This window comes from Anomaloglossus baeobatrachus, chromosome 5 (assembly GCF_048569485.1).
Source record: "Anomaloglossus baeobatrachus isolate aAnoBae1 chromosome 5, aAnoBae1.hap1, whole genome shotgun sequence".
Lineage (NCBI taxonomy): Eukaryota > Metazoa > Chordata > Amphibia > Anura > Aromobatidae > Anomaloglossus > Anomaloglossus baeobatrachus.
The window spans coordinates 323,166,912-323,292,800 of NC_134357.1; the positions used below are offsets into that span (position 1 = coordinate 323,166,912).

At 47.0% G+C, this 125,889-nt stretch overlaps 1 protein-coding gene across 1 annotated transcript; it reads right to left on the reverse strand.

The window, feature by feature from the left end:
- Positions 1-16,037: 16,037 nt before the first annotated feature.
- DNTTIP1 (deoxynucleotidyltransferase terminal interacting protein 1) lies at positions 16,038-78,711 on the reverse strand. Its single transcript, XM_075349771.1, has 13 exons — positions 78,385-78,711; positions 58,225-58,295; positions 58,051-58,147; positions 56,738-56,836; positions 56,590-56,658; positions 53,293-53,349; positions 53,157-53,218; positions 49,034-49,067; positions 46,591-46,649; positions 41,206-41,266; positions 16,530-16,601; positions 16,388-16,443; positions 16,038-16,250 (listed from the first exon to the last, which is right to left on the reverse strand). Exons 1-13 carry the CDS (start codon positions 78,466-78,468, stop codon positions 16,142-16,144), a joined length of 930 nt encoding a protein of 309 aa, XP_075205886.1. The 5' UTR covers positions 78,469-78,711; the 3' UTR covers positions 16,038-16,141.
- Positions 78,712-125,889: the final 47,178 nt, after the last annotated feature.

Consider the following 125,889-nt stretch of genomic DNA (forward strand, 5'->3'; position numbering starts at 1 on the left):
AAACGCTCTCCATCCAACCTCACTCAGCTCCAGCTGTTTACAAAGGAAGAATGGGCAAGAATTTCAGTCTCTCGATATGCAAAACTGATAGAGACATACCCCAAGAGACTTGCATCTGTAATCGCAGCAAAAGGTGGCACTACAAAGTATTAACTTAAAGGGGCCGAATAATATTGCATGCCCCAATTTTCAGTTATTTTTTAAAAAAAAGTTTTAAATAAGCAATAAATTTCGTTCAACTTCACAATTGTGTCCCACTTGTTGTTGATTCTTCACCATAAAGTTACAATTTTTATCTTTATGTTTGAAGCCTGAAATGTGGGAAAAGGTTGAAAAATTGAAGGGGGCCGAATACTTTCGCAAGGCACATGGCTCAGTCACTGTCTGCATGTTCCATGTGTAGCTCAGGTTCAGAGCCACTGTTTTAGGCCATGTCCATACCACGTTTTATGGCCCCAACCTACATGGTAAATAGAGGCTTGGTCGGGTGCCTGCCAGTGACATCCTTCACTAGTGATGAGCGAGTATGCTTGTTACTACTCGGTACTCGCACGAGTATCACTGTACTCGGGCTACTCAGCGGGGACCGAGTAATCTCGCGATACTCGTGCTGTACTCGTGGTCTTCATCCCTGCATGTTGGCGCTCTTTTGAGAGCCAGCCCTCATGCAGGGATTGGCTGGCAGACCACTGCAATGCCACAGCCCTGTTAGTTGTGGAATTGCAGTGATTGGCCGGCCTGCACAGCGTGACCGAGCCTTTATACCGGCGGGCGCGCTGTGCTCTGCACACAGCCATCCAGACAGTCAGTGCAGGGAGAGTGTTGCTGCTTCAGGGAAAGGTTTGCGGCCCTTTATAGTTAGTTCCGGAGCAGGGCTGCAAACAGTGTGACCAGAAGTCCTTCTCAGGACTATTCTAGTTGTATACAGGCAGGCAGGGTATAGCCAGGTCGGAGTACAGTATCAGAGTCCTTCTCAGGACTATTGTTGCTGTATACAGGCAGGGTATAGCCAGGTCGGAATACAGGCTAGTGACCAGAAGAGTCCTTGTCAGGACTATTGTAGCAGTATACAGGCAGGCAGGCAGGCAGGGTATATAGCCATTCCTAGTGGTGACCGTATACCAGCCTTCATCATATCTGGGGCTGGTGTACACAGTCTAAAACAGTCCTGATAGTGTCAGACTTCTCAGTAATTGTTGGTCCTAAAAAACCTGTTAGGTTCTTAGTGCGTCCGTGCTTGCATTTAAAAACCGCACGTGTGTGCCTGTCGGTGGCAGCGTACAGGTGCACGTTTTGCACAAACTATTACAGTTAGGTCCAGAAATATTTGGACAGTGACACAATTTTCGCGAGTTGGGCTCTGCATGCCACCACATTGGATTTGAAATGAAAGCTCTACAACAGAATTCAAATGCAGATTGTAACGTTTAATTTGAAGGTTCGAACAAAAATATCTGATAGAAATTGTAGGAATTGTACACATTTCTTTACAAACACTCCACAAACAAACAAACAAACAAAATATTTTTATTTTCAATATTTTGTTGTGAATCCTTTGGAGGCAATCACTACCTTAAGTCTGGAACCCATGGACATCAACAAACGCTGGGTTTCCTCCTTCTTAATGCTTTGCCAGGCCTTTACAGCCGCAGCCTTCAGGTCTTGCTTGTTTGTGGGTCTTTCCGTCTTAAGTCTGGATTTGAGCAAGTGAAATGCATGCTCAATTGGGTTAAGATCTGGTGATTGACTTGGCCATTGCAGAATGTTCCACTTTTTTGCACTCATGAACTCCTGGGTAGCTTTGGCTGTATGCTTGGGGTCATTGTCCATCTGTACTATGAAGCGCCGTCCGATCAACTTTGCGGCATTTGGCTGAATCTGGGCTGAAAGTATATCCCGGTACACTTCAGAATTCATCCGGCTACTCTTGTCTGCTGTTATGTCATCAATAAACACAAGTGACCCAGTGCCATTGAAAGCCATACATGCCCATGCCATCACGTTGCCTCCACCATGTTTTACAGAGGATGTGGTGTGCCTTGGATCATATGCCGTTCCCTTTCTTCTCCAAACTTTTTTCTTCCCATCATTCTGGTACAGGTTGATCTTTGTCTCATCTGTCCATAGAATACTTTTCCAGAACTGAGCTGGCTTCATGAGGTGTTTTTCAGCAAATTTAACTCTGGCCTGTCTATTTTTGGAATTGATGAATGGTTTGCATCTAGATGTGAACCCTTTGTATTTACTTTCATGGAGTCTTCTCTTTACTGTTGACTTAAAGACAGATACACCTACTTCACTGAGAGTTTTCTGGACTTCAGTTGATGTTGTGAACGGGTTCTTCTTCACCAAAGAAAGTATGCGGCGATCATCCACCACTGTTGTCATCCGTGGACGCCCAGGCCTTTTTGAGTTCCCAAGCTCACCAGTCAATTCCTTTTTTCTCAGAATGTACCCGACTGTTGATTTTGCTACTCCAAGCATGTCTGCTATCTCTCTGATGGATTTTTTTCTTTTTTTTCAGCCTGAGGATGTTCTGTTTCACCTCAATTGAGAGTTCCTTAGACCGCATGTTGTCTGGTCACAGCAACAGCTTCCAAATGCAAAACCACACACCCGTAAGCAACCCCAGACCTTTTAACTACATTGATTACAGGTTAACGAGGGAGACGCCTTCAGAGTTAATTGCAGCCCTTAGAGTCCCTTGTCCAATTACTTTTGGTCCCTTGAAAAAGAGGAGGCTATGCATTACAGAGCTATGATTACTAAACCCTTTCTCCGATTTGGATGTGAATACTCTCATATTGCAGCTGGGAGTGTGCACTTTCAGCCCATATTATATATATAATTGTATTTCTGAACATGTTTTTGTAAACAGCTAAAATAACAAAACTTGTGTCACTGTCCAAATATTTCTGGCCCTGACTGTATATAACGCACAAGTCTAGTGTATAATACACGTCAGTCAGCAGTGTCTGATAGTGTCAGACTTCTCAGTAATTGTCGCTCCTAAAAACCTGTTAGGTTCTTAGTGCGTCCGTGCTTGCATTTAAAAACCGCACGTGTGTGACTGTCGGTGGCAGCGTACAGGTGCACTTGTGTGCGTTTTGCACAAACTTGGATATAACGCACAAGTCTAGTGAATACACGTCAGCACAGCATTGCAAAATGCGCAAGGGCGTTGGCAACGAACAAGGAAGTGGACATGATGGTGGTGCAGGCAGAGGCCGAGGTCGTGGGCAAGCTCTAATTTTGCCACAACAAAGGGCCACATCTACTCGCTCGCACGTCCTGTCCCAAATTCTTGGGGACCGCAGCAGTACACCGCTCTTGAACTAAGACCAGTGTCAACAGGTTGTTAGTTGGATAGCGGATAATGCTTCCAGTCAGATTGGCACTACCACAAACACTCTGTCTTCCACACGGTCAAGTGTCAGTGGCCGTGATACTGCACCGCACATTTCAGAACCTGATCCTCCTTCCTACCACAAGGCTGAGTACACGTCCTCGGACATTACTGATCCCACACTTGGACACTCGGAAGAGCTGTTCACGTTTCCATTCGCACATTCTGGCCTCTCGCCAGCTCATGTTGAAGTGGGTCATGAGGAGATCGTATGTACAGATGCCCAAATATTTGAGCAGCCACGTTCTCACGAAGTTGGCAACGTGTCTCAACAAGGGGTGGACGATGATGAGACACAATTGTCAGGAAGTCAGGAGGAGGAGCAGGGTGCGGAAGAGGAAGACGACATGGTGGATGATCCAGTAACTGACCCAACCTGGCAGGAGGATATGCAGAGCGAGGACAGCAGTGCACAGGGGGAGGGAGGCGTAGCATCCCAACAGGCAGTAAGAAGCAGGGTGGTGGCTCCAGGCAGAAGTCAGGCAACCGTTCCCCGGAACAACAACACGACACAAGGTGCCTGTACAAATTATAGGTCTTCCCGAGTCTGGCAGTTTTTTAAGTTGGCTCCAGATGATTCTAAAAAGGCCATTTGCAACACCTGCCGTGCCATCATCAGCAGGGGTACCAAAACTAGCAGCCTGACCACCACCAGCATGATCAGGCACATGTCAGCCAAGCACCCGACTTTGTGGGAAGTACAACAGAGTCGAGGAGCAGTGCTTGCTGATGTCACTGCTACGTCTTCGCTTGTTGTGCATGCGAGCCAATCCCCTGTCCATGCTGCCTGCGAACAAGCCTCCTCCGGTCCTGCACCTGCAGTTGCCTACGCAGAAATAACACCATCATCAAGCACGTCCTTGTCCCAGCGCAGCGTTCAGTTATCCATTCAGCAAACCTTTGAACGCAGGCGCAAATACACTGCCAACGCCCCACATGCCACAGTTCTAAATGCTAACATTTCGTGACTGCTTGCGCTGGAAATGTTGCCTTTTAGGCTGGTGGAGACAGAAGCATTCCGCGACCTGATGGCGGCAGCTGTCCCACGTTACTCGGTCCCCAGCCGCCACTATTTCTCCCGGTGTGCCGTCCCCGCATTGCATAACCACGTGTCACAAAACATCACACGTGCCCTGAACAACGCTGTTTCACCCAAAGTCCACCTAACCACAGACACGTGGACAAGTGCTTGTGGGCAAGGCCGCTACATCTCGTTGACGGCACACTGGGTTAATATTGTGGAAGCTGGGACCCAGTCTGAGCGAGGGACGGAACACGTCCTTCCCACACCAAGGTTTGCAGGCCCTACCTCAGTCAGGGTTTCACCCACACTCTACAGCTCCGGAATGTCATGCTCTTCAGCCTCCTCCTCCTCCTACACATCCTCATCCACTTTACCCTCCACACCAGTCCCAAGCTGGAAGCACTGCAGCACTGCCTCGGCGAAGCAGCAACAGGCTGTGCTGAAGCTAATCTGCATAGGTGACAATCCCCACAATGCAGAAGAGGTGTGGACAGCTCTGAAACAGCAGGCAGATCACTGGCTCACACCTTTGAACCTAAAGCCAGGAAAGGTCGTGTGTGACAATGGCCGGAACCTGGTGGCGGCTTTGAGGCGAGGCCAGCTGACACATGTTCCATGCGTGGCCCATGTGCTCAACCTCGTGGTTCAGCGGTTTCTAAAGTCATACCCAGAGCTGTCTGATCTGCTGGTAAAAGTTCGCTGCCTGTCTGCACATTTTCGAAAGTCACCTACTGCTTCAGCCGGCCTTGCCGGCTTTCAGCGCCGTTTGCATCTTCCGGCTCACAGACTGGTGTGTGATGTCCCCACACGTTGGAATTCAACTCTGCACATGTTGGTCAGGATATGTGAGCAGAAGAGGGCAGTTGTTGAGTACCTGCATCACCTAAGCCGTCGGGAAATGGGTCAAACTCCACACATAACACCTGAGGAGTGGAGATGGATGTCCGACCTATGTACCATCCTCCAAAACTTTGAGGACTCCAAGATGGTGAGTGGTGATGACGCCATTATTAGCGTCACCATACCGCTTCTCTGCCTTCTAAAACGGTCTCTGCTCAAAAACAAACATGATGCATTGCAGGCGGAGCGCGATGAGTTGGAGCAAGAAACAGTAGTGGGTGTGGGAGACAACACACAGCCCAGCCTCGTCTCATCACAACGTGCAGTGGAGGACTATGACGAGGAGGAGGATGAAGACATGGAGCAACTCTCCGGCCAAATTGAGGATATGACATGCACACCAGTCATATCCTCGGTTCAGCGTGGCTGGCCAGAGGACAGGGTAGATGAGGAGGAGGAGGACAGCATGTTCAGTCATCGTGTTGGTCAGGATACTGAAGTACTGGCTGTTAAGAGTCTGTTGCACATGGCTGACTTTATGGTAAGCTGCCTGTCTCGTGACCCTCGCGTTAAGAACATCTTGGCCGACAATCATTACTGGTTGGTAACACTGTTAGACCCACGCTACAAGGAGAACTTTATGTCTCTTATTCCCGAAGCGGAGAGGTCAGCCAAAATGCAGCAGTTCCGGAAGGCCATAGTCACGGAAGTAGGCAAAGCATTCCCCTCACAAAACGCTAGCGGCATAGGTCAGGAATCAGTGGACAACCAATGCGTACAGCCGAGAGGGGCACAAGTCCAATCCGCCAGAGGTAGGGGAACAGTCTTTAAGATGTGGGACAGTTTTCTCAGCCCCTCACGTACCACAGCCCCTGAGGTGCGGGGTAGTGCCACAAGAAATCCTAAGTTTGCCCAGATGCTCAAGGAGTACCTTGCAGATCGAACAACTGTACTCCGACATTCCTCTGTGCCTTACAATTATTGGGTATCCAAGGTGGACACGTGGCATGAATTGGCTCTCTACGCCTTGGAAGTCCTGGCCTGCCCTGCCGCTAGCGTTTTGTCAGAGCGTGTTTTTAGTGCCGCAGGTGAAATCATTACAGATAAACGCACCTGCCTGTCAACTGAAAATGCTGACAGGCTGACTCTGATCAAGATGAACAAGGGTTGGATTGGGCCAGACTTCACCACACCACCAGCAAATGAGAGCGGAATTTAAAGTTTGTAACGGGAATTTGCCATGTACCTCCACTCACCCATGGGTACACACTTCTGGACTTTGGATAATCGCTGGACTGCTCCTCCTTCTCCTCATGCGCCACCATGATGACCGTTACAATAGTTAGGCCTTTGTTTCAGGTATACCCCCAGTGGTAAATTTTTTCGCCCATTCTTTCAGAATGGACATTACAACGACAGGAGACCCGCTCCTTTGCAATGGGAACAATGTTTTGAGGCCCTCATGCACGTCTCTATCCAGGGACAACGTGGAGCCTCCCAATTTTTGGCTGCCCTGCCAAAGGGCTATACTACAATAGACCCACTTCCTTACAATGGGCACTTCAGGTTTACAGGCCCTCATGCACGTCTCTACCCAGGGACGTGGAGCCTCCCAATTTTTGGCTGCCCTGCCAAAGGGCTATACTACAATAGACCCACTTCCTTACAATGGGCACTTCAGGTTTACAGGCCCTCATGCACGTCTCTATCCAGGGACAACGTGGAGCCTCCCAATTTTTGGCTGCCCTGCCTAAGGGCTATACTACAATAGACCCACTTCCTTACAATGGGCACTTCAGGTTTACAGGCCCTCATGCACGTCTCTATCCAGGGACAACGTGGAGCCTCCCAATTTTTGGCTGCCATGCCAAAAGGCTATACTACAATAGACCCACTTCCTTACAATGGGCACTTCAGGTTTACAGGCCCTCATGCACGTCTCTATCCAGGGACAACGTGGAGCCTCCCAATTTTTGGCTGCCCTGCCAAAGGGCTATACTACAATAGACCCACTTCCTTACAATGGGCACTTCAGGTTTACAGGCCCTCATGCACGTCTGTATGCAGGGCCATTGGTGAACCTCACAATTTTGGACTGCCCTGGCAAAGGAAAATACTACAAAGACTCACTTCCTCAAAATGGGCACATTAGACTCAAGAGGCCTTCATGTACGTCTCTTCTCAGGGACATCGGAGTGCCACACAATATTTTACGTAAAATCTTTCATGTATTAATCTCAAAAAGTAACATACACCAGCTCTATCTCACTATTGGGTATGTGCCCTTAAAATTTCCACCATGAAAAATCATTTTGGTGTCATTTTGGAAGGTTTTCTGGTGAGTCCGTAAAAATGGCGTAAAATGCGGCCAAAATTGTTCACAGCTGTGACTTTTGAGTGATAAATGCTTCAAGGGGTCTTCCCCATGCTGTTGCCATGTCATTTGAGCACTCTTCTGAGACTTTTGTGACATTTTCAGGGTTTCTACATGCTGCCGGGGGTCATTTAATAAAAATACTCGGGTCTCCCATAGGATAACATTGGGCTCGGTGCTCGGGCCGAGTACACGAGTATCTTGGGATGCTCGGCCCGAGCCTCGAGCACCCGAGCTTTTTAGTACTTGCTCATCACTATCCTTCACCCATAGACGATCTTGTTTCAACAAGAGAAAATATATATAACCATTTACTAAGTAACCTTTGTTTTCATTTTTAATTCATAACTCAATAGTACATATGAAAATAAGCAACGTTGTGATATATATTATAGAAATTTGCTTCTTTCTCAACATTCTCAGTTGTAAGGTAACATCTTCAGTGAATACACTTGCCCATTACTGAGACAGGAGATGGTTCTCAATTCTGAGGTATAATCTGTCTTCAGTGAATATACTTTCTCATTACTGACACAGGAGATGGCAGTTGGTTCTCATAAAAGTTGTATGGAAAACGTGCAGCAGAATGTTTGGATTTGGCTCTGGCTCCTCCGCTCTCCATAGAATTTAAAATCACCAACTGTCATCTCCTATCTCAGTAATGGGAAAATCTTTTCTCCCTGTATAGAGTTTATAGATATTATCCATAAATTGTGAGTGACAGATCAGTCCCGGAGAAGATTTATTATAAAGTTTCGTATTTTCATGAGTACTATTATTTTATTAAAAAAAATTAAAGAGAACCAGTCAGGGCGAATATGCACCCAGAACCACGAGCAGTTCTGGGTGCATATTGCTAATCCCTGCCTAACTGTCCCTGTATACACTAGCATAGATAAAAGAGAACTTTTACTAAAGTATTTTTAAAGATCCCCACTCTGTGGGTGTGCTAATGTGCTATGCAATGCTCAGCATCATCGGCGGTGACACATGTACCTGTGTCCATTGTCATCGCCTCAGATGCCGGGTTTAGGGTCAATGCACATGATCAGAACTCCCGCCACATGACTAATTTGCATGTGATGCTTTTGAAGCGCTTCACCTGCAACTTAGTGATGTGTTGTAGTGGCCGAAGTGACACTGCCGGGCCCCTCTGCTGCAGCTGTGACTGGGGCCCGGTGAAGAGGAGGGCCCGACCCAGGGCTTAATAAAGCTAAGTAATTACCCTGGACCCTGCCGGGCCCCCCTCTTCACTGGGCCCCTTACACCAGTCATGATTGTCATGCCCTAATGACAGCTCTGTGGATGTAGAGCTGGAGTCATAAAGTCAGCGTCCATTTTGGTGGAATCAGAGTCGGTATGAAATGGACCATCTACGAAGATATACAAATTGGGTGCAGTAGTTCAATGCAGTATTGTAACGCCTGCCTGGATCCACAGACTCAGACGGGCTGTAATGGACAGGCTAGAGGGAAGCCACTAGCCAAGCAGGACCCCCAGAACCCTGAGACCCTTTAACCCCTATACAGGGATTTGGAATTACACAGGGGCAGGGTCAAACCAGGAATAGCAGAACAGGGACAGAATCGGCAGGCAAGGACTTAATCAGAAACAAGCAGAGGTCAAATGCGGATCGGGCAAGGAGGTACATAAACAGCAGGCAGGAGGGTAGCCAGGAAACAAGCGGTAATCAGCACACAAAATCATAGAACAGGACGAAACAGGAGCCAGAATTTTCAGAACTATCTCTGGCAGAGGTCAGCAGGCCGGTGGGGGGGGAGGGGGGGGGGAATAATAAGGGTGTGGTGTCTTTCCATTGGTTGTAGCTGAATGATGGTACTTCAGCTGGGAGACACCAGCCACCTACAGTCAGCTAGTGGCACTGCAGATCCCCAGGAAGCCCAGACCAGTGGATGAGCGGAGCGTGCGCCCACCGGTGCCGCTGGCATCGACTCCTCTCCCATCACCAGCACTATCCACGGCAGGAACACGGCGTCGCCTGGTGATCGGAGCAGAAGTCGATGGAGCGGACTCCGGTGGTGATGTAATAAGTATGTGCTGAATATTTTTTTCATAAGAATTTGGGAAAGTTATGAAATATCCTATAAATGTCTGTTCTACTCCTGATCAAAGAATCTAGGCTTTTAGATGAGATGAATCTGTGCTGCACTTTATGTGCATAAGTAGTGAACTCATCTACAAATAAGGGTAAAAACACACTTGGAAGGAAGGTCTGCACTCATCTCAGAGCTGCTAGACCAGGTTCTTCCTATTGCAACTGACAATGCTTCAAAGGTGATGAGTACAATTAACCCTTTTACGACCTAGGACGTAATGGTATGTCCTAAATCATAAAGGGGTGATCACCACCGGCTGCTGTGGTGAGGCGGTGGTGATCCCCGCACGTCTGCTGATTTGAACAGCAGACATGTGTGCCTTGCAGGAGCAGGTGGATTCGCAATCCACCCATGCCTGTTAACTCCTTAAATCGTGCTATCAAAATATGACAGCGAGATTTAATGCGCCACAGCGGGAATGTGCTTTCCCTACTGCCATCGGAGGCCTTACGACACGATCACAGGGAGCCGATGGTTGCCTTGGTAGCACAGGGTCATGTAATGACTCCTAACGCTATCATGATGTAGTTCCTGTTACAGCCAACAAAGCGCTGGCTGTAACAAGAACGCAGCATTTTTCCTGATCAGAGCGATGCTTCTCTGATCAGGAGAAATTAATCAGCAATCAGACTGTTGATCTTTATAGCCCCATAGGGTGACTAGTAAAATAAAAAAGTAAATAAAAGTTTAAAAATACATTTTTTTAAAAAAAAAAAACAAACCTAAAAGTTCAAATCACTCCCCAATACGCCCCACTGAAAATTAAAGGATTTAAATTTTTTTTAAAAAAAATATACACATATTTAGTATCAGAGTTCAGAAATGCCCGATCTATGCAAATATAAAATTAATCTAATTGGTAAACGACGTAGTGGTAAAATATTTTCCAAAATATATTCCAAAATTACGTTTTTTGGTTGCAAATTTTGCGCAAAGAGCAATAACAGGCGATTAAAACATAGCATCTGCGCAATTAAATTACAATTAAAAAGGCCAGCTCGAGACGCAAAAAATAAGCTGTCACCGAGTCCCATATCCCGAAAAATGAGAACATTACGGGTTGCGGAAAATTGAGCAAAAAGTGCACCACTTTTTTTGGACAAACCTCTGAATTTTATTTAACCCCTTAGATAAAAGTAAACCTATACATGTTTGGTGTCTACGAATTTGTACCGACCTGAGACATCACACCAACACATCAGTTTTACTATATAGTGAACATGGTGAATTAAATATCCCAAAACTATCGCGCACTCACACTTTTTTTGCAATTTTTCCACACCCGGATCAAGTGTGCGCCTGCGCAGGACCTCAATGTCGGCTACTGTAGATTACATAGAACACATCATCCACACTAGCTTCAGAAGAAGGAGGACAAAAATGGCTGAAAGAAGAGGCGCGAACCCAGGGAACGGAGACGCCCATCCGACCAGTGTGCTCCGCACCAACCGTTAGGTGATTATTATAAACATACGGTGACAGGTTCCCTTTAATTCTAGATCCCGAAAAATCAAAACATTACAGGTCTTGGAAGATGGTGACAAGAGCAAAAACATGTTTTCTTATAACTTTCCCAAAAATTTTTCGCCACTTAAAAAAAAAAATAAAAAATATATATGTTTGGTATCTGCATACTCGTACTGATCTAAATTAAAAAAAAAAATATAAAATCAATTGTGGAATTGCACATTTTTGCTATCTCACAGCACTTCTCCCCCAATTTTCCAGTACACTATATGGTAAAATGATTAGTGTCATTCAAAAGTACAACTCGTGCCACAAAATAACAAGCCCTTACATGACTATATTGACAAAAAAAATTAAAAAAAAGTATAGCTCTTGGAAGAAAGGGGGGAAAATGAAAATGAAAAAACGCAAAACGGCCCTGGTGTGAAGAAGTGATACAATTTTAAAGACACCGACCCTCAGCACATTCAAAACTGTTGTCAGGTAGTTTATTAACCCTTCAGCTGCTTTTCAGGAATTAATGTACAATGACATGATAGGAAAAACAACCCTTATTTCCTATCTAAATGTTGTTAACTTCTGAACAGAACACTATAGCCAGCAGATTCTAAAGCCATGTTTTTGCCATGTAATCTGAGAGCACCATAATGTAAAAGCAAAAAGCCTGATGACAATGATGTGTCACTTAGTAGGCTGTATTTGGTTGTTTCAATACATCCAATGCTTTATGAGCAAAGGATTATCACTACAGGACAACTTGGCATGTGAAGTGTAGTCCAGCCATGTCCCCAGCAATGATTAGCAGCTCTCTGTCACTATACAATGTACACAGAAAGCGGTGGTGTTGGCAGGGTTATACACAGCTCAACAACTGAACTCTGCTAGATCGGCAGCAGAAAAAAAATGGTAACTATCATAACTTCTGCACCCAGTATACCAAGTTATACAATCGCCAGAATCGGGTCTCTGTCCCTATATCATGGGGTACGGTCAGATTACATAGCAAAAATCTGCGGACAGATTCCTTTTAAATGGAAAGTCATTAGATGACAATGAGGAGACAAAATGATCATACGCTGATGGCCCCAAACATCACAGACTACATCAGCCAATCTTGGATTTATTCTGCCAATGATATATTCATTGCTGATAATGGCCGTTTCACACAAGCAGCTTTTTGCGGGATCCAGCACACTCCAGTACAGTGTGAATACTGTACAATGGCATCGCGGCAACCTCCGGTCATATGCAGTCATGTGACCGGAGCTTGCCGCGATGCCATTGTACAGTATTCACACTGTACTGGAGTGTGGTGGATCCAGCAAAATGCCAGATGTGTGAAACGGCCCTAAGGCTATGTGCGCACGTTGCGTACAGTCACTGCAGAAATTTCTGCAGCGATCTGAAGAGCACATGTGCGCTTTAAATCGCTGCAGAAATGTCCGTAGTGAAAAAAAAAAAAAAGCCGATTCCATGCGCTCTGCCTGCAGCTCCTGCCATAGACAGAGTAGGGGCTGCCAGCAAAGCGCACGGAAGAAGTGACATGTCAGGCTATGTGCGCACGTTGCGTACAGTCACTGCAGAAATTTCTGCAGCGATCTGAAGAGCACACGTGCGCTTTAAATCGCTGCAGAAATGTCCGTAGTGAAAAAAAAAAAACCCCGATTCCATGCGCTCTGCCTGCAGCTCCTGCCGTAGACAGAGCAGGGGCTTCCGGCAAAGCGCACGGAAGAAGTGACATGTCACTTCTTAGAACGCAGCGCTTCGGCAGTAGCCGAAGCGCTGCGCTCTAAAACGCCACGTGCGCACGGCCCCTGCACAATCTCCATAGACTGTGCAGGGGACGCAGGACGCATGCAGTTACGCTGCGCTACAAAGCACAGCGTAACTGCATGAATTACGCAACGTGCGCACATAGTCTAAATCCAAACACCCTTGTGACCGCTGTCTTGAATGATTGCTTACAAACTTTTGTTGGTCGTAATGAATGATCATTTCACAGAACCAGCTGGGAATTGTTTATTACGGCTGAAGTTGGCCATTTTATCCCTGATGCATGAGCTCCATTTGGGTTTTTTGCTTTATAGCTGCTGATAGATCGGGTATATTGGTCCTTCATCATTCTAGAAAAGCATTCACGTATGTCAGAGCACAGTCCTAGAACATCAACACTTGTGTCCCATCAGACACAATTATGTGGGCTTCACACGATACGATCGTATCGTGCGATCGTACCCGCCCCCGTCGTTTGTGCGTCATGGGCAATTAGTTGCTCGTGGCGCACAAAGTCGTTAAACCCCCGTCACACGTACTTACCTGCTGAGCGACGTCGCTGTAGGCGGCGAACATCCACTTCCTGAAGGGGGAGGGACGTTCGGCGTCACAGCGACGTCACACAGCGGCCGGCCAATAGAAGCGGAGGCGTGGAGATGAGCGGGACGTAAACATCCCGCCCACCTCCTTCCTTCCGCATTGACGGTGGCCGCAGGTAAGCTGTGTTCATCATTCCCAGGGTGTCACACGAAGTGATGTGTGCTGCCCCGGGTACGATGAACAATAGGCGCAGAGAAGAAGAAACGACTTTTTGAAAATGAGCGACGTGTCAATGAGCAACGATAAGGTGAGGATTTTTGCTCGTTCACCGTCGCTCATAGCTGTCACATACTACGATATGTCTAACGATGCCGGATGTACGTCACTTACAACGTGACCCCGACGACATATCGCACGATGTATCGTCTCGTGTGACGCCCGCATTAGTTGTAGATTCCCTTTCAGGACTGGTGCTGTAGTGTAGATCCCGGCCGTCCATTCCCATGTCATCTCTGCTCTATTCAAGTAACATAAAGGAATATTTTTATTAGGGCTCATTCATGAGGTCCATTTTTTTCTCATAGGTTAAAAAATTCAATGTTTGGTCAATGTGTCAATTTATTACATCAGTATTTCAACAGTAATTTTCTCATATGCTCCAAAATTAAAAATAGCAACGCTTCGCCTACCCATTGTAATGGTAAAAATGGACAGCAGAGATGGAATCCGTTCACTGTCTTGAATGGGTCATTTTCATCTGTTACTCGGGGATAAAAATGGACATGTGTCGGGGATTTTTTGCAAACATATGGATTGGGGAATAAAGTACAGACATGTGAACAGCTCCATAGACTATGATGGGTGCGTGTTCTATCCATGAAATATATGAATATAATACAGTGCCTTGCGAAAGTATTCTTCCCCCTTGAATTTTTCAGCCTTTTCCCACATTTCAGGCTTCAAACATAAAAGATACAAATGTTAATATTATGGTGAAGAATCAACAACAAGTGGGACACAATTGTGAAGTTGAATGAAATTTATTGCTTATTTTAAACTTTTTAAAAAAATAAATAACTGAAAAGTGGGGCGTGCAATATTATTCATCCCCTTTACTTTTAGTGCAGCAAACTCACTCCAGAAGGTCATTGAGGATCTCTGATGGATCCAATGTTGTCCTAAATGACTGATGATGATAAATATAAGCCCCCTGTGTGTAATCAAGTCTCCGTATAAATACACCTGCTCTGTGATAGTCTCAGTGTTCTGTTTAAAGCACAGAGAGTATGATGAAGACCAAGGAACACAACAGGCAGGTCCATGATACTGTTGTGGAGAAGTTTAAAGCCGGATTTGGTTGCAAAAAGATTTCCAAAACTTTAAACATCCCAAGACGCACTGTGCATGTGATCATATTGAAATGGAAGGCGTATCATACCACTACAAATCTACCAAGACCCGGCCGTCCATCCAAACTTTTATCTCAAACAAGGAGAAGAGTGATCAGAGATACAGCCAAGAGGCCCATGATCACTGTGGATGAACTGCAGAGATCTACAGCTGAGGTGGGAGAGTCTATCCATAGGACAACAATCAGTCGTACACTGCACAAATCTGGCCTTTATGGAAGAGTGGCAAGAAGAAAGCCATTTCTCAAAAATATCCATAAAATGTGTTGTTTAAAGTTTGCCATAAGCCACCTGGGAGACACACCAAACATGTGGAAGAAGGTGCTCTGGTCAGATGAAACCTAAATCGAACTATTCGGGCACAATGCCAAACGAGCTATTTGCAAAGGAAGAATGTGCAAGATTTTCAGTCTCTCGATGTGCAAAACTGATAGAGACATACCCCAAGCGACTTGCAGCTGTAATCGCAGCAAAAGGTGGCGCTACAAAGTATTAACGTAAAGGGGATGAATAATATTGCATGCCCCAATTTTCAGTTTATTATTTTTTAAAAAAGTTTAAAATAAGGAATAAATTTCGTTCAACTTCACAATTGTGTCCCACTTGTTGTTGATTCTTCACCATAACATTAACATTTTTATCTTTATGTTTGAAGCCTGAAATGTGGGAAAAGGTTGAAAAGTTCAAGGGGGCCGAATACTTTCGAAAGGCACGGTATATAGAAAAACAGGTGAATCAGTTCTTAGGGTACGTACAGATAAATGTACTTTCAGTCCATGAGTAAAACAGACGGACACAATGTTAGCCTATGTGCTAGTTCACATACGTTATTTCTCACACAGACCTGAGGCCCGCAGAATCCTCTAGTTTGGCCCATTTTATAAACACGTCTATAGTGCTTATAAGTAGTAGGCACTTGCCTAATTTGCATAGGGGCCAGTTCCGTTCACAACTTCTGCACATGACTGGAGAAAGTTTAATGGTCATTCGAACATAGCCTTATACCATATGATCATTTACGGGGATAATTGCCATCTAAAACACTATAGAGTTAATCACATATACATTACCATACAGAAAGGCTAGGTTTGGTTTCTCAATGGTCAGCCTACGTTTATTATACAGTTCACATGTCATGTAAAAACACCTGACTAAGTCATAAGCACTGTGGCGAAACAGTTAACGGGACATCTAGTCATGCTCGGTTCTCATAAGCTCCATGTACTTTCTCATCTTCTGAATTATCGAAGGAGGAGCAGTAAATGGCTTCAGCTCATCCAACCGCATCTCTAGGGAGTCTCTGTAAGATATCGATAAGAATCGAGGAACAAGTCAATGAAGATATTAAAGAAAAAAGGACAACAAGCAATATAAAGTAAAAGGCCGACAATTTGATCTTATATATAGCCTTATACCACTTGTATTCATCTACAGTACCTGTATTCATCCGAAGCGGCCAATTCAAGGATATCTTCTTCCAAAAGGATATATACCTGCAACATAAAATTCAGATGTTATACTATTAAACTGCACGGCGGGTGTATGCAGTATGGTACATGCAGAGATCGCAGAAACGTACCATTTTACCGCCGGTAGCTCTCATGAACTCTTGTTCTGTCAACCACTGTTTGTCCTGAGGGTCAACTGCGTACTGCAAGTGAAACAAAATAAGTATCAGTTTGGTGGGGTCCTTCTATGTGGTTTACTTTTCAAAATGGTATATGTAAAATTAATGACATCGGAAATCTGTATTTTTATATAAATCCAGCCTAGGAGTCAGAATTACTGTTACACATAGGCACGCGCGGATTACTGAACATGAAGGCTTTCCCCAACACAGAGTCACCACTAATTCTGAGACTTTCTGCTCCTTAGAAAGCTGAGCTATATCTGATGGGGATACTAGTCTTTCCAAAAGTCGCCGTCATCCAGCATTCACAGTGTCGGAAATAAAAACCTGCCTAGTAACAAAGGAGGCAGGAGCATTTTGTTATTAAAGAGGTTGTTCCCTACTCTGTATCTTTTGTACATCAATAATGTGTCTTTTCCAATACTTTAGTTTTGCCACATAGCAGCGCTCTGCCCGCTCAGTGCCGATCATCTGACCCCTGGCTGTTGTGGCTGCTGCTTTCTGGTGATGTCACAACTTCCGGGCTCTGAAAGCTGACGTTACATCACTAGCTCGTGCAGCCACTCACCCTGATTGACTGGGCTGTAAACCCACAACACAGCACTGCCTAGTATTGAGCACACACTGAATAGACTTTTAAGCCCCCTTCACACGTCCGTGAAAATACACGCACGTGTGTTACGGGCCGTTTTTCGGGTCAGTGTCCCGTTTTTGTGTCCGTCTTTAAGGTCCGTGTGGCATCTGTGTGAACTGCGTATGCTAGCCGTGTGTGCGTGTGTAATGTCCGTGTGTGCATGTGAAACTTAACTGACGTGTGTGTGTTGTCCGTGTGTGATGTAACATGTCATTGATGCATACCCGCTGACAGCAGACAGAGTCGCGCGCTGAGAATGAACTCGGGTGAACTTCACCCGACTTCATTGTCATCCTGCGGCTCTGTCTGTGTCGCGTACTGATTAGCGGTCACCCGTGAAGGACTCACCGGTGACCGTTAATCCCCCGAGTGACTGTAGTGGGCAGCGAGATTAGCGCTGCCGTCACTCAGGCTACCCGTGGCTAGCTGGATCCTCCACGCGTGACCGCAACTCACCTGTGACTTCATCGCTGGCACTCGGGCGACTTCCTGTCACAGTTGGAGGATCCAGCGGTGGCGGCGAATAACCTCAGTGACAGCTCAGCTGATCGCGATACTCACCTCAGTTGCTGCGTGGAGGTGACAGGAGCGGCGGTGTCTTCTGCAGCTCCTGTCACCTTCATGTAGCAGACCTGGAAGCGACGAGGGATCTCCGTGGATTACGCCGGACCTGGAGGGGTTTTTGGGGCTTAATAAATTGGTGAACGCAGGTTTTTTGTAGTGTTTATTTTTTCAAATAAAGGATTTTTTCACTGTGTGTGTTTCTTTACTGTAACTTACAGATTTATCATTGGGGGTGTCTCATAAACTACTGCAATGATTAATCTAGGACTTATTGGCAGCTATGGGCTGCCAATAACTCCTTATTACCCCGATTGCCAACGCACCAGGGCAATTCGGGATGAGCCGGGTAGAGTCCCAGAACTATCACATCTAATGGGTGCGGCAATTCTGGGCGGCTGCTGGCTGATATTGTTAGGCTGGGGGGCTCCCCATAACGTGGAGCTCCCCATCCTGAGAATACCAGCCTTCAGCCGTGTGGCTTTACCTTGGTTGGTATCAAAATGGGGGGGAACACACGTCGTTTTTTTTTAATTATTTTTTTTTTTTAATGCACAGTATAGACCCGCCAACCGGCTGCTGTGATTGGTTGCAGTGAGACAGCGGTCACTCAGCGTGTGGGCGTGTCTAACTGCATCCAATCATAGACGCCGGTGGGCGGGGAAAGCAGGGAATACGAGATTGGTTAATGAGCGGCTGGCTTTTTCAAAATAGTAAAAGCCGCCGGTGTTTTTTTTACAGCTGTGCAGCGCCGTACCGGTGATCGGGGAACGGTAAGTATGAGAGAGGGGGGGGGGGGGACTGACCGACAGACTGTGAGAGAGGGACAGACAGAGAGAGAGACCGACTGACGGACTGAGGGAGATCGACCGACATACACAGAAATAGAAAGAATGACCGACATCGCTAGAAAAAAAAAACACCAAACGGACACGGACCATAGGGAGATGCATACGTGTTTACTAACGTGTGCGCACATACCCATAGACTTTCATTGGGTCCATGTGTGCGTGCTCCGTGCAGAAAACGGACATGCTTTCGTTCAACACGGAAACACATACAGATCACGGACACGCACACGGACATTATGAAATAACGCACGTGTGACCTCAAACATAGATTAACATTGGTGCATCATGTTTGTCCGTGTCTCCGGTATATACGGAAACGGAACAAACATGCACGTGTTTCACGGACGTGTGAAGGGGGCCTCAGACAGAGGAGTCCCTGCGCTCCCAGCAGGGGAACACCCGGCTTCAGTGCAGATAAGAAGATTCAAAAGGAGTTTATCTCGCTGTTACACCTGAGCGTCTCGTCTCTGCTACATTTGAGCGACTCAGCTCTGCTACATGAGTGTCTCAGTTCTGCTACATCTGAGCTTCTCTGCTACACCTAAGCCCCTCTCTGCTCCGCCACAGCTGAGCGCCTCTGCTCAGATACAGCTGAGAGTCTCTGCTCCGATACATTTAAGCATCTCAGCACTCAACAAACCCTGATCAGCTCTGCTATGGAGGCAGCAAGCTGAGTTTGCTCTGCAACTAATATACCAGCTACAATGTGTGAAATAAATAAAAATCAAGCAAAAAAAACAAAAAAAACCCCACAAAAAACATTGTTGCCAATTCAAATCAATGTTACTAGCCCAACACCCATCATAAAAAACACCATGTGTCCTATATATGAAAATAATTGTGATGGAGACAGGAACAAAATGTAAAATGCAATTTAGTAACTGGTAGACAGGCAATGGTTGAGTATTTTTAAGGCATTTTTCATCAGGCAGCAATATTATGATCAGTCACATCGAAGGGAGAAGGAGATAATGTGACTTCGATGTGACTGATGATACAGCTGTGGAAGCCATCCACTTGTTCCATGCACCGGACCAGAAGCTGGAGAGACTTGCTTTGGAGTGGTGAGCTGAACTATATCTTTTTTTTTTCTGTTTTTCAGAAATATTATGAACCTCCCAATGGAAAGCGTCCAGATTCTTCACATTTCTCTCTCTCACAAACGCAAAGGACCACCCAACTCCTACTACATTGAATTGTTATGGAAACCGTCATCGATTAGTCCAAGCCACTTCTCCAATATATATGCAACTATGTACCTGCGATGGGAGCGGGATTTGGGCCTCCGAATGTCAGTAGCGTTTGGCAGCAGTGCTGTACCACAGTTACCAAAGGAAGTCATGTCAGCTTGGGTGAATCTCCTGTCAAGATACTACATAGGACCTACATGGGTCCCACCAGAATCCAATTCTTTTCCTGAGAATCACTCCATCTTGGGAGCCCTGGTTCAATTTTATTGATATTTCTAGTCTCCCTGGCCTCTCTCCACCAAAAACTTCTGGAGTATATATATCTCTTGCCCTTACTTTACATAATCACTCTCATTCGGGCTATTCCTCCATTTTTTTTCTTTATTCTAAAGCCTGCTTTACACGTTTCAATCAATCGCGCGATCGCACCCGCCCCCATTGTTTGTGCGGCACGGGCAATTTCTTGCCCGTGTCGCACAATGCTGTAACCCCCCGTCACACGTACTTACCTTCCAAACGACCTCGCTGTGGGCGGCAACATCCACTTCCTGAAGGGGGAGGGACATTCGGCGTCACAGCGACGTCACACAGCGGGTGGCCAATAGAAGCAGAGGGGCGGAGATGAGCGGGACATAAACATCCCGCCCACCTCCTTCCTTCAGCATTCCCGGCGGGTGCCGTGGGACGCTGGTAAGCGGTGTTCATCGTTCCCGGGGTGTCACACGGAGCGATGTGTGCTGCCTCGGGAACATTGAACAACCGGACGTTCAATTTTTAGAAAAATGAGCGACGTGTCAACGATGAACGAGAAGGTGATTATTTCTGCTCGTTCAAAGCCGTCACATGCTACGATATCACGAACGATGCCGGATGTGCGTCACTTACGACGTGACCCCGCCGACATCTCGTTAGATATATCGTAGCGTGTAAAGCCCGCTTTAGTGGAAAGATTGTCCAATTTGTATTGTATATTTAATTAAATAAATAATTTAACCCCTTAGTGATGGAGCTAATTTTCACCTTAATGACCAGACCAAATTTTGCAATTCTGACCAGTGTCACTTCATGAGGTTATAGCTCTGGAACACTTCAACGGATACCGGTGATTCTGAGATTGTTTTTTCGCCACATATTAGACTTCATGTTCGTACCAAATTTAGGACAATATTTTTTGCGTTTATTTATGAAAAAAATTGAATTTTGGCAAAAATTTGGAAAATTTAGCAATTTTCAACTTTTGAATTGTTATACCATTAAACCAGAGATTTCTGTGACACAAAATAGTTAATAAATAACATTTCCCACATGTCTACTTTACATCAGCACAATTTTGGAAACAAAATTTTTTTTTGTTAGGAAGTTAGAAGAGTTCAAAGTTTATCAGCGATTTCTCATTTTTACATCAAAATTTACAAAACCATTTTTTTAGGGACCATTGAAGTTGAAGTGACTTCGATAGGCCTAGATGACAGAAAATACCCAAAAGTGACACCATTCTAAAAACTGCACCCCCCAAAGTACTCAAAACCACATTCAAGAAGTTTATTAAGCCTTCAGGTGCTTCACATGAACAAAAGCAATGTGGAATGAAAAAAAAGCAAAAATTAAATTTTACCTAAAAATGTTGCTCTAACCCAAATTTATTCACTTTTAGAAGAAATAACACAACAAAATGGACCCCAAAACTTGTTCCCCACTTTCTTATGAACGCACGGTTACCCCACATGTGGTCAGAAACCTCTGTTTGGACAAATGGGAGGGCTCGGAACAGAGGGAGCGATATTTGAACTTTGGAAAGCAAATTTGGCTGAAATAGATTGCAGGCACCATGTTGCATTTACAGGTCCGCTAAGGTACCAGAAGAAACCCCTCACAAGTGACGCCATTTTGGAAACTAGACCCCTCAAGGCTTCTATCTAGGGGTATAGTGAGCATTTTGGATCCACAGGTACTTCACAGATTTTGTTAACGTTACGTTGTCATATTGAAAATTTTTATACTTTTTTCAAAAATGTTGCTTAAGCATCAATTTTCTCACTTTTTCAAGAGGTAATTCCAAAAATTTGACCTCAAGGTTTGTTACCCACTTTTTTATGAGCACGGTGATACCTCACATGTGGTCTGAAACCTTTGTTTGGACAAATGGGAGGGCTTGGAACGGAAGGAACAATATTTGAATTTATCTAGATGTTTGGTGAGTACCCTGAACCCCTAGGTGCTTCACAGAATTTTATAACGTTGAGCCATGAAAATAAAAAAATAAAATTTTACCACAAAATTGTTATTTCAACCAAGTAGCTTTTTTTTCACAAGGGTAACAGGAAAAAAAATCACCATGAAATTTATTGTGCAATTTCTCCTGAGTTTGGCGATACCTTATATGTGGTGGAAATCAACTGTTTGGGTACACGGCGGGGCTCAGAAGGGAAGGCGTGCCATTTGACTGCAAAATTGTCTGGAATCAATAGCGGACGCTATGTTGCATTAGGAGAGACCCTGAGGTGTCTATACAGTGAAGCTCAACATGTGGCTACATTTTGGAATATAGACCCCTCAAGGAATTTATCTAGATGTTTGGTGAGTACCCTGAACCCCCAGGTGCTTCACAGAAGTTTATAATGTTGAGCTGTGAAAATAAAAAAATACATTTTTACCAAAAAATTGTTACTTCAACCAGGTAGCTTTTTGTTTTACAAGTGTAAAAGGAAAAAATTCAGCATAAGATTTATTGTGCAATTTCTCCTGAGTATGCAGATACCTTATGTGTGATGAAAATCAACTGTTTGGGTGCACAGCAGGGCTCGGAAGGGAAGGAGCGCCATTTGACTGCACAATTGGCTGGAATCATTAGCGGACGCTATGTTGCATTTGGAAAGCCCCTAAGGTGCCTAAACAGTGGAGGTCCCCCACAAGTGACCCCATTCGGGAAACAAGACACCTCAAGGCTTTTATCTAGGTGTATAGTGAGCAGTTTGAATCCAAGAGTACTTACAGAATTTGATAAGCTTAGGTTGCCATATTGAAAATTTTCATTTTTTTCACAAAAATGTTGCTTTAGCATCATATTTCTTACGTTTTCAAGAGGCAACAACAAACCGTGGACCCAACAGGTTGTTATCCAATGTCTTATGAGCACAGGGATACCCCACATGTGGCCAAAAACCTCTGTTTGGATAAATGAGAGGGCTTGGAATGGAAGGAGAACCATTTGAATTCTGGAAAAGTTGAAATAAATTGCGGGCACCATGTCACATTTGCAGGGCCCCTTGGGTACCTATACAGCAGAAACCCCCCACAAGTGACCCCATTTTGGAAACTGGATTTTATTCAGGAGTATAGTAAGCATTTTGAATCCACAGGTACTTCACAAAAATGTTGCTGTAGTAACAAATTTCTCACTTTTAGGCTATGTGGCCATGATCCAGCGACACGGCGTCTAGTACACAGTGTCAGCCTTCCTGCAGAGATGTGTGTGTTGTCCACGGGAGAACGCAGCTGCCCATGCCCACGATTTGGGTTCAGGCTGCTGTGGAGCTCTATGCTACCTGCAGAGAACACTCTTGTCTCCGCAGCATAAATTGACATGCTGAGGCTCGGGAAGCTGCGCCACAGGTCGGTTTATGCTGCGGAGAAGAGAAGCACAGTGGGCACGGGATTTCTAAAAATGCTTCCACTGTGCTTCTACTGCACAACGCAGCGTTATGGACGCAGGGAAAACACTGCGCCCAAAACGCTGCAAACCCTGATCGTGGGCGCACAGCCTAAAATGCTACAATGGATGAATGGATAGATGTCAAACAAATATAACGTCCCACCCCTGCATATTCTAAGCTGGCGCCCTTTAGTGCCTTTCATGTGGCACTAAAGTGTGCCTAGCCTTGTATTTAGCTCCCCAAAAAATTAATAATTAAAATAAACGACGTGGGGTCCCCCCTATTTTTGATAGCCAGCTAGGGTAAAGCAGACAGCTGTAGCCTGCAAACCACAGCTGACAGCTTCACCTTGGCTGGTGATCAATTTGGAGGGCTCCCCAGGTGTTTTTTTTTTTTTTTAAAAAAAAAAACCAAACAAACGTGGGGTCCCCCCATAATTAGATCACCAGCCAAGGTGAAGCGGACAGCTGGGGTCTGGTATTCTCAGGGTGGGAAGAGCCATGGTTATTGGACTCTTCCCAGCCTAAAAATAGCAGGCCGCAGCCGCCCCAGAAGTGGCGCATCCATTAGATGCGACAATCCTGGCGCTTCGCCCCAGCTCATCCGTGCCTGGTGCGGTGGCAAACGGGGTAATATACGGGGTTGATACCAGCTATAATGTCACCTGGCATCAAGCCCTGGGGTTAGTGATGTCACGGCATCTAAACAGATACCCGACATCACTAACCCAGTCAGTAATAGAAAAAAATAAAGACAAAAAAAAAAATTTGAAAAAAAACTTCCCGAAACATTCCCTCTTTCACCAATTTATTGAAAATAAACAAATTCCAGTCGCTGTAATCCATTTTGCAGGTCCCTCGACGACTCTGGACCTTCTAGAATATGGGGGGCACGTTCAGTGAACGTATCCCCCATTTTCTGGAAGAGCAAGCACTCCATGAGCAGTGTGGGTGCAGTAATCTGAGAATACTGCACTCACACTGCCCCGGTCCAACCTAGGGCAGAGTGACCTGCAGTAACCTCATTCCAGAATATGAGGGGCATGCTCACAGAACGTACCTCCCATTTTCTAGAACAGCAGGCTCTCCATGTGAGGAGTGTGGCTGCAGATTACTGCACTCACTCTCCCCCGGTCCACTGTGCAGCAGCGAGGTCAGCGTCCCTGCTTGCAAGGATCCAGCTGACAGCCGCTGTCTGCACATGCGCCGCCAGCTTTCCAGAAGGAGGCGGAGTGATTGCGGGGACGGAGCTGCAGCCAAGTAATGGGGAAGACCGGGGGCTGACGGCGGGAGACCTGGGGACAACTTTCTGTCGCATGTGACGTGTTACATGCGACAGAAAGAGCAGGATGAATGCGGCCGCGCGCTACTGTGCGCTGCGCGCCGCCATCTTGCATGCTCCGGAGGGGGGGAAGGGGGGCGGCTCTGGAGAACCGGACGGAGGGGGCTCCGGGGGACCAGAGGGCTCCGGTGTACCGGAGGAGGGCTCAGGGGGAGGACATTTCCCTGTGATCTGAAATGTTTGATCATTTCAGATCGGAGGGAAATGAATGCAGAGCCGGCGGCGGCGGCAGTTTTCGGTGCGCTTCGGCGCCATTTTGACTGTTCCGGAGGGGGGGGGTAGGGGTGGGGGGGGGGACTTTCCGGTACCGGGGGTTTTGGGGGCACTAGGGGTTTATATTTTTTTCTCATCTGACATGTTTGATCACGTCAGATCAAAAAGAAATCAGTTTTACCGGCCATTTTTTTTTTTTATGTGATCGTCATTATACGGTGTATACTGGCGATCACATTATCGGGGTCCAAAAAAAACCACCCTGATTCATAATCTGGGGGGGTCTCAGCTACCCCCGGTAGCTGAAACCCCCGAGTTTTTCGGTCCCTGGGGGGCGCTACAGGGTTTTTTCGGAGTGACGCTTTAAAGCGGCGGAACAGAATAAGTACCCTGTTTTGCCGCCGCTTTAAGTCGTACGGCCGTCGTTATGAGGTTAATAATCCACGGTGTTCTAATGACGCCCTGTGGGGAACTTGTTTGTGCTCTATATTTGTTATGGACCAATAAATGTGTTTCTAAATAAATCTTTTAGAAATAATAACATTGTACTTTAGTACTTTGTGGTCATTATTATTCCTCCTGATATTGGAAATATAAAAATGAAAATGATGAAAGTAACATAAAAGTTAAGGGCCCCACGAATCACGAAGAGAAGAGGCAAAGACTATTGAAAATGAGAAGATATATTTTACCGCTCTTTACACAGCAGTTACAAAAGATAAACTGCCTATTCAGGAACAAGGAAAATTGTATAGTCTCAAATAGGTTAAAAGAAATCATTTCTAGATCGTATACGTATGACTGTACTTGCAGAGATAAATGTTAATCACTAGTAGGACCGCCCACTGGACTCCTATATACAGACTCCAGGGATTTCAATGAAGAAAATACAAGTTACTGAATCTTTCCCAACAAACCTGCATATTATTCTGCTCAGCTTCTCCACACCATGCTGTTCACAGATCGGACTGCATGTATGTGACATATTTCCTTTAAGACACATTTTATGTAACTTTCTAGGATACGGTGCTGTGCAGAGATGGGCGAACCCACATATATTCGGGTTCGGCGGGTCCAACAGGATTTAAAAAAGAAAATCCGTTTCGGGACCGGACTTAAACCCGAACATCTGCCCAGATGTCAAGCCCCATATAAGTCAAGGGGACCAAAATATAGTGCTGTGGTAGAAAGGGCAAGGGGATAAGAGCAGGACCGTCATACTTACCGAGTCTCCCGCGTGGCTGTAACACTACTGGGTCCGCTCATTAACCCTCATACATATTCACTGTTTCCCCCGCCCACCGTCAGTCCCGGTGTCTGTGATTAATTGCAGTCAGAAGGCGCCCCCATCCTGTGTGACATTGTGCGGTACCCCCCCCCAACTATTGATACCCAGCCATGATAAAGATAACAGCTGGGGGCTGGTAATCTCAGGCTGGTGGTTATTGCACCCCCATTCTAAAAATAGCAGCCTGCAGCCAGCCAGAATTGTCACATCCATTAGATGCAACAACAAATTCAGGCACCAATACTGCATCTCCTGGCTAAAAAAGAAACGCATCAAAATGCGATGCACTTGGTGCTGGGGTTTTGTGTATAAACTTCGGCACCAAAACTGCATCTCCTGGCAAAAAAAAAAAAAGAAAATCACATCAAAACCTCATAGCGTTTTGATGCGTTTTTTTTGCAAGGAGATGCAGTATTGGTGCAGAATTTTGGTGTATAAATTTTAGCACCGTAACTTCATCTCTTGGCAACCCCCCCCGTGGTTTTCTGCAAAGAGATGCAGGTCTCATTGAACTGAATGAGTTCACCTGAGGTGATGAGTTGAATGAGATCACTTTATCTGCGGTCACAGGTGAGGTACCGTGGGAACCTCCAGCTGTGATAAAGATAAACTGAGTGACATCACTGCTCACAGCTGGGGCTCAGTCAGTCTCTGCCCGAAGCCACAATGTGTGGTCATGTTTTGTGCCTGTGTGCTGTGACTTCACTATGTAGCAGAGTCGGGATCATCGTCGGATCTCTTGTGGATTATGTCAGAACTGGGTGTTTGGGGTTAATAAATTGGAGAAACAGGGTGTTTTTTGTATTTTAGTACAAATAAAATATAGCCGAAAAAATCCTTTTAATTTCTTTTCACTTATAGTACTACTAAAGGGGGGGGGGTCTCATACACACCTCCCATTAATAACCTAAGGCTTAATGACAGCTGTGAGCTGTCATTAAAGCCTTATATTTCCCCGATTGCCACCGCACCAAGACAATCTGGATGAGCCAGGTAAAGTGCCAGGATTGTTGCATCTAATGGATGCGACAATTCTGGGAAGCTGTAGGCTGCCATTTTTAGGCTGGGGGGCCCCAATAACCATGGGTCTCTCCAGGCTGAGAATACCAGCCCCCAGCCGTCTGGTTTATCATGGCTGGGTATCAAAATTCAGAAGGTGGGGGGGACTGCACACCGGTTTTTAAAAATTAAATATTTTTTTTTTAAAAAGCCGCATAAGGTCCCTCTTATTTTCATACACAGCCAAAATAAGCAAACGGCTAGAGGCTGCAGCCTGTGGACGTATGCTTTATCTGCACTGGGTATGACAATATGGGGGGATCCTACGCCAATTTATTTATTTTTAAAACTATAGGTACACTGACAGCGTATTTGATTCCCACCAATCACAGATGCTGTCACACAGGGTAGGTGTCACGCTAGGTACGGGGCAGTAACAAGCAAAAGAAAAGGGAAACCCTGTGTCTAGGGAAGGTGGTGACCCCTAACTAAACCTACCACTGGTTTCTCACCACCTATGCGCTGAGCTGGATACCTGATCCTAGGAATCCCGCTAGCGCTGGGCCCTAAATAGGGAACGGATGGGATGAGCTCTTCATCAACCCCACTAAACAGTGAAGAAGATAACAAGGACAACACACAGAGGAAAATGCATGAACTACTTATCCACAGATGACAAAGGTAGAAGTTCAGCAAAGAACAGCAACCACACCACTGCTGAGTACAAGCAGTCCGCTTGCAACCAGAGCTTGAATTAACTGAATAATATAACCAGCACAAGTCTAGGGAAGATGGGAGTATTTAAGCACATGGAAGATACTGATAATCAGCAGCTGGATGAAGGAGGGCTCTGCTGGATCTTTAAGGGGAAGAGCTGAAAATCCAGCAGAAAAGCGAACTAATACAATGAATACTAACAGCAGGAACAATAGAAAATCAGGGAGCATTTTGCACAGCCAAATGCTCTGACGTGCTATTGCCAGAAACCATATGACTGTCTGTCATCTGTGATATACCCGTGGCAGTAGGGCACGCGGTGTGACTGCAACCAATCACAAACACCTGGACTGCCGATGGGCGGGGAAAGCAGTGAATATGTATTAGTGTTAATGATCGGACCCAGAAGTAGTGTTACAGCTACGTGGGAGACTTCCCTATTTTATTTCTTTTCCCTTTATTTATTTATTTTTTAATTATCCAGGTGGCCACTCTGACGATTCATGGAGTTCCCTCCTCACCATTGAAATTGCAGCACCAAAAAGGAAAAGTTGTGGAAATCACAGAATCGATAATCTTGTTAATGATATGTAAATGATGAAAACTGTAAACAAGTATTTCTTTGTCGCTCCTAATTGGGAGACCCAGACAATTGGGTGTATAGCTACTGCCTCCGGAGGCCACACAAAGTACTACACTAAAAAGTGTAAGGCCCCTCCCCTTCTGGCTATACACCCCCCGTGGGATCACGGGCTCCTCAGTTTTATGCTTTGTGCGAAGGAGGCCAGACATCCACGCATAGCTCCACTGTTTAGTCAGCAGCAGCTGCTGACTATGTCGGATGGAAGAAAAGAGGGCCCATACTAGGGCCCCCAGCATGCTCCCTTCTCACCCCACTTTCTGTCGGCGGTGTTTGTTAAGGTTGAGGTACCCATTGCGGGTACGGAGGCTGGAGCCCACATGCTGATTCCTTCCCCATCCCCATTAGGGCTCTGGGTGAAGTGGGACTTTACCGGTCTCCGGGCACTGAGGCCGTGCTCCATCCACAGCCCCTGGAGGATCTGCTGGATACGGAGCGGAGTTTTCTCAGGGACAGGACCCTGCTCCATCAAGGTACTCCGTGTCCCCGTGCTTGTCGCACGCACACTGCAGCATTGCTGGGTGTGTTAGTGCGCCGGGGTAAACAGCGCTGCTGCGCTGGTGCCGTTACTCACTACAGCTCTGCTGAGTGAGGTGACTTTGTACGATCGGCCGATCCGGCCGCTGGGGTCAGTGTTTACTGGTCGCGGCTGGGATTTGTGGTGCGCCGGGGACTTCCGCGCTGGCCGTGCATATATGACGGCCGCGCTAGATTACTACAGTCCCCGGCTTTTGCGGCCTAGTTCGTATCGTTCCCGCCCCCGGACCTGCCAGTCAGGAGGAGGGCGGGACGCTGTACAGTCCAGCAGCGTTAAGAGCTGGAGTCTGTTTTACATACTCCAGCCCTCACACTAGGCACAGGGGGACGCAGTTTCCCGCTCTTTTGTTTGGGACGCCCACGGTCCGCCCCTCTTCACAGGACGCCGGCAGCCATTCCTGCCTGCACGCTGAACTGCGGAGGGGAGGCTTGGAGACCCAGACAAGGGATTCTACGATCTCACACTCGCTTTTCAGCGGGCGGTAAGCAGCCCTCAAGGGCTCTCCCCCACTTGTGCCATAGTGTACTTTGTATTTTGTGCTGGCAATACTTTGCACTGTACAGTCGCTGGTGGTTTTCTGGTATATACCCTCCTTAGATTTCTCAAGGAGATAACAGCATGTCGTCCGCAAAAAGCAAAAGTGCCAAGGCACGGACTTTATATGCTGCTTGTACCGCATGTGGGGCTACTCTACCGGCAGGTTCCACTGACCCCCATTGTGTGCAGTGCTCGGCCCCTGTGGCAATTGCTCAGCCGGGGCCGCTTCTAGAGGTGACCCAGGGAGAACCACCTGTAAATGCTGTCCAGGTGACAGGGACGGAGTTTGCAGCTTTTGCTGACAGATTGTCTATGACTATGTCTGTCTAGACCAGTAACTCAGACCATGGGCACTGTTGATCCATTGCCCCCTGGTCCCCCTCAGCTGGACCACTTCCTAGCTCCGGGGGTGTCATATGCACCCCAGGGTGACGCTGACTCGGACGACAGTCCCAGACAACCTAAGCGGGCTCGCTATGAGCGACCCTCAACTTCATCACACTGGTCAGGGTCCCAGCGGGACGACTCTCTGTGTGATGAGGCGGATGTAACTGATCAGGAGTCTGAGGCTGGGGCCGCTCTCAATCTAGATACCCCGGATGGTGACGCCATAGTGAATGATCTTATAGCGTCCATCAATAGGATGTTAGACATTTCTCCACCAGCTCCTCTTGCGGAGGAGGCAGCTTCACAGCAGGAGAAATTCCATTTCAGGTATCCCAAGCGTAAATTAAGCACGTTTCTGGACCAATCTGACTTTAGAGACGCAATCCAGAAACACCACGCTTATCCAGATAAGCGTTTTTCCAAACGGCTTAAAGATACACGCTATCCTTTTCCCCCTGACGTGGTCAAGGGCTGGACACAGTGTCCCAAGGTGGACCCTCCAATCTCCAGGCTTGCAGCCAGATCTCTAGTTGCAGTGGAAGATGGGGCGGCACTTAAAGATGCCACTGACAGACAGATGGAGCTCTGGTTAAAATCCATCTATGAAGCTATTGGAGCGTCGTTGGCGCCAGCATTCGCAGCCGTATGGGCACTCCAAGCTATTTCAGCTGGGCTTACACAGGTCGACACGGTCACACGTACATCTGCTCCGCAGGTGGCACCCTTGACCTCTCAAATGTCTGCATTCGCGTCTTACGCGATTAATGCTGTCCTAGACTCTACGAGCCGTACGGCGGTGGCGTCAGCCAACTCTGTGGTTTTACGCAGAGCCCTGTGGTTGAGAGAATGGAAGGCAGATTCTTCTTCCAAGAAGTGCTTAACCAGTTTGCTTTTTTCTCGTGACCGATTGTTTGGTGAGCGTTTGGATGAAATCATTAAACACTCCAAGGGTAAGGATTCATCCTTACCTCAGCCCAGACAAAACAAACCTCAACAGAGGAGGGGACAGTCTGGTTTTCGGTCCTTTCGAGGCTCAGGCAGGTCCCAATTCTACTCATCCAAAAGGACTCAAAAGGATCAGAGGGGCTCAGATTCGTGGCGGACTCAATCACGCCCAAAAAAGCCAGCCGGAAGAACCGTTACCAAGACGGCTTCCTCATGACCCTCAGCCTCCTCTCTCCGCATCCTCGGTCGGTGGCAGGCTCTCCCGCTTTGGCGACATTTGGTTGTCACAGGTCAAAGACCGTTGGGTGAGAGACATTCTGTCTCACGGGTACAGGATAGAGTTCTGCTCTCGTCCTCCAACTCGCTTCTTCAGAACTTCCCCACCGCCCGACCGAGCCGATGCTCTGCTGCAAGCGGTGTCCGCTCTAAAGGCGGAAGGAGTGGTGACTTCTGTTCCTCTTCAGGAACAAGGTCACGGTTTTTACTCCAATTTGTTTGTGGTGCCAAAGAAACACGGGTCGTTCCGTCCCGTCCTGGATCTAAAGCTGCTCAACAAACACGTAAAAACCAGGAGGTTCAGGATGGAATCTCTCCGCTCCGTTATCGCCTCAATGTCTCAAGGAGATTTCCTAGCATCAATAGACATCAAGGATGCTTATCTCCACGTGCCAATTGCGCCAGAGCATCAGCGTTTTCTACGCTTCGTTATAGGAAGCGAACACCTGCAGTTCGTAGCTCTACCTTTCGGGCTGGCGACAGCCCCTCGGGTCTTCACCAAGGTCATGGCCGCAGTAGTAGCAGTCCGGCACTCGCAAGGTCACTCCGTGATCCCGTATTTGGACGATCTACTTATCAAGGCACCCTCTCAAGAGGCATGCCAACACAGCCTGAACGTGGCACTGAAGACTCTCCAGAGTTTCGGGTGGATTATCAACTTTTCAAAGTCAAATCTAACCCCGACCCAATCACTAACATATCTTGGCATGGAGTTTCATACTCTCTCAGCGATAGTGAAACTTCCACTGGACAAACAGTGCTCGCTACAGATATGGGTGCAATCTCTCCTTCAGGGCCAGTCGCACCCCTTGAGGCGCCTCATGCACTTCCTAGGGAAGATGGTAGCAGCAATGGAAGCAGTTCCTTTTGCGCAGTTTCATCTGCGTCCACTACAATGGGACATTCTCCGCCAATGGGACGGGAAGTCGACGTCCCTCGACAGGGAGGTCTCCCTCTCTCAGGCAGCCAAGGAATCTCTCCGGTGGTGGCTTCTTCCCACCTCATTGTCAAAAGGAAAGTCGTTCCTACCCCCATCCTGGGCGGTGGTCACGACAGATGCGAGTCTATCAGGGTGGGGAGCAGTGTTTCTCCACCACAGGGCTCAGGGTACGTGGACTCGGAAAGAGTCCACCCTTCAGATCAATGTTCTGGAGATCAGAGCAGTCTATCTTGCCCTACAAGCCTTCCAACAGTGGCTGGAAGGCAAGCAGATCCGAATTCAGTCGGACAACTCCACAGCGGTGGCATACATCAACCACCAAGGGGGAACACGCAGTCGGCAAGCCTTCCAGGAAGTCCGGCGGATTCTGACGTGGGTGGAAGACACGGCATCCACCATATCCGCCGTTCACATCCCAGGCGTAGAAAACTGGGAAGCAGACTTTCTCAGTCGCCAGGGCATGGACGCAGGGGAATGGTCCCTTCACCCGGACGTGTTTCAGGAGATCTGTCGCCGCTGGGGGATGCCGGACGTCGACCTGATGGCGTCACGGCACAACAACAAGGTCCCGGTTTTCATGGCACGGTCTCACGATCACCGAGCTCTGGCGGCAGACGCCTTAGTTCAAGATTGGTCGCAGTTCCGGCTACCGTATGTGTTCCCACCTCTGGCATTGTTGCCCAGAGTGCTCCGCAAAATCAGGTCCGACTGCCGCCGCGCCATTCTCGTCGCTCCAGACTGGCCAAGGAGGTCGTGGTACCCGGATCTGTGGCACCTCACGGTAGGCCATCCGTGGGCACTACCAGACCGTCCAGACTTGCTGTCTCAAGGGCCGTTTTTCCATCTGAATTCTGCGGCCCTGAACCTGACTGTGTGGCCATTGAGTCCTGGATCCTAGCGGCCTCAGGTTTATCTCATGAAGTGGTTGCCACCATGAGACAGGCTAGGAAACCATCCTCCGCCAAGATCTACCACAGGACGTGGAGGATATTCCTATCTTGGTGCTCGGCTCAGGGAGTTTCTCCCTGGCCTTTTGCATTGCCTACTTTTCTTTCCTTCCTGCAGGGAAAAAGGTTTGTCGCTTGGCTCCCTTAAGGGTCAAGTCTCCGCGCTATCCGTATTTTTTCAGAAACGCCTGGCGCGACTTCCTCAGGTACGCACGTTCCTGCAAGGGGTTTGTCATATCGTCCCCCCTTACAAGCGGCCATTGGAGCCCTGGGACCTGAACAAGGTTCTAATTGCTCTCCAAAAGCCGCCTTTCGAGCCTATGAAGGAGGTTTCCCTTTCTCGTCTTTCACAGAAAGTGGCCTTTCTAGTGGCGGTCACGTCTCTTCGGAGAGTGTCCGAGCTGGCGGCGTTATCATGCAGATCTCCATTCCTGGTGTTTCACCAGGACAAGGTAGTTCTGCGTCCAATTCCAGAATTTCTTCCCAAGGTGGTATCTTCCTTTCATCTCAATCAAGATATCACTTTACCGTCTTTGTGTCCGCATCCAGTTCACCAATTTGAAAAAGGTTTGCATTTATTGGATCTGGTGAGAGCACTCAGGATCTACATTTCCCGCACGGCGCCTCTGCGCCGCTCGGATGCACTCTTTGTCCTTGTCGCTGGTCAGCGTAAAGGGTCGCAAGCTTCCAAATCCACCCTTGCGCGTTGGATCAAGGAACCAATTCTTCACACCTACCGTTCTGCTGGGCTTCCGATTCCATCAGGACTGAAAGCCCATTCTACCAGAGCCGTGGGTGCGTCCTGGGCATTACGGCACCAGGCTACGGCTCAGCAGGTGTGCCAGGCGGCTACCTGGTCGAGTCTGCACACTTTTACCAAGCATTATCAGGTGCATACCTACGCTTCGGCGGATGCCGGCCTAGGTAGACAAGTCCTTCAGGCGGCGGTGGCTCACCTGTAGGAAAGGGCTGTTTGACGGCCCTATCACGAGGTATTCTTTTACCCACCCAGGGACTGCTTTTGGACGTCCCAATTGTCTGGGTCTCCCAATTAGGAGCGACAAAGAAGAAGGGAATTTTGTTTACTTACCGTAAATTCCTTTTCTTCTAGCTCCAATTGGGAGACCCAGCACCCGCCCTGTTTTTCTTAGGAAATTTGTTTTTTTTTCGGGTGCACATGTTGTTCATGTTGAACAGTTCAGTTCTCCGAGGTTGTTTCTCGGGTTGAATTTGTATTTAAAACAGTTATTGGCTTTCCTCCTTCTTGCTTTTGCACTAAAACTGAGGAGCCCGTGATCCCACGGGGGGGTGTATAGCCAGAAGGGGAGGGGCCTTACACTTTTAAGTGTAGTACTTTGTGTGGCCTCCGGAGGCAGTAGCTATACACCCAATTGTCTGGGTCTCCCAATTGGAGCTAGAAGAAAAGGAATTTACGGTAAGTAAACAAAATTCCCTTCTTAAAAACTCAATTTTTTTAGTATTGAGTTTGAGTGTTACGTGAAGAAACGAATGCACTAACATGCCTTGGCTGCTATCAATAAGGTTATTATAGGTTGCGTGAGGAATGTTCTACCATATGCTCAACACCATGTTGCACCAGTCCTACTATAGGAAACTTGGTGTGGGGTGCCGTAATATGTGGTAGTCAGACCCCTATAGTCTTTATTCTAAGTACATTTATAGCTCGACATTACACTACAGTAATTTGGTACCAGTGGTATGGACATTTTTTCAAAGTCTCCCAGGAGCCTTTTTCAAGCCCAAGTTGTGCCTGCTACTGTGAGCAGCCTGCGTGGCCTAAACGCGCTACTATGGCCTACAGAGTCTCCGGACTTGTCTCCCATCGAGCACATCTGGGACGTCAATCATCAGCAAGTGCAAAAGAAGCTGCCATTAGCAGATCTTGATGATTTACTGCCGAAGTGCATTGAGTGGGTCAGAATATTCCCCAGACAACCATTCATTTTTTTGATAGAAGCCAACGTGTGAAAGTGTGTGTATTTCTGTGGATAGCGCTCATTCTCCGTACTGAAGATGTTTTGGAATTATTGTTTCAATTTTTCAACATTTGCATGTCTATCTATTCTGTGAAGTGCATGACTTCAGCTTCTTGTGGCTATTTCAATGTTGAGTGGTGCATGTCTTCTAAACTGTATTCCTGCGCAGGTTCTATATATGATTTTTAGTCCTCTCTATGTTAGTGCTATTATACAGAGAACATATAAACATGAAAGAATCTTCCTCTCCTGTCTCTTTAGCATCTTCGATAACAGAAGAGAGGATATTACACAGCAGTAGTGAGCAGTGTAGCTGTGCATTCAGCACTGTGATGATGCAAACCACTTACTAGACAGCAACAGGTGTGTGTAGGGATCTCAGTCTGTGCGAAGGCTGAAGAGAGACTCCTGGAAATCAGTCCCGGTGATGACTGGGGGAAAATACTGCAGCCTGGCTGGAGAGGGCTGGAGGCTGCAGGAAGCAACCACAGTGACTTGTGTTCGCTGGCTGGAGCCAGAGTGTGGAGAATTCACTATGGACACTTAATTGGACTGGAATCCCACGGTATGTGGATGTTATATTTTCCTTTAAGCCAGGAGAGGCTTCATTGTGTTTTGGAAGGGCAGTTTATGTTGGTTACTAATAAACTGCTGCATTTTTGAGAGAGACTGTGTTGCCTGTGTATGCCTAAGCTACCCTGCACCGCTGCAAGCGAGTAAAACCCCCGGGTTGCGGTAAGCAACGTTCACATATGGTGCTAGATAGCGGGCAGCAATCCAGGCAGCACGTCTAGCAACTGCAGAGGTATTGTTCCTGTGGATCAGCCGGGTCCACGAAGGTTGGTTTTTTTTTTTTTTTTTCTGCTGTCTACACACTGCAAGGAAGTGTTGCCTGTGGATTGGCGGGTCCACGAAAACAATTTTCGAAGCTGTCTGCAGTGGATCGGCGGGTCCACGAAAATCGTGTTGGCGCACTCAAGCAGCTGGCGGTGGATCGGTGGGTCCACGAACAGGGACAGCGTACTCCAGCTGCTGGCGGTGAATCTGCGGGTCTGCGGGGTTCCGTGCTGCAGTGGCGAGAGACCAGTGACTGGAGGTTCCAGGCAAACCCAGAATTGCGGGGCCCTGTTTGGTGAGCAGTGATACACCACAGGCTGGAGATCCTGGTTGTACGGGCGGTACAACCTGGAAAGGTTAGTGGTTCTCTAACCACCCCCCCCCTCTTTAGACCACCGGGTATTACCATTGGAGCGCCCCTCCTGTTTGTTTTCTTGTTTCAGCATGGAGGGCGCACAAATGGATGCTATGGAGGAGCTGTACCAGTTCCTTGTGCGTGGACAGCAGGAACCGTCAGTGCGCACTGATGTGGCAGCAGTGGACCAGTTGATGAACTCCCTTCTGGGGCCAATACGAACACAGGGTGCCCAGCGAGATAAAGGGGAACTGTGTGAATTCGGGTCTAAAGACACTGCAAGGAAGCCACAGAAACCCCAAAAGGAGGCGGAGTCCCAGAAAGGGGTGGTTAGCCAAAAGGGGACAGAGGCCCGGCAAGGGGTAGTCGCTCAAAAGGGGGCGGAGTCCCGGAAAGGGGCGGTTACCCAAACGGGGACAGAGGCCCGGAAAGGGGTGGTTACCCAAAAGGGGGCGGGGTCCCAGAAAACGGTGGTGACACGAAAAGGGGCGGAGCATCCCAAATCCGAAGGTGTAGTGGCACCAATGGACAGTAGCCAAGGACAATGGTGTTCATGCTATTCGTGTCCGGTCTGCGGTACAGACTGCCCGGCTGACGAGAAGTCACGTCTGTGTTCTGTGGAAGTTGATGGCAAATGTGTTACTGGGCTGGTAGACTCGGTGAGCTTGGTGTCCCTGGTGAGGGCCACGCTCGATACCTACCCGATTCTTGGAAGGATGGAAGCCCGCTGCAGACATGGGAACATTGGAGAGTATCCACGGTCCCGAGTGGTTGTTGAGACGGATGGGGTGTTTGGATCCGTTAATGTTGGGGTAGTGCCTGACTTACCGCATCCCATTATAATAGGCCGGGACTTTAATTTTTTTGAGGACTTGTGGTCGATGGCAGAAATGGCCAGCTGCTTGTGTAAAAGCCGGAAAGGCTCAAAGGAAGCCCTATCACAGCGGGAGACTGAAAGTGTTCCTAGTAGTATGATATTGTGTAATAAGGGGAAGACCGTTAAAAATGGGAGAGCTCCAGACAGGGGGTTCAACACTTGGTTAAGTGGGGGCTTGTTAGTCCAGGACACCAGGGGGAGTGACACTGACTCTAGTAACCTGACGACTGAGTACAGTGAGGTACAGACAGTTGAGAAAGATAAAATCTCCTCTCGACGCCGAAGACGTAATAAGCGCCGAGGGGTAGTGCAATGTATATCGTCTGAGTGGGGAGAGAAGGTTGAGGAAGGCATGTTGACAGTAGCAACCGCTAATGTAGAGTCAGACAGTGAAATCCTGAAAAAGAAAGAGTCAGAAACTGAACAGACACACTGTAACGACAGAAATCAGCAGGGTGAAAGTGCAAAAAAGGAGCCGACCAAAACAGTATTGGTGATGTCCCCTATGATTTCCTGGTGTGAAGCTGATGGTCTGTTGAGTGAAAACACTATAGGAGAAGAAATCCTGGAGGCTGTTGGTGGAGGAAAAATCCACAAAGGTCATGGTGAGCAGACCAGTGATCCACCCAGTGCTGGGGTGAATAATAGTGCAAACGGCACAAAAGCTGTTGTAGACCCCAGAGAATCTGAGGTTGAAGGTATGGAGTGCAAGAAACCCTCTGAAGTTGCAGAGAATCAAGAGGAAATTGAGGGAGATGCTGCAGAGTCCCAAGAGATGGCTGAAGCTGCAGAAATTGAGAGAACCCTTAAAGTAGGGAAATCTAGCCCAGAAGTCCCATCAGCAGCTGAGAGCTTAACTGAACTTACTGGTAAGACCAAGATGGAGGCCATAAAGATGGACTTGGTACAGAAGATTGAGAATCTTGAGGCCAAAGATGAGGAAAAATTCAAAGGCTCTGCGGCTATGGAAAAACCTGAGGAGAATGCAACTCCAAAGGTGGAGCCTGTGATAAGAAAAGAGGATGGATATGGAAGACCCAAGGAACGGTCCGATGGCCTTACAGGTAAAGAAATTCGGCCAGACTTTACGTGCATGGTAGAAGTCCCTGCAGACTTGAGAAAAGCCTGTGCCAGTGAGGCGGAACATGAAAAATTCAAGACGGCCGTAGGAGCCTATAAAGTTTACTTTGCCCCAGAGTCTTGTCGGTTGGTGGTGTGCTCAGTAAGTGATGTCACAAAGAAGCGGGTGGCTATCCTGAGTGGCATGCACCTACAGTGTCTTCGCACGAAGTGGCTCATCTCTACAAAGATGGAAGAAGACACCAGACGATTGGAGCATATGAAGCGGCTCACCGCAGCGTTTCAGGAAGTGGTGGTTGTGAAGAAACCATTAATTGGGCTTGCAATAAGAGCGCTGAGAAGTAACATTCAGCAAGCCAGGAAGGTTCCAGGTATTACAGCTATTGAATTGGAAAAAACCAGTGGAACATTCCGAATCTATGGGAAAACTGCAGGAGCAGTCAAGACAGCTCGGAAGTTGTTGGAGTTTGTAGAGGAGGTCACACAAGTGCCCAGAGAACTGGTTAAGAAGCTGATTGGAAGAAATGGAAGAGTCATGCAGGAGATGGTTGACAAAGCCGGTGTGACGAGAGTAAGAATTAATATTCATAATGAAGCCAAGATACTCTGTGACGTCGGTATGGTTCCATGTGTCATTGTGGGAACAAAGGAGTGTGTTGAAAATGTACGAGTCCTCCTAGAGTACCGCCTGGGTTACCTGGAAGAACTAAGGCAGTTGAACCTAAAAAGGCAGAATATTGCAGAACAACTCCATCAAGTGGGTATGAGGTGGAGACCGCTTTCAGGCTGGGGCCAGGAGAAGGGTTGCCCACCTGATAAAGGTGTTGCTTCAGTTGGCACAGAAAGTAGGTCCTATAATGAAAGGAACCAAGGTCATGGAAGACCTAACTACACTTTGGGCTATAGCATAGACTCTGAATGGTCCAAGTCCTCTACTCTAAACTCCAAAGGAATGGATGAAGGGAGTGATGTATCTACAGTGAAGGATGGTCTTGAAAGAACACACCAACAGAGCGATGACAACCGAAGACGCCATGGCAGAACAAGCCATAGTATATCTGCAAAAAGAGAATGCAGACGGTCTAGATATAGCAGATAGTCTATCCGCTCAGTGCTGAGGTGCCCAGACAGTAGCCCTTCTAGTGGATTAGATAGCTCAGAGTCAGACCAGACAGTAGTTTCGACTGGAAGAGACTTTCGCTACTACACTAGCTGTTGGAGACAGTCATGGAGAGATAGGTCTGACCGGGGGGGCGTACCTGACAAGGAGGTTGACTGAGACGAGTCTGGTGACAATGACCGACTTTCTGTCAGGAGCTAAAGCTCAAATTTATCAGAGAGGGCCCTCTCTACTTGTAGGGCAAGGTAACACTAATGCCCTGTCTCAGGGCCCCTGTGGGTTATCAAATGTTCAACCCTACAAGTTTGAACAGAGGGGGGGGATATGTGAGGTAGCGACCACCAATGTTGTGGATGGTCGCAGTGGAGAAGGATCCCCCTGTGATATTGAACTGAAGGTGTGACTGTGGGACTTGTAGTTCCACAGAACTTGGGTTGTAATTAAGGGTTAGGTTCCCTTTAAACGGTGACCAGTGTGATGGACAGAGCTGGAGAATCACATACCTCCACCTGTGGGTGTATCCGGTTGGGTTTTAAGAGACTGTTAGTTTTAGAAACAGGGGAAGCCTGAGAGTGCTGCACATGGAGGATGTGTGCTGGAGATCTCAGTCTGTGTGAAGACTGAAAAGAGACTCCTGGAAATCAGTCCCGGTGATGACTGGGGAAAAATACTGCAGCCTGGCTGCAGAGGGCTGGAGCCTGCAGGAAGCAACCACAGTGACTTGTGTTTGCTGGCTGGAGCCAGAGTGTGGAGAATCCACTATGGACACTTAATTGGACTGGAAGCCCACGGTATGTGGATGTTATATTTTCCTTTAAGTCAGGAGAGGCTTCATTGTGTTTTGGAAGGGCAGTTTATGTTGGTTACTAATAAACTGCTGCATTTTTATATATAATAATAATAATATTTCATATACACACACACACACACACACACACACACACACACACACACACACACACACACACACACACACCTTTCCTATTTCTGCTCCTCAACCCTCTATAGACTTCAATAGGCAACAGAAAAATGGAAGGAAAGGATCCAGCACAAATTCCTTATCGATAAAAAGTTTTTCTTATTCTTGGAGTATTAAAAGCAAAACCAAGGGAGACCGAAGATTGGAAACATACATTAAAGCATGGGTGCTCTTAGTTTGTTTCTATTTAAAGTCCGAAACGCGTTAAGTACTTAGTTTGGTTTTGCTTTTAATACTCCAAGAATAAGAAAAACTTTTTATCGATAAGGAATTTGTGCTGGATCCTTTCCTTCCATTTTGCTATTGCTTATCCTATGCTGGCGTGGACCTACCAGCAGACCCTTGCACCCTAAGGATTTGAGCAGTTTGGCTGGCAGGTGAGCTGAATCTTTTTTTCCCTTCTATGCATAGACTTCAATAGGCAGCTGTAGCTTGATACCTTAGTGAGCTAAAAGTCCATTTCATTTATGTATTTTTTTTAGTAAAATGGATTATGGTAGTTTTTCAAGGTGAAAAGGCTAAAAAATAGGTAGACAAAGAGGACTATTTTTCTAAAATCATATATTGTAGAAAATGCGTACATAGCTTTATTTCTTTAATACCAAGCTCCAGATCCCTTACTTCCCTGGCACAGCTATTTGAGGTTTTGAACACGACTAGATATGGATGCTTATGGCTTTATTGCAGTCCCTCATTCTTTATTTCATGTTTTACATACTGTACCTTAAAAACCTCTGGGTGTTTTAGATAAAGCCGACCCCTGGTCCCTCCCATTCCTAACGCCCTAAAAGAGAAATGACAAACACTAATAAGCATTATATATACACAAGTATTGTTCAAGAAGTTTAGGTAGGTGTGAAAAAAATGCTGCAATGTAAGAATACTTAAAGGGAACCAATCACCAGGATTTTCTTATATACAGTGCCTTGTGAAAGTATTCAGCCCCCCTGGAATTTTTCAACCTTTTCCCACATTTCAGGCTTCAAACATAAAGATACAAATTTTAATGTTATGGTGAAGAATCAACAACAAGTGGGACACAATTGTGAAGGTGAACGAAATTTATTGCTCATTTTAAACTTTTTTAAAAAAATAACTGAAAATTGAGGCGTGCAATATTATTCATCCCCTTTACTTTCAGCAGCAAACTCACTCCAGAAGTTCATTGAGGATCTCTGAATGATGTCCTAAATGACTGATGATGATAAATATAATCCACCTGTGTGTAATCCAGTCTCCGTATAAATGCCCCTGCTCTGTGATAGTCTCAGTGTACTGTTTAAAGCGCAGATAGCATCATGAAGACCAAAGAACACAACAGGCAGGTCTGTGATACTGTTGTGGAGAAGTTTAAAGCAGGATTTGGTTACAAAAAGATTTCCAAAACTTTAAACATCCCAAAGAGCACTGTGCAAGCGATCATATTGAAATGGAAGGCGTATCATACCACTGCACATCTATCAAGACCTGGCCGTCCATCCAAACTTTCATCTCAAACAAGGAGAAGACTGATCAGAGATGCAGCCAAGAGGCCCATGATCACTGTGGATGAACTGCAGAGATCTACAGCTGAGGTGGGAGAGTCTGTCCATAGAACAACAATCAGTCGTACACTAAACAAATCTGGCCTTTATGGAAGAGTGGCAAGAAGGAAACCATTTCTGAAAGAGATCCATAAAAAGTGTTGTTTCAAGTTTGCCACAAGCCACCTGGGAGACACACCAAACATGTGGAAGAAGGTGCTCTGGTCAGATGAAACCAAAATCAAACTATTTGGGCACTATGACAAACGATATGTTTGGCGTAAGAGGAACACAGCTCTTCACCCTGAACACACCATCCCCACTGTCAAACATGGTGGTGGTGGCAGCATCATGGTTTCAGCCTGATTTTCTTCAGCAGGGCAGGGACAGGGAAGATGGTTAAAATTGATGGGAAGATGGATGGAGCCAAATACAGGACCATTCTTGAAGAAAACCTGTTGGAGTCTGCAAAAGACCTGAGACTGGGACGGAGATTTGTCTTCCAACAAGACAATGATCCCAAACATAGAGCAAAATCTACAATGGAATGGTTCACAAATAAACGTATCCAGGTGTTAGAATGGCCAAGTCAAAGTCCAGACCTGAATCCAATCGAGAATCTGTGGAAAGAGCTGAAAACTGCGGTTCAAATGCTCTCCATCCAACCTCACTCAGCTCGAGCTATTTGCAAAGGAAGAATGGGCGAAAATTTCAGTCTCTCGATGTGCAAAACTGATAGACACATACCCCAAGCGACTTGCAGCTGTAATTGCAGCAAAAGGTGGTGCTACAAAGTACTAACTTAAAGGGGCTGAATAATATTGCACACCCCAATTTTCAGTTATTTATTTTTTATAAAAGTTTATAATAAGCAATACATTTCGTTCAACTTCACAATTGTCTCCCACTTGATGTTGATTCTTCACCAGAACATTAAAATTTTTATCTTTATGTTTGAAGCCTGAAATATGGGAAAAGGATGAAAAATTCAAGGGAGCTGAATACTTTCATAAAGCACTGTAAGCTAAAGCCAGTGCTATACTGGCACTATCAGGCTGATTCTATGCATACCTGTAGTTGTCAGCTCAGATGTTTAAGCTTTGAAATCCAAAAAAGTAAAGTTTATAAAATTAGCTGATTGGAGCATTAAATATATTCATAGTTATCCCCTCCCCCTGTTAGAATTAGCATAAGTATCAATCCACTTTGTCTCTTGCAGGACCTATGGGAGGTCATACCCATGTGACCAGAAGGGGCGGGGCCTCAGCCAACAAAGCTGGATACCAGGTCACATGGGTATGACCTCACACAGGTCCTGCAAGATACAAAGTGAATTGTTTGTATAATACTTATGCTAATTCTAACAGGGGGAGGAGATGCAGCTCATTTTATAAACTTTACCTTTTTGTATTTTAAAACCTAAACATCCGAGCTGACCACTACAGGTATGCATAGAATCAGCCTGATCGTGCCAGCATAGCACTGGCTTTAGGTTATATACGAAAATGCTGGCGATTGGTTCTCTTTCAAAAAAAAAAAAAAAAAATATATACATACACACATTATTTATATTATATTTATTATATACACATATACCGTATTTTTCGGACCATAAGACGCACTTTTTTTCCCCCAAATGTTGGGGGAAAGTTGGGGGTGCGTCTTATGGTCTGACTATAGGGCTGCGGCTGGGAATGAGGGTGCTGCAGGTCATCGGGGGCACGAGCAGGCAGCAGCAGCGCCTGCCGTGACCACGTGGGCCCGCTCATTACATATGCACGCCCATCCTCCCACCCATCTCTCAGCGCTGAAGCCGGCACTGACAGGTGGCCGGGAGGACGAGCGGGGACGCGCGCATAGCAAAGAGCCGGCCGCATGATCACCCCTGGCAATTACAGCCTGGAGTGATCATGTGCGGCTGTATTCACTGCCCCCCGCGCGTCATTATCAGCGCGGGGTGCAGTGAATCAGTGTACTCACCCGTCCCCGTGTGTGGAGCCGCCCCCCTGCTGCGCGCGATGTCTTCCTGTCTGTGCCGGTCAGCTGATCTGTGCCGGTCAGCTGATCTGTGCCGAGCTGATCGGCACAGACAGGAAGACATCGCGTGCTGCAGGGGAACGGCTCCACACACACAGGTCAGCGTGCCAGAGAGGAAGATATGATCGGTGCTGCAGGGAGTGAGGAAAAGGTGAGTATAAACGTTTATTTTTTTCTCTGTGCTATAGGATACAGGCCATATACCAGGATGGTATATGAGCACGATGGGGGCATATAGCAGGATGGGAGTATGTGAACAGGCTGGATGGGGGGGGGGAGGTATGTGAACAGGCTGGATGGGGGGGGGGGTATGTGAACAGGCTGGATGGGGGGGGGGGGTATGTGAACAGGCTGGATGGGGGGGGGGGTATGTGAACAGGCTGGATGGGGGGGGGGGTATGTGAACAGGCTGGATGGGGGGGGGGTATGTGAACAGGCTGGATGGGGGGGGGGGGTATGTGAACAGGCTGGATGGGGGGGGGGGTATGTGAACAGGCTGGATGGGGGGGGGGTATGTGAACAGGCTGGATGGGGGGGGGGGGGTATGTGAACAGGCTGGATGGGGGGGGGTATGTGAACAGGCTGGATGGGGGGGCATGTGAACAGGCTGGATGGGGGGGCATGTGAACAGGCTGGATGGGGGGGGGTATGTGAACAGGCTGGATGGGGGGGGGGTATGTGAACAGGCTGGATGGGGGGGGGGGGGGGAGTATGTGAACAGGCTGGATGGGGGGGGGGGTATGTGAACAGGCTGGATGGGGGGGGGGTATGTGAACAGGCTGGATGGGGGGGGGTATGTGAACAGGCTGGATGGGGGGGGGGTATGTGAACAGGCTGGATGGGGGGTATGTGAACAGGCAGGATGGGGGGGTATGTGAACAGGCTGGATGGGGGGGTATGTGAACAGGCTGGATGGGGGGGGGGGAGTATGTGAACAGGCTGGATGGGGGGGGGGGGGGGGGGAGTATGTGAACAGGCTGGATGGGAGGGGGGTATGTGAACAGGCTGGATGGGGGGGGGGGTATGTGAACAGGCTGGATGGGGGTTTATAGCAGGATCATATACAAGGCAGGAGGATCATTACCAGGATGGGGTACCTTAGTAGAGAATTTGGGGACATTACCCCCATAACAGTGTCAGCAGCAGATCCTCGCCCCATAACAGTGTGTCATGACCACGTTTTTTGCTTAAAGTTTTATTTTCCCATTTTTCTCCTCTAAAACCAGGGTGCGTCTTATAGTCCGGTGCGTCTTATAGTCCGAAAAATACGGTACATACACAGAAATGCTACTTTTATTTTTACCAATTAACAAAATGAATGGAAAAAAAGAGAAATCTAAACCAAAACAATATTTGATGTGACCACTCTTTGCCTTTACATCGGCATCAATTCTTCTAGGTACATAGATTTTTTTTTTTTTTACTGAATCTGGCAGGGAGATTGTTCCAAACATCTTGGAGAATTAAAAAGGGTGGTTCACTACTCTGCAGTAGTGACCACATCTCTATTAAAAAAACGATAAGGTATTTACAAAAGCTTGCCAATTTAGCTTCTGAGCGGCACTATCGCGGTCTGCTCTTCCCTATCGCGTGACCCCCAGACTCTGTGACCTCTGACTTCCAGTTGACTTGACATCACCGCAGCCGGCCTCAGTCTTCCTGAGTGACTGGGCTGTGGGTGGTGTTTCACCGCTCATCACAACCCAGTGTCACAGCCCACCCAGTCACTCAGAAAGATTGGGGCTGGCCTCAGTCAGTGATGTCAGGTCAACTGGAAGTTGACGTGACATCACCGGATCCCAGAGGTCACGGAGCCCGGGAGGGGGAAGTCATGCAATGGGGAAGAGCGGACCGTGATAGCACCGCTCACAGGCTAAATTGACAACACGAGGTATTTACAAAAAGCCTCCCCTACCAGTTTTACGGAGATGCGAGCACTACTACTGAACCACCCCATTAACCACAGATCTTCTGTGGATGAAGTCTTGTGCAAATCATTAAGTCTTTTTATACTGAGAAATACAAACATACATTTATTTATCACACAATACAACCATGGAGGAATCTGATTGGCTCCAAATTTGTTCAGCAGCAGGAAACAACCCCAAACATTCAATCAATACCACGAAGAACTATTCTCAGCATAAAGAAACACAAGCAGTCCTGAAAGTGCACAAATGGCTCCCACATTACCTGATCTCAACATCATTGAGTCTATGTGGGATCACATGAAAAACCAGAAGGATTTGCACAAGCCTACATCTACAGAAGATCTTTGGTTAGTTCTCCAAGATGTCGAAGTTCCTTCAAATAGGGTGTACAAGGGTTCCTAGAAGGATTGAAGCTGTTTTAAAGGCAAAAGGCGGTCACAACGAACATTGATTTGATTTAGATTTCTCTTTTGTGCATTCACTTTCCATTTTCTAATCAATATAAACTATTTCAAACTTTTAAAAGAATTCTTACTTTGCAGGATTTTTTCACCACAACTGCCTAATACGTTTGCACAGTACTGTATATGGCTGAATAAAAACATCATACTTCTTACTTATTAGCTCGTGAACCCAGCACAAAGTTGGTTGTGTCTGTCAGTCTAGCTGGATCCCACTATAACAAACAAATTAGTTTAAGAAGGGGATTAAAGGGGGAGATAAAAAAAATTGTTATAATGTCCCTGTCCTCTTAAACTATAAAGATGAGATGCCCAGTCCAGTCCTATATCCTCACAATGCCTGTAATTCAAGGTGACTTGGTGGCTGCTCTTACTGCTCCCCCTCCCCTCTGGGATGTTACATCACCCATCAGGGAGTATGCTCCCTGCTGTTAGGAGCAGCCAGCCCCCTGATTATAGCTGCTTCTATCCCTATGCCCCCTGTTCTCGGCCACAGTCATTATCAGGAGGCTGACTATAGCTAAATAGCAGGGAGCAGTCTCCCTGATGTGTGATGTAACATCCCAGAAGAGAGGGGGAGCAGTGAGTGCGGCTACAGCGTCACACTGAATTATAGGTGAATGTCATGATATGTTATATTTCATAGACCATGTTCCCAAATGCCGGGTGACCATTGATCCTACAGTTCTAGAAAATCCTTCCATTTCTGATTTCAGTAGACTACAAACACCACAAAAAAAAAATCTTTAAAAGACAGTCTTATACATGATTGCTTACTAAATCAACATATTAATTTCTCCCTGACCACTTCATACAACAGGTAGAAGTGTGCCAGTCTGCCAAGCTTGATACAGGACCCCTACCAGTGGCTATCAAGGTGTTTGAGGGGTGTCCAGATATGACTGTAACTAAGGTGGGCTTTGCCTGTTGCGACATCGCAAGCCGACGCTGCGATGTCACACGCAATAGTCCCCGCCCCCGTCGCAGGTACGATATCTTGTGATAGCTGGCGTAGCGAAAATTATCGCTACGCCAGCTTCACATGCACTCACCTGCCCTACGACCGTCGCTCTGGCCGTCGACTCGCCTCCTTCCTAATGGGGCGGGTCGTGCGGCGTCATAGCGACGTCACACGGCAGGCGGCCAATAGCGGCGAAGGGGCGGAGATGAGCAGGATGTAAACATCCCGCCCACCTCCTTCCTTCCGTATAGCCGCCGGTGGTAGGTAAGGAGATGTTCCTCGCTCCTGCGGCTTCATACACAGCGATGTGTGCTGCCGCAGGAACGAGGAACAGCATCGTACCTGTCGCAGCAGGGTAATTATGAAAAAGTCGGAGCCTGCACCGATGATACGATAACGACGCTTTTGCGCTCGTTAATCGTATCATCTAGGATTTACACACAACGATTTTGAAAGTGACGCCGGATGTGCGTCACTTTCGATTTGACCCCACCGACATCGCACGTGCGATGTTGCAACGTGCAAAGCCGCCCTAACAGTTTCTTGTCTGACTGCAGTCATTCAGTCCTGATTTGTACAGATTTTGATAACTGTAACTGGACCAAAGGCTGTAAAGTAACATCAGACTCTTGACACCCACAATTGCAGGGTTCTAGCAGTAAATCAATGTCAAAGCCTGTTATGTAATCATTCTCTGGTCTGGATGCCATTACCTGGATCTGAACAGAAGCAGCTTCTTATAATAGCACCAGCTGTTAAAGCCACCATACACAATAAACGTAGATTTCGGGCACTCACTGTAAAATCTCTTTCTCAGAGCCTTCATTGGGGGACACAGAAAACCATGGGTGTATGATACTGCCACTAAGAGACTGACACTAGGCAAGAAAACATTAGCTCCTCAGAGGACACACCCACCAACCTGATCAGTTGGTGTGAAAGCAGTAGACCAAGCAACCTGAAATAAAATACAGACTGGCCCAACAGAGAATCTAAAAAAGGCCGGGTGCTGTGTCCCCCAATGAATGCTCAGAGAAAGAGATTTTACGGTGAGCACCCAAAATTGTCTTTGCGCTATCTGTTCACTGGGTGACACATGAAACCACAGAATGTCCAAAGAAGTTCCCAAGAATGGGAAAAGAAAGGACTAGTAAATGGACACGCACAGGCGAGATTCTCAGGTTGGAAACTGGCCACAGTAATTTGCAAGACCTTACTGCCTAGACCCAAACCTGCCAAGACAAAAGGGTAAGAAGGCGTGTATTCTGAAGAACTTGAAACGGGTAAGTACTCAGTAGGAAAGTAGGAAAACTGCCTAGAGGACTGCCAAATAGAGACCTGACAACGAATGGTCCTGGAGACCCCAGTCACAGGCAAAGAGAGTCAGAACTACTGAGAGAGTGCTCTGTCCCTTACCCAATATGCATTCATGATAACAAAGCTGAACTAGCCCAGAAGACTATTAAGAGCACATATGCCTCTGGTTATACCAATGTCCTTGATCCTAAAAATGTTAAATACAAAGGTGACCCCAGCATAATTCCTCTATCCTACTTTGCCAGCAAATCATGCTCAAGTCTTTCCACACCAGCTGTAAAACATATATGTCCTCCATCTAGAGGAGACTTAGAACTGTACCTTTGGCCCTTCACGCTTGATAGGAGCTTTTAAACTGCAAAATGAACAAAGTAATTACAATCAGTCCACATACAGCCATTATGCCCGTCATCGTTAACGACATGGAGACACGGCAGTTTTTGTAAATTATTTTGCAAATGTCTTGTTTCCTACGCTTCTTCCAAGAGTCACAAGGTTTTTTTCGACAAAGCCGTAGGTAGGCTTGCTTATTTTGTGGGATGAGTTGTAGTTTTGAATGACAGCATGTGGGGGGGGGAGAGAAGGCGGAGGGGGGGGGGCATTCTAAGTGGGGTGGAATGGAAATAAACCCGGTAATTTTGCCTTTGTTTTTATGATTTTTACATTGTGGTAAAAATGACTTAATCTTTTTCTATGTGTCTATATGGGTATGTGTCACATGCATAAAGACAGACTCAGGGTTAGCTTTCTCATTTACCATCTAGAACCATGCACTTTAAATGTAGTTTTTTTTCTTCGGGCACATTAAGGGTTAATTCCTTCACTGGTACAGCACCAGACTTGCTCAGCTGACAGCACTTACTCTCTTCCGTCCAGGATACAAGCCCTCTGCTTCCTGGGTATTGTGCTGGTTATTCTATTCAATTAGGAGCTAGCCAAGAGCAGAGAGGATGTGGTGGTTGCTGCTGCGGTTTGTGCAAGTTGAGTGTTTTTGTTCTACCTCTTTTCCCTTATTGTTCCTCACCGTATTTCCTTGATTGTTCCTGGTGTAGGTGTTTGGAGTGTATGTAAGTTTTTTGTTACTCCCGTCTGTTGTACTGTGCTGGTGTGTTGTTGGGCTCTGTCCGAGTCAATCCCCTGGGTGATGGGGACACAGTTGTTAGGGCCTGGACAGCAGACAGGGTCACGTTGGAGGCTCGATCCTGACTACCACCAAGTCTACCGTCGGGATAAGGGACAGCTCAGGATCCCTTGTCGTAGGGTCAGCCCAGGAGCCCTGTACCATCCTATTTCCCTGTACATAACCTGTTACAGTATGGTGATATATTGTTATATTGCTTTTAACTATTAAGAAAAGAAAAAAAAACTTGCAAAAAGAAAAGCAATTGGTTTCAGTTAAACCTGGAAAACCATAAGCTTGTTTGTGCCGTGAGCTGTAGTTTTTATTAGTATTTTGGGGTTCACACAACCTTCTGATCTCTTTCTTCAGGATCTATCACTGCTGGATAGAATTTCTAGATTCTCCTAAATGACATGAATTCTAGTTAACCACTTTTGTCAATGGCAGAATTTCAAGGATACTAACATGTTAAAACACGATTCCCGTCCCCCATTTTCCCTACTAATCATACCCTGTATGTCTCAACTGGGTCTCCGACTGTTCAAAAGACCTAATTTTCAAAAAGCCATTACCTACAATGGATTATATATTATACTAGAAGGTGGCCCGATTCTAACGCGGGTATATATACATACACATATATGTGTGTGTGTGTGTGTGTGTGTGTGTGTGTGTGTGTGTGTGTGTATGTATGTATGTATGTATGTATGTATGTATACACATATATATATACACACACACACACATACATATATATAGAGGTTGTTGTGTGTAGTTGCCAAGTGTTTGTGTAGGGCGTTGTAAATGCTCTGGGTGTTGTCTGGGTGTGGGGGGGTGTGAGAGCGGTGTTGTTTGTGTGTTGCGTTGTTTGTGGAGCGCTGTGTGTGTGTGGTGCTGTGTGTTGCGCGGTTTGTGTGTGGGGGGTGTGTGTGTGGGTTTGGGGGGAGGTATGTTTTGTGCAGTGTGTGTGTTGCGCGGTTTGTGTGTGTGTGGGGGTGTGTGTGTTTTGGGGGGGGGGGGGGGAAGTATGTTTTGTGCAGTGTATGTATTGCGGTGTGTGTGCGTATATTTGTGTGTGCCACGGTGTTTGTGTGTTGGGTGTTGTGTGTGCGCGGCGTTGTCTGTGTGTGTGGGTGTCTGTATAGGGCGGGGTTTGTGGTTCCCAGTGTGTGTGTGGTGTTTTGTGCGGTGTGTGTGGCGGTGTGTGTGTGTTTTGGGGGGAGGTGTGCACCCCCATCGTGCTGCATCCCCCATGCTGCACACCCCCCATCGTGCTCCATCCCCCATGCTGCGCACCACCAACATGCTCCATCCCCCATACTGGGCACCCCCATCGTGCTCCATCCTCCATGCTATGCACCCCCATCATGCTCCATCCCCCATGCTGCTAACCCCCCATCGTGCTTCATCCCCCCATGCTGCGCACCCCCTATCGTGCTTCATCCCCCCATGCTGCGCACCCCCCATCGTGCTTCATCCCCCCATGCTGCGCACCACTCAGAGAGGAGTATAATAGGAGGACTATAATAGGAGGAGTAGTCCTGGAAAGAGAGGAGTATAATAGGAGGAGTATTCCTGGGGGAGAGGAGTATAATAGGAGGAGTAGTCCTGGGGGAGAGGAGTATAATATGAGGAGTAGTCCTGGGGAGAGAGGAGTATAATAAGAAAAATAGTCCTGGGGTGGGGGGAGAGGAGTATAATAGGAGGAGCCGTCCTGGGGGGAGAGGAGTATAACAGGAGGAGTAGTCCTGAGGGGAGAGGAGTGTTATAGGAGGAGTAGTCCTGGGGGGTGAGGAGTATTATAGGAGGAGTAGTCCTGAGGGGAGAGGAGTATAATAGGTGGAGTAGTCCTGGGGGGGGGAGGTGTCTAATAGGTGGAGTAGTCCTGGGGGGGGAGGTGTATAGGTGCCCAATGCGTGCGGCGGGCGGGGCAGAGCCGAGCGATGGTTGTCACTGTAATGACGTCATTTTGGAGCAAGACAGACAGAATAAGGCAATATAAATATATTATATATATTATATATATATATATGTACAGACCAAAAGTTTGGACACACCTTCTCAATTCAAAGAGTTTTCTTTATTTTCATGACTCTAAAAATTATAGATTCACATTGAAGGCATCAAAACATGTGGAATGAAATACTTAAAAAAAGTGTGAAACAACTGAAAATATGTCTTATATTCTAGGTTCTTCAAAGTAGCCACCTTTTGCTTTGATTACGGCTTTGCACACTCTTGGCATTCTCTTGATGAGCTTCAAGACGTAGTCACCAGAAATGGTCTTCCAACAGTCTTGAAGTAGTTCCCAGGAATGCTTAGCACTTGTTGGCCCTTTTGCCTTCACTCTGCGGTCCAGCTCACCCCAAACCATCTCGATTGGGTTCAGGTCTGGTGACTGTGGAGACCAGGTCATCTGTCGTAGCACCCCATCACGCTCCTTCTTAGTCAAATAGCCCTTACACAGCCTGAAGGTGTGTTTGGGGTCATTGTCCTGTTGAAAAATCAATGATGGTCCAACTAAACGCAAACCAGATGGATAGCATGCCGCTACAAGATGCTGTGGTAGCCATGCTGGTTCTGTATGCCTTCAATTTTGAATAAATCCCCAACAGTGTCACCAGCAAAGCACCCCCACACCATCACACCTCCTCCTCCATGCTTCACGGTGGAAACCAGCCATGTAGAGTCCATCCGTTCACCTTTTCTACAAAGACACGGTGGTTGGATCCAAAGATCTCAAATTTGGACTCATCAGACCAAAGCACAGATTTCCACTGGTCTAATGTCCATTCCTTGTGTTCTTTAGCCCAAACAAGTCTCTTCTGCTTGTTGCCTGTCCTTAGCAGTGGTTTCCTTTTCCTAGCAGCTACTGTATTTCACCATGAAGGCCTGCTGCACAAAGTCTCCTCTTAACAGTTGTCCTAGAGATGAGAAGGTGTGTCCAAACTTTTGGTCTGTACTGATAGATAGATATACATTATATATCTATCTACATACATACATACATACATACATACACACACACACACACACACGGCAAATTAAGGGTTTTTTTCCCATTTCAATGCACTGATTTTATTTTTCAGTTTTCCAGTACACGGTATGGTAAAATGAATGGGGCCATTTAAAACTGCCCACAAGACAAAGAAAAAGAAGATGGCTTTTGCAAGGAGGGGAGGAAAAAAAAAAATGGACCCCCAGAAAGCAGCTGGGAGTGAAGGGGCTTCATTGCCTTTTGCTGCAGAGCTTTCCAGGCTCACCATTTGGATCCCACAGATGTAAATCCAGAACGCTGCTGATGAGATGACTATTTATACTCACGCTGTAAGTCCTAAGGAATTCCGATCATGTAATGAGCTTTGTCCCGGGGGGCGCCCTTTTCTCTGGAAAATAAACACAAATTTTCATATGTCTGTTAATGAAGACATAATTACCAACCCTTTAGGTTGTTTACTACCTTTTTGGGCACAGGACTCCTCCGCAGAAATGACTCCTCTTCAGCTATTCTTGCTCTCTGAAGAAGGAGAAGAATAATTTGTATGATAGGGGTGGTCTCAAGTTCATAAATGGGGGAAATTTCAAAAATGCTTGGAAAAACAAACAACTTTACATGTTACCTCTTATTAAAAATCCTGTTTTCAAGAGCGGAGGGAATCGTAATTCTATAGTGTACAGCCTGTTGACTTGGTTACTGTTCATCTCTGCACTCCTAAGTGTAGCCGGTTACCTAATCAAGGAGCACACAGCGCGTCTATGCTTTAAAGGGGTTGTCCACTACTAGGATAACTCCTTCTGATTCCACGTTACCTCCAGGTAAAATAATAAAGCCTTGACTCTGCTCCTGTACTGGCGCCCTTCCAGATCGTGGTGCTGGGGCTCATATGAGGCTGTGATGTCACGCGAACCCTGTGTCCAGTCAGTGCCAGCTTCCTTCTTCCCGCCTTCGGACCAAAGGGATTAATCAACAGGAAGTGGCGCTTTGGCGGTACTCACTTCCTGTTGATTGTTTGGTCCAAAGGTGAGGAGAAGAAAGCAGACACTGATTGGACACGGGGATCGCGTGACATCACAACCCGACGAGAGCCCTGGCACTGTGAGCCCGGACGCTGCTAGAACAGCGCTAGTACGGGAGATGAGTACAGGCTTTATTATTTTACCTGGGGGCAAGATGTGGAATCAGAAGGGGTTGTTCTAGTAGTGGACAACCCCTTTAATGACTTGATCGTGTGGCTCTGATGATGGCTGGATCACTGCTGGCAGAGACTAAGCTTTTGCTGCTAACAGCCTGGGGAGAGCACTGTACAACAATGCTGCTGTCAATCTTCAGGAGCGCACCACCCACCTCAAAGCAGGAAGCCTCTAGAGACAATCGCTTTAAGGCCTCGTTTACACATCAGTATTTCTTCAGTATTGCCAAAACCAGGAGTGTCTCAAAAAAAACAAAACACAAAACAGGCGTCAATCTTTTAAGTATAGTTTTTTTTCTCTATAAGTTTCACTCCCGGCTTTGGCATACAAACACTAATGCAAAAATACTGATGTGTGAATGAGGCCCAAGACATATTGAAAAAAAATCTCTTGCGATATTTTACTTGCACTGTTCAAGGGATTTGTCTCCTCCATCAACGTAAGGGTACACAAAATACAATAAGACCACAGTCATCTCAAGTATCAGCAATGTTCCAGCACTCTGTCAGCACTGTGTCTCCCAATGCTCACGTTTCGTGGAGTTTGCTATGTCATGTCTCCGCTGAAGCCAATTAGCAGTCACTGATAGGCTGTATGGCTGATGTGACATAACAAATGTCAGGTGATCCTCTGACAGTCTGATAGTGTCCGCTCTCTTCTGACAAAAAATATGGGAACTCTGATGTGCCTCTTTACTTATGCATTTATAATAAAAAATAAATAAAAAGGAATAAAAAAGCAACAATGTTTCTGGTGTAGAAGCTGACTTTTTCAGCACATTTTTTATGCTGAAAAAGCCCCCCTCATCTTATACTCGAGTAAGGTTCCCACTTCTGGATTATAAAGGTGCACTTTTTTTCCACCCAAAACTGGGAGGAAAATGGGAGTGCATCTTCCTTCCCAGGTTGGCACGGTGGAGCTGGGGGGGGTTAAAGGACGGAGGGTCAGCGAAACTGTGGCTTGGGGGTGTTGCGGCGGTGTCACGGCTCAGGAAAGTTAAAGTTACTGGGGGTTCAGGAGTGTTGTGGTGGACACCATTGAGCCTGCTGGCGGGCGGCGGAGCCCATTGAGTCTGCTGGCGGGATGCAGGCTCTATTTCAATTGACGGCAAGAAAACGGCCGCGGATGCAGTGCATGTGCAGGTTTAGATTTCAGAGAGCTGAGATGTCAATCTTCACACAAGCCGACTCCGTGGACATTTTCTTGAAGTCTATCACATCAACTGCCGGCAGGCTCAATGGCGCCCACCACGACACCCCTGTGCCCGCAGTATTGCCGACCCTCCTGAGCCATGACACCCCTGACCCCGAAGTATTGCCGACCTTCCTTCCCGTGACCCTCCTGAGCCGGGCACACCCCCGTCTTCCAAACCTGCAGCATCACCGTCCCATCTTCTTGAGCAGCTCTACCGCCACAGATGCACCGCCCTGGTGAGCTAATATAAGACACACTAGGATTATAATAATAATAATAATAATAATTTTATTCATTTATATAGCGCTATTAATTCCACAGCGCTTTACATACATTTGCAATACTGTCCCCATTGGGGCTCACAATCTAGAGTCCCTATCTGTATGTCTTTGGAGTGTGGGAGGAAACCGGAGTACCCGGAGGAAACCCACGCAAACACGGGGAGAACATACAAACTCCTTGCAGATGGTGTCCTTGGTGGGATTTGAACCCAGGACCCCAGCGCTGCAAGGCTGCAGTGCTAACCACTGAGCCACCGTGCCGCCTATTATAAGACAAACAGTCATTTTAACATTAAAAATGTTACATTTGGGGTGCGTCTTATAATTGTAGGCTTATCCTCGAGTCAATAAGTTTTCCCAGTTTTTTATAATAAACGTAGATGCCTCGGCTTATATTTGGGTCGGTTTATACTCGAGTATATACAGTATGTAAACCAGTACTGAATTGCTAATGGAAGTTTGTGGGGGGGGGAGGGGGATTTTCTCATGTTCTTCCTCTAAAAAAAAAAAAAATAATAAAAAATAAAAATTGGGGTAAATGCTGTAAGTTAACAGAATTTACAGACAAGATGTATTAGTTGAAGTTCTTAATTTGCACGTGTGAGTAATTCAACTAACGGTGAACAACTGGTGTGGTGAAATCATATACCCAGGATACAGGAACAGCGTCCCCTGTCTGTGGCGTCACACACCATCCTGTAGTATTTGGGAAGGGGCACAGTTCACTGTTCTTTTACCCCAATTCATTAAGATGTGCTCTATCTTAGTACACTTTTATTACTATACCCTACAGCTTCTTTTCTCCAAGCACAGCACCATTTTCTCCATGCCATGGACGGTATCTGGTGTTGCACCTCAGCCGCATTAGGCTGAATGTTAAAGTATAAAGAACAGCCCATGTGTAATTCTATAGAACCCCTTAAATGATCGTATTATGGGGAATCCATGTAAGAGCTCACTTATACAACGGTATGAAAATATCAGTCAAGTTTCATCCAGAAACGTGGGATGAATTGTTTCTCACTTATCCGTGTGCAACCCGAATTTTTCTACTCCGCAAACACTATCAGTAACTGATGCCTTCATCTTACCTTCAAAAAGCTGCCCTCTAATGCAGGTTTTACTACTGCTTTGTCTCGATCTGTAAACAGCACCTTTGCCTGTATAAGGGAACAAGACAATGTTTAGTAGTAAATACACCGGCCTGCCCAGGCCCGCCAGACTAACTTCTTGTATTACCTGCTCTAGGCAACTGCGACAAGTCTCCTGGATCAGCTGTTCTGGGTCCACCTGATCTCCGACATTCTCCCTCACATTTACCGCAGCTTTCTGGAAGAACTAGGTGTAAAGAATAAGAATAAGAATAATTATAACAGACATGACATATTGTGCTGAAATATTACTGTCAATGTGCTACAACACATGGTGACCACTCACATAGAGAGACTGCAAAGTGACCTCACATTAGTTACCCATCATGATGTATAATCCACTATAGAGTGGGAGCCCTGGTGTATTCTTTTCCGCCCATCCAAACGGACTGACAGCTGCAACTTATACTGAGCAGTGAGAGATCTCAGCAGCAGCGTGGAGGAGGGACATTGAGGAGCTGTCAGGCTGAGTGGATTGACATTCAGTTTAAACTTTTAGATTACATCATATTACTGAATGCCATCACAAGTCAAGTGGGTGCACAAACTATTTGTCATGATCTGTGTCAGGCCACAGTACGCCACCAATAATATGTTACTGCTCTGCAGCACGTGAGTCTGGCTCCTGTGAGTGTTCGCTGATCTGTCCTCCTTCCCAGCTACTGTCCTGATCTGTGCCCTTCCCGTACTGTCTGTCTTTCACCCCCTTGACTTCCTGGTCCCGTCCCGTGTCTCTCCTGTTCCTGCATCTCCCTGTACCGTCTGTTTTCCAAGCCTCTCCTGACTGCCCTGTCCCATCCCTGTGTGTTGCTCTGATCTCCCAGCTCTGACCTTGCTTTGTTTGCACTTGACTTCGGCTCTGCTTCTCCCTCCTGACATTGGTGTGACTTCCTGGCTCCCGACCTTCGGCTAGCACCTGACCACATTTTGCATCTCCCCCTGGTTTCTCATTGACATCCTGGTGTTGACTCGGCCTGCTGACTATTCTGTTGTGTTTGCGCCCTATAGTGGGTTGTCTGCTAACTGCATCCAGTGACTGTTTCCCTAGTAAATCTCAGTGCCCCCACTAGAGCAGCTATTCTACATTTTCCACATGGAAAATCTTTTATATGTGATAACATTGACTTGCATTGGTCTAAGTGCAGTCTGTATGCAAACCACATAGACAGAATACTGACCGAAAATATATTCCTTCCAACACAACCTTATCTGGTAGTATGTCTGCCTTTCATTACACTGAGCCTAAAGCATTCTGATAACAGACTGATACAGAGGTTGGCCATATGCACATTATCTGGTTATGACTTCAGAGCTGGCATGCAATAAAGAACATGCCAAGTCCTTATGGATCATGCCCTCTATTAATTACAGCGAGGCAGTGTAGGGTGACACAATCTTTACCTTCATATATTTGTTGAAAACACCTTGGATTTCCTCATTGATGCTCGGCTGCAGAACGGCGCGCAGCAGATCCATGGAGACAGCTGGGTCTGTAAAACTGCAAGGCAATCAGAATACATACACTATGCAGGAAAACAAGAAAACATAGAAAGGTGAACACTGAATAGACATTACCTGACTGCAACGTGAGCGCGGCGCCCCCTGCGCTGAACTTGCCTGTGCTTAATCATGATATTCCACGGGCTCTGCAAGTAAAGCAATGACAAGACTTAGCAATCCCAGGAGCCAACGCCAATATGTATTACTGGAGGCGAACGTCGTTACGATCCCTCTGCTGCTGGTGTCTATGTAGGATGGTGTGTAGAGGGGCACCTACATGATGTCCCGTACAAAGGATTGTCCTTCAGACACTTTGAAGTCAATGCGTCATCTGGTTAAAAAATGAGGGTCCAAGGCGAAGGGAACGCTACGTCTTAAGTCAGTAAACCATTATAAACCAGTTGGTGTTAAGAGCACCAGGTAAGAGACCCTCAGATATACCGAACCCAACGATTAGGTGGAGAAGCACAAGGGTCCGGTCAGTCAAGGCTGTCCTCCAACCAGCTTGGGTGACAACACAGTAGTGGGGGCTTAACTAATAGAAAAGATTAGTTTAACCACTTCCCACTCCATGATGTAGTATCATTGCATGGAGCTAATGTGGGTGTATGGAACGGGCACAGGATCTGAGCCTGCCACACACAAACAGATGCCAGCAGTGTTACACAGCTGCCTGAAACAGTGCTGTTGGAAGACAGTTCAGATCACTGCTGCTTAAAGGGGTTTCCCCATCTCCATGATCCTAACCCAATATATAGTAGGTGTAATAATAATATTAGCAAATACCTCCAATTAGAAATGTAGTATAGTTCTCCTGATTAGCTACAGTGCCTTGTGAAAGTATTCCGCTCACTTGAATTTTTCAACCTTTTCCCACATTTCAGGCTTCAAACATAAAGATAAAAATTTTAATGTTATGGTGAAGAATCAACAACAAGTGGGACACAATTGTGAAGGTGAACGATATTTATTGCTTATTTTAAACTTTTGTAAAAAAGAATAAACTGAAAAGTGGGGCGTGCAATATTATTCATCCCCTTTACTTTCAGTGCAGCAAACTCACTCCAGAAGTTCATTGAGGATCTCTGAATGATCCAATGTTGTCCTAAATGACTGATGATGATAAATATAAGCCATCTGTGTGTTAGGGTATGTGCGCACTAGGCGTTTTTTTCACGCTGCGTTTTTATGTGCGTTTTGGTCTCAAAACGCACCCGCGGCTAAAAAAACCGCACCCGCGGCTAAAATCGCATGCGTTTTTACCGCGATTTGGTGCGTTTTTTGCTGCGTTTTTGCTCACTGCGTTTTTAATCAGTGCACAATGCCATTAAAGATTGTTGATGAAAAAAAAAAAGCTCTGATTTAATTTCCTTCTTCAAAATGTTCATTGTATGCAGGAGAGCAGACAGCTGCAGAACTAGTGTATGCAGGAGAGCAGACAGCAGCTGCAGAACTACAAGTCTCAGCATCCTCCATTCACTAGTGTATGCAGGAGAGCAGACAGCAGCTGCAGAACTACAAGTCTCAGCATCCTCCATTCACTAGTGTATGCAGGAGAGCAGACAGCAGCTGCAGAACTAAAGGCTCAGCATCCTCCATCCAGGACTGAATGCAGGAGTTTTTTGCCCAAACAGAAAAAAAAATGACATGGGCTTCGCTATATTTTTGTATGCTAGCCAGGTACAGCAGGCAGCCCCCAACCCCCAGCTGCCTATTTGTACCCGGCTGGGAATCAAAAATATAGGGAAGCCCTTTTTTTTTTTTTATTTCATGAATTTCAAGAAATAATTAAAAAAAAAAAAAAATGACATAGGCTTTGCCCAATTTTTGAGTCCAGCCAGGTACAACTAGGCAGCTGAGGATTGGAATCCGCAGTGCAGAGTGCCCATGCTTTCTGGGCACCCCCACTGCGAATTGCAGCCCGCAGCCACCCCAGAAAATGGCGCTTTCATAGAAGCGCCATCTTCTGGCGCTGTATCCAACTCTTCCAGCTGCCCTGATGCCGGGTGGCTAGCTGGGTAATAATGGAGTTAGGGCTAGCTGTATATTATCAGCTGGCCCTAAGCCCGATAATTCATGGTGTCACGCCAATATTAGACATGGCCACCATGAATTTCTAGTAAAGATAAAAAAACCACAACACACAGAAAAATATTTTTATTATAAATAAAACACAACACAATTAGTGACTCCATCTTTATTAAAATATAGAACCCCCCTCCGCAGTAATCCTGGGTCAAGGGTCCCGCGCCGTCCAATCCGGATCCAATATCATCTGATCGGTTTGCTTAAAGGCAAAGCGATCAGATGATGTGTCAGGATCAAGTGCCTGAATCACATCACACATCAGCTGATTGTATAAAAGCCGATTATACAACCAGCAGATGCATCGGTGCAAAAGAAAAGAAAAAAAAAGAAAAAAGAAATACTCACGTCTGTGCTGATTACCGGCAGCTCCTGCAGCGATCGGATGAGAGTCTGATCCTGTCCCATCGCTGCAGGAGCTGCCGGTAATCAGCTGATGAAGTCTCCTGACGGCAGGATCAGCTGATAGCCGGCCGGGCGACACCGCGAGAATTACGATCAGCTGATGTGTCAGGTGACTGCATCAGGTGATCCACCGCCAGGTCTTGCAAGCTTCGTACGTGCCCCGGGGAGACTGCACACAGCCAAAGCGGCGGTACCGGGACAGGAGGTGGGATCGGGCATGGCACCGGGACCCTGCAGACAGGTGAGTATGACATTTTTTTTTCTACTGTTCACTTTTGTTTTCGCCGCTGCCTCTACCTCCCGCCCAGACATGGCGCCGCACGGAGCTGACATGGCACCGGACGGGAGGTGGAGGCAGCGGTGACGGTACCGGGAGGATTCCTGCTTCTGTGTTTACCAACAGAAGGAATCCTCTTCCTGTACACGTCACTTTACTGCCCACCCCTTGCGTTTATAGCTGCGTTTTTAGTCATAGAAACGCAGCTATATGCGTTTTTCATTGCGTTGTTGAACATCTCATTGAACTCAATGGGTGAAAAACGCAGTGAAAAACGCAGAAATAACTGACATGCTGCATTTTTGTGGTCACCACAAAAACGCAGCTACAAAAAAACGCTGTGTGAGGACAGCACTTCTGAAAACCCATAGACATTGCTGGGGAAGCAATGTCACTGCGTTTTCAGCACAAAAACGCGGTAAAAAACGCCGCTAAAAACGCAGCAAAAACGCCTAGTGCGCACAAGGCCTAATCAAGTCTCCGTATAAATGCACCTGCTGTGATAGTCTCAGTGTTCTGTTTAAAGCGCAGATAGCATCATGAGGACCAAGGAACACAACAGGCTGGTCCGTGATACTGTTGTGGAGAAGTTTAAAGCTGGATTTGGCTACAAAAAGATTTCCAAAACTTTAAACATCCCAAGGAGCAAGCAATCATATTGAAATGGAAGGGGTATCATACCACTGCAAATCTGCCAAGACACGGCCGTCCCTCAAAAATCTAATCTCATACAAGGAGAAAACTGATCAGAGATACAGCCAAGAGGCCCATGATCACTCTGGATGAACTGCAGAGATTTACAGCTGAGGTGGGAGATTCTGTCCATAGGACAACAATCAGTCGTACACTGCACAAATCTGGCCTTTATGGAAGAGTGGCAAGAAGAAAGCCATTTCTCAAATATATACATAAAAACTGTTGTTTAAAGTCTCCCACAAGCCACCTGGGAGACACACCAAACATGTGGAAGAAGGTGCTCTGGTCAGATGAAACCTAAAATCGAACTATTTGGGCACAATGCCAAACGATATGTTTCGCGTAAAAGCAACACAGCTCATCACCCTGAACACACTGTCAAACATGGTGGTGGCAGCATCATGGTTTAGGCTTGCTATTCTTCAGCAGGGACAGGGAAGATGGTTAAAATTGATGGAAAGATGGATGGAGCCAAATACAGGACCATTCTTGAAGAAAACCTGTTGGAGTCTGCAAAAGACCTGAGACTGTGATGGAGATTTGTCTTCCTACAAGACAATGATCCCAAACATAAAGCAAAATCTACAATGGAATGGTTCACAAATAAACGTATCCAGGTGTTAGAATGGCCAAGTCAAAGTCCAGACCTGAATCCAATCGAGAATCTGTGGAAAGAGCTGAATACTGCTGTTCACAAACGCTCTCCATCCAACCTCACTCAGCTCCAGCTGTTTACAAAGGAAGAATGGGCAAGAATTTCAGTCTCTCGATGTGCAAAACTGATAGAGACATACCCCAAGCGGCTCGCAGCTGTAATCGTAGCTAAAAGGTGGCACTACAAAGGGTCATTCCGTGTCAAGTGGACCAGTGGTCCCCACTCGACGTTCTCCGATTTTGCTGAAAATTTATAAGGATGTACATGTATGTTTGAAAAGAGGTTCTGTAAATTTTTAGGGCCAGATCTCAAATATATTGGGCACTGTTGACCTTTCACTGGAGGCCCCCCCAAGCCTGCGGCTTCAGCTAAGAGGATTTTGCAAACTTTGGCACATAGCCATTAGAGTTCTATACTGGCTATGATGCTGAAATTTGGCATACTAGCTCAACTTTTGCTGCTAAACGCGATAAAATTATTACCGGCTATGACAAAACAATATTTCGGCCGCAATTTTGTGTCAAAGTAGCTTGCAAAACGCCTCGCATAAAATTTATGCCAAACTTTGCCCATATATAACTCAAGACCAAAAACCAATAGTAACTGGTGCTTTACCCTGTACAACAAACATCTTCATGACTTTGCATTGCTGCAATATCACGGTCAAAGCATATGTATTTGTGGAAATATTCACACCCACATATGATGAAAAACTTAAAAACACCGAATTTTACCTATTTTTAGGTCAAATTTCCCAAAAAGGGTACCCCTAAAATATATTAATTCTGTTATCATTTGAAAGAGCACATTTTTCTCTACAAGGATCATTGGGTTTTTTTTTGGAGTCTCTCCATTTAAGAAAAGAAAAATGCCACTGAACATGGTGTTATGTGTGCACGTAATGCATTGATTTTGTGTTTGATTTTCAGATTCTTATCACATGTTACAGAGTTGTATTGTTGCTAGCAATGTCTATTATAATCAAAAACCTATAAACCTATTGACTATTGTTACATTTTAATGCATATATTATTTATTTTTTAGTGATGGAGAATGAAATTGATGACAAAAAGATTCGCATTTCAAGGGTGTGAAATGACCCTTCATCTTTCATTGCCCATGTAGATGGATCTGTCAGATCAGAAATGCCTTTTGTGCCAATTGCAAACCTCCAGCCAGGGCAATACATTGCCTGCATTTACGATAGGAACTGGTGGATTGGAAATATTTCTGAAATTTCAGTCGACGACCATGATGCATTAATACATTTTATGCATCCTCATGGAGCAGCTAGCTTCTTTCACTGGCCTGTGAGAAATGATACATGCTGGATTCCCGAGCAGTCGATCATTGCAATAATTCCAGCACCAGCTGCAACAGCAATGGGCCGACAATACAGCTTCTCTGAACCCATTATGTTGCAAATTCAGCAACAATTCCAGACCACTTACTTAGACTGAACATTATGGCTTGGGAACCAACAAAAGATACCCAATATTAGGCTTGGGATCCTAGGCAAAGACACCCACCCTCAGGCTTTGGAACCTGCGATAAAGAGACCGCCCGCGGCTGGCCTTGCACAGCTATCGGCCATGGCTCCTAGGTGATGGGGCTGCCAATTCTCGAAAGACAGCATTATTACAATTCTTAATAGGATTATAATACCAATTCTTAAAGAATTGGTTGTGGTATAACCACCATGGACCAACGCAAGGGTTTGAATAGTGCAGTTACCATTCATTGCGTATTAATAAATAACACCATGTTCAGTGGCATTTTTCTTTTCTTAAATGGAGAGACTCCAAAAAAAACCCCAATGATCCTTGTAGAGAAAGAAGGGAATTTTGTTTACTTACCGTAAATTCCTTTTCTTCTAGCTCTAATTGGGAGACCCAGACAATTGGGTGTATAGCTACTGCCTCCGGAGGCCACACAAAGTATTACACTTAAAAGTGTAAGGCCCCTCCCCTTCTGGCTATACACCCTCCCGTGGGATCACGGGCTCCTCAGTTTTAGTGCAAAAGCAAGAAGGAGGAAAGCCAATAAACTGGTTTAAGCACATTCAATCCGAAGGAATATCGGAGAACTGAAACCATTCAACATGAACAACATGTGTATACAAAAAAACAGGGGCGGGTGCTGGGTCTCCCAATTAGAGCTAGAAGAAAAGGAATTTACGGTAAGTAAACAAAATTCCCTTCTTCTTTGTCGCTCTATTGGGAGACCCAGACAATTGGGATGTCCAAAAGCAATCCCTGGGTGGGTAAAAGAATACCTCGTGATAGGGCCATAAAAACGGCCCTTTCCTACAGGTGAGCAATCGCCGCCTGAAGGACTTGTCTACCTAGGCTGGCGTCCGCCGAAGCATAGGTATGCACCTGATAATGCTTGGTAAAAGTGTGCAGACTCGACCAGGTAGCCGCCTGGCACACTTGCTGAGCCGTAGCCTGGTGCCGTAATGCCCAGGACGCACCCACGGCTCTGGTAGAATGGGCCTTCAGCCCTGATGGAACCGGAAGCCCCGCAGAACGGTAGCTTTCAAGAATTGGTTCCTTGATCCACCGAGCCAGGGTGGATTTGGAAGCCTGCAACCCTTTACGCTGGCCGGCGACAAGGACAAAGAGTGCATCCGAGCGGCGCAGAGGTGCCGTGCGGGAAATGTAGATTCTGAGTGCTCTCACCAGATCCAACAAATGCAAATCCTTTTAACATTGATGAACTGGACGAGGACACAAAGAAGGTAAGGAGATATCCTGATTGAGATGAAAGGGGGATACCACCTTAGGGAGAAACTCCGGAATCGGGCGCAGAACCACCTTGTCCTGGTGAAACACCAGGAAGGGAGATTTGCATGACAGCGCTGCTAGCTCGGACACTCTCCGAAGAGACGTGACCGCTACTAGAAAGGCCACTTTCTGTGAAAGGCGAGACAGGGAAACATCCCTCAAAGGCTCGAAAGGCGGCTTCTGGAGAGCAATTAGAACCCTGTTCAGATCCCAGGGCTCTAACGGCCGCTTGTAAGGAGGGACAATATGACAAACCCCTTGCAGGAACGTGCGTACCTGAGGAAGTCGTGCTAGGCGCTTCTGAAAAAATACAGATAGCGCAGAGACTTGTCCCTTAAGGGAGCCGAGCGACAGACCTTTTTCCAACCCGGATTGCAGGAAGGAAAGAAAGGTAGGCAAAGCAAATGGCCAGGGAGAAACTTCCTGAGCAGAGCACCAAGTTAAGAATATCTTCCACGTCCTGTGGTAGATCTTGGCAGAGGATAGTTTCCTAGCCTGTCTCATGGTGGCAATGACCTCTTGAGATAGTCCTGAAGACGCTAGGATCCAGGACTCAATGGCCACACAGTCAGGCTCAGGGCCGCAGAATTCTGATGGAAAAACGGCCCTTGAGACAACAAGTCTGGCCGATCTGGTATTGCCCACGGTTGTCCTACCGTGAGATGCCACAGATCTGGGTACCACGACCTCCTTGGCCAGTCTGGAGCGACGAGGATGGCGCTGCGGCAGTCGGACCTGATCTTGCGTAGCACTCTGGGCAACAGCGCCAGAGGTGGGAACACATAAGGCAGCCGGAACTGCGACCAATCTTGAACTAAGGCGTCCGCCGCCAGAGCTCTGAGATCGTGAGACCGTGCCATGAAGGCCGGGACGCTTGTTGTTGTGCCGGGACGCCATTAGGTCGACGTCCGGCCTCCCCCAGCGGCGACAAATTTCCTGAAACACGTCCAGGTGAAGAGACCATTCCCCTGCGTCCACACCCTGGCGACTGAGGAAGTCCGCTTCCCAGTTTTCTACGCCCGGGATGTGGACTGCGGATATGGTGGATGCCGTGTCTTCCACCCACGTCAGAATCCGCCGGACTTCCTGGAAGGCTTGCCGACTGCGTGTCCCTCCTTGGTGGTTGATGTATGCCACCGCTGTGGAGTTGTCCGACTGAATTCGGATCTGCTTGCCTTCTAGCCACTGCTGGAAGGCTTGTAGGGCAAGATACACTGCTCTGATTTCAAGAACATTGATCTGAAGGGTGGACTCTTGCTGAGTCCACGTACCTTGAGCCCTGTGGTGGAGAAAAACTGCTCCCCACCCTGATAGACTCGCGTCTGTTGTGACCACCGCCCAGGATGGGGGTAGGAAAGACTTTCCTATTGACAATGAGGTGGGAAGAAGCCACCACTGAAGAGAATCCTTGGCCGCCTGAGAAAGGGAGACGTTCCTGTCCAGGGACTTCGACTTCCCGTCCCATTGGCGGAGAATGTCCCATTGTAATGGACGCAGATGAAACTGCGCGAAAGGGACTGCCTCCATTGCTGCTACCATCTTCCTCAGGAAGTGCATGAGGCGTCTCAAGGGATGCGACTGGCCCTGAAGGAGAGATTGCACCCCTGTCTGTAGTGAACGCTGTTTGTCCAGCGGAAGCATCACTATCGCTGATAGAGTATGAAACTCCATGCCAAGGTATGTTATTGATTGGGTTGGGGTCAGATTTGACTTTGAAAAGTTGATGATCCACCCGAAACTCTGGAGAGTCTCCAGCGCAACGTTCAGGCTGTGTTGGCATGCCTCTTGAGAGGGTGCCTTGACAAGTAGATCGTCCAAGTAAGGGATCACAGAGTGACCCTGAGAGTGCAGGACTGCTACTACTGCTGCCATGACCTTGGTGAAGACCCTTGGGGCTGTCGCCAGACCGAAAGGCAGGGCTACGAACTGAAGGTGTTCATCTCCTATAACGAAGCGTAGAAAACGCTGGTGTTCTGGAGCAATCGGCACGTGGAGATAAGCATCTTTGATGTCTATTGATGCTAGGAAATCTCCTTGAGACATTGAGGCGATGACGGAGCGGAGGGATTCCATCCGGAACCGCCTGGTTTTCACATGCTTGTTGAGCAGTTTTAGGTCCAGAACAGGACGGAAAGACCCGTCCTTTTTTGGCCCACAAACAAGTTGGAGTAAAAACCGTGACCTTGCTCCTGAAGAGGAACAGGGATCACCACTCCTTCTGCCTTTAAAGAGCACACCGCCTGCAGAAGAGCATTGGCTCGGCCGGGAGGCGGAGAAGTTCTGAAGAATCGAGTTGGAGGACGAGAACTGAACTCTATCCTGTACCCGTGAGACAGAATGTCTCTCACCCAACGGTCCTTGACATGTGGCAGCGAAATGTCGCCAAAGCGGGAGAGCCTGCCACCGACCGAGGATGCGGAGAGAGGAGGCCGAAAGTCATGAGGAAGCCGCTTTGGTAGCGGTTCCTCCGGCTGCTTTCTTTGGGCGTGACTGGGCCCGCCAAGAATCTGAGCTCCTCTGATCCTTTTGAGTCCTTTTGGACGAGGAGAATTGGGACCTGCCCGAGCCTCGAAAGGACCGAAACCTCGACTGTCCCTTCCTCTGTTGGGGTTTATTTGGTCTGGGCTGAGGTAAGGATGAATCCTTACCCTTGGACTGTTTAATGATTTCATCCAATCTCTCACCAAACAGTCTGTCACCAGAAAAAGGCAAACTGGTTAAGCACTTCTTGGAAGCAGAATCTGCCTTCCATTCCCTTAACCACAATGCTCTGCGTAAAACCACGGAGTTGGCGGACGCCACTGCCGTACGGCTTGTAGAGTCCAGGACAGCATTAATAGCGTAAGACGCAAATGCAGACATTTGAGAGGTTAAGGACGCTACTTGCGGAACAGATGTACGTGTGACAGTGTCAATCTGCGCCAAACCAGCTGAAATAGCTTGGAGTGTCCATACGGCTGCGAATGCTGGAGCAAACGACGCGCCGATAGCTTCATAGATGGATTTCAACCAGAGCTCCATCTGTCTGTCAGTGGCATCTTTAAGTGAAGCCCCATCTTCCACTGCAACTATGGATCTAGCCGCAAGCCTGGAGATTGGGGGATCCACCTTTGGACACTGGGTCCAGCCTTTGACCACGTCAGGGGGAAAGGGATAACGTGTATCCTTAAGACGTTTGGAGAAACGCTTATCTGGATAAGCGTGGTGTTTCTGGACTGACTCTCTAAAGTCAGAGTGGTCCAGAAAAGTACTCAATTTACGCTTAGGATACCTGAAATGGAATTTCTCCTGCTGTGAAGCTGACTCCTCCACTGGAGGAGCTGTGGGAGAAATATCCAACATTTTATTGATGGACGCTATGAGATCATTCACCATTGCGTCCCCATCAGGTGTATCCAGATTGAGAGCGGTCTCAGGATCAGAATCCTGATCAGCAACCTCTGTCTGATCAAACAGAGAGCCTTCCTGCTGGGACCCTGACCAGTGTGATGAAGTCGAGGGTCGCTCATAGCGAGCTCGCTTAGGCTGTCTGGGACTGTCGTCCGTGTCAGAGCCATCACACCGGGATGCATGGGACCCCCCCGGAGCACGGATGTGTTCCAAAAGAGGGGAACCAGGGAGCCTTGAATCAACAGTGCCCATGGTCTGAGTTACCGGTCTGGACTGCAAAGTCTCAAGGATTTTAGACATAGTCACCGACAGTTTATCAGCAAAAACTGCAAACTCCGTCCCTGTCACCTGGACAGTGTTCACAGGTGGTTCTCTTTGGGCCACCTCTAGCAGAGGCCCCGACTGAGCAAGTGCTACAGGGGCCGAACATTGCACACAATGGGGGTCAGTGGCACCTGCCGGTAGAACAGCCTTACATGCGGTACAAGTAGCATAGAAAGCCTGTGTCTTGGCCCCTTTGCTTTTTGCGGACGACATGCTGTTGTCTAGCAATCTAGGAGGGTATATAGCCAAGAATAGCGACCGTACAATGCAATGTATAGCATACAAGCATAAAGTACAAATGAACACTGCGGCACTAGTGGGGTGAGCCCTCGAGGGCTGCTTACCGCCCGCTGAAAAGCGGGTGTGTGACCGCCAGAATCCCGTGCCTGGGTCTCCCAGAGCTCGTGTCCCTTCTCCACTCAGACTGCAAACAGGAATGGCTGCCGGCGTCCTGTGAAGAGGGGCGGGCCGTGGGCGTGCCCCAGACAAAGTGCGGGAAACTAGCGTCCCACTGTGCCTAGTGAGGGGGGTTGGAGTATGCTAAGCAGACTCCAGCCCTCAGCGCTGACGTTCTGACCAGCGTCCCGCCCTTCCCCTGACTGGCAGGCCTGGGGGCGGGAACGAAACGGAACTAGGCCGCAAAAGCCGGGGACTCGAATTATAAGCGCGGCCGTCGTATAAGCACGGCCAGCGCGGAAGTTCCCCGGCGCACCACACGTCCCAGCCGCGCCGCAGTGTAAAAAACCGCCAGCCGCGGCCGGCGCGGCAGTTCCTAATACAGAAACTCACTCAGCAAAGCTGCAGTGAGTAAAGCACCAGCGCGCCGCGCTGCTGTCCCCGGCGCACTAACACACCCAGCAATGCTGGTGTGTGTGCGCGATCTGTACGGGGACCCAGAGTACCTTAATGTAGCAGGGCCCTGTCCCTGACGATACTCAGCTCCATGTCCAGCAGGTTCCCAGGGGCTGTGGACGGAGCACGGTCTCCTGTGCTTGGAGACCGATAGGATCCCACTTCACCCAGAGCCCTAAGGGGATGGGGAAGGAAAGCAGCATGTCGGCTCCAGCCTCCGTACCCGCAATGGGTACCTCAACCTTAACAAACACCGCCAACAAAAGTGGGGTGAGAAGGGAGCATGCTGGGGGCCCTAGTATGGGCCCTCTTTTCTTCCATCCGACAAAGTCAGCAGCTGCTGCTGACTAAACAGTGGAGCTATGCGTGCATGTGTGCCTCCTTCGCACAAAGCATGAAAACTGAGGAGCCCGTGATCCCACGGGGGGTGTATAGGCAGTAGGGGAGGGGCCTTACACTTTTAAGTGTAGTGCTTTGTGTGGCCTCCGGAGGCAGTAGCTATACACCCAATTGTCTGGGTCTCCCAATAGAGCGACAAAGAAAATGTGCTCTTTCAAATGATATCAGAATTAATATATTTTAGGGGTACCCTTTTTGGGAAATTTGACCTAAAAATAGGTAAAATTCGGTGTTTTTAAGTTTTTCATCATATGTGGGTGTGAATATTTCCACAAATACATATGCTTTGACCGTGATATTGCAGCAATGCAAAGTCATGAAGATGTTTGTTGTACAGGGTAAAGCACCAGTTACTATTGGTTTTTGGTCTTGAGTTATATATGGGCAAAGTTTGGCATAAATTTTATGCGAGGCGTTTTGCAAGCTACTTTGACACAAAATTGCGGCCGAAATATTGTTTTGTCATAGCCGGTAATAATTTTATCGCGTTTAGCAGCAAAAGTTGAGCTAGTATGCCAAATTTCAGCATCATAGCCAGTATAGAACTCTAATGGCTATGTGCCAAAGTGTGCACAATCCTCTTAGCTGAAGCCGCAGGCTTGGGGGGGGCCTCCTGTGAAAGGTCAACAGTGCCCAATATATTTGAGATCTGGCCCTAAAAATTTACAGAACCTCTTTTCAAACATACATGTACATCCTTATAAATTTTCAGCAAAATCGGAGAACGTCGAGTGGGGACGATTTTTAAAACTGGTCCACTTGACACGGAATGACCCCAAAGTATTAACTTAAAGGGGATGAATAATATTGCACGCCCCAATTTTCAGTTATTTTTTTTTATAAAAGTTTAACATAAGCAATACATTTCGTTTATCTTCACAATTGTGTCCCACTTGTTGTTGATTCTTCACCATAACATTAACTTTTTTTATCTTTATGTTTGAAACCTGAAATGTGGGAAAAGGTTGAAAAATCAAAGGGGCTGAATACTTTCGCAAGGCTCTGTATGTCACTTTCCTCATGTGCAGGAGATTGTAGCTTAGGTATCCAAGGTTACAACCATGAGCAACTAACTGTCACTATACAGTATGAGTGGACATAACTATGGATACCTAAGCTGCAATGCCCTGCACATGAGGTAAGAGACATGGCTATATCAGCAAAACTATACAACATTTCTAACTGGAGGAATTTGCTAATATTATTATTATACCTACTACATATCGGGATTGGATCTTAGGAGATGGGAATACCCCTTAATCACTTGAATGCCGCTGTCAATCACTGACAGTGACCATTATGCGGTCTAATAATGGTGGTCCATCTGTTAGGTCACTAAATGTGAGGTACCAATGGATTGCTATCCCTGCCATCTCTGTGCCACAGACTGGGCATCATAGGACACCATATCTATCACTATATGCTGCAATATGGGAGCATTATAGTATAAAGTGAAAAGACCAACTGCAGGTTCACGTCCTGCACAGAGACTAAAAACTACAGGGAAATAGTTTATTTAGAAAATTAGACATGAAGACATAAAGATTGGAATCATCCTCAGTTAGAAATAGGACACTCAGTATGCCAAGTTCATAAAAGTTCCAACTAGCAGAATAATTTAACCCACAAAGTATATGTGAGTTGCTTTTTTTTGGCAATAGAAAGCGATCAAAATATTGTATGCATCCTTATGGTACTGGTAAACTATAGCGCAGCATGCAACAATATGCCCCTTCACAGCTCCACTGACAGAGCAAAGAATGATGGATCTTGGAAAATGGTGACAAACTCATTTTTTTTATTATTTAGAATTACTAAAACTACAGAATTTGAAGTAACGAGCTAAATGCCCTTGAGTAAAGTGCAGTCATGTTTGCCTATCAGTCTATGACCACGTTGGCAGATTTGATCTGTCTCTCACATATACTGATATCCTACATGGAGGAGATCCCATCTCTCACATATACTGATATCTCACGCCTCTCACATATACGGATATCTCACATGGAGGAGATCCCGTCTCTCACATATACTGATATCTCACATGGAGGAGATCCAGTCTCTCACATATAATCATATCTCACATGGAGGAGATCAAGTCTCTCACATATACTGATATCTCACATGGAGGAGATCACGCCTCTCACATATACTGATATCATACATGGAGGAGATCACGCCTCTCACATATACTGATATCATACATGGAGGAGATCACGCCTCTCACATATACTGATATCATACATGGAGGAGATCACGCCTCTCACATATACTGATATCTCACATGGAGGAGATCACGCCTCTCACATATACTGATATCATACATGGAGGAGATCACGCCTCTCACATATACTGATATCATACATGGAGGAGATCCCGCCTCTCACATATACTGATATCATACATGGAGGAGATCCCGTCTCTCACATATACTGATATCTCACATGGAGGAGATCCCGTCTCTCACATATACTGATATCTCACATGGAGGAGATCACGCCTCTCACATATACTGATATCATACATGGAGGAGATCACGCCTCTCACATATACTGATATCTCACATGGAGGAGATCCCGTCTCTCACATATACTGATATCTCACATGGAGGAGATCACGTCTCTCACATGAGGAGATCACATCTCTCACATATACTGATATCTCACATGGAGGAGATCACGCCTCTCACATATACTGATATCATACATGGAGGAGATCACGCCTCTCACATATACTGATATCTCACATGGAGGAGATCACATCTCTCACATATACTGATATCTCACATGGAGGAGATCACATCTCTCACATATACTGATATCATACATGGAGGAGATCACATCTCTCACATATACTGATATCATACATGGAGGAGATCCCGTCTCTCACATATACTGATATCTCACATGGAGGAGATCACATCTCTCACATATACTGATATCATACATGGAGGAGATCCCGTCTCTCACATATACTGATATCTCACATGGAGGAGATCCCGTCTCTCACATATACTGATATCTCACATGGAGGAGATCACGCCTCTCACATATACTGATATCATACATGGAGGAGATCACGCCTCTCACATATACTGATATCTCACATGGAGGAGATCCCGTCTCTCACATATACTGATATCTCACATGGAGGAGATCACGTCTCTCACATGAGATCACATCTCTCACATATACTGATATCTCACATGGAGGAGATCACGCCTCTCACATATACTGATATCATACATGGAGGAGATCACGCCTCTCACATATACTGATATCTCACATGGAGGAGATCACATCTCTCACATATACTGATATCATACATGGAGGAGATCACGCCTCTGACATATACTGATATCTGACATGGAGGAGATCCCGTCTCTCACATATACTGATATCTCACATGGAGGAGATCACGTCTCTCCCATATACTGATATCTCACATGGAGGAGATCACGCCTCTCACATATACTGATATCTCACATGGAGGAGATCACGCCTCTCACATATACTGATATCTCACATGGAGGAGATCACGCCTCTCACATATACTGATATCTCACATGGAGGAGATCCCGTCTCTCACATATACTGATATCCTACATGGAGGAGATCACATCTCTCCTCTCACATATACTGATATCATACATGGCGGAGATCACATCTCTCACATATACTATCTCACATGGAGGAGATCACGCCTCTCACATATACTGATATCTCACATGGAGGAGATCACGCCTCTCACATATACGGATATCTCACATGGAGGAGATCACATCTCTCACATATACTGATATCATACATGGAGGAGATCACGCCTCTGACATATACTGATATCTGACATGGAGGAGATCCCGTCTCTCACATATACTGATATCTCACATGGAGGAGATCACGCCTCTCACATATACTGATATCTCACATGGAGGAGATCACGCCTCTCACATATACTGATATCTCACATGGAGGAGATCACATCTCTCACATATACTGATATCATACATGGAGGAGATCACGCCTCTGACATATACTGATATCTGACATGGAGGAGATCCCGTCTCTCACATATACTGATATCTCACATGGAGGAGATCACGTCTCTCCCATATACTGATATCTCACATGGAGGAGATCACGCCTCTCACATATACTGATATCTGACATGGAGGAGATCCCGTCTCTCACATATACTGATATCTCACATGGAGGAGATCACGCCTCTGACATATACTGATATCTGACATGGAGGAGATCACGCCTCTCACATATACTGATATCTCACATGGAGGAGATCACGCCTCTCACATATACAGATAACTCACATGGAGGAGATCACGCCTCTCACATATACTGATATCTCACATGGAGGAGATCACATCTCTCACATATACTGATATCATACATGGAGGAGATCACGCCTCTGACATATACTGATATCTGACATGGAGGAGATCCCGTCTCTCACATATACTGATATCTCACATGGAGGAGATCACGTCTCTCCCATATACTGATATCTCACATGGAGGAGATCACGCCTCTCACATATACTGATATCTGACATGGAGGAGATCCCGTCTCTCACATATACTGATATCTCACATGGAGGAGATCACGCCTCTGACATATACTGATATCTGACATGGAGGAGATCACGCCTCTCACATATACTGATATCTCACATGGAGGAGATCACGTCTCTCACATATACTGATATCTCACATGGAGGAGATCACGCCTCTCACATATACTGATATCTCACATGGAGGAGATCACATCTCTCACATATACTGATATCATACATGGAGGAGATCACGCCTCTGACATATACTGATATCTGACATGGAGGAGATCCCGTCTCTCACATATACTGATATCTCACATGGAGGAGATCACGTCTCTCCCATATACTGATATCTCACATGGAGGAGATCACGCCTCTCACATATACTGATATCTGACATGGAGGAGATCACGCCTCTGACATATACTGATATCTGACATGGAGGAGATCCCGTCTCTCACATATACTGATATCTCACATGGAGGAGATCACATCTCTCACATATACTGATATCTCACATGGAGGAGATCACGCCTCTCACATATACTGATATCTCACATGGAGGAGATCACGCCTCTCACATATACTGATATCTCACATGGAGGAGATCACGCCTCTCACATATACGGATATCTCACATGGAGGAGATCACATCTCTCACATATACTGATATCATACATGGAGGAGATCACGCCTCTGACATATACTGATATCTGACATGGAGGAGATCCCGTCTCTCACATATACTGATATCTCACATGGAGGAGATCACGCCTCTCACATATACTGATATCTCACATGGAGGAGATCACATCTCTCACATATACTGATATCATACATGGAGGAGATCACGCCTCTGACATATACTGATATCTGACATGGAGGAGATCCCGTCTCTCACATATACTGATATCTCACATGGAGGAGATCACGTCTCTCCCATATACTGATATCTCACATGGAGGAGATCACGCCTCTCACATATACTGATATCTGACATGGAGGAGATCACGCCTCTGACATATACTGATATCTGACATGGAGGAGATCCCGTCTCTCACATATACTGATATCTCACATGGAGGAGATCACATCTCTCACATATACTGATATCATACATGGAGGAGATCATGCCTCTGACATATACTGATATCTGACATGGAGGAGATCACATCTCTCACATATACTGATATCATACATGGAGGAGATCACATCTCTCACATATACTGATATCATACATGGAGGAGATCACGCCTCTCACATACACTGATATCTCACATGGAGGAGATCCCGTCTCTCACATATACTATTTCACATGGAGGTGATCCCGTCTCTCACATATACTGATATCATACATGGAGGAGATCACGCCTCTGACATATACTGATATCTGACATGGAAGAGATCACATCTCTCACATATACTGATATCATACATGGAGGAGATCACATCTCTCACATATACTGATATCATACATGGAGGAGATCACGCCTCTCACATATACTGATATCTCACATGGAGGAGATCCCGTCTCTCACATATACTATTTCACATGGAGATGATCCCGTCTCTCACATATACTGATATCATACATGGAGGAGATCACGCCTCTGACATATACTGATATCTGACATGGAGTAGATCACATCTCTCACATATACTGATATCATACATGGAGGAGATCACATCTCTCACATATACTGATATCATACATGGAGGAGATCACGCCTCTCACATATACTGATATCTCACATGGAGGAGATCCCGTCTCTCACATATACTATTTCACATGGAGGTGATCCCGTCTCTCACATATACTGATATCATACATGGAGGAGATCACGCCTCTGACATATACTGATATCTGACATGGAGGAGATCACATCTCTCACATATACTGATATCATACATGGAGGAGATCACATCTCTCACATATACTGATATCATACATGGAGGAGATCACGCCTCTCACATATACTGATATCTCACATGGAGGAGATCCCGTCTCTCACATATACTGATATCTCACATGGAGGAGATCACATCTCTCACATATACTGATATCTCACATGGAGGAGATCACATCTCTCACATATACTGATATCTCACATGGAGGAGATCCCGTCTCTCACATATACTGATATCATACATGGAGGAGATCCCGTCTCTCACATATACTGATATCTCACATGGAGGAGATCACATCTCTCACATATACTGATATCTCACATAGAGGAGATCACGTCTCTCACATATACTGATATCATACATGGAGGAGATCACGCCTCTGACATATACTGATATCTCACATGGAGGAGATCCCGTCTCTCACATATACTATTTCACATGGAGATGATCCCGTCTCTCACATATACTGATATCATACATGGAGGAGATCACGCCTCTGACATATACTGATATCTGACATGGAGGAGATCACATCTCTCACATATACTGATATCATACATGGAGGAGATCACATCTCTCACATATACTGATATCATACATGGAGGAGATCACGCCTCTCACATATACTGATATCTCACATGGAGGAGATCCCGTCTCTCACATATACTGATATCTCACATGGAGGAGATCACATCTCTCACATATACTGATATCTCACATGGAGGAGATCCCGTCTCTCACATATACTGATATCATACATGGAGGAGATCCCGTCTCTCACATATACTGATATCTCACATGGAGGAGATCCCGTCTCTCACATATACTATTTCACATGGAGATGATCCCGTCTCTCACATATACTGATATCATACATGGAGGAGATCACGCCTCTGACATATACTGATATCTGACATGGAGGAGATCACATCTCTCACATATACTGATATCATACATGGAGGAGATCACATCTCTCACATATACTGATATCATACATGGAGGAGATCACGCCTCTCACATATACTGATATCTCACATGGAGGAGATCCCGTCTCTCACATATACTGATATCTCACATGGAGGAGATCACATCTCTCACATATACTGATATCTCACATGGAGGAGATCCCGTCTCTCACATATACTGATATCATACATGGAGGAGATCCCGTCTCTCACATATACTGATATCTCACATGGAGGAGATCCCGTCTCTCACATATACTGATATCATACATGGAGGAGATCCCGTCTCTCACATATACTGATATCATACATGGAGGAGATCACGCCTCTGACATATACTGATATCTCACATGGAGGAGATCCCGTCTCTCACATATACTGATATCTCACATGGAGGAGATCACGCCTCTCACATATACTGATATCATACATGGAGGAGATCACGCCTCTGACATATACTGATATCATACATGGAGGAGATCCCGTCTCTCACATATACTGATATCTCACATGGAGGAGATCACGCCTCTCACATATACTGATATCATACATGGAGGAGATCACGCCTCTCACATATACTGATATCATACATGGAGGAGATCCCGTCTCTCACATATACTGATATCTCACATGGAGGAGATCACGCCTCTCACATATACTGATATCATACATGGAGGAGATCACGCCTCTCACATATACTGATATCTCACATGGAGGAGATCCCGTCTCTCACATATACTATTTCACATGGAGATGATCCCGTCTCTCACATATACTGATATGATCACCTCCACCTAACCTGTCACTCACACATACTTCCATGGAGGTGATTAGGACTCTCAGGTAGTGGCCACCATCAGCTAGGTACAGAGGGTCACTGTCGCCCATACACGCAGGTGGTGCATCCGCTGTAGTCACACTAACCGGAGATGCTTGGTCCCCGGGGTCGCCATCCTCCTCTCCACAGCTCTGGCCTTTCACTTCCGAATCATTACTCGTGCCCATCATTGATTTCAGAGCGAATCCCGGACATCACATAAACATCGGCGCGATGACGTCATCTGGACGCGCCGTCCTCCGGTAACCACAGTTACGGCCGCCAGCTTCCCGATGCGTTGTATCCCCGGGCTCTCACTCACTGTGTACTGATGTAGTCATGTGCAAGGGTGTTAGTGTCGCAAAGAGCCGTATTCTGTGACATATTATAGTCCTCAGCTGTCACTTTTCAGGGATAGAGTCAAATATATTCCATCCACTTGGAGAGTTATTGAGTAGTGCAAGGGATGTTGCACATAGTGACCAATCAGGTCGCTGCTTTCATTGCTCTAATATAATAGCTGGAATCTGATTGGTTATTGCAGGAAGGCACAGTCCTATACTAATACCGTGCATTTGTCTTCAAGGAGGTTCAATAAGAACCTTGGCAAAATGTTTGGGACAAACAACATGGCTATTTACAGCCGCACTCCTTATTACTGACCACTGCGTTAACATTGGTTAGTTTCAGGATAAAGATGACCGCTGTCCGGCTTTATGTACCTGATCAGCAGTCATTTAACAGCCTAGAAAGGCGACCGCAGTCTAATGATGGCTGCCGATAATAATAACGCCCGTCATCTTCTGAACGTTAACGCCTTCAGCCCCCGGCGATTTTACGTTTTTCGTTTTAGTTTTTTCCTCCCCTTATTCCAAGATCCAAATTTTTTTCATTGTTCGGTCAGTATTGCCATATGAAAACTTGTTTTTTCAGGACAAGTTGTACTTTTGAATGACGCCATGAGTTGTACTTTTGAATGACGTTTTTAATTATACCATTTGTGGGTAGACGCAATGTGTTTGCCTGTTATTGCATTTTAATGCAATTTAGCTATGACCAAAAAAAAATTAATTTTGGCATTTTGATTTTTGTTTTTCATTACGGCTTGTACACAGAGGCGTATCTAGGGGGGGAGGCTGGCGAGGCATGTTCCCCCATGCAACTGTCAGGGGGCGTTGTTGGGCCAGCTGATGCGGCGATCTTAGTTTCCCCGGGCGCTGCGTTTGTCGCCCCGTAGTGGGCGCAGGCTATTCTGAGTCCCTGCTGTCAAGCTGACAGCCCGGAGTTAGGGAAAGTGCAGCGCACAAGGTCCCACTCATCAATTGTCCTCATATCTTTCAGACGCGAGGACGATTGAAGCGGTGACCGCTGGCGCTGACTTCCGGGTCAGAACGACATCTGTAGTGTGAACAGGTCAACTGATCACACTGCTGACCTGGAAGTCAGGGCCGCAGCGTAAAGGAGGCAGAGAACGCTGGTTATAAGTCCTCCATTGGAGCTGAAGACACCGAAGAGGAAAAGTATGGAGTGAGGGGGTAGTATCTATTGCACAGTATTTGGGAGAAAGAATGGGGAGGGAGAAGTATCTATGGACACAGTATGAGGGTGGGGAGATAGAAGTATCTATGGACACAGTGAGATGTGAGAAGGGTGAGGGAGCAATATCTGTTTACACAGTATGGTGGGAGAGAGGAGGGGGAGGGTATCTATCGACACAGTGTGAGGAGAGAGGGTGAGGGATGATGTATATAGACATACTATGGGGAGCGATGGTAAGGGGATACAATTCTTATCATTAGGTCTCGGCCCTACTTGCGTGATATGCTTATCACCCTCGGCTCACTTTCTGCTCTGAGCCGAATGTCATGTGATTTGCAATCGGATCACAGTTGTGGAGGAGAGGGAGCACTTTCTCCCTCTTCTCCGCGGTCTTTCTCTGCGTCCTTCATACTACACTCTGATGATATCCGAGTGCACTGCGATATTTCACATACACTCATAGACTTGTATGGGTGCATGTGAGCCGAAACTCGCTGCCAAAATCAGCATACAGTGATTCATTTCCCATACCGATATGGCATGAGAAATCAATCACAGATAGACATTGCCCCATAGTTTTACACTGGTGCTAGTGCAATCCGATGTTTTATCGTATTGAACTCGCCCATGCAAAACGCAAGTGAAACCAAGGCCTTACTTGTAGTTCTTGTATGGTCTGCAGTCCGATAATGACTGAAAAGTCACAAGTATCTCCTTACCATTGTTAAAGGAAATCTGTCACCAGGTTTTTCTCCCCCATCTGAGAGCAGCATAATGTAGAGCCAGATACCCTGTTTCCAGCAATGTATCACTTACGAAGCTGTTTGCTGTCATTTTTATAAAATCCATGTTTTCTCAGCAGCAGATATAGCAGTTATACAGAGCTCATGAATATGCTAGACTACCTGCAGTGTGCCAAGTAGTCCTCTAATGATAATTTACTGCTGATTAAACAGTGATTGTATCAAAGCTACACTAAACAGCCCAGTAAGGGACATATTTCTGGAATCAGAATCTCTGCGAATATGTTATGCTGCTCTCAGATTAGGTGTATAAAACCTAGTGGCAGATTCCCTTTCAGGATGTACTGGAAGTTGTAGGTTCATGCAATACAAATCTACAGTATATGGGTCTCACCTAACATTACAATTGATGTACCATGTACTGCTTGTGGTTCTGATGATGTATTTCTGTATTGATGCTATGTTTATGAACTGATGGGGTTATATGGATGTATTTCTATACTGCTGGTGGTTCTGATGATCAATGTATTTATTGTTAGTAGTTCTGGTGGTTCTGGTGATGAATTTATTTATTTCTGGTTATGGTGATGAATTTCTGTATTTCTGGTAGTTGTGATGCTGTGTTTCTGAACTGATAGTGTTATATGGATGTATTCCTGTACTGCTAGTGGTTCTGAAGATTAATTTCTTTACTGCTTGTGGTTCTGGTGACTAATTTCTGTATTTCTGATGATGAATTTCTATACTGCTGGGCTGGTGATGATGAATTTCTGTACTGTTGTTGGCTGTGATGCTGTGTTTCTGTACTGCTGGGGGTTATAATTATGTATTTCTGTACCTCTGGTGGCTCTGATGCTGTTATTAGTTCTGATCCTGTACACAAGCAACAATTCATAAATTGTAAGATTAGTTTTAACATTGATGACCTATCTTTAGGTCATCAGTGTCTGGTCTGCCAGGGTCCTGGACCCCCACTGATCAGCTGCCCTCAGTGCGAGTGGCCGGAAGAGCTTATTTCCGGATCTGCTCAGTCTTTTGATACTGTCCGCAGGTGGATACTGCACATCCTCCTTATTGATTTGAATAGGAAACTGCTGCCACTATCAGAAGACGGAGGAGATCCGGAACTGAGCACTTCCGGCCACCTGCCGCTGCCGGTAGCTAAAACAGGAGGCAATTGGCAAGGGTGCCAGGTGCTGGACTCTGGCCAATCAGACATTGGTGACCTATCCTAAGGATTTACCATCAGTGTTAAAGTAGTGGACAACTTCTTTAATAAAGTCTTGTGCCGTCTGACAAGTTAAGGGTTACTATGTTTTTATTTATGTTAGGAGCATTAAAGGGGTTATCCAAGTTTGTGATAAGTCTGCAGTCACTCCATGGGTCACCCTATGTGACTGCAGACTTCTGAATTCTAAAAGTGCGCACACAGCACGTTGTCAGGATTCTCTGGCGCTGGCAGTGAGAGTTGGAGGTCACAAAACTGCAGGTATATGATTTACATACATGAGGTCACGTGCTGACTAGACATGCGTGACCTCGCTCACCGAAAATGAATTGAGTGAGGCCTGACACGTCAAAACAGAATGTGGCCAGAAATATACAAATCTCAAACTTGTGCTCATATGACCATTCACTCGCACCAGAGAATCCAAAAAGTGTGCAGTGCAGGTGCTGTGAGAATTCAGAAGCCTCCAGTCACAGAGTCACTGCAGATTTTCATCTCAAACCTGTACCAGCCCTTTAATCACAAGGTTAAGCAGTGTATCATCCACAGTTCTACCAGCATGTAATATACTAAGGGGTACTTTGCACGTTGCGACATCGCTAGCATCGGCTAGCGATGCCGAGCGCGATAGCACCCGCCCCCGTCGCACATGCGATATGTGGTGATTGCTGCTGTAGCGAGCATTATCGCTACAGCAGCTTCACATGCACATACCTGCTCGGCAACATCGCTGTGACTGCCGAACAATCCCTCCTTCAAGGGGGAGGTGCGTTTGGCGTCACCGTGACGTCGCTAATCGGCCGGCCAATAGAAACGGTGGGGCGGAGATGAGCGGGACATAACATCCCGCCCACCTTCTCCCTTCCGCATTGCCGTCGGGACGCAGGTAAGGAGAGGTTCCTCCATCCTGCAGATTTTCACACAGCGATGTGTGGGGCTGCAGGAACGACAAACAACATCGTACCTGCGGTCGAACCGACATTATGAAAATGACCGACACTACACAGATCACCGATTTTCGACGCTTTTGCGATCGTTTATCGGCGCATCTAGGATTTACACGTTGCAATGTCGTTACCGGATGTGCGTCACTAACGACGTGACCCCGACGATATTTCGGATGCGATGTCGCAGTGTGTAAAGTACCCCTTACTGACAGGATTCAGCTCTGCATGCTGGTTCCAGCAGTCTTCACATGGCCACTTCACTCATATGTGATTTTCATACTTGCATGTGATAGTTAGGTTTTCTTCATACTTTTCTCATTGAACATTGAAAGAATTATTAAGAGCAGCTCGTCATCACGTGACTAAGTGTGCAAATCACATATGAATGATTGGTCACATGACCACCCAAACTAAATTCTTGCCCCAGGTGCTGGAAAGTCTAGATATACCTCTGCTTGTACCGATCAGAATACAGTGGAACTTTGGTTTACGAAAACAATCCGTTCTGGGAGTGTGCTCGTAAACCAATTTACTCGTCTAGCAAAGCAAAATTCCCATAGGAAATCATTGGAATGCAGACAATCCGTTCCCCAACTTGTAGCATGTCCCATCCTTGTCGCCTATTGTGCCATTTCACTCACGTACACACATGCACAAACACGCGCACACACGCGCATAAGCGCGCGCACACACACGCACATTATGCTCACTATTATCATCCGTTCCCTCGCCGGCCTGGTTCTTGTAGTCCTCCGGTAACCATGGTGGCCGATGCAAGGGCTGCCACTGTCAGGCCTTCAGCGGCTGTCATCATTGCCATGAGCCGCTTGCCTCTGTGATTGGCCAGCGCGCTGACGTCAGAGGCATGAGTCGCTTGCCTCTAATTGGCCATGGCACTGACGTCAGTGGCTGATTGATCAGCGCGCTGCCATTGGGAAGCACAGCGGCAGCTCCTGTATCGGTCCTGGTTACCGGATCCATATACTGGCGGACTACAAGAACCAGGTATGAGGCCGGTGAGGGAACGGAGGATATGTGACCATAATATGTATGTGTTTATGTGTGTTTGTGCGTACGGAACCGGAAGTGTGTACGGTATTTTGCTCGTACTGTAAATCGAGTTACAAATTTACAGCAAGTTTTGCTCGTATAGCGAAATGCTTGCACACAAAGTTACTCCTAAACCGAGGTTCCACGGTATTTGTTTTTATATCTATAGGTTGGACATTTCTGAACTCAGTGATTCCAAATATGTGTTGTTTTTTTATTATTGTTTTATTTTTTTTGGAGCAAAAGGGGGTGATTTGAACTTTTAGTTTTTTGGGTTTTTTTTTCCATATTTTTTAAAGCTTTTTTTTTTATTTTTTATTAATTTTACTAGTCCCCTTAGTGGACTTTATTCCTTCACTGTCCAATCACTTCTGCTGATCAAAGTGGTGCTTTAGTCTGCCAGCATTCACAGGAAGTGAGTTATAAATCGTTTGGGCATTTCCCGATAGGTGAGTCCTGGCCCTCACAGCCAGGGACGGTTTCCGTGCCTGGCTGTTTAACCCCCGAAATACTGCAATGATATCGATCTCACACTTAGGGGATTGGGAGAGGGATCGCGCTCTCTCTCCCCATCGATCGGGAGGGACCCCTGCGATGTAATCACTAGAGCCTGATTGTCGTCATGATGACCTCTGGGTCACCTGACTAAAGGAAGCCTGAGGGATCATGCTTGCAGCATGATCACACCAGCTTTCACAATGCAGCTTTGGCAGCTACACTGTACTGCAGTGATTGAGCATTGCAGTATAGTATATCTATGATCAGAGCACTGTAAGGTAATTTCCCATATAGGGACTAAGTAAGAAAGTAAAAAAAACTTTTAAAAAAGTAAAAATATTTAAAAAAAAAATCACAAAATAAAGAACAAAAAAATAATCCAATAAATAGTTATATTTGTGTAAAAAATAAATAAATAAACAAAAAGTACACATTTGGTATTGTCGCGCCCATAACAATTCTTTCTGTAAAACTGCCACACTAGTTAACCCCCTCAGTGCACACCGTAAAAAAAAAAAAATAACTGCTGAACAGAGGCCAAACAGAGTCGAGAGTAACTCTGCTGCCTCAATATAATGAATGGATACATCAGGGGTTTCACCTGAATTACCGTATTTTTCGCTTTATAAGACGCACCTGATTATAAGACGCACCTAGGTTTTGGAGGAGGAAAATTAAAAAAAAAAAAATTGAGCCAAATAGTGTGCTAGAACATTTTAATAAAATTAAAATAACATTATTTTAACAATTTAGACTCAACAGGAGTCAATAGCAGCATTGTTTGTAACATGAACCATGTTTGTGAACAACATAGGAAGGAAAGCTTTAGTCCTCAGATACGGGACTCTTCTAGTCCTCAGGGAACCCCAGGAATTCCTCATCAGTGCTGTCAGCATTCAGGAAGCTACAATGAATGAATAACATTGTTATGAGGGATCTGCGGATAATGCCCTCTTTACGGGGGACCTGAGTATTACGCACTATTATGGGGGGCCTATGGATGAGGGTCTGTTATGGGGGACCTGTGGATGACACACTGCTGTCGGGAACCTGTGGATGACACTGCTGTGGGGGACCTGTGGATGACGCAGTATTATGGGGGACCTGTGGATGACGCACTATTATGGGGGACCTGTGGATGACGCACTATTATGGGGGACATGTGGATGACGCACTATTATGGGGGACCTGTGGATGACGCACTATTATGGGGGACCTGTGGATGACGCACTATTATGGGGGACATGTGGATGACGCACTATTATGGGGGACCTGTGAATGACGCACTGCTATGGGGGACCTGTGGATGGCGCACTATTATGGGGGACATGTGGATGACTCACTATTATGAGGGACCTGTGGATGACACTGCTGTGGGGGATCTGTGGATAACGCACTGCTATGGGGGACCTGTGGATTGCGCACTATTATGGGGGACATGTGGATGACTCACTATTATGGGGGACATGTGGATGACGCACTGCTATGGGGAACCTGTGGATGACACTGCTGTGGGGGATCTGTGGATAACGCACTGCTATGGGGGACCTGTGGATGGCGCACTATTATGGGGGACATGTTGATGACGCACTATTATGGGGGACCTGTGAATGACGCACTGCTATGGGGGACCTGTGGATGACGCACTGCTATGGGGGACCTGTGGATGACGCACTGCTATGGGGGACCTGTGGATGACGCACTATTATGGGGGACATGTGGATGATGCACTATTATGGGGGACCTGTGGATGACGCACTATTATGGGGACCTGTGGATGATGCACTGTTATGTGGGATCCGTGGATGACACGGCTATGGGGGACCTGCATGATGCACTTTTATGGGGATCTGGGACTACCACCCCCCTCATCCTTAGGAATACACCCATGTACTGTATACCATACATGGCTGTATTCTGAAAGATGAGGGGGGTTGTAGTTACATTTACACTTTGGCCACTACATTAGTCCCTCCCTGGAGTGTTTACAATAAAGGACTACAGCCCCCATCATCCTTCAGAATACACCGATTGATACAGTATATTCTGAAGGCTGATGATGGGGGTTGTGTTCCCCTTCAGTGTTTTTTGCTCACCTATTAGGACCCTTCGTTCAACTGACAACACTTTGTCAGGCTCAGATCACTGATTGGTGGAGGCAGCTCTGCAGAAGTTGTCTCCACCAATCAGCATCCAGCCCTAGCGAGGAGAGGGAGAATCGTTCTTCTCTCTCTCCTCTTTCTTATGATAGTCTCCGTCTGCTGCGGAGATCTAAAATGGAGCCCGCGCATGCGCAGATCGCGATCTTCGAGAGCCGCGATCTCTATCTGCGCCTGCGTAGCCTCCGACGCGATGGACTTCAGGAAAATGGCTACGGAAGGCAGCGCATGCGCAGATGGAGATCTCGCTTCTCTGAGATCTCCATCTGCGCCTGCGTCACCTCCGCCATTTTCCGGAAGGCAGCGCAGGCGCAGATAAAGATTTCGGCTATGGCGGCCGTCACCGCAGCGATTGCCGGGGGATCCATGGCGGCCGCCACCGCAGCCGATTGCCGGGTGATCCATGGCGGCCGCCACCGCAGCCGATTGCCGCGGGATCCATGGCGGCCGCCACCGCAGCGATTGCCGGGGGATCCATGGCGGCCGCCACCGCCACCGCAGCCGATTGCCGGGGGATCCATGGCGGCCGCCACCGCAGCCGATTGCGCGGGATCCATGGCGGCCGCCTCCGCTCCAGCGGCAGCACCAGCACCAGCCTCCTGTGACTCACTCCACCGCTGCATCACTGCCCGGTAGGTTACATTCACTTTGTAAGACGTACCCCTATTTTCCCCACAATTTTGGGGTAAAAAAAGTGCGTCTTATAAAGCGAAAAATACGGTACTTATTTTGGTAGGGTGGGGTACCAGGAGGTAGGATCGCAGATGAAGGACCCGCGAGGAGGGGGTGTCATGACAGTGCTATGCGGGGCCATTGATGTCTGGGTAGTGAACGCAATGGGCTTCAGAAAATGGTTGGGGAAGGCAGTGCATGCTCAGATTGAGATCTCAGCTCTACGACATCTCAATCCGTGTGCGCTGCATCCTCACTATTTTCCTGAAGTCCACTGTTTGGAGATCAATATTGCCAGAATCGCACTGCCATAACACCCCCTCCTCCCAGCCCTGGGCCCGCAGCATTGCCCCGCTAGTGCAGCCACTGACTTTCTTCAGATGTGCCTCCTATGACCTCGTTCCATTGCTGCGCCCCCCCGCCTCGGTGAGCTATATCCGGATTATGAAACAGATTCTAGGATTATAAAATGGACCCCTTTTTAACACTAAAAATATTTTCTTCCTCTAAATTTGCGGTGTGTCTTAGAAGTCGGTGCATCTTATACTCCACAAAATACGGTAGATGGAAACCCCGATGTAAGTGTTGAGCATAGAGCATAAGATAAATGTGACCTGATACTATATGTTCTGTACCCAAATTGCCAGCAAATAGCATTCAATTCAACCAACAAAAACGCAAGTCCCCACTCAGGTCCGTCATCTGTTAACCCTCCTCCTCACATACAATATCGGTTCTAACGAGTTCACATACAATGGGACTGTCAGGCGCAGGCTAGAAAAATACCTATAATATCTAATGTTTGCAATTTCAGTTCTCTAAAAGTGATCAGTGACCTTCATAGGGATGTAATAAAAGAGACTATACATAATCAGGTGCAAAAAAACCCCATTTACTTAACATAAAACTAATAACTCTGAAATAGAAACATTTCAAAACTCCCGCCAAATAGTCCCCAGTTCGACTCTGTCAAAAAACTCTACAAATAAAATTTATGGAAACAAACTTAATTTTAAGGTACCTTAAGTACTATTAAACACATATTCAATCAGAATTAGATCCTGAAGTTTCCCCAGAAAAATTACACTTGCAGAGCATGTGATGAATAAAAACATAAAATACCAACCTTATTGAGTGTGACGTGTTCACATACAATGAGCCTGAGAGATTAGCGCAGTTATATCTGTCCTCCTGAAGCTCTGCAATCCAACTGTGGTATGAGGTTTCACAGAGCTACTAGAGACAGGAGACTACCTGGAGGGAGGGGATTTCCTCACAATCTGGTGAGGAAGGAGAAATGAAAGTAAAAGAGATGTGCCTGTCAGGCCTATTGTATGTGACGGAGGGTTAATGGAAACATTGGGATCTTCCATGTTACTGTGATGCCCTGGCAAAACCAGGTAGTCACAAATAGGCCCCTGCATAACACCTTCCCTCATGAGGAAACACTCAGCCAACCTAGAAACCCTAGTCACCCCCTCTTATGGAAAGATAGACTCACCAGTGGGCGGGTCCAGGCGGTTGGGACACGCCCACCCAGGGGTCTAGACAGCCCGGGGCGGGAAAACAGTTAGTAGAGAAAAAGCTGTAGTTCAGTTTGGAGCGGAGTGTGGGGTGGAGATAGGTGTAGCTCCAGCAGGGAAAGTTCAAGTTGAACGGTGCCAGGGTTGGAGCCCTGGTACCTTGGCTAGGAGGCAGATGGTGGTCTCCGTCAGCAGAAGATGGGAAGACGGCTCGGCAGAACCGAGGTGGACAGGACAGGGTTGTAGCCCGCCAGTACCGACACGGGGAACCGACCCGGACACCATAGCACAAGGGGGGGGGTACTCGGATCCTGAAGCCAGAGCCGGAAACAAGCGGAGTGGTTAATTCACCGATTGAGGCCAGGACTAGAGGTTCTGTCCCACCCAAAGTCCCTCATAGAAGACCACAGCCCACCGATAGGGATAGGAGGTCACCGCTAGGGCCAATAGATGCCACGGGCCAGCATCTGCGGGCACGGCTCCTCAGGCCACATCCAGCCGGGAGCGGACTCCTGAGTTCCAGACAAGGAAGTCCACATCACACAAAAACAGTGCAGAGGAAAGAGATGGAGGCCACCAGCCGGGTGGGGGATCCGATGCAACCGACCACGGCGGCCAGCCACCAGCACCTTGGTTAAAAGACTCGTGTGGTTTATGGACTGTGAGTACTCAAATACCTCTTTGCTGTCACTATACCCTGCACTAAGTCACCGGGCCCCGGGCAACCATCCCTACCCACGGAGGGGTTAACAGCTTTCTGCCGTAACATCTCCCCCTGGGTGCCCTGCAACAGCAGAGGTGGTGTCCCACTTCACCATACATCGTGGGTGGCGTCACGAACCTAATACGGCCTAGCCCGTACATCTACATCCCCTTTTTATTCGGCATGTCCGCGAGACCCCCGGGTCCAGCGACCCTCGAGCCACCACCCCAGGAGGCCTGGATCCGAGCAGCGTCGGCTGCTGGCACGGGGGCGGCACATTACTAGTAGCAAAAAGCTCTGGAAAAACACTGGCTCCCCCCTCAAATAAGAAAAACAGCAAAATCTGCACTGCCAAATCCAAGTGCCCCCTCCCTTCTGAGCACCACAATGTACCTAAAGCACAGTTAGCGTCTGCATGTTTGGCATTTTTGTAGTGAGGAGAGCCCACTTAATTTACTGGGTGTGTGTCTCCAAAAGCACCAGTTGGGCGCAATGTATGGGCACTAAATGTGCTGGGCACAACAAGGATATATTTGCAATTTTTAATTCTGCAACATTCACTGCGTTTGACACCATGGGTGTTTTCCAGAGTCTAAAGGCCGCTTTACACGCAGCGACTTCGCTAAAGCGATGTCGTTGGGGTCACGGAAATCGTGACGCACATCCGGCCTCGTTAGCGATGTCGTTGCGTGTGACACCTATGAGTGATCGTAAAAGGTTGCAAAATCGTTAATCATTGACATGCTCCTCCATTCCCAAATATCGTTGCTGTTGCAGGACGCAGGTTGTTGGTCGTTCCTGCGGCAGCACACATTGCTATGTGTGACACCGCAGGAACGAGGAACCTTACCTTACCTGCGGCCGCCCGCAATGAGGAAGGAAGGAGGTGGACGTCCCGCTTATCTCCGCCCCTCCACTTCGATTGGGCGCCCACTTAGTGACGTTGCATGACGCCGAACGAACCGCCCCTTTAGAAAGGAGGCGGTTCGGCGGTCATAGCGACGTAGTTAAGCAAGCAAGAAGTGTGACGGGTTCGAGCGATGTTGTGCGCCACGGGCAGTGATTTGCCTGTGACGCACAAACGGCAGGGGCGGGTACGCACGTTAGCGATCTCGCTAGAGAGATCGCAGCGTGTAAAGCGGCCTTAAATCGTCACTACACCCATAGATGAATTCCAAGAGGGACAAAAGTTTGGTCACTTAAGGGGGTTTCATTTGTTCTGGCACTTAGGGGCTCTCCAAATGGAGTTCGCAAACTATTCTAGGAAAATCTGTGCCCCAAAAATCAAATGGCCCTTCTTCCCTCCCAAGCTCTGTGGTGTGGTCAAACAGTACTTTATGGTCAGATATGGGGTATTGCCTCATTCAGGAGAAATTAGGTAACACATTATGGGTCCTTTTTTACCTATATCCCTTGTAAAAATTGGAAATCTAAGTTTAAAACATCAATTGTAAAAATTTAATTAGTTTTTGTTCGCCGCCCAATAGTATAAAATTTTGTAACACACCTGTGGTGTCAAGATGCTCACTGTACACCTGGATGAATTCATTGAGGGGTGCCCTTTGTGAAATGTGGTCACTTGTGGGGGAGCGCTACTGTTTAGGCACCAAAGGGACATGACACCCGCAAACCATTCAAACTAAATCTGAACTCTAATATGGCGCTCCTTCCCTTCTTCACTTTGTACTGTGCTTCAAAAGTAGTTTTTGATCACATATAGGGTATTGACATACTTAGGAGAAATTGCACAACTACTTTTCGGGTCCATTATCTCCTGTTACCATAATAAATTTGAAAAATTAAGGTTAAAGCAACAGTTTAACAGGTTATTTTTTTTTTTTTTTTTTTCATTTTCACAGCTCAATGTTATAAAAGTCTGTAAAGCACATGGAGGTTCAAGGTGCTCACCAAATATCTAGATAAATTCCTTGAGGGGTCTAATTTCCAAAGTGGGGTCACATGTGGCTCCCGTGTTTAAGGATATCAGGGGCTCTCCAAACGTGACATGGCATCCACTATCTATTTCACGTAATTTTGTGATCAAAAAGTAAAATGATGCTCCTTTCCTTCCAAGCTTTGCCGTGTGCCCAAACAGTTGACTTCCACCACATATGAAATTGCAAAACAAATTGTATAGTGCAATTTCTCCTGTTAAGGCCCCGTCACACAGAGATAAATCTTTGGCAGATCTGTGTTTGCAGTGAAATCATGGACACATTGTTCCATTTGTACACAGCCACAAACCTGGCCCTGATTGTCCACAATTTCACTGCAACCACAGATCTGCCATAGATTTATCTGTGTGTGACAGGGCCTTTACCCTTATGAAAATAAGTATTTGGTGATAAAGCAACAGTTTTGTGGTAAAAATGTATTTTTATATTTTCACGGCTCAATGTTATAAAATTCTGTGAAGCAACTGGAGGTTCAAGGTGCTCATCAAACATCTAGAAAAATTCCTTGAGGAGTCGAGTTTCCAAAATGGGGTCACTTGTGGAGGAGCTCCACTGTCCTCCATATATTATAATGCAGCCCCCTTTTCCTCCATATATTATAATGCAGTTCATATAGTCCTCCATATAGTATTATGCAGCCCCCATAGTCCTCCATATTGTATAATGCAGCCCCCACATTCCTCCATACAGTATAATGCATCATCCATATTCCTCAATATAGTATTATGCAGTCCCCATAGTCTTCCATATAGTATAATGCAACCCCCATATTCCTCCATATAGTATTATGTAGCCCCCATATAGTATAATGCAGCCCCTATATTCCTCCATATAGTATAATGCAGCCCTCATATAGTATAATGCAGTCCCCATATTCCTCCATATAGTATAATGCAGCCCCATAGACCGCCATGTATTATAATACACCCCATATACTCCCCCATATAGTATAATGCAGCCCCCATATGTCACGATGATACCAAAAGAGAGAATGGTCCCTCCTATTTATGGTGTCAGGAGATTGCAGCGCAAGGCTTCTTACATACTTTCTCAAGTTAATACTGCTGGCTGTGCAGATTGTCCTTTATCCAGCGTTTCTAGGGTTAAGTAGATTGTGTGGTCTCCTGAACGCTGAATGAATGCTATAGCTAGCTGTTCTGAATTGCTAATTACCTCTGCTATAAAGACTTCTCTCTCAGAGCCCAGATACTTGCTGGAGATAGTTTCTGTTTTGCTTGCCTCTAGAGGGAACATGTGAGTTGTGGACCAAAAAACCATTCAGAGATCATTTGCTGTATGAAAGCTGTAGTGTGTATTTCCCTTCCTTAGTCTTTTTTGCCCCTTTGTTCTGTTTCTCATTACGACTGCTTGTCGTCTGGAGTGCTTTGTATGGTTGCTGTATGTTTTAACCCTGTCTGTCTAATCCTCTCTATGTCTTTAATCTTGAGCAGGACTAGCATTCACGCTGCTCTGCTCACTATACAGGGCTAAGTCCAGGGAAAGACAGGGATAGGCACATGATCAGTGACAAGGTGAAATAACCCGTATAGGGACATTAGGGAGTGCAGGGATTAGCCTCAGGTGAGTTTAGGAGGTGACCCTGCTCCCCTTAACCTAGCAGCAACTCCCATTGTCATCCACATAGTATAATGCAGCATTCATAGTCCTCCACATAGTATTATGCAGCCCCCATATCATTAAATGCAACCCCATAGTACTCTGGCCATCATGTACTCACCGATTAAATACTCACCTGTCCCCGGTTTCCCCACTCCTCCGGTACCCGTGTGAGTGTCCTGTGCATGTACATCTCAGCACAGCGACAAGCAGCAGTGACGTCATCACACTCCGCTGTGTTGAGACGTCAGAGCGCACCACAGACACCGCAGGAGTATGATGAGAGAGGGAGCGCTCTGCTCCATTGTTCATCATTGCTTTCAACTGTATAGGCATTGCAATTAAAAGTGTGATACTGGGCCAGGGGAGCAGGGGGCCCATGGGTATGGGCCCGATGCAGACCCTGGCTCACGGCCCCATAGTGGGCACGTAGTCTGCCACCATTGGCGGTATGCCACTGTGGGAAGGGGTGCGTGGGAATACAATAGAAAAAAAGAACATTTGATTTGGCTTTATGTTGCTGTTTGCTGTCCTTCGGAGCGGTTGAGAAGTTTGGCCCAATCCAGGCATTGTTACTGTGAAAAAAGTCAGCATGTTAGCATTTTTAGTTGACAACTGTATGCGCCTAAAAGTTGGAAGCTACAGAATTAACTTAAGCCAGGAGGAAGCACTGTCTGTGGCCTAAAAGTCTTAGATTTGGCTCAACTCCGTAGACGATACAAATTATGAGTGAGGGCCGCATGAATTATGAATTTAGCGGCCACATTCTTTGTAGGACATGGTGACATTTTAGTGATACCATATATTTTTTTTTTTCAATACACCTCTTGAACATTTTTTTTTACATTTTTGTTTCTTTTATTTTTTTTAAATGGCATTCATTGTATGGACTATGGCCTGTTGTATATACCTTAGGTCGTTACAGATGTGGTGATAACAGACGTGCACTTTTTTTGTTTAGTTTACACATAGGAACCATAGAAAGGATGACATTCCAGTTACAGCCGGGTGGCTGATAGCCCAGCTCGACTACTCATCTCTACTAAAGACCTTTTCAACTTTAAGATTTGGTTGGAGAACATCATCTCTGAAAGTAGGGTACCACAACTGCACCCCAATAGTGTGAACAGCACTCTTAGAAGATTTGATACCCTGAGATCACAGGAAGGTGCATAGCCCCTCTCTGTGTCACTGAGGATGAATTCATTCTCCAGGGAATACTTCGGAGTTGTTATTATGGTTGGATGCAGGCCTGGACGCTGTCGTCATCCTATTAGATAGATAAGAATTAATGTACTGTATGTGTGTGTATGCTTTATAAATAAAAGATGGAGTGAATGATTAGCCTAAGGGGTGGAGGTTTTTTCTCTTTTTTATTTTGCCTTATATACAAGTCATTATACAGGAAAGAATGTTTCCTAACATTTTTTCCTGTAAAATCCATTTTATCTTTGGTTTTGTATGTTTTATTGTCCGTCCATAAAAGTGACATAATACTCTGACTTCATTGTTCCCAGCAGTGACCTGCAAGTCAGCGATGTGTCCAGGTGTCTTCTCCATGCTGTTCCCATTCCAATTCTTTAGTGTTTGCAACCAAGTCAGCGCTTTTCCTTTCCCCTCCAGGCCTTCTGGGAGGGTCTTTCGGAAAAATGCTCGCATTTACATTGACTTCCATTATACCCGTTACCCGAGTCGAGCACCGGAGCAGTCCGACGTGCTCTATTCGAGTAACGAGCACCCGAGCATGTTAGTGCTCGCTCATCACTAATCAGGAGATAAGAATCTATGGAAGATTTCTTTTAGCATTTCTTTTTATTTATTTATTTCTGTTGACACATAAAGGTCTATGCACTGCCTCAATCTCTAACCTGGGCTATATCATTTGTAGCAGAATTTCAGCTGAATTTTTTCGCATTAAGACATTTTGGAAGAATTAACCGTTTTACTTGCGACATGCAGAAACCATTATTGTCAAGCACAGAGTAGCAGATGACTGTATGTACCGAGTGACACACGCATTCAGACCGATGGGCGTCAGATGCACTACAAAAACTCAACAAACAAGGGGGACACTGAGGACACAATAACAGGGGGGACCCTGGAACTAGTGCGAGGGTTTGGTTGGACGCCTGCAGCTGTTCCTACTCTCCTAGCCAGTCCCTATTAAGTCTTCGCAACTGTTGCCAGGCAGGAACCTGAGACGACCCTATAGACGCCCTGGCTAGTGAAGGGCAGGTGAGGTTCACTAGACCCCAGTGCGGCACTAACAAGACACAAGGTAAGGTAAGACAAAAAAGGGAATAAAACAGAAGGATACAAACACCAAACTTCACGACAGCAGACAAATTCAAAAGTAGCAGATGGATGGGCACAGTAAAATTCCCCAGAAGCTCCTTCCAGATTAGAATGAATTCTAACAGTAAGGACTGCTAGGAAAACTCCACTATTTAACCTAAACAGGTTGATACAGTATTAGAAGGAATTTGTCACCAGGTTTTTCCCCTATAAGCTGCGGTCACCACCAGTAAGTACTAATATACAGTATTCTACAATGTACATGTGGCACCCCTTAGGCTTCAGTCGCCACAGAGGTACTGCATCTCAGCCAGAGGTGTGATGCCCCATCCCTAGGTACAGAAGAGGTCATCCACCAGTATCCACACAAAACACACAACACTGCACTGGACCATGGTTAAGGCAAGTTGCACCTTTGATGTCGCCATAGGAACGCACAGTCAGAGCAAGGCTGGGGGGTAGAGTCTAGTTGTGGGAGCGCTCTGTAGAACGGGGGAGTCGAGAAGGAGCAGTGGAGGAGTGAAGACCTGTGGTCTGGAGCTGGTGCAGCTCGGCTCAGACACAAGAGAGAAGGGGTCCTAGAGACCATGGGAAGTGTGCCATACTCCCATGGTCCCGTTCCACATACAATATATTGGAGTGGAGAGACTTGGCTGCAAACGGGGATCTGGTCCGTAGACTAGAGAAGAAGAATCAACTTGCTCATCTAGTAAAACCGGAGGCTAAGGATATATCTTGTACCGAAGCCAACTCCGCACACGAATACGCTGGAAGGTGACCACATAGGGATAGAGCTTCAAGCCACCCGACAAGGTCTGTAGACACCAGCTCAGGGTACTGTATGCATAGGCGCGGGACAGGTGGGCGAGAAGTCAGCGCAGGAAGATGGCCAGGGAAGGAACATAAGAAAGGTGCACCAGACTTGACCTCCGAACTACCCGAGATCGACTGGAGCCCATCACAGTGGAACCCAGCACTCCAAAGGTGGTCACTGACTAGTCGTGTTACCTTGGAACCTGCTACAGTGAGTAAAAACCTTGAGACTGATTCCCTATGTCATTCCGTTATTTGCCTGCGCCTCCGGCCCTGCACCCATGCCATCACCGACTACTACCCCCATCGGCCCTGGGGCCCAGCTCTACCTGTGGAGAGCTATACCAACAAAGCTGCGTCACCATCTGCCCCAGAGGTCCCATCCCGCAGCGTCGGCTATCTCTGGACGAATACCACAGGTGGCGTCACGAATAACTCTCATCATCCCTTGTAAATATCCCCTTTTTATTGAACGACACCACCGGGGTCACGGAACCGGGCCTTCGTAACGCAGCATCCCAGAACAGAACTGCGGCCCGGTAACGAGTAACCCCCCCCAGGTCCTAGTTTGGGTGTGTCATACACAAGCCAATCTATATAACATAAAAAACACTATGGGGCGGTCCGATCCAGTGGGCATCGTTGATCTTGATCTGGAGCTTCCTCTCTGCTTGAAATCGCTGTCCTCTTTCCCTGCTCCATATGAAGGACATATCCTATGTGATCCACACAGTGTCCTCCATTGCACTCCTGCACATGCGCACTTCTCTCTAATTTGCTGCGGGCTGAGCAAAGTACTGAAATGCGCGGGTGTGGGTAAAGATAAAAGAACGCCCACGCATGTGCATTACAATACTCTGATCTGCCCTCGGCAGGGCACAGGGAAGTGCGCGTGCGCGTGCGCAGGACCACAATGGAGGACACTGTGTGGATGACATAGGAAGCATCATCCACATGAATCAGGGAAAGAGGACGGGGATTGCAATAAGATAGGATGTGCCAGATCAAGACCAGCAGTGCCCATCGGACCCGACTGTCCCACAGATGAGTATGATAAAAGGTCTTTTTTGTTATACAGATCAGCTGAAAGGTTGCCGAATTATTTATCTGCAGATATTTTACACAGCTGCTGCCTTTAAATATAGAAACTCTGGAGCCAGGTCTATTTTCTTATTCATTCAGTTAGTGGCTACAAACACCCCCTTTCCCCTCCCCTCCCCATGGAGTATCTGAGGTTAATTTTCTTTTTTTGTCACAAACTGAACAATTGCAATGACACCCTGGACTTCTCTGAGGGCAAGAGGCGTTTTAATTGGCACATGATAAAAGCTAACATCTATATTAGTAAACAGTCGATACAAATAACTGAAAGTCTGGGCTCCTTGGATTGACTAAACCGTTCTTTCTTAAGGCTGCTTTCACACATCCGGCTGTAGCAGTGCGGCACAATCCGGCGCTCTGCTGAAAAAACGAAACCGTTTTTTTTGCCGCCGGTTTCGTTTTTTCCAGCTTTGACTTGCATTGGCGCCGCATAGTGCCGCATGGGCTTGCGTTCCGTCCGGTTTTTGCCGCATGCGGCAGATTTAGCCGATGCAGCGGCCGGATGGAACATTCCCTGGCACGTTTTTTGCTCCGGCAAAAAAAAACGCATCGCACCGCATCCAGCCGATGTGGCGCATTTTTCAATGCATCCCTATTGACGCTGGATGCGGCGCGATGCAGCAAAAAACGCATCCAGCCGCTGCATGCGGTTTTGTCCACTGCGCATGCTCAGTAGCATGCCGCAAGCGGCAATAACCGGACGGGCCGCATGTAAAAAACTTATGCAAAGGATGCGGTGTTTTCACCGCATCCGTTGCATAGGTTTCACAGCCGGATTGAGCCGCACGGCTCAAACCGGATGTGTGAAAGCAGCCTAACACACCTACAAATCTTTGTCTCACCTACCTAGGTAGGTACTACCTTGAGAGAGAGAGTGCTTTTTTCCCTGTATTATTTTCAAAAACACCATACGTTGAACTGTAATTTTAACAGCTGAACACAGTATTTTGTTTCTTTCTTAGTATCTGGTCTTTTTACTATATATTTCTTTGTAAAATGGAAAACTATAGTAAAAAGTTGTAAATAGTCTCTTCAGAAGAACAAGGACTTGATCTGTGGCACCAGCTATGGGGTGAGGCAATTCTAAAAGTCAATATTGAGCCTTTAATGAACCAAATTAGATCTCCTCCTTTGCACTGAGGAGAGGCAACAAGTAACACATGTCTTCAAATGGACTTTCTGGTTTGGCTTCCTAAGTCATATAGCAAGGCTTGATAAAGGATCTATATTGACTTTTAGGATTCCTACATCCAATAGGTAGCACCAAAGATCAAATCCTCTTCCTTTTGGAGAGGCTAATTGCATATTTCATTTCACAGAGGAGCTTTGCATGGCCTATAAGTCTCTTAACACCAACTTGGTATTTTCCATAAGGAGAAATGCTTTCCCTTAGACATCTTGTAAAAAGATGAAAGTTGAACTGTTTTAGAATGTTTCCTTTTTACATTCCAGTAGGATCTATTCCAATTTGAATGAAAAACTAATACACAGGATAATGGATTGTGTTAAAATAGATCAATGCCTTGTATATACGACACAGCAAGGCGTTGCACTGTGCATAAGTAGCACATTGTCACACATAGTTACAGTCCGTTAACCTTTTTGGATGTCCTATTAGGCAAATATGATCTTGTCCATGATGTCTGTTGTACTCCATATTACCTTGCTTTAGGTAAAGAGTGTAAGATATAAGAAAGCCATATTTCCAAATCCACCTCAGGCAGAGGATGGATATATACTCCCTTTACAATGCCTCTTCTGTAATCACTGTGGTTTTAGTCTACAAATAATTGGATAATTGTTTTAGTCTAAACTATGATGTGGCAATAGGAGATGAGCTACATATCCTTGAGGTGTTATGATTCATTGTTTCCTTGTAAATGTTTCATAAAACAAAGGCTCAACCTGAACAGCTAATATTTGATGACAGAAAGATCTCATAGGAAACTTTCTTGGTTAAGAAACATTACGCAATACTTATGAAATTGGAGAGATAATGTAATTATGGGGTAACTTTTTGGCTTTGGTTGTAAACATGATATTAAAGTACCAGTATGAAATAGTAGGCTAGTGCTATGGTCTCCGAGGAGCTGCGAGTGTCCTGGAGTGGACCCACTGGGCCATGCACCAGACTCCCCTGGAGGAGCTAACCACAAGCTAACCCCTATACAGGGACTATCTTGGCGATGTTGTTTGCCACGGGCAGCGATATGCCCGTGTCGCACAACCGATGGGGGCGGGCACACACGCTAGCGATATCGGTACCGATATCGCAGCGTGTAAAGTGGCCTTTATTCTGAGCACAAGAGGGACAGGATGAGACGAACTCCAGAACATTCTGTCATAGCTTACGCCACCAGTAATGCTGATAGATCAGCTGCAGGGACTTTTTCTGACTGAGATGACTCACAAGTCTGAATAAATGTCCCACCGAAGGACTCGTTCTCTATCTGCCTCCGCGACGAATGTCTTACCAGGGGAACGTGGTGCACGTCAATTAGGACTAACATCAGCTTGGAAGGCTCTATGATGTGCTGAAGCTCCTCCTCCTGGTCCACCGACAGGAATGACCAAGACAGCGTATTGGCCTTGACGTTTTTCACAGCAGGATGAAAGTGATGGACAAAGTCGAAGTAGGTAAAGAATAGCGATGAAAGTGCTTGTCGTGGGTTCAACCTCTGAGCTGACTGGAAATAGTGCAGGTTCTTGTGGTTGGTGTAGATGATTACTGGATGCAACGAAAAGGGATGGGCGAACCCGAACTGTAAAGTTCGGTGTCCGTACTGAACACATGGTGTTCGTGCACACGACCCCGAACATGAGCTTTCTGGGACGTTCTTGTTACAGTTCGTGTTACAGTTCAGGTCCAGGGGCTAAAAAAGCACGTTATTAAAAAAACATTTTGATCATATTTACAGGTCCCGCGATGCGTCCTGCAGACTCAGCCTCCCAGCACTTCTGCTTCCGCGTCTGTATGATCATTTCTGTTCCCCCCCTGCTAAGCACCTCTGGATAAAAGGACCTGCCGTGACGTCATACCCATGTGACCAGTCACGTGTAAATGCTATATTACCTCATTGGCTACAGACTGGTCAGGTGAGTATGACGTCATCAAAAGTCCTGGTGCGCCGTGATGCGAGTGTCATCGCATCAGGGCACACAATCTCCCGACGGCAGCGAGTCAGCTGCATGTATTTCCACAGCTGAGGCGCTGCTATCAGGAGAGTGCACTGACAGTAAAGCCTGGCGTAATCATCTCATCACTGTCAGCCTGATACATCGCTCTGTCCAGAGTGATGCAGCAGGCTGACATGGCTCTCTGTGCTTCTCACTGTGTATAGACTGTCTGTGCAGTGATGAAGCAGAGTTGACATTGTGCTCTGCTTCTCACTGTGTGTAGACTGTGCCTGTACAGCTGACATTACTCTCCTTGTGGATTACGTCAGATTAAGGATTTTTTTATTATAAAGGTGGAGTCTCTAAATGTTTTTTTGTTTTATTTCTAATAAAAAAAATTCTTTTTTTTTTTTTTTTTTTTTACTGTTTCCTAGAAATTCATGGTGGCCATGTCTAATTTGGCATGACACCATGAATTTCGGGCTTAGTACTGTCTGAGAATACAAAGCTGGTATTAACCCCTTTATTACCCAGCGAGCCACCGCCATCACGGCCGCTGGACGAGCTGGGTAAAGCGCCTGGAAATGGCGCTTAGAAACAATGCGCCATTTCCAGGGGCAGCTGCGGGCTGCCGAGAATCCCAGCCCCAGCTGCCTGACTTTACCTGACTGGCGATCAAAATACGGCGGGAGCCCACGCATTTTTTTTTTTTAACTATTTTTTTAAATAAAAAATTAATCGGCTTCCCTGTATTTTGATTGCCAGCCAAGGTAACGCCAGGCAGATGGGGGTGGCAGCCTGTAGCCATCTGCTTTATCTGCGCTGAGAATCAAAAATACCGTGGAGCGCTGTGTCATTTTTTTAATGACTTTTTTATTTTTACAGTACTGTGATGTCAGGCAATCAAAATACAGGGAAGCCCATTTTTTTTTAGTTATTTAAATAAATAAATTAAAATAATTCCATGGGCTCCCGCTGCATTTTTTGTATTGCTAGCTAAGGGTAATCCAAGCAGCTACTGGCTGCTAACCCCCACTGCTTGGTGTTACTTTCACTGGCAATGGAAAATCCAGGGAAGCATTTTTTTTATTTTTTTACCAAATTTTTGTATGCTAGCCAGGTACAGCAGGCAGATACGAGCTGCCCCCAACACCCAGCTGCCTATTTGTACCTGGCTGGGAACTAACAATATAGGGAAGCCCTTTTTTTAATTTATTTCATGAATTTCATGAAATAATTAAAAAAAAAATGACATGGGCTTCGCCCCATTTTTGTGTCCAGCCAAGTACAACTAGGCAGCTGGGGATTGGAATCCTCAGCGCAGGTTGGCCCAAGCTTTCTAGGTCCCCCCGCTGAAAATTGCAGTCCGCAGCTGCCCCAGAAAATGGCGCTTTCATAGAAGTGCCATCTTTTGGCACTGTATCTAACTCTTTCAGTGTCCCTGGTGACGGGTGGCATGCTGGGTAATAAGGGGTTAATACTAGCTTTGTTTTACTAGCTAGTATTAAGCCAGAGATTCTTAATGTCAGGCAAGTTTGACCCGGCCATTAAGAATCTCCAATAAAGGGTTAAAAGAAAGACACCACACAGAGAAAAAATATTTTATTAGAAATAAATACACAGACACACTTAGAGACTCCATGTTTATTACTCCCTCTCACCTCTCCACGATCCTGGTCTTCTGTCTTCTTTCTCCTTCAACCCATGCAGCTCTGCTACATCAGACAGCACGGAATGAGAGGAAGAACACTTCTGCTCCCCATGCAGTCTAATTACTCAGTGAATGAGCAGAGGCTGCGGGTTGGTAAGCGGTGACATCACCGCTGCCACCGTTGCAATAGTAACCTGACAGGCGGGTTACTATACCAACGGTGATCTCCAATCACCTGATTCCCGGCGCCGCAGCTATGGCAGCCAGTCCCTGCATGCGGGCTGACTCTGTAAAGAGCACCGACATGCAGGGACGGGAAGCCAAGCATGTGCCCGAGCATCTTGCCAGTACACTGCACTCGCTGAGTATACTGAGTACGGAGATGCTTGGCCGAGCACAGCGTACTGGCGAGATGCACTAAAAGGACCTAGCATGACGTCATAGCCATGTGACCAGTCTGTAGCCAATGAGATAATACACATGTGACTGGTCACATGCTATGACGTGACGGAAGTTCCTATCATCAGTGCTGGTTACTGGGAGGGCACAGCGATGATCGGAGGGAGAAGCGGCGGGAGACAGTCTGCAGGACGCGTCGCGGGACCTGTAAGTATAATGACAATGTTTATTATTAACTATATTTATTTAAAGCCCCCCGCCCCATCACATAACTGTAAAGTCCAAGTTCGGTGTTCGGACACAAGTTCGCGTTATATCAGAACCCGAACGTGAACTTTACAAAACGTTCGGGCGAGTCCCCCGAAAATCGGGGGGTTCGCCCATCCCTAGCAACGAACCCTCCAGCAGAGAAACCATAGAAATATAGGGGTAATTGACTGTGTAAATATAAGGTAATTAATGGGAAAATAAACATGCCATATAGTTTGTTTGTTTTTTTTTAAGCTGCTTTTTATTGTAGAACATGTGCATAAATATATTGGCAGATAGATTAAAAACCCGAATGATTAGAACATGTAAAAATACCAGAAAAAAGAGGTTTGGAGGAGTAAAAGAAATCCCAATTGGGGAATAGCATACCCTTGGATAAAAAACATAGTATCAAATACAAGATAATAAGGATCACAGTCCTAATAGTTAATCTCTTATATAACACGGAGAAGACAGGGTAGGTCACACAAGGTCACTTATTAATCCACCATAAACTCCATATGCATGTCCTGTTAGATAAATAATATACAGGATTAAAGTAGCTTGGTGGTAAAGTGAAACCCGGAGACCTACCTGCTGCTATCACAGAGCCAAGAGGTATGCCAGACCTGACAACTGGGACAGGTAAACCCTCCAGCAGGTATCACCATTCCACCAGAACTAACTTAATTGCAACTGTCAGTCGCCAATCAAGTAGTTCTGCTCTGCTGGAGAAAAAGCCCTGGAAAAGAAACCAGAGGTTACTGTCTCACCTTCAGTTGTCCTCTATGTAAGAACAGCACCGGAGGAAGAGGCATCCACCTCCAGGGTAAACTGCTTACTGGTCTCAGGTCTATACAGCGCTGGTACAGAAGCAAAGGCCCATTTGAGCAACAAGAATGAGTCTTCCACCTCCGAGGTCCATATTGTCGAATTCTCCCTTTTGCGGGTCAGAGCTAGGATGGGACGGACCAAAGATGAAAAGTGTGGGATGAACTGCCTGAAATAATTGGCAAAGCTCAAAAACTGCTGGATAGCTGTCAACCCATCCAGACGGGACCACTTCAGAACAACCGTCACCTTGTCTGGATCCATCTACAGGTCGGTATTTGTGACTATGTAGCCTAAGAAAGGCAACTAGGTCTGCTCGAACAAGCACTTTTCAAATTTTGCATAGAGATGGTTCTCCCTCAACCTCTGGAGAACAGACACACATTTTCTTTATCGTTCCTATGGGAGACCCAAACCATGGGTGTATAGCTACTGCCCCCGGAGGACACACAAAGTTACTACACTCAAAAACGTGTAGCTTCTCCCTCCTAGCATATACACCCCCTGCTAGCCAGATCTAGCCAGTTTCTTGCTTTGTGTCAGGAGGATCACACACACACATGCATCCTTTTTTGATTTTTCATTTTTTCTAAAGATTTGGAAGAAAAGCGGGTCCACTGGACTCCCGGCATGTCCCTTCTCACCCCCCTGGCGGCGGTGCTGTTAAGGTTGACTTCAGGGCAGGAGCCCTTCATGCCGCGCTCCTTCACCATCCCTTAGGGGCTCTGGCTTGAAGTTGGAGCCAACACGGTTCTCACTGCCTTGCAGGAGACCGGCCTCCATCCGCAGCCCTTTTGCAGGACCCTGCTGGACGGAGCACTGAACCCCCACCCCACCCAGGGAGGGCCCTGCGTCTCAAAGCTAAGTATAGAGACGTTTATTCAGAGGGTCATTCTGCAATGTGGGGCACTTTTATTGGGGGGGACAGTGATTGCTTCGTAATGCTGCTTTTTTACTGTGTTTCCGGCCGGTTCCACGGTTTTTACTGAGAACCGCGCCGATGATGCCTGATTCTCGGCCGCATGCATAACTCTAGGCCCCGGCTTCAGCCGCGGCCTAGTTTCGTTTCGTTCCCCTGCATGTCAGTCATGCAGGGGGACACTGCAGAGCCGCCCGCCGGCCGCTCTGCACAGGGGAGGACACTCCTTTTTGAGGAGATGATTCCCTCCCCTGTACATCTCCTTCGCCCTCCGATTCCCGCTCCTGGGTTAACCCCCGCCCCCCCCCCTCACTCTGGCGCCATTTTCTCAGCGTCTTAGTACACTGGTCGGCGCTGGCTGCTCTGCAGTGCAGAGGGAGTGAATATCTGGCTGGGGGTCCAGGCTTGGAATTCGGATGGCACTCATAAAAGCGGCCTGATAAGTCACAACCTCTGGTTGTGCACTTTTATACACTCTCAGGGCATTCTGAAGGAGTTAATTCTTTATCATAGAATCTCCTCCTCAGCAGCATGTCTCACTCTAGCAGCAAAGCTCCAAGGCTGTACACTACATGTTCTGCATGTAACCTCATATTGCCTGAACCGGCACACTGTAATGGTTCTTATGTGGTGGATGGTGGTCAAGATGCCTCAGCCGGGAGTCTCCCCAGGCTGAACCCCTGTCTTGGGTATTCTAGACATTCTAGACAGAGCCCCCACCTCTGCAGCATGTCTCACAGAGCGAGGCTGCAGGCTGTTTTTTATTATCCACTGCAGGTAGTCTCGTACGGCTATACCGAGCTCATAACCACTGTGGCCCCTCAGCTTGGGGGCTCATTAATGGTCCCTCCAGCTGCTCCGGTTTCGGTGGCTGACCCCTGTGGGAATCCTATTTCCAGGGGTCGGCTGTCCCGGCATCTGCTGAGCATGCAGCCCCCTTCTCAGGGCGTTTTCTGCTTCGCTCAGCAAAGCTCACAAGGGACTCTCCTTCTGGGCTCAGACCCCGTCCTCCTGACAGGGAGACGCAGGGTCCCCTGTCCTCCCCGTCCCGCAGCTCCGATTACGAGCTGACTCACTGGACGAGGAGGATGTCTCTACCACGGGCTCGGACGCTACTTTATGTACATTGATCCGTCCGTTGGTGACGCAGATGCGAATGATTGGATTGCGTCCATTATTCTTGTACTGGACCTCCATCCGCCTGATCAGGGGAGTATTCCCCGCTGGCAGAAAGGCATCAGTATACCTTTAACAGGACGAGGAGTGTGTTCCTTAACCACTCCAGTTTTCAGCCCGCTGCGTCCAAGCCCACAGCCTATCCTGCAGACCCCACAGCGGGGTTCTGCTGCCTGTCTCCCCCTCCCATCAGAGGTGGTCAAGGAGTGTACTCATTCGCCAAGGGTAGCCACTCCGGTGTCTAGACTTTCAGCCCTGATAGTTGTATCAGTGGCTGACGGCACCTCTATATGGATCCTACGGTACATTAATTTTGTACTGGACCTCAATCCGCCGGTGTTACCTTATCTAGGTGAACACAACGTGTGTTCCTTAACCACTCCAGTTTTCAGGCCCCTGTGACTAGCCCAGGGTCCGCTCTGACAGTCGCTTCCCATGAAGCGTGATTCTGAGGACTGTGTTTCCCCTGTCCACCAATGGTGGTCAAGAAGTGGGCTCATTCACCTCAGGTGGCTCAGCCCGGACCGTTATGTCAGTGGCTGATGGCTCCTCACTTAAGGTTCTGCGGTCCGCCCGGTTGTCCTTTGGGCCAAGTCGGTATGGGGACGGCAGGAGCTTCGTTCTCCTCAGCTTTACAGCAGTGCGGTTATTTTGTACCTTCTCTGCTTCTCTGGAGGAGATGCATTCTCTCACAGGGACTCTATGCCCAAAACGGTTGCCTGAACTTCCAGACTTCAGTCTTTTCATCCTATGCCAGGTCTGCCATGCTGGACGCCGCACGGCGGTGGTCTGGGCTACCTTCCTCGCTATCCGCAGGCTCCTGTGGCTTCGGAATTGGAAGGCAGATGCCTCTATGGAGGTTCCTTGCTGGGCTCCCCCTTGGTGGGACCAGTTTCCTCGGAACCAACTGGGTGAAATTAAGGAAGCTCTTGGTGGGGAGTGTTCTTCCTTGCCACAAACCTAAACCAGGGAACCTGTCCAGAGCAGGAATCAGTTGAGGTTTCGGTGGTTTCCGTTCCTCCATCTGATCGTCCTCTAGCTCGGCCTAGGTTCATAGAACCAAATGGCTCGAGGCTGCGTCTTCAGAAGACCGCAGGAGATGCTGTCACTGAGTCAGCTTCCTCCGAGCTATTTAGCCACGCCAACAACCTCCTTGGTCGGTGGCAGGCTCTCTCCACTTGGCGACGTAGGGTTCTAACACGTCTCCGTTCAGTGGGGGCGAGATTATATCTCCCTTGGCTACAGGATGGACTTCTGTCCACCCGCCAAACAGATTTTTTCTGTCAACTCCTCCCGGCTCCAAGGCCGCCGCCTTCTCACAGGCCGTGGCATTTCTTGCAGGCCAATGGAGTAATTGTACCGGTTCCCGACTGGGAACGGTTCTGAGATTTTTGCTTAAATCTATTCCTAGTCCCCGAAGAGGGCGGTGCCTTCCGACCTGGATCTTTAGCTTTTCAAGCATAGCCAGGTGTGGCGTTTTCACATGGAGTCTCGGTTTTGTTCCGTGTGTTTTTTTCACCGGATCAATCAAGAACCCAAGGAGATTCCCTAGCAGCCATCGGCATCAGAGATGCCTATCGGCAGGAGTCAATCGCAGTTTCACACCAGCGTTGACTACGTTTTGACAATCGGAGTGGTCCAATTCGTGGCTCTTCCCTTGGGGTTAGCCAAGGCCCCTCGAGTATTCTCATTGGGGCAGCTGTGATTAGGGTCCTGCCCCCCTAGGGTTTGGCAGTGATCTTTTGCCCTGGACGGCCTTCTTGTCGGGGCTTCATCCAGTGCTGACTCTTAGTAGAGTGCTTCGCTCACTCTCGCCACTCTGACCTATTCGGGTGGCTTGTCTTTCTGTCCAAGTCCACTCTGACTTCGAACCAGAGGTTCTCAGGGCGTCAATGGAAGCGGTTCCTTGCCCAGTTTCTCCTGCGTCCTCTGAGACTGGATGTTTTCCGCTGTACAAGCGAACTCACTCCTCCCACGGGGTGGTGGCTTCGCCACTGACCAGGGGCTCGTTTCAGTGGTGGCTTCGGCCACTCTGTCTCAGGGGCGCTTCTTTCTGGCCCGTCCCGGGTGATCCTCACCAGGATGCTAGCCTATCCGCCTTGGGAGCAGTATATCTCCACCGTGGAGCGCAGGGCGCTTGGACTCTGTCCGAATCAGCCCTCTGGATCAATGTGCTGGAAATTAGAGCTGTATTTCTGGCTCTCTAAGCCTTCACCATCTGTGGGCGGCTAGGCACATTCGAGTCCAGTCGGACAACGTGACAGCATTTTCCTACATCAGCTTCCAGGGCGGGACACTCAGCCGCCTGGCAATCTTGGCGGCTCAACATTCTTCAGTGGACAAGGCACTCCTAGTCCACCGTATCCGCAGTCCACATCCTAGATGTGAAAACTACGAGGCAGGCTATTTCAGCTGTCCAACCGTGGTCCACAATCCTCAGGTTTTGCGGTAGACACACTGGTTCATGTTTGATCCCAGCTTTGTCTCTTTACGAATTTCACCCTCTACCTCTTGTCCAGAGTCCTGCGCAAGATCGGTAAAGGGGGCCGTCGGGTCATTCTTCCAGACTGACCCAAGCAGGCTTGGTACTCTGACCTGCTCCTTCTGTCCGTTGGGTTGCCATGGCATCTTCCAGACCGTTCAGACCTTTTCTCAAGAGGTCCGTTTTTTCCCGTCAGAATTCTGGATTCTCAGATTGACGGCGTAGCTCTTGAGTCCTGGATCGTGGCGACTTCTGATATCCTTCCTGAAGTCATCTCCGCTATGACTCGAGCTCCAAAGTGTCCTTTGACCTTTTTGGCCTTGCCGACCCTCCTGTCCCTTCCACAGTCCGGTCTACAGCTAGGACTATCCCTCATTAAGGGACAGGTCTCGGCTCTGTCAGTATGTGCCAGCGGCGTATCGTCCGGCTGGCTCCGGTGCGCTCCTTTAAGGGCGCATCTCACATCATTCCGCCTTTCCGGCGGCCTATGGAGACCTGGGACCTTAATCCGGTCCTCCCGGTTCCCGGAAACCCCCCTTTGCGCCTCTTGGGGAGGTTTCTTTGTTTCATCTTTCACAGAAAGTACTCTTTCTAGTGGCTATAATTTCCCGCCAGAGAGTTCTGGCTGCACTCTCGCGGAGTCACCCCCTTTTTTTGGTCTTTTGCATCAAGACAAGGTGGTCTTCGTCCGACTCCGGACTTTTTTCCCTAAGGTGGTTACTGCTTCCACCTTATCCGGGGCAATTTTCCTGCCTTCCTTTTGTCCGGCTCCTGTTCATCGCTTGAGGAAGCGTTGCATATCCTGGATCTGGTGCGGGCGCTCCGGATCTATGTGTCTCGCACCGCCGTTATTAGGCGGTGCACCTCTCTGGTGCTGACTGTTCGTCAGCGTAGCGGTCTCTCGGCATCTAAGCCGACCCTGATCGTTGGCTTAGGTCGGCCATTTCCGAGACCTACAAGTGTACTCAAGTGCCTTCCCCGCCGGGGATCAGAGCACATTTGGTCAGACCTGTCTGCGCCTTTTTTTTGGGCTTTCAAGCACCAGGTTACGGCTCAGTAGGTCTGTCAGACTGCAGCTCGAATTAGTCTGCATACTTTTTCGAAGCACTACCCAAGGCATGCTCATGCTTTGGCAGACGTGGGCTTGGGCAGACGCATTTTTCCGGCGTCTGTCGCCCATTTGTGAAGTTAGGTTTGCCTGCTTCTCAGTTGTCTGTTTATTCCCACCCATGGACTGCTTTTGAACGTCCCATGGTTTGGGTCTCCCATAGGAACGATAAAGAAAAAGAGAATTTTGTTACTTACCGTAAATTCTTTTTCTTATAGTTCCGTCATGGGAGACCCAGCACCCTCCCTATTGCCTGTTGGCAGGTTTCTTGTTCCGTGTGTCTTCACCGGCTGTTATTGTTGTAGACAGAGGTTCCGGTTCTTCCGGATTTTACTCTGTCTCTTCTTGTGGGTGGATGTCCTCCTTCAGCTTTTGCACTAAACTGGTTAGATCTGGCTAGCAGGGGGTGTATATGCTAGGAGGGAGGAGCTACACGTTTTTGAGTGTAGTAACTTTGTGTGTCCTCCGGGGGCAGTAGCTATACACCCATGGTTTGGGTCTCCCATGACGGAACTATAAGAAAAAGAATTTGCGGTAAGTAACAAAATTCTCTTTTTTCCGGTGGGTAGGCAGGTCTGGAAAAAAGATGAGGATATCATCCAGGTATACTACCACACAGGTGTAGAGAAGGTCTTTGAATATGTCATTTACAAATTCTTGGAAGACTGCAGGGGCATTATTAAGCCTGAAAGGCATAACCCGATACTCGTAGTGTCCATCACAAGTGTTGAAGGTCATCTTCCATTCATCACCTGACCGGATCTGGACCAAATTATTTGCTCCACGGAGATCAAGCATAGAGAAGATCCTGGAGCCTCGAAATCGGTCAAACAGTTCAGGGATAAGTGTCAGTGGATATTTATTCTTCACAATGATCTTATTCAGCCCCTGGTACTGAATACATGGCTGAAGAGACCCGTCCTTTTTCTTAACAAAGAAGAAGCTGCATACATGGGAGAGGAGGACTTTTGGATGAAGTCTCGGGTCAAGTTCTACTTAACATATTTGGACATGGTTTGGGTCTCTGTCTGTGAAAGGGCGTACATACACCCTTGAGGAGGGGTCCACCCGGGAAAGAGGTTGATGGGGCAGTCATAGGGCCTAAGTAACGGCAGCGTCTCAGTCTCCTTCTTGTCAAAAACATTGGCATTGGCCTAGTAGGTGGATGGTAGACTTGGGAGAATAGCCAGCACTGCTGGCGGAGGAGTGGGACGAACCAGGATCAGACACTTATTGTAGCAACCCACCCGAGTTTATCTCCTGAATCCAAGTCCAAAACCAGCTTCTGTGACCAAAACCACGGTAATCCCAGCAGCAGGGCATGAGTCATCCCAGGAAGCACGTGAAGAGTAATCTTCTCTGAGTGCAACAATCCCACTCTCATCTCTTGGGTCTCAGTGACAAACTTGATGGGCTCAGAAAGAGGTCTCCCATCCATGGAGGAGATAGGGATGGGGTTGAAAGGCACCGGACTGGAATCTGGTGATGATCCCCCACAGACTGCTGGATAATGTTCCCGGCGGAGCCAGAGTCTAGGAACGCATGCTCCGTGAACTGGGTGGAGCCGCAGACCAGGGATACTGGGACATGGAGAAATGAAGAGGACTTTCCATGACTGGGCTGATATCATAAGGCTGAGAAGGGCAGTGATTATTTGGTACTTTCCATCCTAAAAATAGCAGTCCAAAGTCACTCAAGAATTGGCACATCACATTAGATACTCCAAATCCGGCACTTTGTCCAGCTCTTTGCGACTGCCCTAGTGTGGTGGCAATTGGGGTATTATTTTTTTACGCTAATGGCAGCTGGTTATTGTCAGCTGGCATCAAGCCCTAGGGCTGTCATAGCGAACCTTTTACAGGCCGAGTGCCCAAACTGTAGCCCTAAACCCAATTTTTTTTCCAAAGTGCCAATTAATCCTATTATGTAAATAATTGATTGTAATCTTACCTTTGCTGTCTTCTCTTCTCTTCAGCAGGGGGCATCACGCTCATTCCTGCTTACCACACTTTGGAGTTGAGCCCCTGCCCTTTCCAGACACAGCAGTTGGATTGATCTTTCTGGAAAAAATTGCAGCATATTAGACAGAGATTTTAGCATGGAAAGCAATCAGATGTCACCCTGTAATCCACATCTACATTTCAAAGTCTGAATATCTTGAAATACCATAAAGACGTACGAGTTGCTCCCCCTCCCCTTTCATTCTGCAGTTATGTCCCCCTTCCTGGGCCACTTACTGGTAAACATATCCCCCATCCTGATATATATTTCCTACATTCTGGTATATTTGTCCCCATCATGGCCCCATCCTGGTAAATGTACTCCATCCTGGTAAATGTACCCCATCCTGGCATGGCCCCATGCTGGTAAATGTACCCCATCCTGACATATTGCCCATCCTTGTAAATGTTCCCCCATCCCGGCATGTACCCCATTGCTGGTAAATGTTCCCAATCCTGGTTAATTTACCCCCATCCAGGTAAATGTACCCCCATCCAGCTTAATGTCCCCCTTCCTAGCATGTACCCCTTCCTGGTAAATGTACCCTATTGTGGCATGTTTCCTCCATCCTGGCATGCATGTTTTCCCCATCCTGGCATGCATGTTTCCTCCATCCTGGCATGCATGTTTCCTCCATCCTGGCATGCATGTTTCCTCCATCCTGGCATGCATATTTCCTCCATCCTGGCATGCATGTTTCCTCCATCCTGGCATGCATGTTTCCTCCATCTTGGCATGTATGTTTTCCCCATCCTGGCATGTATGTTTTCCCCATCCTGGCATGCATGTTTCCTCCATCCTGGCATGCATGTTTCCTCCATCCTGGCATGCATGTTTCCTCCATCCTGGCATGTATGTTTTCCTCCATCCTGGCATGCATGTTTCCTCCATCCTGGCATGCATGTTTCCCCATCCTGACATGCATGTTTCCTCCATCCTGGCATGTATTTTTCCTCCATCCTGGCATGTATGATTCCTCCATCCTGGCATGTATGTTTTCCTCCATCCTGGCATGTATGTTTCCTCCATCCTGGGATGCATGTTTCCTCCATCCTGGCATGCATGTTTCCTCCATCCTGGCATGCATGTTTCCTCCATCCTGGCATGTATGTTTCCTCCATCTTGGCATGCATACTTTCCCCATCCTGGCATGCATGTTTCCCCATCCTGGCATGCATTGTTCCCCATCCTGGCATGCATGTCCCCCCCCCCATGCTGGCAAGTATGTCCCCCCCCCCCCATCCTGGCATGCATGTCCCCCCCACATGCTGGCAAGCATGTCCCCCCCATCCTGGCATGCATGTCATCCCCCCCATGCTGGCATGTGTGTCCACCCCCCCATGCTGGTATGTGTGTTTCTCCCCCACCCCATGCTGGCGTGTGCATTCCCCCACCCTCACCCCATGCTGGCATGTGCGTTCCCCCACCCCCACCCCACTCTGGCATGTGCGTTCCCCCACCCCCACTCTGGCATGTGCGTTTCCCCACCCCCATGCTGGCATGTGCATTCCCCCATCCCCACCCCATGCTGGCATGTGCGTTCCCCCACCCCATGCTGGCATGTGCGTTCCCCCACCCCCACTCTGACATGTGCGTTCCCCCACCCCCATGCTGGCATGTGCGTTCCCCCACCCCCACTCTGGCATGTGCATTCCCCCACCCCCATGCTGGCATGTGCGTTCCCCCACCCCCACCCCATGCAAGCATGTGCGCTCCCCCACCCCATGCTGGCATGTGCGTTCTCCCACCCCATGCTGGCGCTGGCCCCCCCCATCCCCACCTTGGCACAGCCGTACACGAGTTATATAAAAAAAAAGCAACACACAACTTACCTTCCTGCACCCGCTCCCCCGCTGCGCGCCGCTAGGTCCTCAGTTCCCACGTGGCCAGAAGACGTCATTACGCCGGCGCCGCTCGCTGACACTCCTCCGTCTCCTAGGCAACACACCTGCAGCCTGGGAGAGGAGGAATGTCAGAACGAGGAGAAATGTCTCCTCCGCTGAAACAAAGCTTTGTTCTGCCGACGCGACTGCACCAGCAGAGCAATGCGGCAGGATCAGGCGACAGCACGCGTGCCAGCAGAATGGGCTCTGCGTGCCCCTGGTGGCACGAGTGCCATAGGTTCGCCATCACTGCCCTAGGGCTAGTAACGGAGGGGTGTCTGTCAGACACATGCATTACTAACTCAATAATCCAACTCAACTATCCATTGTTCACCAATTTATTATCAAAAATGTTCCCACGAAGCTCCTCCTTCGTAGTACACGTTCCCCAAATGCAGCTTGGGCAACTGTGAATATAAGTAAAGGGCAGCTATTCATAGGTGCCAGGTAGTACTAGTGACGATATCTCTCATCATAGCCACTCGCTCAATGCTGTGCTCATTAAGACCCAATGATGCTGATGAGCGTTGTCAGAACTACCAATCACCTGTGATTACCTGTACTTTACCTGTAATCACAGTCACCAGAACTGCATATGGGAAACATGGACTATGCTCGAGGAGATTCACGGGAACATATTTGATAATAAATTGGTTTACAAGGGATAGTGTAGGGAAGTCTTAATTCAAATAAATTAACTATTTTTTCCTATGTGTGTTTTGTTTGGGGTATTGCTGGGTTCTTAATGTAGGTGTCTAATCACCTCTCCATTACTAATCCCTGGGCTTGATGCATTACATAGCTGACATCAACCCCCAAAAATATTACCTCGATTGCCACTGCACCAGGACAATCCAGAAGAGCCAGGCAAAGTGCCAGAATTGGTGCATTTAATGTGATGGACCAATTCAGGGGTGGCTGCGGTCTGGTATTTTTAGGCTGGGAAGGTCCAAATAACCATGGACCTTCCCAGCCTGATGATATCAGCCCCCAACTGTCTGCTTTACCTTGGCTAGTTATCAAAAATAGGGGGAACACACGTCATTTTTTTAAAAATAAATGTATTTATTTAGTTCCCAGCAGCAACCTGGGAGGCAGGGATGCATCCAAGTGTCTTCCCCATGCTGTTCCCAATTCATTTGAGTTCTGTTTCCATCCATTTCAGTGCTTTTCCTGCTCTCCAGCCCTCTTGTTAGGCTCTTCCGGAAAAATTCTTGAGTTTCCCATTGACTTCTATTATACTCGTTACTCGAGTCGAGCCCGTCTGAGTGTCTGACCTGCTCGAATTGAGTAACGAGCACGCAAGCATTTTAGTGTTCACTCATCATTACTACTAAACTATAGTGAGTGGACATGCGATGCTTATTATGTGCCTAAGGCTGAAGTCACACTTGCGTGTGACTCGTGCAAGTATCGGATCGCACTGCCCGGACCGGCTGGCTTCTCTTCTGCCAGGAGCGGCTCCGCTGAATGTATTTCTATGATGCTGACCCGCTTTTGTCAGGAGAGCCGTGGCCGGTCCGGGCAGTGCAATCCGATACTCGCACGAGTCACACGCAAGTGTGACCCCGGCCTAATGCTGTAAATGATTTTGTCTCTACCGAATCCCTACCTATACTTTGCCAGGTTTTCTTTTATAGGTGAGTATTGCAATTGTTGTCACCTCAATGTGCTATACTATCCCTATGATCATTCTACAGTGGGTACCCAGCATTCTGCTACTTATGATGCTTCTTTGCCTGTATTATGGCGTATTGCTTTTCTTCTTGTCTACAGTACATGTCATTTCAAAATTACTATAAATGTTTTACAATTAGTACTTTTTGCTTGCCCTCCATAAAAAGAACAAAAAAATGTGTTCAATAAGAAACAGTTCCGGGATATTCTTTTATGCTCTTTGTCTTGTGTTTTTTGGAAGTAATTGTGCATTTTGCAACCTTACTCAACATACAGTATGTGTTTGTGTCAATCTGACCTTATTTTCTTTTATAACAAGAAACAACATTGAAAAGAGTTTCATCACAGAACGTATTGTACTGTCAAATATCTTGGTACAAAGAGTCCTGCTCCTGAGATACACAATACATGTTTTATCTCCTTCACTCTTTTTTCAGCAGTTTTTTTGGCTTATTTTGGGTCTGATTCATTATTGTATGAACACCTGTTTTTCGTTGAATTTTGCTATTTTTTTTTTTTGTTTGCACCAAATTCATTTTTCCATTTATTCCTGAAGTCTATTTTATGGGTTTACCTAATGTTTTTCTTCGTTTTGCAACTGTTGGAATAGTTTAGGTTTTCCAGATATTTTTCACCTGATTCATCATTTGTGACTTTTCAGAAAGTCTCAGAATTTGTTGTAAATGTCCTCCAGTTTTCCCCTGGAATTATTTTAAGTATCCCAGTATGTTTCAAAATGTGCAACTCTTTGTTCCAAAAAGTCTGAAAAATGGTATAAAAACAGGAAAAAAATTGACCATTTTTTACTTTGCACAAACTGTGTGCACCATTTTAATGAAGTTGGTGCAAAAATGTCAGTAACTATTAAAAGAAAAATAGAACAGTGCCTTAAATAACTAGCAAATGATGAACCAGGCCCCGTATATATTTTTTGTACAAGCTTTTTTTGTAGGGGGAGGGTTATTTATACCTACATTTTGGGCTTGAGGGTTTCTTTTTAGATGTTTAACCCCCCCCCACCATAGAGAGTCCTTTTAAAAATGCCTGGCTAAAAAAAAAACAACAAAAAACAATGCCACATTTAGAGTATTTTGTGTTTTCACTCCCTCCTGTCAGTTTCTTTATACCAATTTCTTTGAGAATCAAAATTATCATAAGCCCTTGATAACACAATTATCCTGATTCATCAAGGCATTCCAACCAGAATTCTAATGTAAAACACTGTGAAATGTTGCAAAACTTTTGGCTAACTTGAAGATGTGCAAAAATTTTGCACATTTTTTGGAATTTTTATACCAGTCTGGGCCAGCTCCAACAAAATGGGTGGAGCAGTAGCGTGACACACCATGGTAAAGCTTACCCATCAAGCTCATCAAAATTCATACCACTTTAGTGATGTAAATTATACCAGAAATGTAGCATTTCTATGAGGAGTCCATGCTATTTGTAAGATGTGTCTAATTCATTCAGTGGAGTGTGTGACGCGCCCACGGGGGTCTGAGGTTACCCGTCACCGGGCCGCGGTTCTTCTCCTGGGTCGCCGCAGTGGCCTTGCCCAGTTCCGTGACCCCGGCGATGTCAAAAAAGATGAAGGGATGGGGACGATGGGGGTACTTGTTCGTGACGCCACCTGTGGTGTGCGGCCAATTGTTATCCGCTGCTGCGGGACTTCTCTCTTCTAGGGCAGATGGTAATGCAGCTCGGGTGTCACAGCTCTTCACAGGCAGAGCTTGTCCCCAGGGAGGATGATAGGAGTGGTAGTCTCGTGTAGCAAAGGGCGCGATGTTAGAAGCGTCGGCAGTAATGGGACGACACAGAAGGTGCAGTTCAAGTTCTTTACTCACAGGAAGCACACCGCCGTTGGAGCACCGAGCTACGCTGTGATGGGCTTCAGAGGTTGAGGCCGGTGTTTCCTTCTGTGCATCTCATTTCATCGGTTTCCCTCCACCCCCAGCTCCTGGGCCGTGGAATGGGTCACCGGTGCCTTCTGCACTCCCCGTGAACCCTGGGATCCCCCTTCTTTCCTAAGAACCCGGGTCGAGCCTCCAGCTCCAGACACGGGTCCCAAACTGTCTGTGTCTCTGCTTTTCTCCTCCTGAGTGCGACCTGGCGCTTGCTGCGCCCGGAATAGACTGACTATTGTGTGAGATGGCTCCTAACTACCCCTGTTTGTGTCCCACCTCCCGGGTTCCTGATCTAGTGGGCATGAGGTCCCATACCTCATGATGGCCACTCCAGCACCTACCCTAGCCCAGACCCAGTGGCTCCCATGTTATGTGTTGGTTGAGTGTGTTGCTGGTTGTTTACCGGTGACAACTTCCTCCGTATCCGAGATGAATACTGCACCTCTGGTGAGGTTTAGTACCCTGTGGCGCCTGAAGCCGCAGGGGCGCCACATGTGCCTTCTAAGGAATAAGGTGCATCTTACTCCACTGGTCCCGATCATTAATTCATGGCATTCATGGCTAAGAAAAAAATAAAATCCAGGTTAAATTCAATAGCCACCCTATCTGCTTTTTAATACAGCCTTTCCAAGCTGTGTAATCTTGACCATACAATAAGAAACAAAAAGACAGCATAAAGTCTTTATTACTTTTTTGAAAAAATGTTTTTTTTCTTCAAATTATTACATAGCGGAATATACAGGAAAATCCAGAAAATCATTACACCTCTCCACAAGCGTGGATAACATTTTTATGTGGGATTAATATCCCATAGAATTAAGATTTGCTTAACAGAGCATCGCTCAGATATAAGACTTTATGGTGAAAAGCAGAGGGCGAGGGAAGAATTGTTGGTTAAGAATAAGAAAACAATGAGAAAAAAGGGAAGTTTTCTGAGACATCAGTGGCAAAACATTTTTGGGAACATAGACAGGCTGTGTCTGATCTTATATGGATGGTATTAAAAGTATGCTGCATTGATAGCAATCAAGCTAAAATGAAATTGCTCCAGAGAGGTATTTTGGATTTATACGCTGGAAATACTTACCCTGAAAGGGTTAAATGAAATGTGCAATTTCAGTGATTTTTTGACATAATGTTTGTCCTACACATTGTATTGACTATATCCAGAAGGAGGTAGAGAAAGGCAGCGCCGGCGTTGTAAGCCTCGTTCACCCTCCCCTCCACTTGTACCCGTCCTCAGCATGATTTAATAAAAGCCGCATCTGAAGTTTTGGTGAGTGCTGCCTTTCTCTACCTCCTTCTGGATATTATTATATGGTCTTTTTTCTTTTGGATGTCACCCGATACATGCGGTATATGAGTGATTTAACAGCAATCCATTAAATGGATTAGCAGTGCCTGTTTTTTTCTTCTTTTTTCACTTCATATGGGTTGTATTGACTATCCTTACTATGAATATTACTTTGTTAAAATTTGTTTGTAGATAATTGTTTTTCTATTTTTATAAGTTTACTTTTTGTAATTCGTGAAGGCACGAGGTGTGCGCTGATAAATACCCTCTGAAGGAAAAGGATTGTCAGCTTGAGAAAGGGGGCAAGACCCACAAAACATTGCTCAGATGTGAAGGACTTGGTTCTGCGTCCATCATGGAGGTCTCAAGGGTGGAGAATCAGATGATATGGAGCTTTAGGCCAGTGTCCCACTTGCAATTGCCTCGCGTGAGATTTGTGGTGCATCACTCGTGACGGACTCACAGTCTGCTACTGTATACTCTACATATACACATACATATATATATATATATATATATATATATATATATATATATATATATATTGTGAGGCATCAACCGGCAGCATTGTAAATGGCCGGTATGTTTTGAAGAAGCATTAGTGCTCTGCAATGGGAAGTTGGCTGGGACCTGTGGTTCCACAGGATTGCATTAGGCCAGTTTCACACATCCTTTTTTTTGCCGGTTTGGCGGATCTGGCGGGCTCCCGTACAGTGAATACAGTACAATGACAGCGCAACAAGCGCCGGTCACATGCTGTCATGTGACCGGCGCATGTGACCCGGAAGTAACAGCGCTGTCATTGTACTGCAGAGTCATGGAAGGGTGTGTGATGCATGCTATGTTTTTGCCTTAACCCCTTCATCCCCGGGGCACTTTCCGTTTTTGCGTTTTTGTTTTTTGCTCCCCTTCTTCCGAGAGCCGTAACTTTTTTATTTTTCCGTCAATCTTGCCATATGAGGGCTTGTTTTTTGTGGGACAAGTTGTACTTTTAAATGAAACCATAAGTTTTACCATATGGTGTACTGGAAAACAGCAAAAAAATTCCAAGTGTGGAAAAACTGCAAAAAAAGTGTGATGGCACAATAGTTTTTGGGATGTTTTATTCACCGTGTTCACTATATGGTAAAACTGATGTATGGGTATGATGCCTGAGGTCGGTGCGAGTTTGTAGACACCAAACATGTATAGGTTTACTTGTATCTAGGGGGTTTAAAAAAATTCACAAGCTTGTCCAATAAAAGTGGCGCACGTTTTGCGCCATTTTCCGAAACACGTAGCGTTCTCATTTTTTGGGATCTTTGGCTCAGTGATGGCTTATTTTTTGCGTCTCGAGCTGTCGTTTCTAATGGTACCTTTTTTGCGCAGATGCTACGTTTTGATCGCCTGTTATTGCATTTTGCGTAAAACTTGCGGCGACCAAAAAATGTAATTTTGGCGTTTGGAATTTTTTTTCCACTACGCCGTTTACCAATCAGATTAATTGATTTTATATTTTGATAGATCGGGCATTTCTGAACGTGGCGATACCAAATATGTGTATATTTATTTCTTTTTTAACCCTTTAATTTTCAATGGGGGGGAAGGGGGGTGCTTTGAACTTTTAGGGGTTTTTTTGTATTTTATTTTTTAAAACTTTTTTTTTTTAATTTTACTAGTCCCCCTAGGGGGCTATAGCGATCAGCAATCTGATCGCTCTTATCTATCTGCTGATTACAGCTGTAAACAGCAGATTCAGTCACTTTCTGTTTCTCTCTGCTCGCGGCCGAGGGAAAACGAAAGTGAACTTCATAGCTGCAGGCGTCATCACATGACCCTGTGCTACGTTGGCAACCACCAAAAGTCAAGTGATCACGCACGTGACTTCCGGTGGGGGCGGCGGTAAGTAGAAAACATGGCAGCGCCCATATAGATCTTGCTGCCAGACTTTGGCAGCGAGATTTAAGGGGTTAAATGTTGCGTGTGGAAGTGATTCCACTCGCAACATACAGGCACACATGTCAGCTGTTGAAAACAGCTGATATGTGTGCCGACCGCCGCCGCCTGCCCGCAGCAGGGGGCGGGGCTTAACGGGACACGCTCCATGACGGATATATCCGTCCATGGTCGTGAAGGGGTTAAGCCAGGAGAGGCTTTGTGTGTTACTTTGAGGGGCAGTGCATGTTTGTTAATAAAGTGCCTGGACTATTAATGTGATAAAGTGTTCCAGTGTGCCTCAATCCCGCTGCCAGACGTGTGTCCCCAATACACTCGGGGCGCAGGCTGTCACAATATAATAAATATATATATATATATATATATATATATATATATATATATATATATATTAAAAAAATATTTATATATAATATAATATGCATCTCTACGCAGCTGACCCGCTCCTGTGAGGAGATACACACGAGGCAATCGCAAGTGTGGCACTGGCCTTAACCAACAGTTTGGAGATCTCTCTCTCTTCTCTCTCTTCTCTCGATAATAGAGGAGTAGAGAAGGAGATCTTGTGAGGATCGGAGGTTGCATGCAGGTAGGTACCGGGAGACTAGGTCACAGATGTATGGAGGAGACAAGTTGTGGATGGCTTTGTATGTCATGGTAAGTTTTTTGAACTGGAGTCTTTGGGCAATGGGAAACCAGCGAAGGGATTTGCAGAGAGGAGGGACCGGGAAATAGCGAGGGGAGAGGTGGATTAATCGGGCCGCAGAGTTTAGCACTATCATGCTGGATGTAATTGAACATGTCATCTATAGTGATGGGTGAACCCAAACTGTAAAGATCGGGGTCCATACCGAAAACATAGTGTTTGTGTACACAATCCCAAACACGAGCTTTCCTGGGAAGTTCGTGTTACAGTTTGGGTCCAGTTTGGGTCCAGGGGCTTTAAAAACAAGCACATTATTAAAAAAAATATTATGGTTATACTTACCGGTCATGCAATGCGTCCTGCAACCCACTCAGCCGCTGTCTACTGGCCACTTCTGCTTCTGGGTCCGATCATTAACTTCCAGGGGTATTCACTGAACTGCTGTCACTTGGCAGTCTTCGGCTGTTTTCGGCCGTGTTCGTGGTGATATCAGGGTTCACCCGAGTCCATTACTTATGGACTCGATTGAACTTTGACTGCCACTGTGCGAGTCTCACATCGGTATCACCCGACACAGCGCACAGTCTCCTGACATGAGCAGGTCGGCTGCATGTATTTCCATGCAGCTGAAGCTCTCCTGTCAGGAGAGTGTGTGCCATGCGGAGTGATGGAATGCGAGGCTCGCAGGAGTCATATGCAAGTGGAATCAAACCCTGTGTCAGCCTGCTTCTTGCTTTGTAAAGACACTTGTCTGTACAGAGTGATGAAGCGGAACTGACATTGCTCTCTCTGCTTCTCGTTCTGTAGAGACACTTGTCTGTACAGTGATGAAGCAGAGCTGACATTGCTCTCTCTGCTTCTCGTTCTGTATAGACGCTTGTCTGCACAGAGTGATGAAGCAGAGCTGACATGGCTCTACCTGTGAACTATGTCAGACTAAGGATTTTTTTTTATAATAAAGATGGAGTCTCTAAATTTTTTTTGTTTTATTTCTAATAAAAAAATCTTTTCTATTTGTTGTGGTTTTTTTACTGTTTAATAGAAATTCATGGTGGCCATGTCTAATTTGGCATGACACCATGACTTTTGGGCTTAGTACCAGCTGAAAATACAAAACTGGTATTAACCCCTTTTTTACCCAGCGTATCACCACCATCAGGGCCGTTGGACGAGTCGGGTTAAGCACCTGTAAATAGCGCTAAGAAACAATGCACCATTTCAAAGTGTGGCTGTGGGCTGCGTTTTTTAGCGTGGGGGGTCCAGAACGCATGGGATTTACCACGCTGAGAATCCCAGCCCCCAGCTGCCTGGTTTTACCTTACTGGCAATCAAAATACGGTGGGAGACCACGCATTTTTTTTATTATTATTTTTTTAAATCATTAAAAAAATTAATGGGCTTCCTGTATTTTGATTGCCAGCCAAGGTAAAGCCAGGCAGATGAGGGTGGCAGCCCATAGCTGTCTGCTTAATCTGCGCTGAGAATCAAAAATACAGCGGAGCGCTATGTCATTTTTTTTTTATTTATTCATTTTTACACTACTATATGTGTAAGGGACCCAACAGCAAATCACAAACGCTGTCACGTAGAATGGGCGCCTCTGATTGGCTGTTGGCGTAATTTTGAATCTGCCCGTATATTCTAGCTGCTAGAATAAATGGGCTGGTTTCAGGTTACTCCAGCGTGCAATCACAGGCGCCCACTCTGTGACAGCGTCTGTGATTGTCTGTTATTTTAACAGTAAAATAAAAAAACAACACAAAGAAAAAAATATTTTATTAGAAATAAAACAGAAGACATTTAGGATTCCATTTTTATTACCCCAAAAAACCCTGCAACGTAGTCCAAAGATGGGTGAGCATCTTCAGCTCTGCTACATCAGTGCAAGGAGACAAACACAGGTCTGCTCACACAGACTCAGCTGAGAGCTGTCAGAGACTTCACCCGAGTGCAAAGCTGTGGTCGGTCAGCTGTACCCTTGGGTAACTATCACTGACTACAGGACCTTCCATGACGTCATAGCCATGTGACCAGTCTGTAACCCATGATGTAATACAACATTCACACCAGACTGGTCACATGGCTATGACATCATGGAAGTTACTGTAGTCAGTGGTGGTTACCCGGGGCACAGCAATGATCTGACCCGGAAGCAGAAGCGTCCGGGACTTAGAGTCTGCAGGACGCGTCGCGGGACCTGTAAGTATAATGACAATGTTTATTATTAACTATATTCTTTATTTTGCAGCCCCCCTCCCCGCCCCATCACATAGTTGTAAAGTCCAAGTTCGGGGTTCGTACACAAGTTCGCGTTATCTCCAACCCCGAACACGAACTTTACAAAATGTTTGGGCGACGCTCCCAGTCCGAATGTCAGGGGGGGGGGTTTGCTCATCACTAGTCATCTACTTTTTAAATTGCACTGCTTTTTTACGTGGATTTTCGGCTGGAGGAATTTTTTCTATTGGATCCATACATCATTAAGTCTAGCAAGGTTGTCTTCCCCTTTGCCGAGGAACACAGTCTTCTAGCAGGGATGAGCAGCTTGTTCCTATTATGGCATTCATGCAAAATGCTACTCTTATTGAATCGAGCTTAATAGCATACGTTTTGAGGGTTTTTTCATCTAAGCCTGGTCTTCCCCATGCTCCACCAATTTTGGCAAAGCAGTCCTGGATTGGTGTAAAACACCAAAAGTTGCAATATTTTTGCTCAACTTTGAGTTGCACAAAATGTTTGCAACATTTGAAGTTATTATACAACTGGAAATATCATTGTGAATCATATCCAATAAATGATTTACCGTACTTGTTTTGCTGGGTTACACTGACATAGCTAAGTGCAGATGTTATCATTGTAGCTTGACCTTAATCTGTTTGGCTCACACCTTAAATGTAGATGGAGGACAAAATGTGATTCATAAATATTCATCCCACAACAAACATATATATATATATATATATATATATATATATATATATATATATATATATACTAGAAGGTGGCCCGATTCTAACGCATCGGGTAGTCTAGAATGTGTATGTTTGTTAGCAGATTGAATAATCTATATATATAATTGCCCTCCACCAGCATCAGCCTCTCTCCTTCCAGCCTCCCCCAGCATCAGCCTCCGCCAGCATCAGCCTCTCTCCTTCCAGCCTCCCCCAGCATCAGCCTCCCTCTCCCAGCCTTCCCCAGGATCAGCCTCTCTCCTCCCAGCCTCCGTCCTCCCAGCCTTCCCCAGCATCAGCTTTCCCCTCCCAGCCTCCCTCAGCATCAGCCTTCCCCAGCATCAGCCTCTCTCGTCCCAGCCTCAGCCTCTCTCCTTCCAGCCTCCCCCAGCATCAGCCTCTCTCCTTCCAGCCTCCCTCAGCATCAGCCTCCCCTTCCCAGCCTTCCCGAGGATCAGCCTCTCTCCTCCCAGCCTCCTTCCTCCCAGCCTCCGCCTCCCAGCCTCCCTCAGCATCAGCCTTCCCCTCCCAGTCTCCCTCAGCATCAGCCTCCCCAAGCATCAGCCTCCACCAACATCAGCCTCTTTCCTTCCAGCCTCCCCCAGCATCAGCCTCCCCAAGCATCAGCCTCCACCAGCATCAGCCTCCCTCGTCCCAGCCTCCCCCAGCATCAGCCTCCCCCTCCCAGCCTCCCCCAGCATCAGCCTCTCTCCTCCCAGCATCAGCCTCTCTCATCCCAGCATCAGCCTCTCTCCTCCCAGCATCAGCCTCTCCTCTCTGTCCCCAGCATCAGCCTCTCTCCTCCCAGCCTTCCCCAGCATCAGCCTCTGTCCTCCCAGCCTCCCCCAGCATCAGCCTCTCTTCTTCCAGCCTCCCCCAGCATCAGCCACTCTCCTTGCAGCCTCCCCCAGCATCAGGCTCCCTCTCCCAGCCTTCCCCAGGATCAGCCTCTCTCCTCCCAGCATCAGCCTCCGCCAGCATCAGCCTCTCTCCTTCCAACCTTCCCCCAGCATCAGCCTCCCTCTCCCAGCCTTCCCCAGGATCAGCCTCTCTCCTCCCAGCATCCGTCCTCCCAGCCTTCCCCAGCATCAGCTTTCCCCTCCCAGCCTCCCTCAGCATCAGCCTTCCCCAGCATCAGCCTCTCTCCTCCCAGCCTCAGCCTCTCTCCTTCCAGCCTCTCCCAGCATCAGCCTCTCTCCTTCCAGCCTCCCTCAGCATCAGCCTCCGTTTCCCAGCCTTCCCCAGGATCAGCCTCTCTCCTCCCAGCCTCCTTCCTCCCAGCCTCCTTTAGCATCAGCCTTCCCCTCCCAGTCTCCCCCAGCATCAGCCTCCCCCTCCCAGCCTTCCCCAAGATCAGCCTCTCTGCTCCCAGCCTCCTCCAGCACGCCGTGCTCCTCTGCCGACACTCACACACCCGATCGCATCCACTCACACACACCCGATCGCATCCACTCACACACACCCGATCGCATCCACTCACACACACAGACACTGACGATATCGCACATACGCGCTCATACTCACAACATCCGGAGATACCACATGCTTCTGGCCATGTGATCCTCCGGCAGGTCCTGAAAGCTCACAGCACAGTATCGCGGCCGAGAAGCAAGCGATATCCCAGGATGTTGTGAGTGTGTGAGTGTGATGAGTGAGTGTGATGAGTGAGTGTGATGTGTGTGTGTGTGTGTGTGTGTGTGAGTGTGTACTCACCTGTGGCTCCGTGTCAGTTGGCAGTTGGGGGAATGCGTGCGGGGTGCGGGGCCAGAGCGAGCGTGCATTGCGTGAGGGGGGCGGGGCCTGCAGAGAGCCGGGGCGAGAGGCCAATCCGTGTGGGGGGGCGGGGCCATGGCGAACCCAGCGGCCAATCAGCTTTGTGTCACCGTAAGGACATGTCACCGTGACACAATGTCACCGTGACACAATTTTGGAGCATGACAGACAGACAGACAGAATAAGGCAATTATATATGTAGATAGCCTTATTCTGTCTGTCTGTCTTGCTCCAAAATGACATAATTACAGTCAGTGACAACCATCGCCACACCGCGCGCGCTAAAGAGCCTGCGACCAACGGCTCAGCTAACTGAACAGCCCGAACTACGGGCCGACAGGATGACGCCCGACACTTTTCCCCGCACCCACGCGAGGCCCCGACTCCCCGGTGAGTGCTGCACCCCCGGGAGCCCACACCGGCAACCCAGCCGACACATACCCACCACTCGCCTCCGCCCCCGCACATATTACCCCACTCGGCTCCACCCCCCCCCGCACTCCACCCTCCGCATGTATACACTGAACACACACACACACGAATAGTCACCTGTCCCCAGCCATGCAGTCCCCAGCACTGACGTCCTCAGCGCCATGACCTCACTCGGCTCCACCCCCCCGCACTCCGCCCCCCGCACACATTACCCTGCTCGGCTCCGCCCTCCGCATGTATACACTAAACACACAAATACACACACACACACACACACACAGAAAAGGTGTTCAAAAATATTTTTACTTAACTTTACACTGTTCATGGCCTTCTTTCATTAC

Bases quoted from the DNA above. Each gene is read 5' to 3' on its own strand.
- DNTTIP1 (XM_075349771.1), bottom strand. From the start codon at position 78,468: ATGATGGGCACGAGTAATGATTCGGAAGTGAAAGGCCAGAGCTGTGGA. The intron at 58,148-58,224 runs GTAATGTCTATT...ATTGCCTTGCAG, and splicing joins CGCGCTCACGTTGCAGTCAG to TTTTACAGACCCAGCTGTCT. The intron at 41,267-46,590 runs GTAAGAAGTATG...TTTCTCTTTTAG, and splicing joins CTGGGTTCACGAGCTAATAA to GGCGTTAGGAATGGGAGGGA.